The sequence below is a fragment of the Nomia melanderi genome, chromosome 7 (assembly GCF_051020985.1).
Source record: "Nomia melanderi isolate GNS246 chromosome 7, iyNomMela1, whole genome shotgun sequence".
Taxonomy (NCBI): Eukaryota; Metazoa; Arthropoda; class Insecta; order Hymenoptera; family Halictidae; genus Nomia; species Nomia melanderi.
The window spans coordinates 15217-150590 of NC_135005.1; the positions used below are offsets into that span (position 1 = coordinate 15217).

The window sequence follows — 135374 nt, forward strand, 5'->3', positions numbered from 1 at the left end:
AGTTTTACAATCACCAAGGAGAAATAGTTTAATTCCGAACCTACTTCTCTTGGATGGTATATAGTATTTAAAATAACACCTGCCCTTGTGCAGCAAAAGACTTTCGTCGATGCATAGATTTTTGTAAGGTGCAAATGACTGCGAAGAGAAAACCTTTAATTTATCTATTACTGGCCGTATTTTTGTTAAAGGATCGTCACTTGCTGTATTATTATCGTTGAAGTGCAATAATACCATTTGTTAAATGTGTAATGTAGGTCAATGGACCAAAGAAGTTGTTAATTTTATGTATCTGGTTTGTAAGACCAGATATTTATTGTAACTTAGTTGCACTGGCGTACTGAATAAGTTTTTAAATAATTAACAAGGCTTGGCTTGATTTATCGGACTGTGTGTCCCTTTATTTTGTTGTTGAAAATACTTGTCTTAATACTATGATGTTACTGTGATATCGCTGTCTTGATGAACTCTGGCTGATTTGTACAATCGAGCGTGTCTTATACTAATTGTGGAGATGAGGGTGTGTACTGTTTCATGTGTATGTTAAAAGTGGGAAATATTTTCGTCCAATGAAGTTGTTGGCGGTTGAATCTGCTGTCTTGTGGTCACGCCTTGTAGGGTAAGTCGGACAGGTCAAGTCAGGTATCGTCAGTAGGAGTGTGGAGTACCGCTAGGGTGTCGTGAAGCTAAGCCGTCCTTTGTGTATTGAAAATAAGGTGTCTCGAATGGTTAGGGCTTTATTTAATGTGTCTCTATTGTTGTAAAAACTAAATGTTCCTTGACTATGCAAACGGGACGATGAGGGTTATTTCTTAATTGTACGTAGTCTTAACACCATTTGTAATAATACCATGTATCGATCTCGAGCCATTATTTTCCGGAAAATATTGCTTTTCAACAGTTCGTCCGTAGACCAATATTCTCTCAAAGACAGTTTCTTCGAATGTGGCATTAGCATTGAAATGCATAAAAATACGTACATTTCAGGGACTGAAGCATCCTTCCAATTCGTCAAACGGGAATTCTTTTTATATGCTGTACACTGTTGTACGCATTTGAAATAATTGTTTGTCTGCTCGGTAATTTGAGCGACTAATTCTTCCGAAAATATCATTTGAAAGGCGTCTAAAGGTGTTGATTCTGGGTTCAGATTTCATTTTGTTCGTCAAAGATATGTAGTTTAGGCCCTAAATTTGTTTTTGACCACAATAATATTCCCGTTTGGTGAGAGGTCTCGATATTTGCAGATACTTCTGAAGTTTCCTCTTCTGAAGATGTACTTAGTGTTCTGGGCCGTTTCCTATTTATTCTTCTTTGATCGATCAATTCTTCACTGTCTGATGATGGTGGATCGAACTGGTACACATCATTCATCAAATCGCCTGAATCGTAATCTTCTATTTCACTGTCGTCTCTTATAAAATATTCTTCAATATTACTTGCCATTTTTAAGGGTGTCACGAGTAAAAGATAATCAAATAGATTATATAGGGCACTATCGTAATATATTGTACTGCTACTACGATCACAATTCTTACAAGTAACAAGAATTGCCTCGGTTCGCGAAACAGATGCGACTGTCCGCGAAACAGGTAGACAACTGTTATAACGAGACATTGTTGGCATTTGTTTACTGCCGTTGCTAAGGAATGCATTTATATTTATCTCACACACGCATAATGGTATTACTTCTGCGTAGGTGCTCGAAAAAATTGACAAACGCATATATGCGTCCTTAGTCCATGCCGCACACTTACAGAAAACGCATATATGTGTCCTTAGTTCACACCGATAGCTTTCGCCAGACGCATATATGCGTTCATAGCACTCTAAGGGTTAATAGAACCTTATTAACTTTCTACTCCATATCTTTCAAGTCCATATTTAAACGTTTCCAAACCATAGAAAGGAAATTTTTCCCATAAGTCGTTATCAAGATACCAGCGTCCGAAGTTGTTGGTTCGTCGGTAGAGATGGTAGTCGACGGTGAGCGATTCACCACTTGCGGATAGAAGGGCAAGCGGATACTCGGTTAAGTAACCGTGACGCGTCAGTTTCGACAGATTGCCCGTAGTAACTCAACCTTCAAATGCGGTAGAGCGAGTGAAACGCTTACAAACTCTCATAAGAACACATGGGAAAATCCTTACTCTTTGAAGGTGGCGAGTGCGATAATTGCGTTCTCGATTGTGAATCCCCGACTCGATCGATAAACGATGTTATTCACTTTTTCAGACCGAAAACTCATCGTGTAAAAAACAAACACCATGGACCTTGCGTTCCTTTACTCTCCTATGACAGTCGCATTGTCCGTCGCGCCGTCTACCAGCATTACCAGTGAACCCCGGCACCTTTGGATATTGATATCTTAATAACGGCTTAAGCGAAAAATTTCATTTCTATGATTTGGAAATCATTGAATATCAGAGCTTCAAAGATATGGAATAGAAACCATAGGGTTTTATTTAAGAATTATGACGTGATCATACCAATTCTTCCGGACTTATAGCAATGATCAAAGTGTCCACCATTCTCAGCCTTATAGCTGAAACCATAGAATAAAAATTGTAACGAATTGGAAGAGTTGTAACGTGATCCCATACATTTTTTTAAGCAAAATCTACTTTTATCTGGAAAACTATTGTGACTTCTGAGCCCATATTTACTGGGCTTTTTTACTCGTTTTAGTGAGTTGTATACGCCCTATTGTGCGCAATAAGTTAGAAACACCCTGTGTATCCGAGAATATCTGAGAATCTACGGAAAAGTTTGGCAGAGAGGGGGAGTGAGGGCTTTTCGTCTGAGGTCTACCAGTGGACTCGTCACAGTAAGGCAACCTAGTAGACCCGTGCTGTAGACGCTGGGACGAGTGAAAGAGGTTCAACGGATATGTACTTATATACAAATTGACGCGGAACTTACTAAAACCGGGAAAGGCCTAGGTGCGCTGGCCCTCTATTGACGGAGTGCTGGAATGGCCGCTACATATTTATTAGAATAGTAAAAGTAATGAATACATTTAACAGAATACCTGACCATGTCGCCATAATTAAAACAGCACACTTACAATTAAATTCATACAGTACATCAACCCTCGCATTAAATAAAACATTCGTATATCGAATTTCTAACATCAAAAAATGACAATGCTGCTATTGCTGAGGATAAATACCATACCTGATTACAAAATGTTTTTATAGTTATATGACTTATACTTTTATGTATATACCGATACTCGTACAGTTGTTTTAAAAATTCGAAATTTTGGCGTTAAGCTTCTACTACCAATGGTGCTAGAATCCACGTTTTTATGAAAATTCTGGAAAGAAAAATACAAATATCCCGAATACTATTTTCTTCTTCAAAGATGTGAGCGAGGATAGTGGATCGCGAGCGAGGAGAAGAAATCATTCGTGAACATTAGTTCTTTGACAATGACTTTAATTAGAACCTCAAAGACATAAATGTTACTGGCGGTCGTCTAGAGGAGACCCTCGTAAGCCAACAGCAGTAACCAATTGACGATCGCAACCCTCCAACATACGCATACCATTACAGTTCTAACAAAAGATAATGGAAACTGATTTTTGAATAAATATGTTGTAGGAGGGAGAGAATTTTATTAGTGTAAAACAATATTTGAATCATACAATTTCTTTTACGACGTATAATAAAACAATAGATCCAAAATCAATTCACACGCGCAATATATTGTATGTTCGGATACATTCATCTCACTCGGACCTTTTCTAAAACATTCTTTCGTCACCATTCAAGTACATTTGCAATATTAAAAAAATCAACACTTCAGAAAATCGATACAATAGAACTCCACATATTTGAACTTATTAAAGGATATTCAGTTCATTCAACCGGATCGTTCAAATAATAGGAATGCACCTATTCTTCCCACTTTCCACGACTTTTTATTCAAGTAATGAATTTATGTTCAAATAAGTGGATTCAATCCTGTTCAGACAAATACAGATTTTCTTTGCTTTTATCAGTTTTGAAAACCATAATTTAAAAATACTTAACCTATTAATTATTTAGTAAATATAAAAATTAGTACAAAATGAGAAATCAAAATAAAATTGTCGAGAGTGAGTGCATTGAATATATTTTTAATGATGAGAATGCATCCGTTGGTGCAGTCCCCTCCCTCGCAGAAGTCAGTTGTTTTCCTGAGAAGCACAGCCATTTTTATTGCACGCGCTGAGCATCTTTTTTTTCCGCGTCTTTCGGCATTTCACAGTGAATGCTCAAGCAACAGCATTCCGTTTTAGTTTTTGTAAATCACCTTCTTAAAATACATACTAATAAATATACACTTAGTTTCAAACTCTGTCGTATTTATTTTAGCAAATATATTGTAGGGCTACTAAAATAAAAACTAAGTCTGTAGTCAGGTTAAATATATTTATTGCGCGATGTGGCTCTAACGAGGAACGGCGACTAACTGCTTTTCCTCAGTTGCTTTTCTAAAAAGGAAAACTCTTCAGACGAGGGCGTACGTGACCCAGGTCCTGGGGGTCCCCTTGGTCATAAATTAGTCAATGGGCCTGGACTCTCAGGCCCCCAAGTATTAACACGCAAAAGGGCGAACCGTCTACAATATATTCAACAAAAATATTAAAATTTACATAATAAAAAATCAAAGTAGATAGTAAGCTAAATGTAAAAACTAGAATTAATCCTTATTATTACAAAATTAAAGTACATAAATAATAAACTATAAAATATAAAAATCAAATTTAATTTTTATGTAAAGATTTCGCAATCCTTCAAATTTTTTAAACGCTAACTATTAGTTCATTTTCGTACGATTCTGGTTGAGTTTCCAACCATTTAATAGTTATTTTTATTGAATTAAATGTATCGATGTGTTTCGGAATTCTTCATTCCGATTTTTTATTGTTTTAATCATTTTATTCCCGCTCTATTTTTTATATGCTCAACCTTTTCTATTTCTACATCTGGTATTTATTTTTCTTCGAGTGTATTATTCACCCGTATTATTTATCTGCATCCATTTACACAGTTTTTTGAGCTCAGTATATGATAGGTAAACTTGATACATTTTTAAAACAATGAAGATTCTTGGATTTTCTGATCATTGTTAATGGGAGTTTATGTGATCCTGTAACATTCGAACAGAACATAATAGTTACTCTATCTTTGTTAATTTTAAATTCCGGAGTATCTTTTTTGGCACTGGAAATTAATCACTTTCGCGGTAATGTTTTCCGGTAGAGACCACCCTATTATAGAGGAAACATTCAGAATAATTTTTTTCATTCATAATATTTCGAAATTTCTCCTTAAATGTTTTAACTGCTTCTATATCTGCCGAAAGTTTTTCCTCTTGAATATTTAAAATTCGAATTCCATGGGGTTAAATGCATTTGCTTATGTAACTGTAATGTTTTCTCACAAAGAATTGACCCAGTTATGTTTATTATGAGCGCGCAGGTCGATTCCTGGGTCTTAGTCGTGGACTCTAGTTCTGGTTAGAGTTCGATGTATGGCAGGAGGTCGAAGAAATAGACTTTATGATTTTTGTAATTAACTGTATTCAGGGAAATCTGCTGTGTTTTCGGGGAAATCATTGAGAAGAAAATGTGGAGGGGGTGAAGAAGAGTGATGTTGGGAGAACGTAGTTGGAGTGGAGTCGTCCACCAACCAACGTCCTGTTGGAGTGGAGACAAGAGCGGTTGGGCATGAAACAGCGCAGCACCACTCGTAGTGTATCCATATAATCAGTAGTTTAGATTCGCAATAACAATAGTGATACAATAGTAATAATAAAAGCAATAATGATAATAATAATTATAATCATAATAATATTACTGATAATACTAATAATGATGACGAGGATGGTGATGGTGATGATTATAATATTAGTAATGATATTGTCCACTATAACATAACAAACCACTAATTGGAAAATCAACAGTTCGTTGTTGAGTAAACCATATATAAATGGCAGTTTCCAAGTTACTGTTTTCAGCACGCGGCAACACTTTTCTGTTCTATTCTTAATTACGCCATTTGTTTCTGCTTCTACTTGATATTTCAATATTTCAAATTTATTTTTTTCTCTGTAACATACTGTAAATTTTGCAATATTATATTCTTAGGACAAAGCAGGTGCCGATTCACCACCATTTATATAGATAGATATCTCTTTTACGAATTAAACAACTTCTGCCAATATGACTGCGATTTCTGGCTTTCCCGGTGCCGTAACCGCATTTTCTACATTGCCGACTTATAGTACGCATCAGTCTACGTAGAAGAGCATAGTGATGGTTTGTCTATGATGATATTTGACGAAATGACAAACACATGTAGATGCCGTTCCCATTCGCTCTGGAGTGCGACAAGGATGCTCGATGAGCCCTATGGCGTTTAGCCTCGCCTTAGAATTGGTGCTGCGTGCAGTAGCCGGGACCTTGGCGGGTTACACGCTGTACGGTTATCGGCACAGTGTACTTGTATACGCCGACGATCTGGTGTCAGTTACAGACTAACTTTAGGCAGTGGAGACTGCGGTGACTGGGATCGGACTGCGGTTCGACCCTACCAAATGCGCCATCCTCCACCATCGCCATCGAGGGGCGCGCGGGGTCCAGTCCACACGCTTCAGTCTTCAGGGCTGTGTTTAGGGAAATGCGCGCCCTGGCAACCGGTGAGTCCATATCCTACGTGCCATCGATCTCTCTCTCTTTGCTCCGTCACTTTCATCTTGCCACAACTAGACTTTTCCTTGCAGAGAGCCCACGTGGAGAAGCGTCCCCTTATCGAAGTCGACAAAATGGTTTGATGCATGACCAAATCCTGGCTCAACCTCCAGTAGCGAACAAGTGCGGTGGTAGTTTACCTTCCCCCTCAGTCAAGGGGCTGACGCCCTGACCATCGCACATGTGTTGCATCTTTTGACAGCGGATGACGCGGTGGTCCAGCAGTTAGCCTAGAACTCGCTGCATGAGGCGGTAGCCAGGAAAATCGGCCATACACCGTCCGCAGTTGAATTGGCGGGATCCCTCTCCGATTCGCTGGAACGGTGGCTCACCCGGAACGGTGAAGGAGGGGACATATACTCGTTGTGGCTGAGGGCGCGGAACGCGGCACAGAAGAGCAAGGACCGCATCGCATTATCCGACAATTGCGGATGGCACTGATAGAGTTTTACCGTCAGTGGTTTCTCCTCTAGTCTGACTATATATTTTTCGTTCGAGAAGGCCATGACGCACAAAGTACAGTGTATTATTGACACGACCCAAGCCGGCCTGTGGCTTAAAAGTGAAGAGGGGCAAGGGAAAATGTCCACTCGCGGCGGTCGCCCAATAGTAATGACGGAGTTAGTTTCGGTACGTCTTGGTTACTGGCCGGGCCGCGAACTGAGGTGGAGCGTGCGGTCGAGTCCCCTTCCCTGTCTTCACTTTTGAGCCACAGATCGGCTTGGCTCACGTGAGTGACACACTGTTGTCGACCCACTCCGCCTTCGTCATCCCCTATCGGTCCACAATCAACCCGTAGTCCCAAACCTTTTTTCCAAACCAATTTTCGCTATTAGCTGGTACCTTATGTACCCGGGCCTACGCCTATTTTTTCTTCTACCCCCGATTTTTCCACCACAATCCTCTTATAAAAAGAACACTCAAGCAACGCCAACACACTATTCTATCGTCACTCTGCCAGTATTATACACGCCTGTAAGCATTATTGTAAGACCCAATCAATATAAAATAAAAGTTTGTTTGAATCGACTTCGTCTTGTGTGATTTGGCGACACTGTAAAAAAGTACAAACTCGTAGTTGACGTTCTCGGAGGGCTCGGTTACCGGATGGCGGTTTCCACGATCATCGTCGGTGCCTTCGGCTCGCGAAATTCAGCCAATGAATGGGAGGTTGAACTGTTGCGTATCAGCGAAGGACCCCATAGACGTTGCAGCATGCAGCGGCGCAAGCGGCGACTCCTGATTTTAGCATCAGAGTCAAACCCTCCACACACGTTGATGCAAGCTACGACTCCTAAGTTTTACGACTCCTGCTTCAGCATCAATCCTCCTATCGGCCAATTCCCCTCTACAGCACTATTTTGCTCCCACAGCGCCACTTTGGTTATTCAGCCTGAGAGTTTAGTGTCGATTAACTCGTTGGATTCTTTTCAGTTTGTCGTGTGACACAAAAGTTTAAACAAGGAATTCAAAATGTCCGATAAACTTCTATTACCCGTATTATTAACCTTACTAAGAGCAGCATTTAATTTACGAAAGTTCCAGAACCACAAAGTTCTGTACGATACATTATTCTCGTTAACGGAGAAGACGATGAACAAGTTATAAAGAATAACCGTAACACATTGGAATGGAAGATTAATTTATTATCTTCTTAAAATTAAAATTATTTATTCCATTTAATAATTTTAATTTTAAGAAGATAATAAATTAATCTTCCATTCCAATGTTTACGCCTATTTTTTATAAATTTCACATCATCTTCAAGGTAAATAATTATGCATGTTGGATTCCATTAAAACATACAGAATATTGTCGTGTAACCAATTTTTATTGGTACCGAGGTTCAAAATCGACCAATTTTTATCATTAACCTTTGCAGGTAAAAAGGGGCACATGTTCCAGATACCGTGTCATTGTCCTGCGACGGAAAATATTCTTGTATATAGGTCTCTTCTACTCATGTCTCACTGGAGTCTCTGCTTACCAACCATACTGGGACTCCTGATTCCTACCTTGACTCCATTTAAGCTCTAGGCAAATGACATGTGAACCAAATGGTTTTACGGCAGCATCAGTGATGACAGATTTTCGAGAACGGTTCGCCTTCTTCTATTCTAAACCGTATTTCCTTTGCCAACTAATACAGGTGTCTGACTCCGGCATCGATGCCAGTTACCGCTGCCGTCGATTCATTGACTCCGTCCTAAACATATCTAAACTTGCATTGTGAAACTATTGGAGTCGTTGTTTGCATCGCTGCATGTTGCAGCGTGTGGGGCTTTTTCTAGTTACGCTTTCTTGATGCGCCGGTTCATTGTGTCGGAAACAGTCCGATGGTGTCGGGATATCTACTATACAGAAATGGAAAGAAGTACTCCGAAATGGTGCAGGAGCAAGAGAGGTCTTTCGGCAGGACCACCTATCTCCACTTCTGGCATTTGAAGAAGTCAGTCATTTAGGCTGTCGACGTCACACGTTACAAAAAAGTAGGATCCTCAAACTTGTGAGGGATCTACGGCGTCTCGTGATTTCTCTCAGATTTAAAATCATACGTACGAGAATTCTACTGCATATATGAAACGTAATTAATGTCACTTATACCGAGTATTGCATAGGTTTAGAAGTGTTTGCGAAAAGTTTAATAGCGCCGACTATTGACTTTCATGCGCCATTTATATATCCATCTGAAAGGACTAATTACATTAAATTACTTTTCCTCGAAATTGTTTTTCTCACAAGTGGAGTGTACAATAGTGTGAATCCGCGATGTGATCACGGCAATAGTAGGGCGGATCAACGGAGGTTGTAAATCTCTAACTGGACTATTATTGTCACCGTAAATTTCTATATGTATTATATAGAGTAAAATGCTTGTTAGCGTCAATGTGCCTTAAGGGTCGGTAAAGACAGATGACCCGAAGTTTAGTTTTTCGGACGATTTATGATAGGGATTGGACCTGCGTGCGGCCCAGAGAAGTACTTACGGGGGTGGCCATCTGGGTGACCGAGGATGGTTGGCGTCCCGAGGTCGCATGGTCATCCGGCGTAATAGGATTCATTGTTTAAGAAAAGGCATAGGAATGTTTGGAAAAGGCAAGCAACCCGACGTTGTCTTACTTTAAAGTATAGGAACACTGTTCCTCTAGAATCTGGCCACAGAGTGGGGAAGGCAAGGGTGCCTTCTGGTAAGAGGACTGTGACGGACCACACGGTACTTACCACAGAACCTTCGTGCGATCGGGTGAAAAATATAACTAGATCTAACATGTAAAAATGTAAAAAACAAAAATCGGTTAAATCCGCCGTATATTGAAGGTGCTATAAATATTTTAATGAAACGGTAGCAAATTTCTTTTAAGCGCGAAGGTCCGCCTGTGTTGTGTGAAAGCGTACACGCGGTCGACCCGCAGACTGAGTGTTAATAGGAAAAAAACTAAGAATACCCGAATGCTTCGAGGTTCGTCGTTCATTTTGTATTATCTTGCTCGCTCTCGGTACGTCTCATTTACTCTCTTCGTCGTGCGATCTGCTATGCGTAGGTGACAGTTCCGACAAATGGTATACCTAAGTCGACAAAAAGTATGCCTAAGTCAACAATCTGTGTGAGGTAAGCAGCACTCTCTCTATTTTAACCATTCGGATCCGCATTCCTGCCAAGGAAATTCTTTCCATCTCTATATAGTGTGCGGAGCACCTCTCGGGGGTTCGCCAACTTTCTCCCCGACGTTGCTCTGGTCCGTGGATCAAGCCATAATAAAGAGGACCTGCGAAATTCTCCTCCCCCGACCTGTGAGAGCAGGCAATAAGGGAGAAACAACGGCAAGGTAAATCGGATGGCAACGTGATGACAATCTTTCCATCTATCTTAGCTATTTATATACTTATTTTAAATATTTATCGATACATCTATTTTATCTGTTTTACTTATTGTAACTATGTATTTAATTGTTGACATATTTACGTGTTTATTTATTTATACATATACATATATATGACAACTATCTAGTCATTCTGGCTGTTTCATGTTTGCTTTTTACATTTATCCCACACCGTTGATTTTTACATATTTGTCTGTTAACCTGTTTTTATTTACTATTTTCGTTTTTATTTATCTATTTATTTATTTTCTTTCTGCCATCCTCTTGCTTGCTACTTAGTCTTTCCTGCCTATATGCTTTTATCTACTTCTGCTGCTTCCTCAACTACTTGTATGCTCGGACCCAAATGCACATTATATAACTGTAGCCTGTTATCTTTTGTTCCTTTCTTTTTTGTAATTTTATTGCGTTTATTAACACTATTATCTATCTTTTCATTTATGATATTTATTATGTTTATATACTATGTTTATTTGATGTATTATTACTTACTTAATTATTTACTTTTATTTCAATTCTTGTCGGCGGGGGCCCAAAGTACTTAAATTTTGTATGCAATCAGGTTGAGGCTGAGATGGATGACTTATTCCTATTGTCAGTCGCGCACTATGCTAAATGAGAGTAATATGCTACATCACTTTATTTCTATGGTCTGTTTTATAAAATAAAAGCTCTCGGAGGTAGTCCGCTTCTGACCGTGTATTTTGGTGGGAAGTCACATACGACAATAGAAAGTCGGGCTACGTTGTCACATTTTGAGACAGAGTATGGTGCCCTTTTCCGAGGAATCAAAAGGTAATACAATTTGTACTGGCTATCTGAACTGATTTAGTTTTAGTGTTAATCATCGTAATAATATTACTCGTAATAATTATAATTATCGTATTAATTGTAATTATAACGAAAATTTATAAAACAATCAAACATTATATATACATATAAGAAGTGACCGGGGTCCAGGTTTCTACAGCGCGTAGTCACAGCTCTGCACAGCTGTGGCCGGCGAGCGATAGCCGTGTGGCGCCAAAGTTTCGTGCACGCGCTCTTCGCGGACATTTTCTTACCCTGTACCAAAGAAAAACCGATCTCACGCTTCCCGCGGGGGGGGGGTCCTCTTCAGAAATGTCTGCAGAATCCAATGGCGCATAGCAAATTCGTGCTAGCCAACCCACTTTTCGTAGAAATGTAACAGAAGTACTTAATAAAGTACGCGCATCTACCCTTTTTTAAACTTTGATCACCATTTACAAACATTTAATGATAGGCAAAATTCAAAATTTTTACAGCTACATATTCAGGCAAGTCTCCTCTATTTTCTGCGGCAAATTTTAACTGCCTATCGTTTTTAGTTTTCACGTAACACTTGGTTTTCTTCAAAAATTCGACCGTTTTTACAAAAACCCAGTTCTTTCGAAAACTGGACGTGACCCAGCAATTTGGTTTTCGGATTCGTATTTAGGGTAAGGAACTCTATAAGAATCACCTAGTGATTATTGTAAAAAGCAAAATAGGTTAAAATTTGTTCCACAGTGTTACTTAGTACTCACGTAAACGAACTGTTGTAGCACAGCATTCAACCGAGACTAAGTACACAATCGCTGCTCAGTGCTGTCAAGAAATGAAATATGTCAAGTCTGTTCTCAAAGAACTGTTACCAGTTATAATCTGTGTAAATTTGCATGTGGATAACACAAGCTACATAAATAAAATAAAAGCAAATTAGCTCACAAGAAAATGTATCTATATTAATGTCAAATGTTATTTGGTTAAGGATGAATTCGAGAAAGGATGGTTCAAGATTAAATACCATATACTCTCATCCAAGTATACAAATCTGTGATCGAATCTCGGATCGAATATGGAGGATTTTGATAGTAGCCTCACAACAATAAAAAAAAACTCACCAAAAATCTGAAACAAATTCAAATCTCTTTAGTTAAACTCACACTTAGACTAAGGAAATCAACATACTATTGATTTGTGACTCTAGTCTAGTATCTGTGTATCTAATGTCCAGACTAATATCTGGTCCAATGACAGAATACATTACAGAATTCACAGCACATATTTTATAAGACATAACTTTCACTAAAGTACCCACCAACACTGCTCATGGGAAAGTAATTCAAAACTCTCTCTGTCAAACCTCAGAATTCAATCATATTATCTATTTGCTCTACCCTTTTCATTGGCACATATTCACAAATAACTCCAAGAGGGAGAAAGCTTTATTCACTGGAGCTTCTTACACTGTACTTACTAAGGAAACTGCTGCAATTTTAATGGTAATTGAAGTGGCCCCAGAAGACACATCCAACTCATATATCATCTGGCCAGACTCTCTTAGCAACATCCAAAGAATTAGCAGCAATTCTTACAATGTGCACCTCAACAAATACATCCAGGAAATCAAAAAAATACCAACAAATTTCCACTCTCTCCAACACAACTGCATCTAAATCTTTAAAACCCCTATTTGTATAGGCATACCTAGTAACGAAATGAGTAATCAGGTTACCAAAGAAGTCACCTTGACTTACCCTGACAACAACGTAAGAATACCTCTCAGCAACTTAGACCAAACTCAAAGATAAAATGTGAAAAAATTCGGAGACTCTCTAAAGGAAATATTCTAACATAAAAGACACCAATTACTTAACAAATTTGTACCAATCTGGAGAAAACCCTTGGTTCTCCAAACAGAAACTTCCAAAGCACTTTACTATTTGGATATGCAGATACAGAACTGACCATTATAACTTACATACCAGTATTACTAGCCAGAGTTGAAATCACCAAAGACAGCAGATGTGGGTATAGCCACGACAATCAGAAACTTTATTGCATACTTTGGCATTGTCACTTTTATAATTACTCAAGACCCAAAATGTTGAATGACATCAGTAGAAATTGCTTCTCAGATGTCAATAAAACCGAATCATTTATTCAAGATATTAACATACCAATTTTAAGAATAATCATAGCTTTCCTTAAATCGAACAATTTAAAAATCCAAGATATATCAACCTATAATAAAGTAGGAAGTAACATACAGTAACTAGTTTTAAGAAAATATGACTGGAACTCTCTCCAAATTTAGTGCAATATCATTATATCTACCATAAGAGCTCATATACATACATACATTAACATTGAAATAATTATTTAGATATTCAAATCTAGATATTTCATGGAAATCTAATTATCTCCTTGTACTTAGAAATATGAATCTTATATTTTTATATTTTATTATAAGCTTTAAGAACATTATATTTTTGTACCTAGTTATAAGACCTTCAAATGCTCTACACATAATAAAATAATTACTAACATAAAACAAATAGATGTAATGTACAAATGAACCAAAGAAGATCTAGTGTATTTGTTTCAATAAACAAATAAAAGTTATATTAATGTTGTAACGTAAATTGTTGAATCTTAGCAAAATAAATTCACAGAGTACGACAATAGAGCTCAATTTAATACTGTTATATAATTTCTTTGTTTTCTAGAACTACAATTTAAAAAAGCTTCCCTTATAACATAATGATCTACATAGCTAAGTATTTACTTAAATACCTATTAAAATCGCGAGGTAGTTAAAGTGTTAATAATATTTATTTATATTTAGAGATGAAAAATGAGAAAATATACATTTTATATTACTTTTCAATCATATGTATATATAAATAAATGGATATTATTTCTTAAAGTATATTTTTACATCAATAAATTGTACTTTACATTAAAGTTGCAGTATTAACAATATTTATTTTGATATTTGAAAAAATATACAGTGCATTTTATATTTACAAAATAATTGTGATGTAATACATGTATGCAATAATACTGATAGCTTTTAATAGTAAAATAGTATCTCTTCTCTTTTTTATGAAAATATTAGTTATTCTTTGGCACAATAGTTGTTACAATAGTATTAAATAATGATAGAATTATTAATGTAAATAAAGTTAAAATTCTATATTGATTTAATAATAATTTTATCTATTTTGATATCGATATATCAAAATTTAACCATTATCTATAAGGTACTTCAGACTAGAATTTCTTAATAAATTTAAGTACTATAAGTTATAATACTGAAATTAATTTAAATGTTACATAGCGATTATCATCATTTCAGAGGCCTGCATAGTTTTTAGAATTGTAGTATGTTATAAATTATTTTATAGATAGAATTTAAAACTTCCCTAACTACAAGACTTTGAAGGAATTGGAATGTTCATATTTAAACAAATATTCATATTACTTGATGATTCTTGAGGTTCAGAAACTTCATCTTGTCGATCCATCGAATTTTCTTCACTTCTCATTGCACATATCGCATCTGTGAGAGCAACTATATAATTCTTTGCTAAAGTTAAAGTTTCAATTTTTGATAGTCGTCTTTCTTTGCTCACATGTGGTATTACTTCACGTAAAGACTACAAGGTATAATGATTTAAACTTCCCTTTCAAAAATAAATATCAGTATACATATTCTTACCTGAAAAGCATCATTTAAACTGTGCATTCTCATTCTTTCTCTTTCATTACTTTCTAATCTTCTTAAAGTTCTTTCTCTAGGTGTAGCTCCTTTAGATGATTTTGATAATTTTAAGCCTGATTTCTCAGTCTTTTTGCTATTTCGCTGCACTGTTTTTCTAGCTTGTGATTGCTGTTTAGACCAGTTTTCTTCCCAGTTATCTCCGTTCATTACTTTAGACTTCATTAAAAAATATACCTTTTGCAATTAATAATATTATTAGTATTATATGTAATTTTCCTACTGAAATTCACTTGTTTATTCCTTTAATATTATTAGGAATTTAATTAAGAACTCACAGAATTAGAGAACATATACAGTAACTGAGTTAAATATAATTTTCAAGATCAATACTTAAAGATCAAAAAATTAAATATTTTTAATTATATAAAAGAGCAAATATCTTGTTATGAAACATGTAAGTTAAAGTCGAAAAGTTCTTAATATAATCTTATTTATACTTACAATTTCTTACTAAAGTGTTTATTAGCAATTAATCAATGAAAAAGTAAGATATAAAAATAACAGTATATTTTTATTACTTTTTTTAAAATAAATGTATGCATAAAATTTCGTGGCACTCTTTTTAAATATATTTACGAATAAAACAACTTAATAATAACTTTTATATTTTAGTGCATTTTTTAAATACTTGTACTATCTGCACAATACCGCGTGTACTTGTTGAGCCACGTTGGAACGGCAACTGACGTTGCGATGCCGGGGTGCGGCCGAAACAGCCTTCCACCCCCGGGAGCTATGTGATCTACCCTGTGACCTTTTCTTAATATCTTTCTCATAGTACTTTACTAATTCTAAGTATTTGTCAAAATTAAATTTATCTAAGGTTTCATATTTTTAGTGAAGAGATCTATATATTTAATTTTTTAGTAAAATATAACATTAAAAACTTATGCAACTGAATTATTCTTGTAATAATAGAATGTTTTTTACAGCATTTTTTCGAAACTTTAAGCTCAAATTTTTAATTTTTTGCAAATCAAAATTTGTTTAGCAAAATTCGATAACATGCTATAAAAATTACGAGTTTTATTTTTAATACACACCTATTACGTAGTATGTAATATGACAAGTTTTATGTGTGCACGGCTACAGGTGGGCGTATGACGTAATTCGCCCACGCGGTCTTTTCTATCTTTCTATAATCACACTACCTTCGATCCAGTAGCATAAAATATACTTCAATATATTTTGTATATTTGTGTTAAATGCAAATATATTTATTTTTATTATATGTAGATTCAAAAACATGTATGTATGAACTAGTCACATAAATCAAACAAATTTTTACTTTAAAAAATGTTCAAATTTAATACTGATTAATATCCAGACAGTATTAATTAAATATATTAGGTTTCTTTATTAAATAGGAATTACAATAATATGCAAAATAAAATTAAGGGTATGTACAAATGTTTAAATAAAAAATTTTGCAACAATTAAACTTAGATATAAATTGATCTTTATTATTTATGTCTTATCTTTACATTTACCACAACAAGTATCAATCTGTTTTTCTAACTCTGATTCTTTATGATTAGGTGTCCATGGTCCAAGACTAGCAGAAGAATAATAATCCATTGGATATGGTTTATCATTGTTAAAATTTATCATTTTTAAAGCAACAGCTCCTTCATAAGGTGTAAGAAATGGTTTTTCAAAAGCTGTACCCCAATCTATACTTAATCTTGGACATGCAATCTATTAAATAATTGCTAATATTTAATGATATACTTTTTAGTTACAGAATGAATATATATGAATATAAAGTAATATTACCTGTATAAAGGCATCAATACCCCTGAATAATTTAATTTTATCTGGAAATATTTCTGATAGTAATATAATAACATTTTTCTTTCCTAGCAGTCTAAGTTGATTTTCCAAATTCTTCAAAACATTAATATTCCCTTGTCTGCCTAAAGTGCCAAGTACTAATCCAAATGTATCAGTCTCTTTTATATTACCTATAGCTAGTAATCTAGTTCTCAGCATTTCTTCATGATTATAAAATTCTTCAGTTAATTTTTTTTCATATGGATCATATCGAAATGCTCTAAGTTTTGGATTAGCAATCATTATTGCTTCTAAGTGAAATCGACCATCACCAACATAAATCACAACATTGGCACATCGAATACGGGGTGCTGTACAACCTAAAATCTGAAGAAAGACATAAATATTACATAAAATATTGTATATAATAATTTTACAAAACATAATATATAATTACAATTTATTTCATTTTATTTGAAAAAAAAAGTATAAGTACCTCTCCAGGACTTAATGGTTTACTTTGTGGCATAAATACTTCATAGCCATTTTTTCTCATTTCTAATGCTATTGCTTGTAAAATTCCAGCAAACTGAATGGTGCTTACAAGAGCTATTTTTGTAGTGATTGGTAATGTTACTTGTAAACATTCAATGCAATGTAATGCATCAATTTTTATATTTACAAATACATAAAGTACTTTGATTCCCACAGTTTGGTCAATAGGTATTAAACAAGAATGACCATAATGAATTAAAAAATCTGCATCTAATGCTTTTGCAGTGTAATCATCTATACAGCATGCTCCTATATAAAACACTTTAATGTATATAAATCTTAACAATATTTAAAGAATTTAAGTTTAAAAGATCAATTTTCTTTTAATATAAAAGCTCTAATATATTGTAATAAAAGAGATTTTCAAAAATTTCAAACATTCATAATTGTTAATATGTTCTTCAATTAAAAATTAAGTATTATATGAGAGTATTATATTATATACTTTAATGATAAGTTAAGTCGTTTGTATTATATTTTGTAGCACTTTTTCCAAAACTATATCTTTTAAAGTAATTAATATAGTTTCTTGTACAATAATGAATCAATTAACTTTATAGTTTATTTACATCTGTTATATATCTATGTTGTCCATACCAGAATTATAAAAATATAAACAATATTTCTATTTTATTACATATTAAATTAAAAATATTTTCTTTAAAATAAAATGTTTTCTTTCAATTGACCACTGCTTTCTCTGTTTAATGTCAACGAATAACTAAAATAATAATGATCAAAAGAAATACTGTTATTTTTATTTCTAATGATTATAACAAATGTAGGTATTTTTATAGGTAACAATACACTAATACATCCCAATAAAGATTTCTTATGCTTTCATGTAATGGTATAAAAATATATGCAAAGTATTCATAAATTAACATTGTACAAAACAAAAAGTAGATGAATGTTTTAATGTAAAACAAAAGAATTCATAAAAACTACTTATTTTTTATATTCTTTTCTTAAAAATGTCTTAGATTTTGAAGTCATGCACAATTATTATATTTTTACATATTTAAAGGTCAATAATTTTTTACCGTAAGTTACATCACCCATTATAACAGTTTCAGCATTTGTAAATTCTTCTATAATATCTGCTATAGTTGTAGCATACATTAAAAGCCCTTCTGGCATTTGTAATGCTACTCTTTTAGCTTTTATTTCTTTAATTCTCCATACCGATTTGTGGATTTCAAAATTATAATTATTAGGTAGTGCAGCAATTGCTGTATTCAATAACGGATCATTCAAAATTTCCTCTGGAAGTTTGTTTACTTTAACTGGTGCTTTAAATACTCTGCGAAGTGTTTTAGCTTTAGCTATAACAACTGAATTAGAATCCTCAGCCATAGTTGTAATTTCTTCTTATAATTCTGCTGCTTTTATAATTACAATAGTTAAGCAAGCATATGTATTCACGTTTAAATATATTAAAAACTGATTCAACTATTCAACTGCATTTTTTTTAAAAACACAGTATTCATACGTGATAAACAATATTCATGATATAAAATCGTTTTAATTACTTTTATTAATTTGATTTCATCATGTATATACCACTATAATCTTCATGTAAATACTTAAGATATCAAAATAAGAGGTTATATCCATTGCCACATTTGAAGGTAAATAAATTTAGACGTAACAGTCGACAGTAATGCCCTCTAATATGATTGTAATACCATCTCGTCTGCAGTAATATTTATTTATATCAATATTTATTGTTGTTACATATGAAAATATTCAAACGAAAAAAAAATTAAATAAAAAACATAAACATTGCGATATAATTGCGATTATTAAATTTTAAGAAATTTAAAACACACATTTAAAAAAAATATATTTTAATTTACGCAATATGTGTACATAATTGCTACAAAACTTAATGTTCAAATAAATTGTATTCTTACTTAGAATTATTCATATAATTAATATATTTTCTAATTAAATTGAAAAAAAACTTCTAGGTCCCACCGAGATTTGAACTCGGGTCGCTGGATTCAAAGTCCAGAGTGCTAACCATTACACCATGGGACCATTCGTATAAACGGTTTCTTTTTCTATAAATTTTAATAATAAATAATAATTCTTTATAATATAATCTTTTAGTATATTCAAAAATAGATTTTGATAAATTTTAATCACTTTTAAAATAACTTACATCACTTTTTTACTACTATTTATTATTATGACTCATACAATTTATTATAATTAAAAAATACGATTGTTAACAAATTTTATTATAAAGGTAAAAAATGTGTAATTATTAAGCAACAATTGTTATTTAAATCAGTTTTGTTATCACACTTTAAATCTTAACTTATGAATTGAAATCGGTATATTTTTACAAAGTGTAAAAAGTTGAAAATAATGTACAATTAATTTCCAGATTTTAAGTATGTATTTTGATATTCTAAATCGTTGAAATTTAGTTATATTTGTTTAAGTAAATAATGCTGAATGACATTTATTTTTTAAATCTCCATTTATTTTAAATTTGCTTTATTAATTCGAATTGTTACGTTACTAACGCATTGAATAATTATGTATTTATTATTCAGCGAAGATTATTATAAATAAGTAGAGTAACTTATAATCATTACATTACACAGTAAGAATTACAACTACAATTTTCCAAATTATACATTACTTAGCAGTCATAAGTATTAATTGTATAAGTATTAATTTTTCGTTGATTTTATTTTGTGAAACTATATTTATTAAACAAAAAAAAAAGATAAACTTAAATTTATTTTCCAATGTACTTTGCTATATATATAGACAAGTGCATAAAATATGGCGCTAATCAAAATGCCACAGATTAGAGCGGTCACTATATGGTAAAGTAAATATATATACAGGGTGTCACGTAATTGTTGATTAACGGGGAAGGACGTAAATATAAGGGTATATATAAAAAAATAAGTCAAAAACATAAAACCGAATGTTTTTATTTCTGACTTCGTTTTTGAGAAAATGAGATTTAAATATTTATCAAGTAAACGTTCACATACTAACTCGTGATTATATGCAAGTGATATAACTAATACAGAATTATTCTGTATGTAAAAATAAGTAACAATACGTTCGTTTTCTAAAAGATCGAATTAGAACATAATCTGTTGGCATTAAGTGTAAGCTTAACAAAAAATTATTCAATCTAATCTTCTAAAAAAGACGGCCTTAGATGAAAAAATGTTAGTCTACGTTTGAATTAATCTTTTGTATAAAGAATCACCCTTTTCCTCATTGCACTATCAGTTATGTGACACCTTATATGTACTGATAAGTGTATTGGAAGTAGAAAGAGAACGAGTGAACGAGCAAGAGAGGGGGCGGGGAGAGAGAGACAGAAAGACAGATAGAGAGAGAGACAGAGAGAGAGAGAGAGGCAAGAATAGAACTGGGTTTGGCAAGCGTGGTGATTTTACACCTACCTTTTAACCGGACCGTGGCTGATTGTATTGTATCCATTTCACGATACGTATCATGCTTGGCCCAGGTGGTTTCCCTAAGAAACGTGAATTTCTGTTTTACATACTACTACAACATTTTATCATAGCTGTGACAGACTCATTCAACATTCTGTACGATCGAAGCTAGTTTCCAATAAAGTGTAGATACATCAGAAATATGAGATTACGGAAAGTTGTGATATGTATGTCGTAAAATTATAACGTGTTACGACTTAATAAATCTATCAGTTTTTACGATTATGCTCTTGTTTTGAGCAATCTTAAAACTTTAAGAATGACTTAAATGGATCACGATCATTATTAAAGAGCTTCAATGCGCGATGTTGGATATTATATTATGTTGGATATGTTGGCTGTTTTGGGTGGGACTACCGACACTTACAGCCTATCCTGTATCATCTTCGATACAAATAGGTATGTTAATTGTCTATTTCAACGTGCGTTTTAATGACACCTAACGAATTAGAGGTTATTTCATTTTTAACAGATTTGCCAAATATCCATACTTCATCAAAATGGGAACGATATTGGGTACAATATATGATTGCTCTTTTAAGTATAACTGCTACAGCATTTACTTTAGTTGGATGTCTTTGTTGTCGCAGACCTAGGCGACCTAAAGGATTTCAGGTAATATTGCCACCAATCGTAACGAATAGTATAGTAAATGAAAGTTGTTACGATTAATTAGTGTCTTAAGAATGATTTATACATTTCTAATTGTAGGACAAAGCAGGAAAGTACAAGCAGGTAACATAGATAATACAATGTGAATTTTGGATCAATATTATTAATAAAATAAATTTTGAATAGCTTATCTTTGACTCCTTTTATTTGAATATTTAAAATACATTAAAAGTAGATTATCAAAGTCTAAGAGAAATACATAAGTACTTTAAGTCTTTAGTATAAGATACATTAATAATTTATTTAATTCAATATTCTTATGGAAGGAGTCATACAACATCAATGAATCACTATTTCAAAATTTATTACTTATAAATATGTAAAGAATTAGTTTTCTTAAAACTAAAACAATGCACTACATATATAGTAGATTTTATTGTATATTTTTTGTTTCAAATAGTTGCACGAATAGTAAAAAAATAAATATATTGCTATAGAATGCTGCTATCGGAATTGTGTCTAAATATATGTACATTTAATATTATTTAATATTTAACTCACTTTAATTTTTTACTTTGTTGAATGCTTATTATTGTTTGCTTTCAATAAAGTAATGTAGTGAATATGTTTAATGTTTTATATTTTAGGAGTTTAAAGATGGAAACAACATTGAACAAGAATCAGCATTTGAGCATAGCATTGAAGGATTAGAATTAGATGTTCCACGTATGTTAATTATTGCTGATAGAGTTCAGTTCGAACCTCTGCCTGTAGACCATATTATATCTGGGTCCAAAAGTTCTTCGAAACCTAAACCATTGCCACTGTCAACATCATTTTTTGAAGAACGTGACTCGGATTCTAATACTCTCCCAGAACACTGTCGTGAATGGTTTGATGCACAAGAGTTATCTGTACCCAGAGAAAAATTAAAATATTTGAGAGAGATAGGTCATGGTTGGTTTGGAAAAGTTGTAGAGGGTCGTGCAGACTTAGAAGGATGTAAAAGGATATCAAAAAATGGAGGTGTTGTTGTAAGAATTCTTACAGAAGAAGCCACTACAAAAGAAAAAGCTTGGTTTCTTGGTGAAGCTACACCATATCTAAAATTACAACATCAAAATATTTTGACTTTGTTGGGTTTTTGTTTAGAAACTGACCCATACCTATTGATATTTGAATCTTGTTCAGTAGGTGACCTCAAATGCTTTTTATTATCAAACTATGATAAAAAATCTCAAGATGCGCTTAGTAAAGAAAATATTCCAGTTCGAATGGCACTAGATATTGCAGCTGGTTTGAAACATATGCATAGTTATGGATTTGTGCATACAGATTTATCTGCAAGAAATTGCTTAGTAGCATCAGATTTATCAGCAAAATTAGGAGATTATGGTACTGGCGTAGAAAAATATCCTGAAGATTATTATGTAGTAGGAGATCGTGCATTACCGATCAGATGGTCAGCACCGGAAAGCATAGAATGTACTGATACTACAATTGAGACAAGAGAAATTACACCTCAAGCAAATATGTGGAGTTATGCTATTTTTCTTTGGGAAATTGCTACTTGGGGAAGTAAACCATATAATGATAAGAGTGATGAACAAGTTATTCAAATGCTATTATCTTTAAGAGCTGATTCGTTGCCAAATGGTATACAAGTGTTACAAACCTATTTAGAAGGTTGTCTGCCAAATATACTTCAGGCAATTCATTTATGTCTGAATTTAAATCCTCAGAAAAGGTCAACTTTGGAAGAAGTGAAGCAAGCGCTTTTAAATGAATATACAGATTACTTAGATTTTGAACAAAGATGGGAAAGTTTACGTGTAAATAGAACTAAACATGTCCGCAGTGCTAGTTTACAAGATCTTAGAGGTAGTATTGATTCGGATTATTGGACTACAATTGTTGATGATACACCACGGCAATCTTCATTTCGCCTTGGACCAGGTGAACTGGTAAAGAATGTACCAAATGTTAGAAATGTTGTTGTTCATCACGAATCTAGTTCTGAAACTGAAGAAGAAAGTTGGAAAGAACAAATTGAACAAGAAGTTTATACTGAAAAAGTGAAACAAAAGTCTAAATCTGTTACTGATTTAATGGTGCTTGTGCATATCGACCTTGATTCTGATGCAGAATTATCAATGGGGGCTCAAACATCAGATAAACATGTAAAGAAAAAATTACCAGCTACTGGTAGTGATAGTGACATTAGACATAGTATTCATATGGATGAGTTTGATGAAGCATTAAGAAAATTACGAGATCCTTTGCCAAATAATGCTTCTCATAAGATTAAAATGTTAGATAGTTCAGAAAGACCCAAATTATTGACATTAACAATGGATCAAGGCCAAACGCCAATTTTAAGGTTATCCTTAGATGATAATAAATCTGTTGTAGAAACAGATGTTAAACCTATTATAGATGCAAATATAGAAACTCGTAGTGACAAACATGTGTTGAGACTTGTGTCTAAAGGAGATCCCAATTTCCCCCTTCTTCGTTTTGTACCTGATCATACATCTTATGAAACATTACAAGAAAATATTGCATGCCAATATAATAATGTAACTAAACACGAAGGCAATGATAATACTTTCTTTTCTAATAATTTTTCAATTAATTTTGATGAAGTTGAAAGTCATTTAGTTGATGTTGAATTATGGAATCATGCACTAGATTCTGCTTTAGAAAAGAAAGTCCCGGGTTTTCTTTATGAAGGTGAATTTAATGATTATGCAGAATCTTCTAAACAGCAAAATAATAATACCCCAGAATTAATAGTAACTACTGCAGTAAATACACCACAATATCATACCAAGTATTCTGAATATAATGCAGGTGATGAATTTTTTAATGGAGAAGACATGGACATGGAAAAAAGATGTATACCTAATGACGAAGAAGAGGAGAGAAAGCAATTATCTACTCCAGATGATGAGCAAAGTTCTGATTCTGGGTTCAGAGATAAGGAATCTTGTGAGGAGGAAGAGAATGTTTGTCCATCTTCAGTTCCTTCATCTTCTGTTAATGATTCTGCTATAATTGCAATACCTACCGAAGAGCAGCAGTTACAGATTTTATTTGAATTAGACACAATTCTCGATGCTGAGTATTATGCAACATTGCAAAGTTCTGAGAAAGTAACAGAAGATTTATCCTATGTTAAACATACAGAAAGTAAACAGGTACATGTAAATGATGAGGAATCTGATTCTTTACAGACTGTAGAAACTATAGTTGAAATAGGAACTGATAAAAGCTGTACCATGGATGTCAATTTAACAAATATTAATACTGTGAAATCAGTATCAGAGGATGAAAAACGACTAAAGCCAAAAACTGTATTTAAACTTGGAGAACAGGTAGATTTAAAAAACTCGAGTAATGTTAATATTATTTTTCCACAAAATAATCCAAGTAATGTTAATATTATTTCTCCACAAAACAATCCAAGTAACGTTAATGTTATGTTTCCACAAAACAATTCAAGTAACATTAATGTTACTTCCCCACATAAAAATGTAATGCAGCATAATATACCTATGAATATGAAATGTACAAGTACATATCAATTATCAGAAAAATATCTATTAAGTGGAAATGAAAATGAGAACAAAACTGAAACCAATAACGAAGCAGAAAAAGAAAACAAAATTGAAAACGATAGTGAAAAAGGGAAGGAAAACAAAACTGAAAATGAAATCGAAAGTGAAAATAAAAACGAAACCGAAAATAGGTATCAAAATCAAAATACAAATACAAATGAAACAGAAGACGAAGATAGCTCTACAATGAGTTTACGTAGCGATAATTCTTATGTATCATTTGGTATGGAAGAAGAGTTTGTAACAGCAATTCGAAATGAACTAAGAGAGAAATTGCCTTGTGCTCAAATGACTGTTGTAGAACCTTTGGAAACACATGATGATGATGATGAAGATAATCCTTCTGTATCTAGCGATATAGAAAATAGACAGTGGGATGATGATGATGATAATGAAGAATCGTCAAATCAGGGCAGTGGAGGTGTGGGTATTTCAATAAGGTATCTGTTATACTTCTTATAATTACCTAAATAAAGTAGTCTTAATTCTTAATTAATTTCATCATTTATTTATACAACTACATTAAAAAGTTATTTATTATATATAGGTATAATATATATGGAACCCCACTTAGTCCAATCCAAGAAGAACGAGAAAGTACTCTTACTTCAGAGTCTTTAATGTCAAATTCTAGAGATGCATCGATTGCTTCAAAAGAATCAGCTGCGTCGGATGATGTATTATTAGTTGATACTCTAACAAACAAAATGGTTTTATTAGAAGGTTTAGGAGAGAAATTACATGATGATGAACGAGATACAACTAATGGAGATCTTTCTGAAGAAGAAAACCTGGATTATAATTGTTCAGTAATTCGTTCTCGTGAAGAAAAGTCACATATTATGATTGGAAGTGGGGTAGCACCTTTACCAAGCCCTGAAGAAGAATCTAAATGGCAACAGTTACCTTCACCTTTTCCGTTACCCTTACCTTTACCAGCAGAGGAAGGCTTAATGTCAACAAGTTTTGGAACAGAACATGGATGGGGTAGTCAAGATGAAGATGAAGAGGAGGAAGATGAGGAGGAAGAAGAAGAAGAAGAAGAAGAAGAAGAAGAAGAAGAAGAAGAAGAAGAAGAAGAAGAAGAAGATGAAGATAACAGTTCCAGTTCCGGAGAATTTGTTTGGAAGGTACTTTACTGTTCATATATTAAATGTGAAACAATTCTCATGGCTATGATAATTTTATATCTTGTAGCGATACAATGAACCACACGTTGAACAGGTTCAAACTCGGAGCATATTAACCAATAATGAAGAAACAACAGTTGCTGATATTGAAGATGAAATGGGTGCAGAAGAAGAAGAGGGGGATGAAGAAGAAGAAGATGAAGAAGAAGAAGAATTTACACCATCAGCTTGGAATGCAACATTAGCACCACACCGTTCTGCATTAAGATCTCCAGACAAAACATTAAAATCCGGCGTAAGCTTTATGACAGATTTATTATCACTCTTTTTTTTAGTGCAGTATAAATATTTATTAATTTTTATTTTTAATCTTGCTGCTAGGACGAATCGGTAGGTGTATTATTTATTTGTACATAGAATAATTTATATAATTTTAACCTTCTTCTGATGAATGTTTCTATTCCAGATTTAATTTGAGGTATTTAGCAAATGTACTTTTTACATATTAGATATATGTTAAATATAGATATAGCTTAACCATTTTTATCGGATCGACAATGTGCGATTTGTCCAGGATCAAAAGAAGAGTGTTTGGTTCAAGAAGCAACGTTATCACTGCGTATACGAATATCCGAAGGAAACATTAGCTACCGATATTCAAGGAGAAACGTCTACCACCTGGGAACCTACTTCATATGCTGGTAGTGTCATTAATATATTTAATAACTTAAAAGAGTTTAATAATTTATTGACATTTTTCAATTACTTTACGTAAATATAATTTCTATAAAAAAGAAACTGATGTCAATAGTTATTTTTGTATGAGATGTACATGTACATGGTTTGTTTTTTAGATTGGGAGGAAATGATAGATGAACCACGATTAGATCTATATCCTCTAGATTATGACGATGGTAATCATACTGGTATGTTTTATTATTATTATAATTTTTTTTTATAATACTGCAGCAGATGGACGGCTTTATCGATTTTTATAAAATTAACAAATATCATAAAAATCAATGATTTAAATAACCTATTTCTCTGATAAAAATGTCGTTCTCATTTAGTTTTCGAAATAATCGTGAAAAATTTTCGCTACCACTTCATTTAATTCTATATGCATACGTGAGCGCGTCCTTTGTATCTCCCAATCTTTTGCAAGGAAAAAAAAAAGTCTGCAGATCACCGGTTTTACTGAAAGTTTGCATGCTAATAAATACCGCCGCCCTGTTCATGAAAATATAGCGTTATAGGGGCAGACACTTAATGCTTTTTTTAGATAATTGTTATGAAAGTTTTATTAGAATCATATTTTTGAGTTCGAAATTTATGTGATGTAACTTATTTTCTCATGCTTTTATTAATCTTTTTATAACCTATAATTTATATTTCACTCATAAAAACCCGTACTTAATTATTATAAATTTTAAATAACTAGAATGATTGTGGCAAATGGAGATGTATTCATATACTGCCAGAAAAGCAGACTATATAAAAGATAGAGCAATGACAGAAAGAGATTTTTTCATCAGGTACAATATAATTCTCTGTAGAATAATCTTGAACATTATACATTGATAATTTTTTAGAGGTGTTAATTGTAAGATTTATTAGTTTTTACAAGAACGAATTTTTTTCCTGAAAAGGAAATTTTCATTGGTATTTGGTATTTCCGACAATTATAACATTACAAATAAAATTCAAACCTTTCTTAATAAACCAAGACATGTCATTTGAACGTATTTAAAATTACGTATGTATTTTTATGTGTGAAATATAAATTATAAATTATAAAATATAAAAAGATCAATAAAAACAATGAGGAAAAAATGACATCACATGGGACAAGAATTTAGGCTAACAGTTTATAAATGTAGTACAATACCTCAACACCATCACGGCTGCTAATAATAATATGCTTTAGATAATAAAATATAATTCTAATAAAACTTTCATAACAGTTATCTAAAAAACTATTGAGTATTTGCTGCTATAATGCTATATTTTTATGGTCAGGATCTTGCCTTTACTTAAACTTTCGTTAGTGAAACTATTATTCAAAATTTATTTATTTATTTATTTCTCCTTTAATATTCACATAATTTTAGTAGATTTGTGTCTTTCTAATGAAACTAATATACAGAGTGTACCAGAATAAGTGGGACTCACTTCAAAAGTGGACAGAAGATTATAAAAGCAATAAAAAAATTTCATATAAACTTGTGTTTTAGTGATTCGCAGCTGCTTAGCATCTGTATAGAAGCCTATGGTTGTTATATCAAAGAATTCTGGAATTTTAAAGAAATTCCAGTTTTATCTGAGATCTGTTAGGAACCTTAATTTGTACACGCACAAAGTACTTCAGTACTATGAAAGTAAGAATTTGCAAATTAGTGAAACACAAAAATGATTATAAACTTTGAAACAAGATCAAATAAAATACACGTTAAAATATACTCTTTTAATTGTTTTTCTGTCTCCTGTCCACTCCTGAAGTGGATCTTGCATATTTTATTATACTCTGTATATTACTTATTAAAATTTGTTTTCTTTATAGGCAACGAAGAATTTTTTGTGAGCAGTTCAAATCGTCCATTTCAATTTCAAACTAGTGAGAGTAAATATGTAAGTCAATTTTTTCCTGGTGCTTCCACATCAGCTAATGAAGAATCAGATGAGGTAGATGGTGGTCAACAAGGAGTACAGCAAAACAGAATAGAATTACTGAATGAATATGGCCATGGTCAACAACATCAATTAGGAGAACTCAGACACACTAGAGATCGTTTGAAATTAAACTTATCTACAAATGGCACACATTCTTTCTTCGTTAAACAGATAAAAAAGGATGATATCGAGCAATTAGAAGACAAAGACAAGCTCTTGGAATCAGCAGAAAATATAAACTTTACACAAAATCAATGCATCCTACCAAACTCTTCGAACCATGATCTTTCGCCAACGGTGCCTCTCTGTGATATTCAAGAAGAGAGAAGTTTTAATCCAGCGTCTTCAAAAAGTGTGCACTGTGTTAGCCATGAGAAAGTTGAACCCACCGATAAGTGCAGTGTTTTAATCGACGACTAACGTATTACAAAGCCAACTGTAAATTTTTAAAAGAAATACTTTAGCTGAAGTCCGTCCGAAATAATTTCATTGCAAAATTACAGTGATTACTCCAATTAGTGAGATCATTGTATATAAACTGAATCTCGAATATTATACATAAGTTCTAAGTGTACATAAAATGTAACAAATTTTTATTTTATTGCTGAAATTTAATCGATTGTCTATAGCATTTCATATTAAAATATGGAATTTTCTTTCTTGTATAAAGATGTATTGATATGAATAGAGCTTAATATTAACATAATTTTGTATACAATTAGCTTCACAATGATAATAAAAAATATAAATCGCTATTCGAATAGCTGACAATCGATTTGTAAAGGCTACATCAAAACAATTGAATGGTTTTGTTTCGCGTGTAAATATTAATTAAAGATTGTTCAGTAGGTAATTGTTATACGATGGGTAGTGCCTGTGTAAGTTAATGTTATTATTTTCGTTGATGATATATGACACTTATTCAAATTGATTTTTTGTTATTGTTATCTTCAAATATGACATTTTTCATTGTATTATATTAAGATTATGCAAGTAGGAAATGGCTCTCTACTCTAAAAGTATTATAATGTCCAATAAGGAATAGTACATCGATCCAGTGTCAGTTTTTAGATAAAATTATTATTGGAGCACGAATAATTTTTTTATACATGCGTATTGTATTAATCTTTATTGTTATTAGGTCTGTGATTAGGCACGATGCGTGCATTTTTACTTCAATTGATTCGATGAAATAAGTTAGCTAATTATCAGGCAAAAATTTATTAAAAATCTGCTATCGTACATTTAAGTATTTTTAAATAACATTTTTAAGCACCTAAAGTAGCCTTTCTAATAATTTTTAATATTTAGATAATCTTTTATAGAAAATGAGCACGCATAAAATTTGAATGAAATTAAAATGCACGAGAAAAAACTGTTTAATGTGAATATAGTATTAAATATTGAATTGATGAAGTAATGATTATTTATTTGAGAACGTACTATAAAGCAAACAACAAATACCAATGATACATTATTAATTCATAAGCAATTCACGCAAAGAAATATCTTTCAAAAATCATTAAATATTACTATAGCAAAAATAAATCATAGCGTAAATGCAGAATATATTATAACAATAACAACTCCCTTATTTTAAAAAAAGATATATTGATATATTTGGTACTCATGCCGTCACATAATTTCAGTTATGTAAAATTAAGAATACATCTTACAATTATTGTTAATAGCACAGCGATCATTACACAATTTCTAATTTTAAAATTATTATTAATGATACTGCTAACTCTATGCTCATTATAACATATAGAGTATTAATAGAGAACAATTAATATATTGTTATACAGAACAGAAATTTAGTTGCTCAGAATATGTGTTTCATTATTATTACTTCCCACACCATAATCAATTATGTGAGTTTGCGTTGACTGCATTTAATTTTTCTCAATTAATGTTACCTTATTGCAGTAAAAGCCCAATTAAATGTTGTTTATTATTAAATAGAGGGAAACAATTTTTACATAATCAAGGAAGAAACACTTTTTTCCTAGTTTACGCAAAAAAATTGTTTTCTTAATATATTTATTTACATAATATTATTACACGTTATTATTTATATATGACGTTGTCGATTGCGCCATACAATAATAAGCCCTTGATGATCTGCAGATGCAAAAAGAGATTCATCGTAATTAAAGCATAATGCAAGTGTTGGTGTTGCATGGCCCTCGAGTCGATTAATTTTTACTGCCTTTCCCTGTCTAGCTGAATCTAATAAGTGAATTGTGCCATCTTCAGAACCAGTCGCTATTAGGCATGATTCCATTTGAGGACCAAAAGTAGATCTGACAAAATGTTGCCTATGAAAGAACAAAATTATATTTTACTTTGTGTAATATAATCATGTTTGTTTATATAGTGTAAATGATTTTTATATAACAAGTATATTATATCCAAAATATAAATTACTTATGTTTTATTGGATATTTAGTCCAAAGTGTTAAAGATCCTTGATTATCAATAATGTGATATAATAATATTGCATTGCAAGCACTGCTCACTAAAAGTGCTGGCCATGGTGCATTTCTTGAAAACCATGAACGCCAAGAGAGGCTCGTTATCATTCCACCAATTTTTTGTACTCTACGTAATTTTGTTAATCGTCCAGTTCCTGGTTCTAATTGAAACGACATAATAATTCCTCTATCATTTCCAGCCCATATCACCAAACCACCACTGCCTTCGCAAGTCAATGATAAAACCTGAATTGAAATAGAAATTACAGTACCTTGAAAAATGTTTCTTCTGAATTTTTATTATCAAATGTAAAAAGAAACTAACTTTTCCTCCAATTTTACAAGATCCACCACGTGTGTATATACCAGTAGATATATTTAAAATTTGTACAAGTCCCTGTGAATTGCCAGCTATAACTAAATTATTATTTATAGGTATAAATCCACAACATAACACTTCTGCTCTCTGTTGATCCTTAACTTCTCGTAAAAAAGCTGGACTAATTTCTGCAGCAACATTCCAAAGTCTTATAGTACCATCCAAAGAAGATGAAACTATGAGATCATTACTTATACTCCAATCTAATGCAGTAACACCCTTTTTATGACCTTTCAACAATGCTGTTACTTTTGGAGGGACACTAATAGTCTCGCATATTGATAATAACCCATCCAATGATGCGCAGCATAATTTTGATTTATCATTATTAGCAAATTTCAACATTGTTACAGGAGCATTGTGTTGATCAAAAACATGATGCACTCCATCAAATGCAAAATTTTCAGCTATTGATTTTCGTTGTTTACTACATAATTTTGTTTTGATCTCTGATTTTTCTTCTTCCGTTGTATGACTTCCAAGACTATTTTGTTCTAAGCTCTCACCATATCGTAAAAATAATAATTTTGATCTCAATTTCAAATACTTTTCACAGATTTTTGGATCTTTACAAAACTTTTCCTTTAATAACTGATTTCTACGACGAATATAAAGCATACCTGTAATTATATTATTTCTAAATTGAAATGTAGTGTATTGTATATATTTGAATATAAAATTTATAAATATACAAACCTAAAGAAGGTAACTTGTTTACACGTTGAGCATTATATTTTGCATCAAGAGCAAACACTTGCTGATGCCATGTAGTAACCATTTTGTACTATTTTAAAATGAATAACATTATATTACAAATTTAATACTGTTTCACTAATGATAACAATATTGCATTGACACATAACCTCTAAAACATATTTTATTTGCAAAAGCAATAACCTCAATTGTAAAAAACTAACGAGTGAAAAATATTTTGATCTCTTATTTCTGAGTTCTTTTTTTCTTGCCTCATTCACAAATTGTAGAAATTACATTATGTCCACCTTTTTTCATGTTCATAAATGTATTATTATTTCTTACAGGAATTGTCGATAAGTATATAACACAAGGGTGTCTAAAACTTACCCTCTCCATATCTAGGTACATATCTACTTTTACCTGTTTGTATTAAATACTAAGTACATAGAATTATTTAGAGTGGGGAACACTGTTTTCGAGTTACTAGTGTGAGGGAAGTACTTAAGTGAGACATCTTTGACGTAGAATAGACATTTTCGTATAGTTATTTTCAACATTTCTTCAAAAACAAACAGAAAAAAGAACAATAATTATTTTTTCATACAAAGAAAGATTACTTGCACATGCCGTGCTCTTTATTTTCTATATTCTGCTCCAAAAAATCTTTTTCTCCCGTCTAATGTTAAAAAGTAAATGTTATTAATATGACACATCTTTCGTCGCCGGCGCTTTTTATTTTCCGCAAACGTCGCGTCAGAAAGGAGCCCCCCGCACACGCTTCACTACAAAGTCGTACATTGTCTCACTATCCACACTATTGACAATTATACGGCTTTGTATAATTCAAATTCGATATTAGCTAGATAAAATGAATATTTCATATTTGTCTTTTGCCGCCCGAGTGTACTGTACCAGTAATAACAAATACGAGCATAACTGCAGAACTTCAAAATATCGTTTGCGGAAGCACTATTTGAAAGTTGGTTTTTCGCATACGATATCTTCTTCTTATTCAGTTCAGTGGTTTTGAGGGAAAATATGACTCATGAAGAAATAATAACACAGTTATTCATATTTTTTTCAGGTCACGCAAAATACTCTGTAAAAGAGTATCTCCTCTCTTGAAATAGGACGACTACAAAATTTCCTTACGCGTGAAGGGAATTGATTCTTTGAAAAACCGCAATTTCGTTTCAGAAATGAATTTGTATTCAATCTAATCAATCTTGAGAAAATAAATGATACTTTTAAAATAATTAAATCCTTGTACAGTTGAAAGCTTTTTCTATCATTGAATGGTAAAATTGAATTTTCAAATATATTGTTTCTTCCTGGTAAGGGATGCAAGAGGTACGACGATGTCATCATTATAACACTGATATATACACTCATATACACTTGAAACTGATAGATACGATTAAGCTTTAACAATATGACTGAATTTATTATTAAAAACTATTATTAGAAACTATGTAATATCGGAAAATTATAAAATGATAGAGAATAGTACGAGATTGTATCAATCACTATGTAATTATTATTAGCATTATTTGATTCATGTTTTTCTGTGCTATATGTTTGTATTAATATATTAATATAAATCTTACAATATTACGAAACCACTTACAATTAAAAGGGGAAACTTTTATAATATGCTTTCATATTTTGTTCCATCGACATCAATGAAATAAATTTGTGAATATAGATTTTAATAGAAATAGAACTAGGGAACTACTTAGTCTTTACTTAATGATTACATTGAAGAGGAAAGAAAAGTATTTCCTAGTTTCCATACTAGCTGGACAACATTTTTAAAAGTTAGAAATTCAATGAACGAAAAAATGAATGGACTAAACGACAGTAATAGAAACAGAAACAGAAACATTGATAGACAAATTAAGATTGAATATATGAAGCGAGAGTATTATAAGCTGCAAAATTCCGCTGATTTTTAAAAAATTCGGTTTTCATTAAATTGTTATTAATTAACATTGTCACAAAAAGTGTCGGTATTTAAAGTACTATGCAATATTTCGATGATATTCAATATTTCTCATCAACTATGTAAATTTTGAATTTGATATTGCATCAGTTGCATCACTATTATCAGGTATTACATGAAAAGTATTACAAGATATTTACATGTCACAGGGTTCCTTTAATACATTTATTCTCAGATATTGATATTTATACACAGTAGTAGTTATTATCTTTCTTTTAAATAATAATATAACAGCAGTAATGGCATAATGCATTTTGCATTTTCGTTTTATAGATTAATACTTAATAAAAATACAAAAATTATTAATATATAATAATTATTATGAGAACAAACTGCTTGATCTGAATTTTAGATTTCGTTTACATTTTCTCTTCCCTTAGAATATTTTGCGTTCTCTTTTATTATTTTTACCTATTACACGTTACACTTAACATGTTTGCCCCTAAGCTCGACAAAAGTATACACGAAGAGTGAGAAATATATCTAAAATATATACTGATATAAAACGAGCAATTACTTTTATTGTTAGTTATTATTGTTCCAATCACTCCGCTATTTTTTTCTTCGCCAGTATATTCCCATAGTATTTTAATAAACAGAAGTGTTTCAAGTTGTTTAAAATGGTTTTCGTAAAAACTCGATGTTATTAAAAATTGCAATGAAATTGTGATATAAATCGTTTAAATATACTTTCGAGTTTAGATGATTGATTAAATTGATTATAACGTAATACTTTGGTTTCTTAACTAAAAAAAAGTTTCCAAATAATACCTTTAAAGCTTATTAATGAAATATTATCAGCATTTACGTTTAAAATAAGAATGAATAAATTTCGATGCAAACGCATATTTATTTCAATAAATGAGTAAGAAGAAATTAACCTGTTATTAGAATTTACATTTCAAGCTGTTGCAAAATATTTGACAACCATTAAAAATCGTACGTATATTTGTAAGATTTATTCATCAAGGAACAATATTTCGAAGATATTGAATTTTTGGAATATTCTTTAGTTAATAAAAATACCCAAGTAGTCTACGCATTGCAGCGTTTTTGCGGCGAGAATAGAATTAATGATGTTTCTTGAAAGTTTTTGATTACAGATTTACATTTTTTATTCCTTTAAAGAGAGCTATTCTATATTTGGTCTCTCACGATCTTGAAATATGTTCTATCCATACAGCTGTTATTCAAATTTGTATAATATATATAAACTGCTGCGTGTGTAGTGGTGTGTGTGTGCGCGCGCGCTCGCGTACGCGCGCGGTGTGCAGGTGCAGTTGTTAAATATTTATTACTTACAGTTATTTACTTCTTCCACATATCAGCAGTTCTCGATGTAGTTTTAACGATTTACGATAAAACAATTTATTCCCCATGTATGGCACATACACCAAGTTGTAAGGATTTGAAAGCGCCTCATGGGAACGCATTGTTGGTCACGCTTTTTGTTCCTATGTTTCTTCGAGGAGAAATCATTTGAAACGATTATCTCTATTCACAATGCAAAAATGTAAAGTATACATTTAAAAATGACTCATGCTATGAAACACGTGCGTGTTTGCGCGCGCATGTCGCGCGCGCGCGTGCGCGCGGGTATGTGTATGTTATTCTTCGTATTAACTTTATAAAGTTATAACTGTACATTTTATAATCAACGTAAATAATACCACAGTATGAATTACTGTTTCACCAGACGGAATCGACAATTGCATTCTTTTTGCTTGTTACAATGTAATTGAAAAGTTAATGCGAATGCTCGTTAATAGTACACTAACATCGACGTTACGTTTGAAGTCACTTTACCATTAAATACATAAAAAAAAAGAATGTAAATGTTGGTTGTGGTCTGGTACTCGACATCTATTTTGCAACTGAAACCTTCCGTCCATGTTTGCTCGCGAAACTATACACTTGAAATGATTAATCTCACTCAATACTCATATTTTGATCAACTAAAACTCATTTTTATTTACGTATTAACAAATATTACAGTTTCATGTTTTTTAAGCAAATCCTAGAAATGAGTACGAATTAAAAGCAAAAAGTAAAAAAAAGAAGAAATCGTAGAACTTATGGCGTAGACATATAAGATTATTATTTGGACTATACATCATGTAAACATCGAATAGAATGTCATAGTACGTGTCTTAATTCTCCTCCATATCCGTAGAACTTCCTTACATAGTAAACTTCAAAAAGTTACTATTAAAGCTGTAATAACTACTCCATAATAATTACAAATTATCTGTTAATAAAAAGCATCGTTTATCCATATCCAAACGTACCGTACTCAACCGTACATCGTTTATCGGTGATAAGAAATCATTTGAATCTCGTTTGGGACAATAAATTTCAAAGAAGTAGTCGTTTCGTTGCAAACGAAAGAAAACTGTTAACGTCATTAATAAACTAAAGTGACAACTATTACTTCTAAGTGATAAATTATGTCGATGATATAGAGCAATAAGTAAGAGTTAAAGTATGAATAAGGGATAAGGTAAATGTACGTTTTCCGATAATGTAACTTACAGTATGAAAGGATTGTAAAAAGTTATACGAGAAATTCTACAAAAAGCAGATGTTTGAATTCTATTATTTGAATTTTATTCAAGGCACCACAAGAAAATTATTGAAATCTGCTCGTATCATTAATAATTGTGGCACTGTTTAACCTGCAACGTCGCCTTTCATAAACATAAAATACAATTAAATAAGTACCGTTCTCGTTTTTCGAATTCAACTCTTTGAAAACATGATATGACGGTATCTTCTCTTTTTGGTTTAATAGCTATTCTTTTCGTTAATAAAATATAACGTCGATAAATTCTGGTAACTAACAAAAGAAAAAAAAAGAAAATGTATAAAAGCGACCAAACAATACATTTATAATATGGGTGCGCGCAAGAATGCGAAACTAGTGCAATTATACACTCGTTTTTTTTTTAAATACCAAAAGTGACAACATTATGATGATTATAACTTTATATACCTGAAGTTCCATGGTTAAATACATACAATTATCGTAATTTACAATAGTATAGTTTTACGTTTCATCACGAACGGGGTGCTTTGTTTTCATGTAAAGAAGCACTTTAGATGTTAGTGAGCCGAGATGCCTACATTATACAAAAAAACTATCACCCTTTGCAGTCGATGCAGTATATTCGCAATTGCACAGTAGTATACAGATAGGAGATCGGGAGTAGATTTAACAGTCAATTACTCTTCTAGATCATCTTTCCAGTATTTCACACGAGAATTATGCTACTCACAAATCTTGTTTTTTCCCCTTATAATGTTTCAACATACCACATAAAGTCTGCATGTCTTCTTCGTCTTGACAAATATGTACGATCATTCCACGGTCTGTCGCGTTACAAACGCTGTACAGTTTATTTGGCACCAGTGCGCCTCACTTTTGGAAGAACTATGCAATTTTTGATGGTATATAACTGTTTCTAGTTGCGTGTATGTGCGTGTTTTGTGTGTGTGTGTGTGTGTGTGTGTGTGTGTGTGTGTGTGTGTGTGTGAGCGCTGCGAGTGTGTACGGATGGGTGGGTGTGTGTGTGGGTGGGTATGTGCGTGACACATGTTTATGTATATTGTATTATGCACAATAAAAACTTTTTAATATTCTTATGAATTATAGATAAAATAACATAATTGAAAATTTGTTTACAATCCAACATAATATTTTTAAGTATTGTAAGAATAGAGAAATGAATAAGATTAATCAAACAAGGAGAGAAACTTTTTTTCTTTTTAATTTAATCACTGTATAAATTTATGTAAAAGGAAATATAATTCATCTTATTAAACATAAAATAGATAAAAATTGCTTAATCCTTCCACATTTTTAAAGTTCATTTTACATTTTACCGTAACTCGTGTCATACCAGAATCATTTAGTTTCACCCAAAAAACGTCGTATTTGTGTTTCTTCATGTCATTTATGTCAATGTCCATATCTCACACCACCGTGTATCACAATGGCGAAGTTGTATTTTGTCTAAAATTGTGTTTCTTCCTCTTCTTTCCTTTGTGCAATCCAAAATTATTTAATTGCTTCCAGCCCAGTAACTAGGACTATATCCAGGCTTTGCCTGAGCTTTATTTTGGGAACTTGTATTTGACCTTTGGCCTGTGCTGCTACCACCATCTTGATGAAGTGGCTGATGCAACTGATGGGGCATAGTTGGGATAAACAAATGTGTTCCAAATGCACCAGGCAAACCAGCATTTTGACTGCCAGTCAGGCCAAACGGCGGAGGAGTTGCCGAATGAAAAGTTTGTTTGTCATAGGACTAAAATAACATGTCAATATATTATCTTTTTTGAAGAAGTTATTAGACGAGATTTATTTATTTCACCCAATGTATTTCGTACCTAATGAATTTGTTACTTCTTTTTTTTGTAAATTTAACAGGATTAACTTAAGTAGTACTATAAATTGAATTTATTGCTTTTTTGCAATAAATATATTGTCTAAATTATATTGTTAACATATTATCTATGAAAATTGAATTGAAAGCGAAATACTTACAGTAAAATAAATACATCTTTCTCTATTACAGTCGATTTTGTATAACTACTTACATTCACTTTGCCAAGAGCCACATGACTCTTTGGGTACATCGTTGCACTTATATCGGTAGCTGATGATCCACCAGTATTAGTATTTCCAGTAGATGTTCCTGTTTTACCAGTCTGTGTACTGGTATAACTGTTCCCTGCGCCCTTATATTCCGCAGAAGGACCTGCAGATGCTAGAGCATCGTAGCCTGCACCAGCTCCATATCCAGATCCATAACTACCCGGTTTAGCAGTATATGCACCGCTATTCGTACCCGCATTACCGGCAGTAGCAATCTGCTGCAATAAATTGTTTTGATAAATGTAATGCAGATTTTTATTTCAGTTTAATCGCTGTAAACGAAAATAATTTGTTACTTCAAATTTAGTTAACTTACAGGATAAATTGCAGCAGGAGTTCCATACTGAAAAGCACCTGGCATTATTCCACTACCATATGCGAAGTATGCATATGTTGGAGGAAGTGCAGGATTCATCATCGGTTGCTGATGCTGTGTAGCAGTCTGCAAATAATAGAGATAAAAGAAAAAGAATCACTTGAATCTGGTATGAATATAGTCATTGATCACTATTAAAATAGTTATCCAAGTATTGCGTATCGCAGCAACGTTGTTAAGCTAATTGTCAAATCTACTAAGTGCTTGAACCTCACCTGTTGTGACATAGTGGATGGAACTGGAGATGCATTGCTGTCGCTTCTGGCAAATCGGGCGTCGCTAATACTGGTATAGGCTCCTTGTACACCCTGCACCCCTTGGACACCTTGCACACCGGAAAGTGCATCTCCTCGTCCTCCACCGAGACTGGTAGCAGGGCCGGTTGTCTGATAGCCCAAAGCCGCGTCATAGTAACCAGTAGTTGGCTGCAGGTTAGTCAGGAAGGCCAAACACAAAACTACATGCATACACTGTGTACTCCAAATACAAGAAGGCTAACTAATAGCTAATTCTACGCGTACTGGGTTTAAGGTGGATAACATGCGGTTTCAGTTGTATCTGTCTCCTTACTTTTAATTTTATCAATTAAAAAAGACAAATAGATGAATAACAATATATATGTCCAAACGTATAGATTTTTAATCTCTTGTGTCTGCTTATTCTTTTTGGTATATCTATTGTTATTAACAATCATAATGATGATGATGATGATGATGATGATAGTAATAGTAACGTACAAACAAAATACGCATTCTTTAAGAAAGTCTATGAAACAAAATACAACTTGACCACTTGGAAATTACAGTATTATATATTGTCATACAATTTCAAATACGTGATATGAGGTATGGAACAACTGAAATCATAAGAAGGAAAGGAAGAAAAATGTATAAACTACAATATATCTATGATCAAAACGGTATATAATATATCAATAAAAGTCTAACTTCGAAATTATTAGACTTTCCAAGTATACCTTCTCCGAATTGATCATAAACGGTTTTATTTTTCTACGAAATAGTGTATCAGAAATTAAAACCTCTCCAATCATTGATTGATGCGACACATCTCACTATGGATCAATACAGTAAACTTCTTGTGCCATCATGAGGACGTGAATAGATATTCATAATTCCTTTAAAAAAATATTGAAGTAACGAGCAGCTACCAAGCAGTAAAGAAACGATTACTTCAGCATTCTTTTTACTAGGTGATCATAACATAAAATAGAATAGCACGCTTCAGAGTAGTACACTCGAGATATATCATCCATACTTTTAAGATGCAAATAACTATATATAACTAAAATATTTTGTCTTTATTTTAATATTTTATAAAACCTGAATTAAAATTTATAAATATAACTTTTCTTAAGTGTACATTACTCTAAAGAAGCAATTTAATCAAATCATGTACAAATTATATACAGAAATAATTTATCAGATCTAATTTGTACTTGACTCGGTTGCAGAAATAAATTGATCAATAAAATAACTGACCATGTGTGGTATTCTTTGTTGCATAAGTTGCAATTCCTCGTAACTGTACATTGGTTGCTGAAACGCATAAGGTACACCTTGGCTCATAATATATTGGTGACTTAACATCGGTGTCATGCTGCCAGCTGCACCACCACCTGTCATATTTCCAGTTCCACTACTACCCGTCACTACACCACTCGATGTACTTTTCGGCACCGCTGATTAAAAATTACATTATATACTTTTCGTTTTCGTTTGATTTATTTATACATTAATCTAATATACTTAATATGCGTGGCATATACGTTCTACTCACCATTAGAATTAGTTACTTTAGTCTGGGAACTATTTACGGAGGCAGAACTAAGACCCAAAGTGGGTGCCGTTGTAGTCGCAAGAGAACTATTGGTTGTCGTTGTGTTACTATCATATTGAGAATCTTTTGTCGCATTACTGTTTAATTTGTGATTATGAGACACCGTTTGTGGTTGGCTTGCATATGTACCATACGCACTCGCGTACACCTATAATTGTTATTTAATAATTTCATACGTGTGGTAATCTGAATTCATTTTAATCATGCTAAATTCTTTAAAAGGTGCATTTATTTTAAAATTAGACACTTACAGATTGTGCTGCACTTTGATAAGCTCCAGAAGTCTGTGTAATAGGTGAAGTAAATGTCGTAGCTGATGGTTGGTATGCTTGTGGTGTTGACTGAAATGAAGATGATCCTTGATAACCACTTGTTTGATACCCTGTACTACTGTTTGATACAGTATTTGTCGCTACAGACTGTGCTTGGTATTGTGACGTTGTAGTAGGTACATATCCACTTGCAGATTGATAAACCTATAATCATAATTAAACAAAATATTACAACTGTAGGTATATTAATTGTAATTAAACTTGTTTTCAAAACTTTAGATTAGAAATAAGTAGATAGAACAATTACATGAATACAGTACACACCATTTACAGATTTAACATTAAAATTTTAATAATGTGAATGCACAGTATGATAGGCTAATGTAATATAAAGTTATATGTTCTAATTTATTTTAAATATCCTTTTGACGTAACATCTCCAATTTACAACAATATAAACTTCTAATAAAATTCTATACAGGGTGTTTCTAAATTATATCGCACAAATAATAGGATGTATATAACTCATTAAACTGAGTAAAAAAAGTTCAATAAACATGGGTTGAAAGCTCAATAATTTCCAAAATAAAAATAGATTTTGTTTAAAAAATATCATATCACAATGGGAGGTATTTGACCATGAAATGTCCTTGAAACATCGTACTAAGTACACATAACAATTCTTAAATAGAACCCTATACTTTCTATTCCATATTTTTGAAACCCACATTCAGACGCTTCCAAACTATAGAAATGAAATTTTTCGCATAAGTTATTATTAAGGTATCAGCATCCAAAGTGCCGGAAAGTAATTTATAGTGAGAAATAATTTTATAACGACTAACAGAAAAAGATATGAGAGTGAATAATAATAATTATTAAAGACATTAATTTCAATACTGTTGTAAATTGCATAGAAAAATGTGTATGCTCATTTTTACTTTAGACAAACCCGAAAAAATTAGTTTAAAATCAACTACCTCGTAGGTATAATGTTTGTCAGTACTATACTTTAATTTCAATTACCTGATTAGTAGTCGTTCGTTGATTATAACCAGAAGTTGCAGATGCTGGCGCAGAAGGCGAAGCTTGACTGAAAGTTGATGTGTTGGATTGAGGGAAAGATGAGGAAGAATTATAGCTTGCTTGTGTAACAGTCGACGTCGCGGAGTAACTATTGGCACTAGTGCCAGACACAGTTTGAAAAGATGACTGAGCAGATTGAGCATTTGTGGAATATGTATTGTAGGTGCTTGGTGCCGCAGTAGGTGCTTGGAACGACGACTTTTGAGACTGGTAAGTTGTCGCTGTACCATATGTTGGTGCACTTCCTGGTGAAACTTGCGAAGTAAAATCTTGTTTCGTTATATCTAATGTTTGTCCAGTACTATTACCACGAGTAGTGAAGCTTTGAGCGTTTATTGAATGTTCGCTTGAAACTGGTAAATTGTCACTATTTGATAACTGAAAAAATTGTATTATTCAAACATTATATAAGAGTAACAAAAATCTTTAGTAATTACGTATTATAACGTGTTAGGAAAATACAAATTATTTACCATCTGAGATGTAGTATTAAAAGGTGTTGTTGAAGTTTGTGTTGTTTCGATGTCCAAAGAATTATTTGTATTGGCAGTGTTTACGGCATTCGAAGTAGAAGTGACATCCGCACTAGCAATCGCATTACTGGCTGCATTGAATTTTTCATTCGCAGACCCATCAAGAGAACTTGAATCGCTACCGAATTCTAAAGCACCAAATTGAACATCAAGAAATCCAATTCCGCTATTTACGGCATCGCCTGGCATTTCTACAGCACTAGATGGAATCTTCGATGGTGGTGGAACTCGCGGACGTTGTTTCATCTGTCTTTGCGGCTAATAAATGTGCAAAATATTTCAAAATAAGTATAATCACCTTTTAATTATTTTATAAAATAAATAAATTATTTAATTTATATATAAGAGATAATAAAAAGGAATAATAAATTAGACAATTTAATTACAACTTAATTACCTGATTAGATATCGATGATGAGAAAGTTGTTTGTCCAGCCGTTTTCAAATTTTCACTCGTCTGTTGGGTAAGTTGTGTCAAATACTGTGTCTGTGCAGCTGTTAATACTCCGCCACTCATAGCATTTGGTTGTTGTGATAATTGCATTGTTGGTAAATTCAAAACAGGTTGTTGCTGTTGAGACTGTTGAATCAATGTTTGTTGTTGTATTGGTGATATTTCCGGTAATTTTGGTAGTTCCTATAATGTAAATTTAAAAAAAAATCGTCGATATTTTAAATTATATTATAAACGAAATATAGCACAGTAAGTATATACATACTTCTTGTTGTATTAATGTCAAATTTACATTCTGATTGGGTTGCACTGACTGAAGATCTTGAACTTTTGGTTCTTCTACAGTGGGTGCAGGCTCTGCTATGGATGTGCTCGGTGTAAAAACTTTTGTATCTGCCAATGAACCTGTGTATTCTTCATTGTCCCAGTCTTCTGTAGAATCCAAATTATTCCATGCATCTATTCGTATACATTACCCATTGATAAAACAAGTATTTAAAATAATTTAAAACATTTATAACTAAAATTTATAAAAAAGCTTACCCATCTTTGGTTCCTGAACAGTCTGTTGTTGTTCATCATTACCTGTCCATGTATCGATTGATCGATTATAATTGTGGGGTGATGAAGTTGATGATGGGTCATTACGATTGGCAAATGTTCTTGGACCAAGTCCTCTTCCTCCACCTCGTCCACCTCGTCCCGGTCTTCCTGAACCACCCCTTCCTCTTCTGTTACCACTATAGCTGCCATCGCGAACACCGTCTTCAATATTTCTTTCGTTTTCTTTATTTTCTCTGCCACGCCCTGAATGAAGATTACTTATAAAATTTTCACTTATATGACAAAATATTAACAATAAACCTGCCGAGACCAGTCAAATTGACCGTTCAAAACTTTTGCGTACAATTTCTCACATAAAACGTTATCATATCGCAATTTCTTTTTGCAACTTACCCTAAAATATGTATACATGCTATTTTTCAGTATTTACTTCTCTTTTCTTTTTTTTTCCGAGAAATTTACGTAAGGTACCCTACCTACCACGACCGGTCATTTTGACCGGTCGAAGCGTTTGATATTTACTCTTCTAAACTTGAAAAATTGTTACAACGGAAAAGCTATCCGAATGTAGCATATTTTGAGAGAGGATTAATTTCTTTATTATATTATTTGAAGGAGAATAGTTGATATTAATGTGTAGTGAAACATGATGTGCACTGGTAACCAGAGACAATCTTTTTACGAGCGTTTCACTAACCAAAAAATTAATTGTAAAAAATCTGCTATTGTTGGAATTATTCCAGGAAAGAAGTGCGAATTCTCCGAATGTGCAAAACAGGTCAAATTATATAACTCTCACTATATATAAAAGCAAGTCAAACAAATAACTCAACTCAACAGAAATCGATAGAAGTGATAACCATATATCGAAAATTTTATAATAACACAAAATTTGGTGTAGTCATGACAGACTAAATGACAAGAAAATGCTGCATAAAATCAAAATCTAATAGATGGTCCCTCCAACTCTTTATAAATATTCTGGTTCTAACTGGAATAAACGCTTGAATTTTATATAAAGATACAATAGGAGAAAAAAATGTTAAGGCAGGAATTTTTATTCCAGTTAACCACACACACTTGATGTTGAATATTGAGAATCGCGGGAGGAAAAACACAGCGAAAATTCAACAAGTTCAGACACAAATGTGCGAAAAACTTGCCAAATAAGATATTGTAAAGATAATAAAACTACGAAAATCTGTTAGAAATGTAAAAAATATTTATGCAGCAAATGTATACTTGGAACATTAATATTTTGCAAAAATGCTATAAAGACAAATAAGATAATTATTATTTTATTATTTATAATGTTTATAAATATATAATGTATATGTATGTATATGTGTATGTATGCATATGTGATAACTATGTTTAAAATAGTTCTGTAAAATAATATGTCTAAGTTCTTTATTTTTATTTTTGTTGTCTCTGTTAATTCTCTTATCAAACATATAATTGAAATGACAAAAAAATTAATTTATTTGCCATTTTATGATAGTTATTGTATTTGGTACTTAATCCAGTACCCAAATGATTATTACTTATACTGGATTGTAAAAAAATATAGTTTTTTTAGAGAACCAGTCATTTTGACGATTTATGGTACAAATAGGTAGACACAAAATGTTGGTAGATCTAGCACTAAACAATGTAATATTGCTGTTAAAAAGATATTATTTGTATAAAATGTATGTAAATTAATACAAATATTAAAAATTTGAAGTATGAATTCCTTTCTATAATATACAAATTATATATTTATAACCTTGTTTTCAAGTGTTATGGATAGATGTAATTTAAATAAAAAAGTATCTACTTAATTCAATGTTTAATAATCTTTTAGAAACGAATTAAACCAGCTTAATCAACCTAGTGTTACTGAATATATAGTACTTTTGTAAACTTACATCCACGATTGTCATGATTAGCACGTCCTCGCATACGAGGTGGTCCACCCCCTCGTTGATTACGTCGTTCATCCCAATCACCACCTTCATCTTGACCACCAGAGGCATCTATATTTTGCTTGGAACCACTAGGTTGACGAGGCTTTTTCTTTTTTACTTCCCACTCTGGTTTCACTCCTTCCAGCAAATCATTAACAGCACGTTCAAAATCTCCGTCGCTATCATGCAAAGCTATAACAACTTCATCTTCTGAACGTCTGGTCATGTCCATGACCTGCTTTATACGCTCTTTCAAAATAGGATCTTCGCCACTACCCATTCTAGTGTCAATGATTTGTGTATGCCGTGTCTGAACAGTGTTTGGCTAAAAAGCCATAGTTTTTAATAAAGAATTCTCAATAACATAAAGCTACAAAATATATACGTAAAAAAGAATTCTGGTAAAAGTAATTAGTTTCACTGACCTGTGCTTTTTCATGTTTTGTTGAATCTGATGATTTAGTTTGATGATGATCTGATTTTCCATGTTGTTGTGAAGATTTGTTTTTGTTGGTGCTTCTCCCGCCGGAGGACACCGATTTGTTGCTTGAACTCATTGCCAACTAAAATCCCACACACCTCTATCACTCACCTATCACACTATATACACTCTCTATTTACAGTCTGTAACAAAACAAACATTTGATTTCATATTTCCGATACAAATAAATCGTCAAAAATTGAATTTGAAAACACACGTTATAAATATATTAATAAACGTACTGTTATATTTGCTTTAAATTACAAGAATGTCTTACAAGTTTTTAAACTTAAATTAGTTTCATTTTACTCAGTTTATAAATTCTATTGTACATTATAAGTAAATATAATTCTTTAACTACTGAAATATAAATGTCAATAATAATATGTGTTCAAACTATTACTAATTAAAATTTAGAATTTCTAATTTAGGACAGTTATAATTTCAATAAAATTGAAACCATTTCATTATTCAGATTTTATTATAATGGATTAAAACATAAAACAATTAAATAAGTAATAAAGCTTAATGTTTTATAAAAAATTATAAATAAAAACAATTGTTCTTCTACAATAATAATGAAACACAAAACTACATTATGACAATGAATAAAAAATTATTTCATTTTTACATATGTTTTATTTTTAAAAACTTGATTTGACTAATATTTAAAGCAACTTATTTCAAGTAAATTTAAATCAGTTTAAAAAATCATTTAATTATACATTTTTATAAAACGTTGAATTAAAGTCACATTAAATGAATCATTTTATTATAATAAACAAATGAAACTAAAAGAAAATTAGAAGAGTACATATGATTATATATTTTCTATTAAAAGAAATATGATTAGAATATTATTTCCATACATAAATAAACAAACATGTAAAAAATTGCAAAATTTTATTAAAAGCTGTGCCTAAAAATTGTGTGTATATTTTGATCATTTATACTGATTACACAACCATAAATATCATCAAATATAATAATTTATATCAAAATTATACAGCTTAACACACTGCTTAAAAAACAGAATACACGAGCAAAAAATGTTCATAATTTACACTATTTAGAAATTTGTAATAATAATGATACAGATTTATATTGAAAATAACCTAAATGCAAGAACGAATTCGTATATAAAAATATATGCAACATCACAAAATGTATACCAATTGAAAATATCAAGTTGCAATGACGAAAAGGCATACAAGAAGATATATAATAACAAAACCAACGTAAAATGTAAAAGGAACTTCGCGAAATATTATTTAATCCTTATGTTTTGGGAAGAGACGAACAGGTTAGGGTCGACTAGTGACGATAAATCGAAAATTAAATGATTTAGCAAGTATTTCTTAAAATAGTCCCGTTTTTCCTAAAACGGTTGCCTAAGAGAAGAACGAATAACTAAGCGTCAGAGCGATATGCGGAATGATCCTACTTGTATCTGCGAGTTTTGCGAAATTTCAGAGGATCATGCCGTCCGACACAAAGGACTAGGCTTACCTAGAACCCCGAAAGTTTTCGGAATTTTTTGTAATACAGAAGGTTTCGAAAGATAATGAAGTAACAAAAAGAAAAAGGATAAATTTTGACGTGCGCGGTGAGAATATGACGAAGGAGGATTATTGGGCGCATCACAAAAAACACCTTCTTCGTTGTGTTGTTGCCCGTAAGCAAGTGGTAATAATTCTTCAAATGGATGATAAAGAAATCAGTCGTGTAGGTTTTTTTTTACTCCTAAATCAGTACAACGACGTTGATGTGGAATATTTTCTGCAGACCATGTGCACGGTAGACGCCATTTCTGGATTTGCGAGGAAGGCTTGTCAACCATCGCCGCGATGGAGCATTGATAGATCTCCGTAAGACGATCGAGTTAAAATATTCGTAAGTAACTCACAGTTGTTATAAGTGATGTTTGTGTATTCAGAGGACACGTCCAGAGTCAGAAACAAGCGAAATTCACGACACCTCGGCTTTTTCGGCCGTGGCGCGCGAAAAACCACGAAAAAAACAACAAATTTGTTCGTACCTGGTTAGAGCGCTCAAAACGCAGCTCGGTCACGTGACCGCAGACCCCCCTCCCTAATACAGCAGCACCGCCTCTGTGCTTTATCAGGTCCATAAGACTAACCAATTTATGTTAGAAAGTTCAGGGTCGCTAACTGTACAATCACAAACTTTCTAGATTTTTATAAGAAACGCTATGTTAAGGATTCTTTTCAACAAAGTATTTTCATGTCTAATAACAGAGGTGCTGACTCAAGTGTGCTAAATCAGTGTCCGCGGGCACTCTAGTGACACTCCTCTCATGAAAAGTTACCTTCTCTACGCCTACTTTTACATATTTGTATTCAACGCTACATAGAACTGCTCACGTACACAGTCTTGAGCACTTACTAAAGTAGAAATAATAGAGTACGTTACTTTCGAGTTACTAGCGTAAGGGAAGTGTAAATTAGATTTAACCGCCTCTGTACTATATAACATAAATTCATAAAATACTAATATGTAAAGAGCTTCGCACATTTGGGAGTTTGAAGACTCAGCAACATTGTAATGGATACATTTGTATGCTGATTTACCATATTTTCTATTTGGTCAACTTTGATCATTTTGTTTGATCTAGTTTTCCGATTGACCATTCTGTAGGCGTAGATGGCAGAGCAGTCTCTGATCTTTTACACAGTCGGTAATTCAGAACATGTGACACCGAGTTCCATAAGCTTGCAATGTTTATCCTATACCTCGCTGTGATTGAACACTAAAGCATATCCCGTTGTTTGAAAGAAGACCCTGGGAAGGGATTCGAATCTGAGTGGCCGGAATCTAGTGTGTTTTTGGCTCTAGTGTGCGATTGGTCGAAACGGTCGCATACATTAATTCCGTCGCGTCACCGTCGCAGCACCGCACGTCACGCAACGCACACAACGGGAAACCCCTCTTGCCCCCGTATCGTTCTTTTAAACGTACTGTTAAAGCTGGTTAAAATACAATTTTCGAAGTATGTAGTAGTTTTTCTTTTTCTTTTTCTTTTGGTGAACGACATTTCAAACCTCTTAACGTCTCGAAAATTAAGAATACCTTTAATGTGCCAGGAAAATTTTCTCTTGACAAACTTCATATGTAAAACATTTTACTATTAAAATAGATAATATAAGCATATATTAACCAACCAAATAAAGGTGAAATATTTTTAAATTTACTCTTGTATTTCCCTTCTCAATGTACCATAAATCTTAGTCATGTTTGAATAAACTAGGAGGAAAACAAAGGTTTTCTGACATCAGGTATTATATCTAGTATGATATCGCGTTGAGAACATTTGTACTGTAACGCTATCGCGTGAATTGGATAGGCACGGTACGACGGTAACGCCGGGCAAGGATAGCTACGGCTGCGTTCCGTGGTGGAAGCTCATAAATTGAGAGGGAACTACGAACGGTTTAGCGAGAACATTATAGACACAGTATCTTATTGTAAAACACTCAACGCGGACGGCCGAGCTGAGAAGAAGTCGGAAACCAGAGAATTGTTATTTTCAGCTAGAATCATCTTTGGTCCTCACTTCAGCAAACCAGATACATTGTAAGGGGTCATAAATTCTTTTCCAAAGATTGAGACGGGCTACATTTGGTCCTCACTTCGGCAAACCAGATACATTGTAAGGGGTCATAAATTCTTTTCCAAAGATTGAGACGGGCTACATTTGGTCCTCACTTCGGCAAACCAGATACATTGTAAGGGGCAATAAATTCTCTTCAGAAGGTTGTCACGTGTTACATCCGGTCCTCACTTCGGCGAATTCGATACATTGTTAGCTGTCGACGCATTCGCTTTTACGAGAACATTGCGTGTTTCTCTGGGTCCCGCGCTTTCTCTCAGCATATGCGCATGGAATCGTTCCCCGCGGATTAACCAGATCTCCTCCACCATTGGCCCAAGGAGACTCGGAAGGAGAAAACAGGACCAGGGAAGAGGGGATGCGAGCCGACAACGAGCGAGATTTACAACGAAAAAGCAGAACGATTTCAAACCTCGAACGTTTAACTACTTGTAAACTTAGAAATAAAGCATAAGTCAAAATTTCCACAACCAAAAGTATAAGTTTTATTTCACGCGCCACGAGCAGAGTATCTTAGTACTCCACGGGCACCTTACCCACATAAAGTTCCCTAAATTTTCCCTAACCGCGAACGGCGTAACGCAACAGTACAAATTTTCGTCATTTTAAATAATCAGATACCTCTGGTATATCAGTGGGGTTAATATATTTGTAAAACTTTAATATAAAATAAGGAAATTTATTTAAAGCATCGATACAGCCTTACTTAACAATATTTCCGAACTTGTAACATGACAACACTTTGTGTCAACACTAAAAACGTTTTGAAATTGACGCCATCCTATTAAATTCGATGATTTAATGACATAATTTTCGTCAAAAGTTGAAAAACATCATTTTTACAAAAATTGATTTAATAATTACGTTCATATTAGTATTGTTAGATAGATCCGCCATTTTGAATTTTGCATTTTTGATAAAATATTCGGATTTAAGAACCCCAAAAACGTAAATTAGGGGTGTCTAAATTGGTACGCAGGCACTTTAGTGACACTCCCCTCACGATAAGTTACCTTCTGCATACCATGTACTTACTTTTACCTGTGTGTTATGGACACTTCATAGAACTGCTCACATACACACAGTTCAGGCAGCTTCTCGGGTAGAGGTAGGGGGAGAACGCTGTTTTTGAATTATTAGCATGCTGAGAGTAATTAAATACGTTTAGCTTAAAAGATTTACGATTTATATCTGTATATATATCTTATATAATGTTTATACTGTAGTGTTTATATTATAACCACATTTATGCTATAAATTTATCCAAGTAGGAAAAAATAACATAACATTTATTACAAAGAATTTAAAGTAATCGACTTTATGAATATGAAGACATTAAAAATGAATACAGCAGAATAACATTGCTTTTATAAAAAAATAGGAATAAATTTAAAAAATTATATGTTCAATAACATATATATACAATATATCGAATATTGTATTGTAATATAATTCCAAAAATTACGATATACTTGTGTGGGTGATGGCAAAGTGGTCATACTTATGTATATTAATAACTATGTTACGTCAAAAACGTCTTACTTCCCTCATGCTAGTAACTAAAAAACAGCGTTCCCCCATTATCTGTACCCGAAGTGCTGTCCAAGACTGGTATGTGAGTAGTTCTATGAAGTATTTAAACAATTGGTAAAAGTTGGTATGGAGAGGATAACTTTTCGTGAGGGGAGTGTCACTAGAACGTCTGCGGGCACCGATTTAACATCCTGGTGTTACGAGTTAAAATAACGGTTGACAATGTTAATTGATTACAGTTATCAAAATATTTTATAAAAATAAACATTCTTGTTAAATTATTAACAATTCTATCAATTGGTACCATTATGGATTCTTATGTAATACAGGTAATCTTGTTTATAAAATTTAAAGATGTAATGAAGATGCCAAATTTAAGGTTATGTTTACTATAGGTCAGACGTATGTGGTTAAATCAAGATGGATATTCTTTAGCGGTAAATATATATTCAGATTAAAGAGACGTATAGTGATGAGATAAATATGATGAAATTTAAATAAGTTTTTCTTTTAAAGGATTTATTATCTTTGAGACATAATCATGTTTCAATTTCTCAAATTGGTTCTGAAATTGCAATGACAAAGGCAATAGAACATTTATCTGCCCCTTTAGATGGCCTGGCGCTTTGCCATTTAAAGTAACTAATTAATTTAAGTTTTATTATATTATATTATATTATATAATCAAATATTATTCAATTATATTTGAATGTTTTATATTTTTAGAACTATAGCAGCAATGAACAAAAATGATCCATTAGCTATGTATAATTATCAAAGCTTAGCAGTACAATCTTTAACAAAGATACTTCAAATGCAAAAAGAAGAAAATTGGATGCTACCTGTTATGAATATGATGTGCTTAGAATTAAGATTATTAGCAGTGTGTGCTGAAAGTAGAAAAAGTAATAAAAGTTCGAAACCTGGAGAAATATTAGAGAAATGTGCGGAATGTCTGATGGGTTGCTTTAGAGTATGTGCTTGTGATAATCGCAGTTCAGAAGATGACACAAAAAGATGGGGAATGCTGGCATTAGTTAATCAATTATTAAAGATTTACTTTAGAATCAATAAACTACATCTGTGCAAGCCTTTGATAAGAGCAATAGAATCATCACCATACAAAGCACATTTTGCATTAGCACAACAAATTACTTACAAGTTTTTTGTGGGACGCAAGGCAATGTTTGATAGTGATTACAAAGCAGGTAAATATTAATGATTAAGATTTAGTCAAATGAACTTAATATATTATAATCAAAGTATTAAGTATTTACAAATTATTTCAATCTTTTGTAGCTGATGAATATCTCACATATGCATTTGAGCATTGTCATAAAAAATCTTTAAAAAACAAACGACTAATTTTAACATATCTTGCACCAGTGAAGATGTTATTAGGATATATGCCAAAACAAAGCTTATTGGAAAAGTACAACTTAATGGAATTTTGGGAATTAATGGAATCTGTTAAAAAAGGAGATTTACGTAATCTTGAGAAAGTAATGGAAAAACATGAGACTTTTTTCATAGGAGCTGGTATATATTTAATTGTGGAGAAGTTAAAAATAATAGCTTACAGGAATTTATTCAAGAAAGTATATTTAGTATTAAATATACATCAGATTCCCATCCAAAATCTACTTTCATCTCTACAGATGCATGGATTTGATGATGTGGATATGGATGAAACTGAGTGTATAGTAGCAAATTTAATATATGAAGGAAAAATTAAAGGTTACATATCTCATCAGCATAAAAAGTTAGTCATATCCAAACAAAATCCTTTCCCAAAGTTATCAACAATACCATAAATATTATTATGTTATTTGTATTATATATTTTTTAATAAACAATTTAAAGCTGAATAAAAATTTGATTTCTTAATAAGAAAAAGGATAATTAGCTATATATATGTATATATAATGTTGTTAATATATATATAATATATATATATATATACATATGCATGTATTATGTATTTGTGTATGTATGCACGTATACAACACATGTCAGAAAATTGTTTTAATTAAATTTATTAAGATACATTAAAATATTTCAATATAAGCTAGTAATTTACAAAATTGGGTTTCTTCGAATATGAGTTCGATTATATGTATTGCGCGCACGAAATCTAGTTTGCATATCAGTTGATAAAAGGAGGTGGAACGTATGTAACAGTACAAGACGGCAATCGAGCGCGACAAGTGGCAGAAGTGTACAGAAATTTCGTACTGTTGATTAATGATATCCTTCCGTTGTAATCGTATACTCAAATTATTCGACTAAGAAAATATAATCATAGTGTTCTGCTGGTGTATACAACGATAAAAATTCATCTATAAAATGCTAAGTAAAATTGTTAACATGATGTACTATCGATTCACAGCGTGATTGGTTAAGCTAGTGTTCAATGCAAGTATGGCCGCCCTGCCATCACCCACGCAGGTATATCGTAATTTTTAGAATTATATTACAATATAATATTCGATATGTCGTGTATGTTATTGAACATATAATTTTTAAAATTTATTTCCGTTTTTTATAAGAGTAACGTTATTCCGCTATACTTATTCTTATTGTCTCCATATTCATAAAGTCTATTACTTCAATTTCTTTGACAACAAATAATTTTTCAATTTCTTTGTAATAAATGTTATGTTATTTCTTCCTGCTTGAATAGATTTATAACATAAACGTGATTATAATATAAACACTACATTATTAAACATACTACCTATTATGATAAATGTCTATCTACAGATTTACGAATGTCAGTTATGATAAGCTTCATATTTCCGGCAGTTAAAATTTACATCTACTAATATCCTTTAACGTGTTGTAGTTCATAATGTAATGGGAAGGTATGTAATAAATTCATTTTTACAGGTGGCTGGAAGCCATACTGCTATATACGAAGCCTATTACAATCAGGTATGTTTTAGATATTTTGACACTGAATTATAATGCATTTAAATTATATTAAAATTATATTAAAATAAAATATTAATTTCTTACATTAAAATTATCTGAAGGTTGATCCGAAAGGATATGGACGAATTGGTGCAATGGAAGCTGCGAGATTTCTTAAGAAATCTCAGCTGAGCGATGATGTATTAAGTCAAATATGGGATATGGCAGATCCACAATCACGTGGTTCATTAGATAAATCTGGTCTTTTTGTTGCTCTGAAATTATGTGCCCTGGCACAAACAGGAAGAGATGTTAATATGTCAAATTTAAATATGGAATTACCTCCTCCAAAAATGGTAAGATATTACACAAATTAACATAGTAAATAAATCTTGTTTCATTTCTTATTGTTAATTATTTTTAGGGTGATATTCCTGTAATTTCTCAAAAAAAAGTAGTTAATAGTTTGCCAGTAATAACACCTATTAGTAACGAAGATTGGTCTATTAAACCAGCGGAGAGAGCAAAATACGATCTACTCTTTGATAGTTTAAGACCTACAAATGGATATATACCTGGAAATAATGTTAAAGGTGTTCTTCTTGATAGTAAACTTCCCTTAGATACTCTTGGAAAGATTTGGGACCTTGCAGATATGGATAAAGATGGTATGCTGGATAGACATGAGTTTGTTGTTGTAAGTATTTAATTGAATAGATATATAACACCCTGACTATTATGAATTTCTTAATTTTTCTAATCATTACATATTGTTTACACAGGCTATGCATTTGGTATATAAAGCTTTAGAAAAATATGCAATACCAAGTGTACTTCCACCAGAATTAATGCCACCTAGTAAAAGAAAAGATATTACTATGCCTGTATCGAAATCTCCTGTACCAGGTATGACAACAGGCCCACCACCTATTCCACCTTTACCAACTGTATCTGCTATGGCTGGTTTAGATATGGGAAAGGTATCTTATGTACTGTAAATCATAAAACTTATTATAATTTAAAAAATTGTTTATTTAATATAAAAATGTATAATGCAGACAAACGTACAATGGGTAGTTTCTGTCGAAGAACAAATAGCAGCAGAAAAATTGTTTTTACAAGCTGATTTAGATATGGATGGATATGTCTCGGGTTTAGAAATTAAAGATGTCTTCCTTCAAAGTGGACTTCCACAGGCTGATTTGGCTAATATATGGTATTTATGTTTGTACTATTTTATTGGTCAATTATAAGTACAAGGAATAAAGAAAAAATTTCATATTTTAGGAGTCTTTGTGACATATGTCAAAATGGAAAGCTGAATAAAGAACAATTTGCTTTAGCCATATGGCTCATCAAACAACAACTGAAAGGTATTGATCCACCGACAACTTTAACTCCTGACATGATACCACCTTCAATGCGTAAATCCTCAGATACCATTATGGTAAGTAATCTCTTATTCATTATTTAATTAATAAACAGGATATTACTGTTTGTATTTTATATATATGATTAATGTATAGTAGAGCGTTTACGACCTTTAAATACCCTCCAAAACATTATTACAAATACAATAATGATCAAAATTCCACCAATTATCATTGCACTATAATTTATATGCAATTTTGTTTCTCCTACTACATTTAATTTTATTAAACCAGCAATTTCATTTTTCTGCCAACAACTGTAAACAAAGATATTTATTATATCAAAAATTGTTATTTAATTTAATTCCACATGGATATGTACCTATAAATATTTGTATCTTCGAATTTTAGTGATTTAAAGATCATATGCATTTGTGGATTGATATGAATTCTTCCTTCCGATTGATTTTCAATAACAGACGGATTTAATACATTACTACCTACTTTCCAAGTAATTGGTACATTTACATTTAAATTTCTGAAAAATTTGTTGTATCAAAAATGTAACTTCGAACTAATAATTATCTATTTATTATTTTACCCTGGACATATAAGTGCTGTTTTTTTCTTATATTTTTGAAAAATGATTGTGCATGTAACTGGTGGTGGCAATAGAGGTATTCCTTGTAACATAGAATATATTTCAGCACTGTTGTTCGCACTTTCGAGTAAATTTCCATCTTTATCTCGTACTTCAAATATTTCATTTTTTGAACATTTTATCTAAGAACACGCGTCTTATTATATAACTTATTTCATATGTAGGATTGTAATATATTCTTAAACATTGCATTTAATGTTTGTATTTAAAAGATATGAAAATACCTTACAGTATCGGATCATTAATTCTGTATTTCTATTTTTAATATCTGCAATATCCAGAATTTCTTTTGGTAAATATTCACTTTTACATGGCAATTGATTTTTAAATACATACAAAACTATTTTAGTTTTATTAATAACATTTTCACTTAAATCTGTTTTTTTACTTGTAGTTTCCAAATTTGATTGTCCTATTTTTTTTTCAGTTTGTTTATCTAACACTTGAAAATTATTATGTGTTATTGAAAATTGTTTTAAAAAAACTCTTATTAACATAACACAAAATTTAAAAAACAATTTACTTTGTCTTTCAAGTTTTTTGTCTAAAGAAATTGTGCAATATCCGAAACGATTTTTTTTTCCAACCACATTACATGTGGAACATGGAGACCATTTAGTCCATGTTGTGTAAATAATTAAATTATATTTTGTTAATACTTTTTCTGGTACTGCATGAGGCTTATACAATGCTGTTTCCGGATATACTATATTTATTTTTTGAGAGTCATGATCGATTGAAAGATAATAAATTGTTGATAATGTATCTCCTAACTTACACCAATATTGGCCAGCATGATCAGACTAAAAAATTGTATAATATTTTCATTATTTTTTCCTATTTTATATATTTGATTATTTAATCGATGAATTAGATAGATACTCTAATATTATATATCATTAGCATTTTGTCATTGGGTGAAATTAAAATGTTGTTTGATTCTTCTATAAGTTTGTTATTTTCATTATTTGATGCCATTGAACTATTATTATTAAAATACCATTCTAAATTGTCATTTGTATATATTTCGATTGGAGAAATACATATTTGGCATTTTAACCTACAATTATGTGAATTAATGAGTACAGTATTTTATAGTTAAAATAAGATTAATGTTTCATTTATCATACGTGACCAGTGTTCCTTCAAGGGCTATAAGTGCAATTGGATGCAATGTTTTTTCTGCTTTAATTTTGGTGTATGTTTTTTCCAGACATTCATAATATTCTTGCCATAACTGTTTATGTATTACTCTAAGTGTTTCATTAGCTCTCGGATATTCAAACTCATTGATATTAAGCAATAACTTTGTCCCTTTATAAAAATTAAATTTTATGAATTACATTTAAAAAATTTAATTTTATGAATTAAATTTAAAAAATTTAATTTTTCATATTAATAAATGTTACATTGTTACGTATATTTACCTTTTCGTTTATTAAATATTTCAATTACCTTTTTACGCAGTTTATCATATTTTCTTCTAAAATTTGTTCCTACTACAATATTAAATGATATGTAACTTAAAATATATAAAAATAAAATAAATCTTAATTGCATATTACATATAAACTAGTATAGTTTAAGTACTTCTTTTTTGAAATTGTAATAATATGAAGTTTGCAATTTAATGCTATTTAGATATTTTTTTTTTAACACACTCATTATTGTGAAAATTGAAGAACTATGTTAGTAAATATTGAATGTAATTTAAATAAGATATTAAGATTTTATAAAGGGAATACCTAATAACCTTCGAACCGCGGTCAGCGTAGAATTCACGTTCTAAATATTTCGTAAAATATTATCGTTTAATTGAGTTTTATCTCTCTTCAGTATTTTATTAGGGTATTGTTGGTTATTATTTTAATTAGCTACTTATCATCTGTCCCGTCAGTTAGTTTTTATCCAATTCTCATAACGCATCTGCGATACAAATAAAACTAGCCCGCGATTTCATACAGAAAAATCAAAAGAAATCATAAAGGGCATAGCAGAATAAGCGGTTTAAAAGTTTTCTCAAACCGATTTGTCGGTCTTTATCTTATTTTCAGCCCTTTATCTCAATCGGAACGGTAGTTAGACGGGAAATTCAATTTATCAATTTTTGTTCCATTTCCCCTGTTAAATGGTACGTAAGAATTATTAAAAATTCGGAGACATTAATGGCATAGTAGTGCATGACTGAGAATTTTTTGAGATTTTTCCGTTCCAAATTCTTAGCATCAACAATAAAAAAAACCCCCAAAAGTAGAAAAATGTTTAACTATAGCGCAGCACGCCATAACATCTGAAAAATTTGAGAATGTCTGTCACGTTTATATGTCTACTACTGTAAAAATTAAAAAGTTGTCGCCAGAATGTTTCATTGCGAAATCTACATTTTTCTATTTTTGAGGTGGTTTTTCATTATTCGCGTTAAGAATTTTGAACGGAAAAATCTCAACAAATTCTCAGCCATGCACTGCTATGCCATAAGTATTTCCGAATTTTCTTACCGTTCTTACGTACCGTTAAAGAGGGAAAATTGGGCAGAGATTGATAATTCGAATTTTCTCTCTAACTACTGTTCCGGTTGAGATAAAGGGCTGAAAATCGGCATATAATGTTTTCTATGGGTAAGTTATAGAAGGAAACTTTCTCGAGAAAAATCGATCTGAGGGCACTTTTGACCCCCTTATCCTGTTATACCTTTTCTTGCAGTTACTTTAAAAAAATAAAAAATATTATATTCGTTAAAGAATTATAATATGAATCAAAGAGGGCAAAATTAAAATATTTACATGGTATAGATGGTAGAGGAAAAATTTAGTCTAAAACTGAATCTCAGTAATTTATAATAAGTATTGTACATTGATAATGTCTTTATTGCTATAGATTAACATGGTATCTTAAAGATGAAGAGAACCTTAATAACTATTAAATATTATTATTTATTAAGATCATTCAATCATTTTTTATTAGGTTACCATTTTGTATTACTGTTACAAATGAAAATGCAAATGTAAATTTAATGTAATAAATATTTTTTATATATATTATATATTTGCATTTTTATTATTTGTACGTTTAAACTAGCTTTTCAAATTTAAATATTCAACTGTCTTACATATAACATCTTTTTATGTTTAGGAAAACAACAATATATCTGGTTACTCAAATCCAGAATTAGACATGATAAGTAAAGACATAGCAGAACTTGTGAGGGAAAGACAATGTATGGAACAAGATATTGCCCAAAAAGAAGCTGACATCAAGATTAAAAACGGTGAAATTAAGAATCTTCAGAGTGAATTAGATACACTTGCTGCAACATTAAAGCAATTAGAAAATCAGAAGGGTGAAGCACAAAAGAGATTGAATGACTTGAAGGCTCAGGTAAATAATGTAGTCACTGAATTTTGTAGATAAGTAATCTGCTTGCTAAATAAGTAGCTTTGCTTTTATGTGAGATTAAAAACACATATGCATATTTGTAATATGTGCAGGGTGTTTCTAAATTATTGCGCACAAATGATACGGCGTGTACAACTTACTAAACTGAATAAAAGTACCAATGATACGAACAAATGTGTCAAATAAAGGTTAGAAGGTATGAAGTACTACATGTCATGGCGGGAGGTACTTGACCGTGATGTGACATTGATACTTTCTATTCCATATTTTTGAAGCCCACATTCGGACGTTTTTAAATCATGGAAATTAAATTTTTCGCGTAAGTCGTTATCAAGGCATCAGCATCCAAAGTTGTCGGTTCGTCGGTAGAGATGGTAGCCAACGGAGAGTCTGATTTACCATTTGTGGACAGAAAGGCAAAGGGATGCTCGGTTGAGCAACCGTAACGCGTCAGTTTCTACAGATTCTCCGTAATGATTCAAACTTGAAATACGGCGAAGCGAGTGAAACGCCTATTATAGGCTCCCATAAGAGTGCATGGGAGAGTAAAAGATGGTAGCGAGTGTGATGACTGCATTCTCAACTATGAGTCCACGGCTCGATCGATAAACGATGTCATTCACATTTTCAGACTAGAAACCCATCGTGTAACAAACAAGGAACCTGGATATTGCGTTCTTATACTATCCGCACTATCCGTTGACTACCATTACTACCAACGAACCAACAACTTTGGATGTTGTTATCTTGATAACAGCTTACACAAAAAATGTTATGTTCATGGTTTGGAAACGTCTGAATGTCAGCTTCAAAAATATGGAATAGAAAATGTGGGGTTCTATTTAGGAATTGTGGTGTAACTTGTGCGGGACGTTTCAAGGTCACATCGCGGTCAAATATCTCCCGCCATTACATGTAGTATTTCATACCCTGTAACTTTTGTTTGACACGTTTGTTGGTATCGCTGATACTTTTCCAGATACTTCGGTGTTCTTGATTCGGTACCCATACATTTTTTCTTTAAATTAAACCTTTCTTTATATCGGAAACTATTTGAGTTTTGGACCCATGTTCACTTGGGTTCTTTTACTCGGTTTAGTGAGTTGTACGTGCCCTATCATTTGTGCGCAATAATTTAGTTACACTCTCTGTATGCAATGCTTTCACCAAGCACATCTGAACAATTAAGTTCATAATTAAGATATATAATGTTAAAACAATTTAGACATTATTATTATTTATGAATTACCGAAAGTATTAGTATATTATACTATTTTACTATTATATTATGCTACGTTTATTACCTTTTAATAATTATCATATGCAATAGTTACTGAATGAAAATAGATGCAAAGAAATGTGGAAATTTTGTTTCTATTTGAGGAATAATGTTAGAAAAGAAAAATTATGTTGTATTTGTTTATTTATGGTTTATATTCCTTATTTATAGTTTATGCACATACATTTTTATGACTAAATATAATTATAAACAAACCTAAACATCTTTAGTTTAGGTTTTAAATTAGAAAAAATATATACCATGTTATTAATTAATTAATTCATTCATTCATTTATTTATTCATTTATTTATTTACTTATTTATTTACATACTAATTTGAAATTTTAACACGTTAAACGCCACGCTGCTCCGTAGGGACCGGCGTTAGACCTTTCGTTCAGGCCCGGTCGGTCCACATGGATCGGCCGCGGACTTTAGGTTCATATTACACGACTGCGCGTGTCGGTCTTTACGCACTGATGTGAGACTAGATATTTTGCTTAGGCGACATCGGTTTTTGTTCAGTCAAGACTTGAAAAAAAAGAATATAATGTTTAAAAAAGGTTAATGTAGTTTATTCAAACAGGGTAAACAGAGGTGTGGTTTGCTGTTACATTCATTGCAGAAGGTGCTAACTTTTTGTGTTAAATTTTTTGCCATCTTTGAACCTAATATTCGGGAATTATTATTATAACATTGAGAAAACTCGGGTCCCGAAGCCGATATTTCGGCTCGTCCGTCAGCGATGACGGCCGCGTCTGGGCCTGAACGGAACGGCAAGCAAATCGGGCTGGGCACTTAACGTGTTAAGTATGGAGATACATCAAAATAGTGTCATTTCCTTATAGGGGATGATTCATAAATACATGTCAATACTTCTGAGGGTAAATTTACACGCCGAAACAAGTAAAAAATGCCATATAAACATATGTCTGATATATCTCAGGTTTCAAGTTACGAATGATGATTTTTTTTTCCGATTACTGAAGAGGTACGAATATCTCTTTGAGAAATTATTAAAGAAGCAGATTAAGTAATACCTAAGCTGAAATTTAAACCAATTCAAATCTTAATAAATCCACGTTTGTAGTTTTTATAATGAAATTTTTAAAAATCAGTTTAAGTACTTGGTTGTTTTAGTGTTAAATGAAATGTTCGAAGTGCCCGTCTCCTACTGTAATACACAGTTTTGAACGCCTTAACTTCTTAACCGTATTTAATGTTTACAAACAACATCCATCGATACGATGTAGACGAAACTTGGAATAATCAGTGTCTTATTCTCGGGAATTCAGTATCGTTCTGAAATGACCGATATGTAGTTCATACATGTGCTGCGACAACGGAAATGAACTGGAATCATGTCGATTATATCAAGAAACCTTTCCGCATCGTAGAATGTTTTCTTCGATTCATACAAAGTGGATCCATACCTTATCCCGAAAAGGAGATTCTTGACGAAGTCGATGGAACTTCAACAAGTACAAGAAGAGTAGTCGCCACAAATAATGTTTTTCAATCTACTTTGTGGCAAATACTGTACACACAGCAATTGTGCATCCATATTATTTGTGACGTGTACAAGGCCTCCAACAGGCGGATTATATTTTAAGCAGAACATTTTGCAAATACTGGGACAATATGTTGAAAACCCTGCCTTTCTATGTTTCATTTTATTTACTGACGATACAGGTTTCGCTAGAAATGGGATAATGAATTATTCTAATGAATACGTCTGATCACAAGAGAATCCGCACGCACGCTTGGAGTCAAGGCATCAATAACAGTTTTCTGTTAATGTGTGGATTTCCACCTCTCCTAAATGGAACTGTTTATCTTAAATTTTTACGGAACGACCTCCAGGAAGTACTGCATGATATGCCTCTGAATAGGTTAAAATTGTGGTTTATGCATAATAGTGCTTCGCTTCGTTCGCTTCGTCCAGTGCGAACATTCCTGGACAACAATTTCACAAATCAATGGATAAGGCGAGGTGGACTCATCGTATGACCATCACGATCTCCTGATATCAATCCATTAGACCTTTGATACCATTTAAAAACCATTATGTATGGAAGATAACTGAATAATGTGTATAATCTGCAAGAAAGGATACAAAATGAATTTGAAACTATTTAAAGGATATCTGACATTTTTGAGCAAGTGCGGAATTCAATGTTATGACATACCATAGTTTGTATTAAGACACGAAGAGGAAACTTCGAACATTTCCTTTAATCCTCCATAACTCGAACACAAAGATATATTGGACATATGTCCATATGACATCTTTTACTTGTTTTAGCATGTAGATTTACCTCCTGAAGTATTGACATATATTTATGATTTGCCCTGCATATTCACTCTTACTTTAATTACTTGTTTCATTTCAGGTTTATCTTTGTATTCTTCTTAAGACTGAATATTTCATCTTTCTATAAAAATTCTGTACTAAACTTTTTCTATACAATTTTGATAGATAAGGATTGAATATGTAATGATTACATGTATAAAAACATTTTTGTTATTGCTTTTTAGATTGTTCTACCTTGAAGTGTAGATAAGTGTTCGTGAAATCATTAAAAAATAGTTTATTATTAATCTATAATTTTATTTACAAAATAATATAAATCTTATATATTTAAAATTCAACATAAAACAATATTTTATTTTTATATTTATGAAAATGGAATATTTTTCATAGTAATTAGAATAGTTTTTTATTTCATATATATCATATATATTTTCTATTTCAATTTCTATATCAATAATAGTGTACACATTAGAGAGAGAAATTGTACATATATATTGATGTAATACAGGGTAACTTACCTAATATGAAAGTTTAAAATTACTTGTAAACCATTTAGAAGAGAAAAAGTATATAAATCAAAAGTTCTATGATTTTAAAGGTAACGTACATTAAAATAAATATCATTTTCTATATTATTTACAATATTTGAAGATCATTCAAATTTTGTTAATATGTTAAGTACTGGATGATTTTTCCATGTTTTATTTATGGTATCAGAGTTTTCATGAAATAAAATACATAATAGTGTTATATTCTATGAATTTAAGGGGACCTTACACATTCTTGGTCGAAAATTTTGACAATTTTTGTGGGATTGATAAAGTAATGAAAAAACATTTTTTGAGTCCGTAATTTTTTTGACATACATCTTAAATCTTCAAATACAAAAAAATTTTTATATAATTTTATAAATATAAGAAGGCAGGTGTGAACGTGGCGTAATGTCAAGAATGCAAGTGTGAAAACGTGGTGTGAAGATGGACAAGTATGAACGTAGTGTGAACGTAGTGAGAAGATGGCAAGGATGAATAGAGTGAAAATGACTGACGATGACCACGACGTGCCACACTGGCACTCGAGAGCGACAAGTTCGAAGAGAAAACTGTTAAAAAGGGAAATTTTGAGAAAGGCCTGGAATGTAGGAGGATGTTCAAGAAGGTTCGGTTGAGATCAGCTTTCGGTTCGGAAGTAATAAAAGAACGAGCGGCACATCCGTGGTATCAGTCAGTTATGAAATGTCGAATGCCGATGTAACCGCGTCCATTTGAAATTACAGGTCCTTACATAAATGATATTTTATAGGGGCTTTTTGCAGCCTCATGGTGGTCATTTTAAAAATTTTGATTTGCTATCGTGCACTGGAACGTTAAAAAAAAAAAAGAATTATCCTTAGAAAAAGTATGATTATGTTCCCAGTATTAGACTACGATTATTTTGTTTGAGCAAAAATTCACAAAATGGCGGACTTGCAAAGTTGGTGGTCTCAAAAATAGGATTTTTTTCGTAAAGGAAACGTTAAAAATTGAGGAAAAAATTAACCAATCCTATTTATTCTAGACTATACTGGAGCTATTGTTGCGTAGAAGAACACATTAAAATTTCAGATCGATTGGTTAAATGGTTTTTAAGTTATCATGCACGCCGATTACAAAAACGTTGTTTTCAGAAAAACTTGTTTAAAGTTTTGACAAACGAATTTTCACAAATAAAATCTTCTTACGTTCAATCAGCTATTCTTGTTCTTGTTTCTCTCGTTAAATTCATTTGATTAATAGTTAAGAAATTAATTTAACACGGCCGAAATGCCGCGTGGTCGATTTGGCTTGCCTTACACTTGATGCTATAATTGTCTATACCTTGGAAAGTATTTCGAATTTTCCTCCGAAATTTGTCAGAGAATATTATTAAAACATGATACTTTTCAATAGGATACTTACTAAAAAGTCGGTTTTTCCGACCCGAGAAAGTGTAAGGTCCCCTTAATTGAATGGAGTTTCATTCTCATACTTGGCACATTTAAAATACTCAGCCATGCAGTGCTGAAAATGGGACAGAAACAGATAATTCGAATTTACCCTATATAACTATCCCTTTGGTTGAGATAGAGGGCTGAAAATTGGTGTGCAATGTTTTTTATAGGTAAGCTACCGAAGGAAACTTTCTGGAGAAAAATCAGCCTAAGGGCACTATTGACCTCGTTATCCTGCTATAGTCTTTATGAATATTGTTTAATTGAATAAAGTACTGTAACTGAGTTGGGTATAGTTCTTAACAAGTTGGGCATTGATTATACTGGTGAACACGATTTTTGTTATAATAGGTTTACTGAGTGTTCTTAATGCTATCTATTTTTTATGGTGAATCGGATATGCAATGACATCGCATCTAGCCGGTTTATCCATGTAAATGTGTTAGCTTGCTTTACTTAGATAGATATTTGTATTAACTTACACATTCACATTCCTTTATTATTTAGTATTTTTTTTGCAAAAAAGGAAGCTGCAGTTGCATTGCACTGGGAAGAGGCAATCGAGAATCATTGCCGGCACCTTATGTTTCGCGTAGCTATTTTCATTCCTCAGTTAAAAACGAAATGTGAAGATCACTGATTAAATGTTCGGTGACAAAATAAAAGTTAAAGTTTGTAGACCAGTGTTATCTATGACTCTTATAATACTTAATGTATTAAATACTCATTAAATACTAACTTAAAATGGGATGAGTAAACGTTAAACGATTCTAGGTAGATGTTTAATAAGATATTTACAGTACAAATTTTAGTGTAAGAAGTGTGTGAATGTTACTACTGACATAGGTATTCAGTTACTGAACAAGTGACATGTAAACAGTTTTCAGTGTACTTTTGTTGCATATATTTTCATAAATAACTCTCTTAAATATCTACTACTCTTTAATATTTATTCTCTCAACTTTTAACACTTTGTCAATATTCATAAAGAAATATAGAATTATCTTTCTAAACAAATGTAAGGTATTTAGCTTCCCTCGAAAACATGAAACTTTTGTTTTATATATTTTCTCATATGAAAAATAGTTTATGAATAATTTTAAGTTGCTGAATTAAGGTGAATCATCGCGAGTATATCTGTTTACAGCTTTATTTTTCATAAACTATTATTTTTATATTTTTAGAATTTTTAAACTGAATATTTGAATATGTTGAAAACTCTTAACGTATTTTCTAATTTATTTTCTTTGCATTTAGTTTCTTCGTTATTGTTTAGTTTTATTATGTTTAACTTGTAGAAGACAGAAGTAGATAAAGATTTGAGTGAAGTCGAGCAGAAGATTCGTGAGGAACAAAAAAAGGTACATCCAAAATTTCTATTTTAATTGAGAGACAGGTATGATAGAGACATTCAATTTTATTTTTCATTTTCATATAATAGATACTACATTGGCTCTTGATTTAATGTATACGAAAAAAGTATTATTTTTTATAAATATTGCATAATGCACCAAAAAATAAAAACAAAAAAAAACAAAATAAAATTATTTGTTTTATAACATTGATGTGTACACATTGTACAAATTGTTTTAAGAATTTTTAATGAAATGATTTAACCCATAAAACGTTATTTTACAAGAATCTTCATTTATTTCAATCACATTTGCATAGATAATGCTAGTGCTTCATTGCATTGCATGATAAAATACTTGTAGTATAGATTATTATCTGAAAAATGAAATCCGCTTGCAAATTTTTACTTAAGACCCCACTCTATTATTTTAAATATTAAAACAGTCCATAAATAAATTTTATAAAATATTTCAAATGAAATGTGTAGTTTAAGTAATAATGTCATTAGATTTGGGTCTTAAAGTATATATAAATGCATTACATTTTTTATATTTCGAATAAGCAGTCATATATACTGATGATGAAAATGTAACATGGTTTGTTGTTAACAATATGTGGTTTATATACTTATGTGTTTAAATAAAAATTATTTGTTAAGTTACATATTTAAGTTTACACACACATATACACACACGCACGCATACACATCAAAGTGCAACATGTGATCACTTAAAATTATTTTGTTCTTAGATAATTAATTGAATTTTTTATTGTGTTATATAATGTAATTTAAAGAAGTTTTTATAATTGTAATTTATTTTTTACTAGCTCTTTTTTTATAAGTTCTTAAGGTCACCTTCAGTTTTGTATAGGGTAAATAACATAAACATGTTCAGGAAGCATTACAAAATAAAAAGGCGATGAAGATAGTGTTCTAGTTAAAATAATTTAAATTCATTCATAAGGGATATTTCGTATATTACGCTATTGTACATTTTCTAATGCTGTTGATATATTAGTATTATTCACTTTTTTTATATTTTCCTTTTCATAATATTTTTAAATATTTGTTTTATAAGTTGTAAAAATAGTTAATAATATTGGAAAACGTGAGATCCTTTTGATTTATGAAAAGTAATGTCAAAATTCATTAATAATATAATAATTGGGTACAGAATAATATATAAATGAAAATCATCTGTTGCAATGCATATTCAAAGGAATACTTAACTTTGAAAGATTCGTAATCTAAAACGGCGCACAGAAGTCTAATTGATAAATCGAATCAACAATACAGACATAAACATAAGGAATTCTATTAATATCATTTTAAGTGATGGAAAAATAACATATTTTCTAATGCTTGTTAAACACCACTCAATATTTCCTAGAAGAAAAGGGGCTTAAAATATGATAGATAGATTTATAAAATCCTGAAGGTGACGTTTGAGAAAAGAAAAGAGGAAACTGATAAAACATGTGAAATAATCATCTTATAAACACCTGTTTGAAGCATATTATGCGATGTAATAGACATTTTAATCTGTTTACAAATAGCAGGCTAATAAAAAGTGATTGTACTACATTGTCCACCGTACACATACAGGGTGTTTCTAAATTATTGCGCACAAATGATAGGGCGTGTACAACTGACTAAACTGAGTAAAAGAACCCAAGTGAACGTGGGTCTAAAACTCAAAAATCGTTTCCAAGATAAAAATAGGTTTTGTTTAAAAAAAAATGTTTGCGGACCGAATCAAGAACACAGAAATATCTCGAAAAGAGATACGAAGAAATGTATCAAACAAAAGTTACAGGGCATGAAATACTGCACGTCACGGCGGGAGGTATTTGACCGCGATGTGACCTTGAAACGTTCTGCTCAGGTCACGTCACAGTTCTTAAATAGAACCCCACATTTTCTATTCCATATTTTTGAAGCTGACATTCAGACGTTTCCAAACCATGAACATAACATTTTTTGTGTAAGCTGTTATCAAGATAACAACATCCAAAGTTGTTGGTTCGTTGGTAGTAATGGTAGTCAACGGATAGTGCGGATAGTATAAGAACGCAATATCCAGGTTCCTTGTTTGTTACACGATGGGTTTCTAGTCTGAAAATGTGAATGACATCGTTTATCGATCGAGCCGTGGACTCATAGTTGAGAATGCAGTCATCACACTCGCTACCATCTTTTACTCTCCCATGCACTCTTATGGGAGCCTATAATAGGCGTTTCACTCGCTTCGCCGTATTTCAAGGTTGAATCATTACGGAGAATCTGTAGAAACTGACGCGTTACGGTTGCTCAACCGAGCATCTCCTCGCCCTTCTGACCGCAAGTGGTGAATCAGACTCTCCGTTGGCTACCATCTCTACCGACGAACCGACAACTTTGGATGCTGATGCCTTGATAACGACTTACGCGAAAAATGTCATGTCTTGATTCGGTCCGCAAACATTTTTTTTTAAACAAAACCTATTTTTATCTCGGAAACGATTTTTGAGTTTTAGACCCACGTTCACTTGGGTTCTTTTACTCAGTTTAGTCAGTTGTACACACCCTATCATTTGTGCGCAATAATTTAGAAACGCCGTTACATTAATTTTTAAAAATAGGTTGACAAACTACGACAACAAGCAGAAGAGCAGGAATCAGTTTTGCGTGCTCAAGAGGATGAACTTAACTCTAAACGGCAAGAATTGGAAGGGTTGCGCCAAGAGGAACAACAGTTGGAACAACAACAAAATAAAAGCAGGGACCAATTAAATGAATTGACAAAAAATTTGCAAGAAACTCAATTACAAATTTGTCAAGCAAAGGCAAAAATCACTCATTTGCAAGAACAGCAACGTCAAATGAGCGATGCGATTGCACTTTACGATTCTGCACTTGCGGCAGGAGATGCCACTCTTGTACCTGATACTAGTCTGCAATTTAATCCTGAAATTGAAGATCTAGAGTGAGTATATTCATAAATTCTTTTTCCTGCGAGCGTTCAGAGAGAATGTACATTTATGATTTCCTAATTAACATGCAATGTAGGTATGAAACAACCACAAGTAATGCAGATGAAACGAAAGAAAAAAGAGTAGATTCTTTCTCTAACGTGAACGGAACAGCAACATTAGGTGGATTTGACCAGGATCCTTTCACATCAAGTAAAGCTCAAGAAGCATTTAATGCATCAACACCAGATCCCTTTGGAAATGCATTTCCATCGCAACCTACATCTGTATGTTTTTAATTTAAATAATTCCAAGTCGCTTTAATTCAATGATATAATTTTATTTGTAACTTCAGGGTGGTTTCACATCTGACCCATTTAGTGCATTTGATAATAATAATGCAAAACAAGATCCTTTTGATCCATTTGGAAATGGAAAAAGAACTGATGCCAAACCTACAGCTGCAATGGCAGTAAGTTTATGCATTTTTGGAATGTTAATAGTTAAATGTTATTAAAGGTAATGTATATTTATTTATCCATTGACTTTTTTTTATAGGCAACGAAAGATCCTTTTGGAGATGATCCATTTGCAAATCTTCATGCTCCACCTCGCCCCGAAAGTCCTAGTCCTGCTCTTCCACCTAAAAAAGCAAAACAGCCACCACCACGCCCAGCACCGCCACGACCTGCTCAAGGACCTACTGGTCCCTTAAGAGCAGCACCAGCACCACCAACTCCTTCTCCTACCCCAGATCCGTTTGCAAATGCTAATTCCGATCCCTTCTCTTCTCAACAAGGTATTATGGATAATAATAACAGTGGGTTCACTACATCTACCGGATTTGCTGACTTTGCTAATTTTGATTCTAAGGTATGTGCTTTTCAATTTTTGAATAACACATAAAACTTAAATAATATATGCTTCCATTTTCTATTAGTAAGTAGAATTATTATTTATATGGCATGTGATCGTTTATTAGTCTATAAATGATTTCTTTCCTTATTTTTAAGTGTTCCTACACATCATCCTAGCCCTATTCCATTTTTCCTCACTTTCATCAGTTTCTAGTATGTTATATATAATTAGTATAGTACATATGTTCTAAATACAGCTAGTTCTAACATACAAAAAAAAAGAAATGTATATATTGGTATGATTTAAATCATATTCAATTGATATGTGAAATTATGTCAATGTATGAAAAATTTTAATTAGTATCATATGTCATTCCAATATATTAGAATGTTATTTTGTAAAATATGTTTATATGATAAAGATTAATTGTATTTTTTGTTTTAAATTTAGGTAGAAGCTGCACAATTTTCAGTTTATTCATTGACCTGGCTTCTGGAGCATGCTGTCTACAAATTAATTTTTTCTCTTTATTCCAGTATTGTAATTTTATTTTCGATAACGCATGGCAATTTTGTATGGTTTAATTTTTCACGCATACACAAAAATGTTCGAGTTATAACAATTAAATTACTACATTGGTAGTAATGTTTAAAAATCATTTTAAATTTGATCATACACAAGTAATAGTGAAGAGTATTCATTAAATTCTATAACACAAAACTCATCTTACTATTCATTTAATGAAGAATAAGTACTTACTAATGAAACTATTAATTTTGTCAGGTTAATTGTTTTATAGTTTATATAATTATTTAAATTGTTGTGTAGATAGTGAAAAAAATTACAAGCATATTTTGACTTCACAGTTTTAATGTTCATGAAGCAAGTTAAAAGAACGGAAAGAAGGTGGAGTATTTGATGTGACTTTTATGAAATACTTTACGATAAAAGTTGATCAGCAAACAATAACAGAGTACTGTGCTGTTATTCACTGCTGTTTTGTTTGCGGCCATCCTACATAGACATCTGAACTCGACCGCGTGATCGGCCATTTTTATCACATAAGATCAGTATTGATCAAATATTGAAATTATTTCAGTTCTTTAATAGGCTTTGGCATTAATTATGATGAGCTTTGTGTAAATTAACTCAAACATTCTGAAGTATTTATAAATATGAATACCTTATAGCATTTCGTCAGCAGTTACATATGGTCCAGCAGCCTGACGATAACCAGCGATTTTCGCGCCATTCTTTGTACCTTTTCAGTAAACGAAAATTGACCAGTGAAAAAACCCTGCTTCAGCCGGAACCAACACTGAATCGAATGGCACCACCCAGACCAACGAGCAGAGCACACCCGATGGTAACTCCAAAGCTGCCGGACTTCACAGAGGACCCCTTCAGAGATTACCGATACGAAGATCCATTTAACATAGTAGATCCCTTCGCCGACGATGCCGAGGACTTCAATGCGAACAAGAGTAACGAAACAGGCAAGATGGATCCATTCAGTTGTGGAACGTCTTCTGTACTTCCTCATAAAAATTCTTTCACAAAAGGTTTTGACACTGATTTCTCGAACACTTTCCCGCTTAGTAAGAGTAAAATCGAAAAGGACAATGCTAAATTCGATGCCGATTTCGTGAAAGCTTTCTCCGATGATAATAGAAATATTAAGACTATTGAAACAGATGCTTTTTTTAACACCAAGACAAAGACGATCGACATAGATGAAGCATTTTCGACAAAAAACGATAAATCCAGGAAACAAGGACAAGATTCAGCACATAACAGGTCAAAAACTAGTTTAAATGATAAAAAAATAAAAGCGTACCTTGAGAAAGTTTGGAACGGCAATAATAGACCGCTAGCGTTGACTGAGGAAGAACAGGTTATTTTTGCAGCCCAGCAAAGCCTGAAGACCGAGGAAGAAAGACGAAAGCGCAAGCAACAGGAAGAGGAAGAATTAGCATTAGCACTTGAACTGAGCAAACAAGAAAAGTCTGGAAAACTGTAAAAGCTTGGTTAGTAGAGTATTTTTATTTCAATTCGTTCAATTAAGTAGCATATTTTCGGGCACAACGACTTCATAAATCTTGATATGAGAAACAGGACTGAGGGATATACAATACATTCACTTCATACAATCGTAATGACTATCGAGATTTCAAGGTCCGCACTAATTAAGGCTATGAAGAATATCTGCATAAACTGCAAACTACATATAATGCTTACTTTTAATACTATTTAGCATATCATAATTGCTGTGAAAACAGAACGGAAAATATTTAGATGGAATTTAGCCAAACATACAAATACCCAAGAAATTCATAAAAGCATATGTATTATATATATATATATATATTATATGTATATTATATATTATATATTATATATTGTATATTATATATTATATATTATATATTATATATGTATAATATCATACAAAATCAACAAAGTACCATAACATCATTAGTTTTGGATGTGGCTTTTGATTTTTTTAAATCACTTCACGTATGATGCATTCATGACATTATGCATTGATAACCAGAACATTCAGGAGCATTGATATTATTTGATTTTGAAAAATTTTTTATTGAACTATATTATGCCTATTTCGGCATTCTGATTTACTGTAAAAACTCGTTCGGTTTTTGTAAAAAGGGGAGGAAAGAAAAGATATATACATTCATTATTGCCTTGTAATGTTGAATTCTAAAGTAACATCACTTATATACTCACAGCTGGTTGTACACAATCGCTAAACGTAAATTAGCAGTGTATAAAGGCAAAATATAATGGCAGATTTATTGGATTGACAATAAAACGTTATGTAACGTATTCACCGTGGGTTTGAAGGGAGGAAAGTAGTAAGTATACGGTAAAGCCGTAGTACGGGCAAACTTTACAGCGCCGTTATTACAAAATCTACATCAACTATATACATCTGTACATTCGCAACTAGCAGCGGAGCATCGTTTCTATTTGTTGTATAATCTGCATCAAAACAATGCCCTGCGTAAGACATTGTCCGAGAGCTCGATATGTCTTCACCAGTATTCGTCATGATTGCGAACATTGAAAAAAGAAATACGTGAGTGTTAAGAAGTAGAATTATTGATTAAGACATATAAGTCATTATTACGCAGCAATATGCTCTTGAACACATTATTATCGTGTATGTAAGAAAAAATGTCAACTGTGTACAAGATGAGTCACAAGAAGCAGAATACCCAAATAGTTAGATTCGAGGATAAAAGAGAGTACAATCATATATTTATGTATTAATTTTATTCAAGTGTCTTGGTACTGCATGTCATTTCGCCTGCTTAGAAAGTATATACATAACCGTAGTGATAAATAAAATAAAAAGTCAGGGCAATTGTATGTTATTCGTGGAAACACTAAAAAAAGGGACTGACGATCTTCAAATGCTCTTGAAGGTGACTTGTGGCAGAAAATCTTGTTCACATTTGTTTTTCTGATAAGCAATATAATTCTTCTGTTCAATACTTTCTTCTATCTTCTAATTTCACAAAGATATTTAGGTGTGCTTGTCTCTTATGACTCATACTGTTCGAGTTTCTATTGCAAGATACAAATGTGTGTTTCCTTAAGGACGCGATAGGAAAGCTAGACGAAAGGGGAAAAAGGGGAAGTTGTGAAAGAAGGTGCGAATGATATTATCGATGCGTTACCATTGAATGAACCGTTCCAAGCGATGTATGCGAGAATGCCGTCTAATTCAGCCTTTGGTCTTAGTACGTCCCAAAGAATAACGTGTTCAATTAAATCGTAGCTCCGTGTTTGTGTCCTCAGATCTTGCGTCACGTGGAATCCCTGAAATCAAACACAAAGGATCGCGTCTATCTCTACTTTCAACAATTATATCTGGTAATTTCCTAACAACGTATTACACATGGTGTATATATTACTATCTGTATTATTTTATCTTGATTATTATAATTCTGTTACTGTTATATCGCTATTAAGTTATCAATATTATATTATATTATATTATATTATGTTATATTATATTATATTATATTATATTATATTATATTATATTATATTATATTAATATTAATATTATATTAATATTATTAGTATTGTAGTTTCTATGTAAGCACGCGCGCTGTCAATATCATTTACCAGTGAATAAGAAATGAGTGTGTACTATATATAATATCATACTATATTTTCTTTTTTCAAATGTCGTATTAGTAATGCGCTTTATACTGCCGCTATTGTGTTCGAAAAGTACTATGTGTATATGCATATAATGGCGGGTACACGTGAACACATGCGCGAGCATCGATAATACGTGACAGAAACAATGATCATCCGAAGAAGTAAAGTGGCTTGTTGTTGTGTTTAATTTGAATAACGCAAACAGATGTTTTTGTCCAACGGGTTGAAATTAGATTAACTTGTTTACTCGTCAAAGTGTATAATATATTATTTTCTTGAACTCCATGGTACATTACCTACTTAATTTCTGAAGATAAGACCAAAATTTGGTATTATTAGGTGATTCCATAAATCATTTTATGATAGTTAATTTTAACCCTGGATACATACACGTGTGTGTTTTGTAATTTATTTGACGCCCTGGAGTCTAGTAAGTCCTAATTTCTTGTTAACAAGAATGTATATCTAAAGAATAAAGTCTTAGAAATATTGTCCCCGATTGTTATTGATATTTGTGAGTATATTGAAATATAACACAAAAATATGATAACAAAATATATGTCAGGTACATGGAATTTCTATCGTCTTTATTTTTTTTTCTAGTGTTTGAGTAAAGTTTTTGTACGGAACGTATATTTCATGAAATCATAGTGTGCATAGGGTAAACTTCCAGGGTGAAATTGAAAAAAAAATTAATATCTGCAATTTTATTCGATCACGAATCTATCGATACCTTTCTTGTGTATAACTATATAGCATATTACATTTGAAATGATATTGCTTATGAAATTACCCGATATTTATACGTATTTTAACAATATATGATGTTACTACACGCTTCACAATTGTAATTGAAGATGGAATTTGTTGAATTTCTCTTAGAGCGATCATTAGCATTATGTTTGACATGATAATTTCTAGAAACAAATAAATGCTTTATTTGTGAGACAGTATGCGAATTCCTGCAGCAAATCGAAGTATACAGATACACAGAGATACTGGTTAATGTGTTTCGGTAGCGTTAGAAGTTGCAATTGCGGGACATTTATTCTATGCATACGTAACACTTCAAAGACGAAGGGAGTATAAAGGACGAGGCACTAATTTCGGTTCACCGTAATTATATCTACCTGTTATTTTCAGAGATGTGAGAAAACTATTCGAAAAAGTTGTGCGATATCGAGGGGCTTATTATAATACATTAGTAGCAACTTACCTGTCACTGGAGCATTTCTGGAAATTTCAAAATCACCCGGCTGTTTGTTTAAATAACGTGCTACAATTTCTTACCCTTATTAGAATAATGGATGCTCGCGCAATTTCAACGATCGCTGACGCAAGATCGTTAAAAGTGAAACATATATAGAAATATATAAAACAACGGTTACTGTGTTATAAGAGTCAACTGTTGAGTACCTTGTGTAACGTAAGAATTATTCCTTTATATCTTTATTTAACGTCAATTGACCTTGTATTAAAATCGTTCGAATCATTTAAATTTCCGCCGTTCTCCCCCGAAGACAAGGAGACTTTAGTAAAGACTTTAGATAGAAATCTTCCAAAAACCTTTATAATCCCCTTGATGACGTGCGACTTTTACGAAAAGTTTTTATGTAACCCTAGAAAACATGAAAATAGTTAAGGCGATTAAAACTATTCACCTTCACCTTGTATAAATATCTATAATCTATAATAAGAAAGTAATGTTTCTCAAAATAATTATAGTTTAATTTAAATGTTGTATTCGTACATGAAGAAAATTTAGGATTTCTGTTGTTTTTAAAAAAGCTTTATAATTTTAATCTTGCCAGTTTAAAAGATTAACTATTGCTTGTTCATGAAAAATAAAAGCAACAAACTTGTCCGTTAAGCTGTAGGCGACCCGCAGTAAGAAATGTATGACAGTAATAAAGAATTGCGATGTTATTTACATTATCGTTGCGATACAAAATTTAATAGAACTGTAGTTATTAATGTACAGGTGTATAACATGGACGAAAATATCATTCAGAAAGTTTCTTTCGTATATTATTCGTTTTTTTAAACGAATTATGGGAAACTTTCATTCATTTATATTATTTCAATATTTTCGCTGAAACATTTGTTCACATTCGGTATCACCCATGCGATAGAAACGTTACATAGAATATTATTATTTTATGTTATATAATATTTATTTGTATCTTTTCTTATATGTAATTGTATCGAAATGTAATTTGTCCCTGTCACGATATCGTTAACCATTGAAAACAATTTCTTTTTGTTTATTCGTGCCCTGTATTGTGAAATATAAGTTCAATTTAATTCCATGTTCATTTTTTTTGTCATTTTTTTATTCTCGTTATTGATTTCGGATTTCAAAACTTGTAAATATCACATAATATCGAAAATTTCGAAACATTTGTAAAACGTTGATAATAATAATGGCACTGTTAAGAAATGATGTAGTCGTGTTCGAGAGAAGTCCGAAGTGACGGTTTATCCGTAATCGAAATTGCTACATATTATTGTTAGTACACAGATCACGTGTTTTCGAATAACACATGATAATAGAGTCGGACATAGGAACTACATGTTTAATTCGTTATTATATTTATTTTAATTCTACGACGTTCACATTTACTTTTGCACTTTATACAAAACCTGAATGATTTTTACCGTTTCAACTTTATGCCGTTCAACTGTAAGCGGCATGAATCAGTCGAATATTCTGTACAACGTACATACCTAAGTAGGGGTACTGTATAAGTACCTACGTTTTGTATATTGTATTGTTGAGGAATTGATTATTTATTATTATACAACATTGACAATGGTAGTTAGAAATAATCGGTTCGTAACTCTTCATAACTAAGTTAAAGTTGTTACTGAAAAGGTTTATGGAAATATATGGTATTTATGGAAATCATGTTAATCATCATTTGAAATAATACGTTAGTTCGGATTGATCTGTTTCACCGTGGTGTGTATAAGTCGACAAAGTCTGTACTTTACAGAGGTTCAAAGTTGAAACAGCTCCAAATGTAACTGTTAATAAATGTTATGTAAAGGTTTCGACTAAAGTGGTTATGTAAAACGGAAATAATGTTACAACTGTTACAAGTAGAAACGGTTCTGACCTATATCGATTATGGTTTCGATTATGGTTTCAGAATTTTTTAAAATATATCAGTTCGCCTTTTAATCTGTCTTGTGCAGATTCTATAGAAACCTAAGAAGCTCGATATTATTATTACAAAATATTATATTTGTAAACATACTTTTTATGAAGAATTAGTCTGAAGATATGTATACACTGAAAAGAATTATGTATGTATTACAATCTGTTTTTCGAATGAAGATGACGTATTCGTCGCGTATAATAACTGTTCACCCCACCATAATCATTTCTGACTGATAACATTTGATTATTCGAAACGGGGTAAATAGTTATTGTGATTGTCGACGTATTTTCGATTTCTTCTTTTCAGAAATATACCATAGTATTTAAAACTTGAAAAATATGCATTAATACAAATATAATTTTTCAAGCAATAAAATATTTTGCTTTTTTTTGTATGTAAAAATCTTGATATGTGTATACCTGGCAATGGTTTTAAGTAACGATGATTCACTAATTCTCCTAGGCAACAACAAACATGGAAAATCGAATGTAACGATATTTTCTTTAACCAGATGATACTTAGAAAATCACACCCGTACTGATCCACTCTATTATTTAAAAACTGTTAATGTTCGTCAATCTAAATAATTATTAAATGGTTACCGTGGAAGTTGAACTAGACACGTAGTAAATTGTCAATAGTAAATTCTTAGAGTGAAATTGCCCAATTAATTCAACTGGCTATTAATGAAGTTAATAAAAAAAAGAAAAGTATTTATCAATATAATATTTTTAATCAAAGTATGTTGAAAATAAAAACGATATTTAAAATAAATATTGGAACCGTAATCGATGTCTTCGCCAATTTCTATTCTTTACAGCTATAACAGAAAATGACAGTTGAAAACCAGACACAACGTCATAGTAATATAACTCGAATCCCTCATGTTCAACCTATCGTATCGTCCGATTTTACAAATCGAATAAGTATGAGTATTTTTATGTAAATACATATATACATGCGTACGGAAGTAATTGTAATGTACTTGCAATGAATATAGTTTATAAAGTTTCATGGCGGTGATCCGAATCTAAATGATCAATGACGTCGCGATGATGATGTAAAGGAAATTACTACTAAAAATGTATGGCAATACTATATGTAACTAAAATATCACGGACGCACTTTAGGTATATATATATATATATATGTCGCAATTTTTCAATCGTTTACATAAATTTAGTACAGCTTCGAAGCTTGATGTACAGGTATCGCATTATCGAAAAATTGATATTATTATTATTATTATTGTTATTACTTTCCTACTAACCCAATGAAAAATTCACGGGTTCTGGTTTTGTATAAACACGTGTACGTGTAATTAGAAAATTGAGAAACTCGATGGTGTTGTAGCGATGTTCCGATAAGCGTTAAACCGCTGCCTTATCGCAGTGGTAATTATAAAAGGTAAATTGCAAATTAGCTGTACTCTCTCTGCATGTAATTATCGAGCTGCGAAAAGAACGAAATGAGTTCTGCGATACTAGCGAAGCAGCAGTGTTGGGCACAATTTTATTCGGGTAATAAACAATAATTATTTTATTCTTTGAGAGTGATACATATCTGATTGAACATTGGATAGAGTTACTTTATCCGAAAAAAGTTTTGTTCGATTCTGTCTTATAAAGCTTCTTCGTTATTATAAGCCATACAAGTTCTACATAATAACCTTTCCCAGAATTTGTTTACGCGTGAGTCGCATTTTCTCTAAAGGTATCATGTTCCTTCTATGTTGCCTTATAATCATTTCACTCTATATACTTTTGCTCAACATACTACACACACGTGTGCACTATCGGTCAAACATATCAGATCAGAGTATAGGGTATTCAGTTTATTAATAAAGGAAGAAAATGTTATTTTCGAAACATTCAACGGATCATTTTACAAAACTCCATGGTATCGTGTAAAATAATATTATTCTCATTCATTAATCGTGAACTCTGATCTGGTAGTTTTAATCGGTAACGAACACGTGTAAGTACATAAATTTCTTTATTATAGAAAGCGTAAGAATGATAAATAAGTTAATTCTTGTGCTACAACGATTTCTAGGTCAATTGCGATTTAATTGTTTGAGATTAGAGTTGCCAGCTTTTCATACATATATATACATATATTATTAGGAAAATGAGAAACTTGTAAAAGGCAGCAAATTGTAACAGTATTTCTGAAATATTTTTTCGAAAATTCGGCCAAGCAGGTAACATTTCATAAATGATATTCTTATGAAATATCACTGTATTATAAGAGTGTCGATAAAAAGGTAAAGAAATGGCCGACTGAACTGAAAATGGGAAGTTATCCAGAGTCTCCCGCCAAACACTGAAAAGGTGGCAACCCTATTTGTTACACACTGTTGTGTACACTCTAAATATTCCTATACGTTCGCTGCGTATAACAGAGGTGTCTAACTGACTCCCTTCACGCTAGTAACTCAGGACAGCGTTCCTCCACCACCACTACTCAAAGAGCTGCCCGAAATTGCGTATGCGAGCAGTTCTATGCAATGTTCAATACAATAAGTAAAAGTTGGTAGGGAGAGGGTAACTTTTTGTGAGGGGAGTGTCACTAGAGTGCCCGCGCGGGCACCGATTTCTACACCCTTGAAATAGCTGGTAACGACGATCACTTTACAAAGTGTCTTGTTGAAGCTTGTTGAAGCTCATATTGCAAACGGCTATACGCCTATACTAACTATACGATTTTCGAGACGATGTAATTAATCATTTTTCAACGGCGCATTCGAGACTTGAATATTTCATGAATATACAAATAACTGGCATTTTTATAACGGCACAAAAATGTTTATGCATTCTTATGTGTTCTTATATGTAAAATATCTTAGGTGCTATGTACATATCATTGCCGATTTTTCAACTAATTTCATGCCATGTCAATTTATGATAACCGATTGTCAGTTTTGTCTCTTTGCCAGCATAAAATATTTTCCTTCGTAATTTGTGTTTGTATTTGAAAAATTTAATGAGGAATATTCAAATATCGAATCGACAGTTTCAAATTGAATGCATGCTTAAGCCTGCCCCCGCCTTTCTCATCTCGATGAAATAGGGAGTTTATAATGTGTTTTGTTAAACTTGGCTAGACAGCCACGAAACACAGACATTTATATTGTTCCGATGTTACAAGTTCTTATAGAGAAATACATATATAGCAAATTGTTGTTTTACCATAGTACAACCCCGTGTATATAAATTTAAATATACGAAAATCTGATTCATGTTGTGTAAGTACCTACATTAACCTATGAACCATCGTATTCGTTATCCCTTCCCAATGTTTAATCCTCTGATCGGAAAAAGATCTAAAGTAAGATTTGATTTTCCTTCATTCGCACTTTCGGTTACAACTTCATCGTTCAAAACAGACTTGCACTTTGAAACTATCGAAAGATAGTATAGAGTAATACATCTATATCAGAATTATAAACAAGATGAAGAAACGAATGACAATCGTTTTTTCTTTACGTTGTTATACAATACAAACCTGGAGAATATTATATTCATGTACACTTGTAATCTTGTTACATTTCAGAAATGTTTTTTCGTCATATATATTTTTTCAAGGAATCTCCAAATATTTAATAATCGCTCCATACCACGACGTATACCTTCTGTGATCGCTCTATTCTATGCAAAAATTTTCAAAGTTATGCTTTTATACTTGCGACCTGTTCACCGCGAGATGTCATCGTTGTGAAAACACAATTGCACCTGCTGGTCATACTGGTTTTGATGTTAAATAAGGATGACATTATTGGCAATACAAAAAATGTCGACGGCATACTAAATTTGATCAATCTACCTACGATTGAACAAAGAACAAGATTTTATTTTAAACTGTACAAACATATTGTTTAAGTACTTCACATATACCACCTGGGCATTACTATTTACATGGTGTACATATAAGAATTAGAATATTATTAATCAATGTAAAAAATATAAAAGTTATTACCAAGTTAAACAACGAATATAATATTTAAATAATTTAAAATTCTAACATATTCGTAACTATTTTTTTTGGTTATATACTGACATACGTATTATTGCGACGAATCGTATTTTTTTGCCAAACGCCTTAAATAGCCGCCTCTTTTAAATGTAGTATACATTTTCTATTGTGATCGTTGTATCGTTGCGCATTTCGAGATGAGAACGTATAGAAATGTGTACTGATCGCATTTAAAAAATCTGTCATGTCTTTAAGTATACGATAGAATGTCGTATAAATGAGACACTTTTTGGTACGTAATCAAAGAACATAATTTTATAAAACAGATAGTTTTGTGAAAGAAACACTTGGAATTTGTACAGCAGCTGATGCATGTAAAGATGGCCAAGCTCAATACAAACAAATAGTGACCAGCGACGTGCTGGTTTTACAACTAGCTCTGCATATAAAAGGTGAGTGAATTTAATTCGTATATAATATTAAATAATCATTTCTTTTCTAGATTATTTTTATCTATTTTTTTTCGAATACTTTGAATTTCAATCTGTATTAATCGGTGTGCGGACACCTGTCCTGACCTGCTCAATAAGGTCTCCCATTTACGTCGAATTTATAACATAATTTATATTCGTTTTCCGTGCATATTTTTCTTTATTAACATTTCTATTCGATTTGATGTATCATTATCCTTTTTTGTTAAAATTTATCTGATAAATGATAAATTTTAAAACATATTAGTTCCAAATGTAACATAAAAAAGTGGAAAGCTAATATATTGTAAAAAATGTTTTTGAAAAATCTTCTTTATTCTTCTTAAAACAGTTTTTCTTATACGTGCTTGCATAGATTTTAGTCACAATTTATGACTATCATGATTTATTATTGTTTCAATTACTTTGTATTCCTATTATGAATATTTTTTTATAGACAGATGCTAAAGAGATTTTAATTAATGGTCTCTTAAAAATGGCTTATGATCCACGTGATATAAAATATTCATCTGAGATTCATAGTCATCAACACAATCAACCCAATATGACTGGGTATACATATTCTGGGCATCCTTCGCATCATGTCCAACAAACAGATGAAAACAGAAATGAGAATACTTGTGGAAATAAAGAAGCATGTCCACAGATAACACGCCAGTCTTCTGGAACACAGACCACTCAAAAAGTGGACGCAGCAACAATGACAGATCCTTTACAAATAGATTTTAAACTTACGTCTGAATATTTAGCACGTTGTTCTAATACATTAGGACTACCATATGTAAGTAAATATGAAGAACACGCAAATAACTCGACTCACAATTGTCAAGAAGTACGGCCAAAAATCGAATATGAAGTTGAACCACAACATATCAATGGTAAATGCATATATAAAATGTAATATAGATTATTACTATACTAGATTCTAGAGTAGTTTGTCTAAAATTTTATATATTGTAAATGTTTCAGGTACTTTAGTCTATCATTGCCCAGAGTGTGCATACCGATTTGAAGATCAAGATGCGTTACACGAACATCTTGAGGACCATAGACAGCGACCTTATATCTGTGATATTTGTGGTGCAAGTTTAAAGCGCAAGGAACATTTAGATCGCCATAAACAAGGTCACAATAAAGATAGGCCTTATCAGTGTAGTATGTGTTGTAAAGCATTTAAACGAAATGAGCATCTCGCTCGTCACATGATTATACACTCAGGTAGCAAAAATCAAGTTTGTACAGAATGTGGCAAAGCTTTTTATAGAAAGGATCATTTGAAAAAACACTTACAAAGCCATAATAGTAGCAGAAGCAAAAATCCAAACAGTTCTCAAAATAATCAGAATAGTCAAAATAATGGTGACGAAGGATTGAGTAATTTTGCAATGACAATGAGGCAGGCTGGGCCACCTCCATTTTCTATTTTGCGAACTTAATACATTTTTACCCTGATCTTATGCTAAGATCATTTTAGAATTTAGGCAATTTAAATGTAAGAGATTGATACAATGAGCTTTGTTGGATACATTTTCAGGAAATATTGAATAATTGTTGACAGTTTCGAATTTTGCAGTTAATTAGTCATCAAATATTACCTGCAAATAGTGTATAATATAAAACAGGCTCTAAGGTATCCATGCAGATTTTATATTTCTCTTTTGAATACGCTTCTAACATGCACAATGTTCTTGAAGTACCTGTTGAGAACAATTCTTCAGATCTAGATTTATTAAATTATTTTTCCCAGGTTTTGTATTTTCGATAATATTTAACAAGAATTAAGGCAATAAGGAAAGGAAAAATTAAATATGAATTGATCTACTTTCTTTTGAGAAAGATGTACAACAGTTTTTAAGTATCTTCTTTTGTAGCAAAAAAAGAAAATGATGCAGATATTTTATGATGAAGAGACCAAAATTCTTACTATACCTATAATATATGAAGAAACTGTCTGTTTATTATTATGAATGTAAAAAAGGAGGAGGAAATACATAATTTTTCGTTTCCTGCTAAAATAACGGCATCAACTTCTTGAATAATGTGCCTAAAGAAAAGAACATAATATTTGCACAAAATAGAGAAAATAATTGAAGTTAATAATTCAGCCTCATAGTGACGTACTCTTATTTCTAACAGGAAAGGAACATTGCAAATCGTAATTTTCGAAAGATAATTTGTTTCAAAGAAATGTAGGTTTGTTAGCAATACATCCTTTTTTCAAATAAAATATTATGAGTATACAATGTTGAAAAAATATTGCATGGTTTAGACTGTTTTAAACGGTTAAAAGAACTACTAGGAATCTGTCTGATAAACAGTCTTTGCAGTGTTCCTTCAAACATGGAACTGAGATAGTAATTATTTCTTTAGCAGTAATATGCAGATTATTACCAAGAGATGAATACCGAGAACAAAAATACGTTAACCAATTATTTAATATTTATAGTTTATATGATGCATATGGTTGCGTGTGTTATTGTATATGTGTATATGTACAAAAGTGCGTATAATATATACTACATGTTATCATATTATATATTATATATTATGCGCACATTTACATATAATATTGTTACTTCGATTTTTTCCTTGTATATTATTTATATTTATTAAGAAAACCGACCATATATCGGCTTTATTACGTAATGCTTCCAGAGTGTACATAATTGTACACGTACACACACACACACACACACACACACACACACACACACACACACACACACACACACACACACACACACACACACACACACACACACACACACACACACACGAAATATGATAAAAAAAATCGTTTTGTTATTGGTGTAGTAATCACAATGAAAATAATAAATGATTATTACATAAAATAATAAATTCTTTAAACACGAATTTATATGATTATTCTTTGAAGGGTATTAATGAGAGGACGAAGGAATGTTTTTCAATTGTGTCTTAAACTACAGCATTTTAAAAATGCGTTGTTAAATTTTTTTACCGAAATTTTACGACATTAAATACAAAACTAATAAACCAGCAAAATTTTAAATAGTATTTTCATTTGGTTTAAAAGGTGTCTCTTTGAAATGAATTGCTTTCAAACTTACGACCCCAAAAAGTTGTTACCTATTTAATCAATTTTTATAGGCACATTAGTATAATATGTTGTAAATTAAATACTGTGAATGCTCATGTAAATGAAATTGTCATAAATTAATTTATAGAAATAGACATTAAATACACTTGTTTATTCTGTTAATGGATTCTATCGAGTTGTAATTAAAAATAGAACCTTCTCAAACTGTATTAAACTTTTTATTATACTGAACTTAGACAATTGCTATAAATGCATCAAAGCAGTAAGGTGCATAAAGTCTGTGATCTAGTAATAAGATAATTTCAAATATTTTATTTTCATTGTGTTGAAGTATTATGTGAATAAGTAAATGTATAACACTGAAGAAGGTTTCTTTTCTACGAACCACGATAACAGTTAATGTATATGTAAATATACACAAAATATAAATGAAAAGTTTCGACAGTAAAACGCAATAAATAAAGATTAAGAAATTTGTATAATATTCAACCTTAAAAAAAAACAGTGACTTTGAAACTTTGCAAAAAAAAAATAGGTAACAGACAAAAGTATTACACTTTATTTTTCCTAAAACTATGTCTACTTTGTTTGATCCATCTCCTCTACAGGTACTAATACTAACACAACTCTAATTGCTATTAAACTATTAAATTTGATATAGAAAGGTATAAGAAATACAATTTTATTTACAAATAACATACATACCTTACTTTACATATTTTTCTATTTTAAATCAATAAATGAATGTAATTCCTTACATTGTTTATCGTAGCTAAAAAATAAAATGTACATGTGAAGTTCGAATTGGTACATTCAAATAAAAATTCTTTATAAATTTCTGATTAAATCACTGTGAAATACAAAGAGAGATTACTATAAAAAGAAAGTTATATAAAAATAAATGTTCGAATGGCGAATACAACGGTTGGTTATTGAAAGACATAGTTGCTTTTTTAAGAAGACAAAAAGGAGGAATGTCTCAGTCATGAGTGTGTAATGTGATAATTAGCTTTTGCTATAAAGTGCCGACATTTCTGTAAGCAATTATTAAATTGTAAAACGTTATAGTAAGTCTATAATTCGTACATCTTTGTTTAACGAGAAATAAAAAAAAGGGACAGGGGTCGTAAATAAAAGCAAACAATGTGTCATTTTTTCATTTGATTTTTCATACAATTTATATATACATATACATATATGTATATACATACATATATATATACATATATATTATATATTATATATATATTACATAGGGTATTACATAAAGCAGCACTGGGAAATGTCCGGAAAAAACGTTCACAAACTTTAAATCTCTATCCTCGCAGCCTAAATTCATCTGTCTGTATTTATACCTACATCTTATACATTTCTCATATTTTTGTTGTTGCCTACATTAAATCTTACAATGTTTTTTCAAATCGTGCCTCTTTCCTCGTCTTACGTTTCCGAAGATTACATGTTTTTTTTACGTACTCTATACAAAAATAAAACACTGAGGTCATCAGAGGTCTTGCATCATAGTTATACAGAATTTTTTCTTATTAATTCTTTATGTTTCTCTCACCCCCCCCCCTCAATCTTTCTGTTTCTACCCTTTTATTTCGTCTTATTTTGCTCTGGTTTCTGCTATATCTTCTCTCTGTTTCTCATTCCCTTTTCTCACGGTTGTTCTCTCTTTATTTTTTTTTCTTTTCTTTCCTTTTTCCCCCTTTTTGATTTGCAGACCATGACGAACGAACGCGGTATGTTACTCTTTCCTTTGTACCCTGGAAGACTGCGGTACAAATGTATTTAGATGAAGAAGAAAATAGAAATAAAAAATTGAATGGTGAAATCGAACAAAAGATTCTTCACCTGTGTGGCTGAGTGAAATGCGCTTGCAAATGCAATTTCTTTGTTTTCTTTCTTTTATTATCATTATTATCTATCGGATATCCGGAAAATCCACAACTGGGAACGGTATCTTTGGAATATACAATATTACGCTATTGGTAGTTAATTTGAAATCACTAATCGTAGTTACGGCAGTACGTAGCTACCACCATTTCATTAATATTCATCTTATTACTATACTTTATACAGTAAACTAATCGTGTGAAAGTTGTCAAATGAAATGGTTATTTGTAGTGCCAAACAATTTTGCATACTATTTCGTGTGTATTAAAATATTTCAAAATATAGGATGGACAAAAATGGACCAAACGTTTCTCTTCATATGTAAGTTTTAGAAACCGTGTTTTTATTAGAAAGGAGATTCTTTAAACCTGTGTATATTGTACTGAAAACTGAGGGTGCGATTTAGAAGAAATCGTTGATTACATCGAAGAAGAAATGTCCACGATAAACATTATTAAGGAAATTAGTTCTTTGATTGATCATCCGGATCCGCCGAAACGAATTTTGGAATATTGGTTGATTATGCGATCGTTTGAAAGCTTGTGACAATACTGTGTAGATGCGAATAGTAGGAGAAAACTTATTTAAAGAATTATACAATGAAATGTAATGTACCGCTTCTACTCTTTTAGGCGTAAGTAAGGTGTTTGGTCCTTTCTTGTTCATTCTGTATTTACATATTAAGAATCTGTACTATCTCGAGCGTATCTATAAAACATCAGCCTTTTCAATCTCCGTACAAAACTGCAAGAATATTTCTCTTATGAATTGTCAGGTAGTATTGCATTTAGGTGTTTAATAAATATATCATTTACCCTACAACTTATATTTGCAGACACGTAGAACGAAATGAAAAATATGACCGACACTTCAAGCACCATCATTGATAATGTTTAAATCTTTCGGCTAATCGTTTCACGAAAGAAAGAACGGGCTTGAATCGTTGCGATTCAGTCCCGTTTGGCCTCTGTCTATTAAGCGGGAGTTAAAATCGTAGACTTGAAGAGTGATCTCGATCGCGGTTTCATTTTTCTCGAAAACAAAGACCTTCCCATTGCGTCACAGACTCTCCGGCTACACAGTAGACATAGTCTATTTTATACGCGTAATGACTTATCTTTTATGCGTACTTATTATAGTTCTCCTAGGCTATTGAAAAAATGAGGAGTTTATATGCTTTGTACTATGTCGAGGAATTTGTATATCTTTCCATATTTTCCTTTCCGTCGTTCACTTGCCTGTAGTGCTGATGCCTCTGTTTGAAAAACCGGTAATCACACTTACGCACACGCGCACGCGCACGCGCACAGTCTGGCATACGCAAAGAAAAGATTCAACACACATACAGTACATCACACACCGTCTGAACAAACCGAGAAACTAAACCGCGCGGCAGCTGGATCCTCTGATCAAATACACATGTAAGAACACGTAAGAACATGTAAGAACACCGCCTGTTGGTTCATGCAAAACTGTTCTTATTCCTCGTTTGAACCCTTCGCGGCCTCGGGCTACTCTCTTTACAATTCACCTATCAGCGAATGAGAGTCATCGTTCCTCGATATTTATTACATGAGACAATTTGTAAATATCCCGTTGAATATGGGATATTGGATATAGGATCATATCCATTACAATATAATTAAATAACGATGATACGGAAAATACTTCTATCGAAGAGCCAGTATCGAAACGTGCAGTGTTTAGATCGATTGATCTGATAAACGAATGTTTAAAACTTTTATTTAGTTCTTTGTTTGTCTACTAAACGCAAACGCATATACGTAACTGTGATTGGAACTATGTATGTATAATCGTTTTCAGTCTTGTCACATTTGAAATCTTCTTCGCTCGCGCGCTTCTTTTATTCATCCATTCATTTCTTTCTTCTTACCGTATAATAGACAATTTACAAGACATAACAAAAACGCGCTATCAAAATTATAGAAACCTCGAAGAAAAACTCGCCGACAGTATTCTCACTTTTCTAGATTATTAGTCTTGAAAAATCTAAATTTGCAATTTATTTTAATAATTCATTACACACGCAATAAGGGTTTACACGTACAGATAAACGCTTTCCACGTGTGCAATGGTTAATTCAAGTTTTTCGGTTTTCTAACTTTTGAATCATTCGCGTAAGAAAGCGCAAAGCCGTGAAGGGTTGCATGTGCAATACTCGCGACTTACGTCTAAAGCATGGATGGACGATTCGTTTGTAGCGGAGCAGAAATGTTCTTCGTTGTTCCGAAAACAAGCCGGGAGCAATGGTAAGAACTAGTGTTACATGGAAATGGAGAAATAATCTGTGCGTAACGACGACAACAGCTGTGTCAAGTATACATCGAGAATTATGGATATTCTGAGAATGACGGTCTTTCAAAAAAGTATCGTTTATTCTTGTATAAAATAGATGATGATAATAAAAAAAAGCAGACTCCATATACGTGAGATTGGTAATTGCAGCATGCTCGAATATTCTTACAATAATCGTTCTGTATATCAATTGATTTATTCATAATATTACCTACAAATGGAAACACTCGTACCGCGTTTCGTGTCAGATAAGAATGACGAATTTCGAAATAATTCATTGAAACAATTTCATAAACGATTAATGTTTCGCATCAGATTTGGATGATATTATGGTGAAGTTTGATTCTAATATTCTTGAAATTTGTTGCGTTATGTTGCAGACATTGAGGATAGCAGTGGATCTTAGGAATCCTGCATTCGTTTTTCCATCTATTAGCCACAAATTTTCCATAAGATTTAGTTTCGTAATTATTTTTGTTTCCCTCGATCAAATGAATCTTCTCTGCTAAAAGTTTGAATCGAAACCGAAAATTTCACATCCTTTTTCAAAAGCTATACGAGCCTCGATATTGTTGTTGAGAACATCCACTTTTCCGAAACCTTTTTCCATTCTTCTGTTCATTTTAAAAAAATTTAAGTTAACTCTGTATTTTTATGCGTTACTATCGATATATACTTATCGAACCATCTTTTCTTTATTTTATAATATGTTGCATCGAAGTGTATTTCCACGTGACCTAATTATGTACAACAATATTAACTGTTTCTGTACAATTACACGATGATATGGTTGCTACGATTGCACAGTAACTGATCTTCAGAGCTACATATACAGGGATATAGATAAACCCTCTATACAGGAATGGAATGCTCTTGCTGGCTTAAAATTCGCCTAGGAGTAGAGGGTGGTGGGTGAGAGCAACAGAACTGAAAGCAGAATACGTACGATACAGCAACACACTCCAATTATTTCATAGTTAATAAAGTCCTTCGTGACAACGGGAGCAAGACGAAAGTCAAGGGGCAGCGCACTGGTTACCCCGGAATTTATAAGCTTGCCGGTGCTACTCTTAAGATCAGTCCGAAAACTAGGCAAATAATTGAACGAATGTATACCGAATGGGAATGGATCGTCATAGAAACGAAGATACTTCAAGATATTGCTACGTTAAAAATGACAAACGGTTCATCGATGGTCAAATTGCAACCACAAATGCCAATTTCATGCCTAATCGTGCATCTGATGTGCCAACTTATTGATACTTAGTGGGTCGATTAGTTAATTTAGTTAATTACAATGATACACCGATGCAATTGTGAATAAATAGTTAACATTGTTGTACCTGAATATGTCGCGTGTGAACACCACCAGTACCATGTCAATACGAGAAAGCCACTACATTCTACAGTACCTGATGGAATATTAGAACCACCATCGATACCACCTTTGAGCAGATCGTATGTTGAGTTTTCTTATGTCAACTTTTTACAACTCAGATTTCATTTCTTTGCTTGACCCTCGGTCTTAAGATTACGACGAAAAAATGATTATTAAATTGCCTTTTGAAATTTCAACAGTACGATTACCGCAGAACGCATTGAAACCTATGGGTGCCTCTAATTTGTCCATCGGTGACTGTAGATGTTAGAACACTGTTACTCTCAGTGAACACTTCATATCGTTAACAAATAAATGACACGAGTGTGGGGCCGCTGTCTACGAGTGGGCTCCCTCAACACGCTCCACACTTTATCCCATTCACCACTACCAGCAGATGCTCGATATTGTAGTAAAAGATAATAAACTTGACTAAGAAACAGAACGAAACGGAGGCAGAGTGGGGAAAGCCTAATTTATTCGCGTGTAGATCTCGAATAGTGTGAATATTGAATGGTAACTGCGCGACATAGCGGTTGCGGCAGCGCTATCCAAAGTGCAAACTACCGTTTTGAACCTTTGTCACTTGGTTATAGAAAACAATGGTTGAATACGGGAACCAATGTGATCTCTCTTCTCGTAAATGATCAAGTTCGTGTTTCGTTTTGCCGTTACGAACGGTTCTTGAACGTCCAACGGATTCGTTAATGACGCAGCCACGTCTCGCGAAAGAACGAAAGTTGAAACTGAAAAACGGGCATGCGAGTGCAGCAGAGACTGCTCGTGGCCTGTTATACACACCGGAAGAAGATTTATACACATTCTACAGGTGTAAGTACTTATGTATGTAGATACACCTCTCCACGCCGCGAGACCATTGCCCCGGGAAGGAGCGTGATAGCGTGCGTGTTATTTGATCGGACCGGACTAAAACCTGCTCTCGAGCGCGACGAGCTGCCCGTGCCCGGACTATGGGTAGCTAAAAATCAAAGGAGTTAGCCCGTAAACCCTCTAAAAAAGGACGCGCCTTCTAGGAGGAAACTAATTCGACTCGTAAGCTTTCCGAAGAGAAGCTCACTCGAGTTGACCTGAAGTATCTCTATACTTGGTGTTCGTCTTAAGCCCATCCTTTCTCTTCTCAATTCGTTATTTACGTACAAAGAGAGAAGCGTGCCGAAAAGACTCGGCCGTTCTACGCGAAAGTAGATTAGCACGTTATCTGAAGTTTGTTATTGTACTCTGTCCGCCCACCAGCTTTCTCACCTTCTTAATCGTTAATACATTTTTCTCTATTTTCTTTTTGCATGAACCAACTGATCGCGCACGTTCGCTACCAGCGTCACATACGCGTGCACGCATTAGAGTTACTAAGTAACGCGGCGACGCTCCTATTTTTCACGAGAGACCGTCGTCGTCACGTATGCGCAACGATTATGGTATTACGGTTAAAGTTTAAACGAAGTTTGCATACATTATTGGTTAAAAGCAGAACATGTGTCGCAAGACTCGCGCAAGTGCTTTTCATATCGTTCGTACTTGTTAAAGAAAGCAAAGTGATTCGTTACACTGATCGCGAGTGGAATGTTACGAATCCGCGCGCAGTCAGTGACGAACCGTTTTCCAAAGGAAAATGGCGGCAGCGAACGTGCTACTATACGTAATTTACCATTCGCGCGCCCAATCGAATCAGTCGCTGATGCCGTCGGTCGTATTTCTGCATTTGGCATTTCCTTTATCGATTAGTACGATTAACAGTTTCAGACACTGCGTAGAAAAATATGGTTCTCAATTGTTCACCCTCATATCTCGCAGAGAATCGCGCGTTTGATTTACAACAAGGTGTATTCTTAACTCTTTTTTTAACGTTTTCTTCTCTTTCCCTATTCGAGCAATTATTCTTTTCTTCCGTCCGGTCGTTTACTGAAACGACAGTCAGATGTCGCAAAATTCTTTTTACGACAACTACTGCGTTAAATAGCGGAATCAATGCTTGAAATTTGTCGCACGATGTTCTTGTGTGCAATTCAAGGTCATCTCGACGATCCATCTAGTAGCAGCAAGTATCGGCAAGTTTGCTATTGCATTTCGAGCAATGATTGCTTTACAACTTACTAGAGAAATACAGCTTTTTAAATATCTAATCGTATCGCTGTAAACGATAGCAGTACAAATGACACGAAAAAGCAATAATGATAATCGTAACGATTAACTCTGTTCAATTAATCTTCTAAGGACTGATGTTCTCGCGTGGAAGCAATACTCTTGTACAAACAATTCAATTTTCCTCTCGAATATGAAATTTCGAAACAATTTTCATCAGAAGTATCTTTCAATTTTTCAATCGAGAATGGTCCGTGGAAGATTAAATAAACGCGATTATTAAACGCGTCCAACGAAACGTACAATATCACGTCAAATTCCTTCACGATTCTTTTCGATTCACAATTTTCCGTTTCACGGTTTCAATTGCAAAATGAGACGTACGCAAATTCAATTTTGTTATTTCTCTCTCTCTCTCTCTCTCTCTCTCTCTCTCTCTCTCTCTCTGGCATTCACACGCAATCTCTCTGTTTCATACTTCCTTAGCGCATGCAACCTGGTCAATGAAGGCCTATCTCTTACTACTACTTATGCTATGGAGCATAAAAAACGCAATACTTATCCTTTAACTAGACCTTACTATCAATTACGAAAGCAGAAAGTGTTTTGACTAACATTACAAAACAGGATGGAAATTGAATGTTTCGACTGTTTTTCGATTGCAGGTTTTCTTGGAATCATGATTTCTCGACAATGTCATTTTCGTAGTTTAACTTTGTATCTGCCAACTCGGAACATTCGAAAAAAAAAAGAAGAAAGTATCCGTTGGATCCATTAAAGGAACAACTCTCGTGTAAGATAAGTACGAAATTGGGTGTGTGTGTGTGTGTGTGTGTGTGTGCGTGCGCGCGCGCGCGCGCGCGCGCGTGCGTGTGTGTGTATTAGAGTACAATAGATTAATAAAAATATTTCATTTCATTGAGAAATGTTAATTTCAAAAATTTGATTAATTAAATTTTTAAGTACCTATTCTATCAACGAAAACGATGCGAAACCCGATTGACAAAAACTGTTCGACGTTAGACAAAGAGCAGTACAAAAAGGCTTGTTTGTTCCTTCTTTTTCTATGTTGACACCCCTCGTCACCGTAAAAAACATTTCTCTCACTCTTTCACTCTCTCATTCTTTCTTTCTTTCTTTCTTTCTTTCTTTCTTTCTTCCTTTCTTCCTTTCTTCCTTTCTTACTCCCCAGTCATAAAAACATACGTTTTTCCTCTCAAAAAAACATTTCTCTCACTCTTTCACTCTCTCATTCTTTCTTTCTTTCTTTCTTTCTTTCTTTCTTTCTTCCTTTCTTCCTTTCTTCCTTTCTTACTCCCCAGTCATAAAAACATACGTTTTTCCTCTCAAACATTTTTTTGCATTATTAAAAAATATCTCATTTTGTTTCTCTCTCCATCGCCCGTTAATCTTCTTTTTGTTCGGTTCTGTAGCTCGTTTCGCGGCGCAAAAAGAGTCGGGATGGCGAAAAACGAAGAAAAAGTTTCGAAACGGGAGACGGAAGAAGAACAGAGGATACAGGGTGTCCCAGAAAGAGCTACGCAAAGGGCCATTCCTTAGACTCGGTTTGGGTTGGAAAAAATGTGTGCGTGTACGGAAACAGTCCAGCGCTATGCCAAGGCACCGGAGAATTGTTTTTCTTTTCTCTTTAAAGACGCATTCGACTGTTTATTTTTTCCACTTGTTTCTCTCTTTCTCTCTTTCTTCTTGCCTTCCTTCCTTTCTTTTTTCTTTTATTCTCTAGGAACACCAACTACGCCTGCACACCTCGACGAAGCCGTCGGCTCCGATTAATACTAAAGAAGCCGTTTGAACCATCCGCCTCGTCGAAAATGGAAATACCATCAGGTTCTCTTGGTTAACCTTCAAAATAGACCGCTTCTTGAGCCTTTCATTTGTTTAATCGTTCAAAAAATCGTAACCCGGACTTTCGAAATCTTTCTCTCTCTCTCTCTCTCTCTCTCTCTCTCTCTCTCTCTCTCTCTCTCTCTCTCTCTCTCTCTCTCTCTCTCTCTCTCTCTCTCTCTCTCTCTCCCGCCTCCTGCCAACCCTCCCTCTATCTCACTCATTTCTTATAAATCGTAAAGCTATCTGTCAATAATCTTAATCGCATAGTACATGCCCGTGTTCCAGAAAATCGTATATATCTTTCTGTCACGGTATATGCAACTATTCGTGTGCCGACGCTTCTTTTTTGTAATTCCTCACAGGCTCTTTTTCTCTCTTGCACATCCTTTTCATCCGTTTTACTCTTTCCCTGCTGCTCGTGTTATACGTGCACGGATGAGCACATATGTTTATACGCCACGCGCGCGCGCTCTTTCTCTCTCTCTCTTTCTCGCAAACCACACACACCAACACACACGTACACACACAAGAACGCATTCTTCTCCATCTAGCGCACACTTTTTTTATGCTTCCCCTTCGTAGTAATTTCTTATTTTTTTCTTCTTGTATACAAACTTACTCGCTAAACGTATAGTCTAAGGTGTACTCTCTGTTTTTTTTCTCTTTACGGTTACAAGTACATGGCGGTGGAGTATTCTTTTATATAATAATACAGCTCATTTTTTATATATATATATTTTTTATGTATATATATATATATATATAATAATAATATATTTTTAGTACATCCTTATACTTGAGGTCTGGCGGATCCTGAATTTTTCATATTACTTGCTAGAACGTATGACGCTAGAAACATGATGCGGAAGAGTTACATAATGAACTTTCTATGGAAGAAGACTAGTATCATAACTCGAAACTGATGTAACAGGTTGGGGCAAACAACTGAGGTTTCAGTTAAAAAATAAAACAACCATGTGTATACAGAGTGATCGTCGTAATAACATTCTAGGCATACATTCATGATAATTCGATAAAAATTCTACTAACATATAACATATAACAATTGTTTAATTGTTTACAAATATGTGCATCTCGTTAAAAGTCAATGAGTTGTTTTCATAATTTTAGAATTCCTTTCCGAAATCACAGATATTACAATAAAAAAGGGGTGTCACGTTTTAATTGTCAATTAGAAGTAATAACAAAGAAATATAACAACAAAAATTTATCTCGTCGTACTTGTTCTGACATTTTCCACAAATAATCATCGGATTCAAGTATTGGAATATTTGTTACAAGATTGTTTGTTTTATACAGTATATTTCTGTTCAGCCGAATGTCTTATATCTTTAATTATACTTTCTCGATATATTTCATTTAAACAGATACCAATATGAAGCCATAATATCTCCACGTCTCCATTCTTAAAGAATCAATTTATCGCGAGACGAAAATAAGTCAACTCCTGGGTAATAACTAAGTACTCACGAAACGTGCGAATACGCTGAAAGCTTAGCTTTCAGCGAATCTACACCAAATCACAATATTTTGTCCATTAGTGAGTATTATGTCCATGCATAAATATCATAGATATCATTTTACAGAAAAGTTATAAGATTACCACTTATTCGCAGAATTTGTACCAAAAATGAATATGTAATTGTAATATACAAACATACGTATAATTATCAAGTGTGATTACATATTGATTTATTGTAAGTGTGAATATTGATATTTCAATATAACGGTTTATAAGTAATTATAAGAATTCGTTCTTTTATCAATTATAAACTCAAGGCAACTATGAGCTTCTAATGAATAAAAAAAGAATATTTTCGACATTTTACCCGGCGATTCGATTGCACTTTCGAATATGTACCATACGATTGCCACTTGTGTATGAGACTGTTTTTATAAAATTATCACAAGTTCCTAAAACGATTGTGACGAACACGCTATACAAACATTCACGCTTCAACTAGTAATTAAAAATATATCGGCAATAGATTTTTATATATTTTCTATGTTATTATTTTTCTTCATTACAAAATACTTTATCTATTTTTGTAATAAATAGCGATGGATCTCTGGAACGCGTCGTTCTCCCAACGAATATGAAGGATTCCATTTTGCTTTTTCTCTTATTCTTTCTCTCCCTTTAGTATTTGCGCATCACATTCCTAACTACGTTTACATGTTTTGCTTTCTTTAATCCTTTTGTTTTATATCACGTGAATTATACGTTACGCGTACATTCAACGTTGTATTGTTGCTGTTGCATATAACAATTAAAAAAAAAAAGCTTCGATTATCTGAGATCGAATGCTCGCGTACTTATGGCAAGAAGTAGTATCGGCGAAAGGAGCTCGGAAAAAATGGCACGATAAATAATACTACATACAGTAGGGAGTTACAAAATAAGAAAAAAAATGGGGTCAGACAAGTTAGACAACCGGTAGGCAAGTGTCATTTTGTCCGAAACGATCACAGTCCGCGAGGATAACTTTCCAAGTGTGGATAAATACAAGGAAAAGAAACTAGTACTTTTTAATGGCGACTGCTTGAACAAGGCCGTTCATGTACGTATAATATGGACAAAAAATAAACAAGGAAGTATCAAAAGTGTTTTACGCCCAAGCGAAAAACCTTATTAACGTAATCAGTGCTCAACGAAGGTTAAAAAGATTTAACGAAAAAATATGTATAAAAACAATGTAAAAAACGATATATAAAAAAACTACGTAAACTCGCAATGATCTTACGCTGTAAAAATTTTTATAGTACGATTCTCGTAAAATCGTAAAAATATATGTGTATATAAATATACATATATGTATATTGTAAATATATACATATATTTATATACATACATACATATACACATACACATCGCATACACATACGCATACACACACGCACGCACGCACACGTATGCATGTATGCATATAGATATATGTATATATAAATGTATCCGTACGAGCAAAAATTTGGAACTGTATCATAAAATATAAAATACTGTCAACTTTGTATAGTATCAGCGAAATTATGTCGAAGAACGCGAAATAAAATTTTTTTATCAATTAAAATATTGCCACATTTTCGGCCATGTTTTTCAATGGTTCGTAAAAGTATTAATCAATTTGAAATGGAAATTTCGTTTAGTTTGAAATTTAACGAGTAGATTAATTCAGTATTTTCTCTCTACGTAACTGCACGATTAATAGTTTAGAAAATATTTAACTTAGTAAAAAGCGAAAGACATTACATATTAATCGGTGGGATATCGTTCGCATCTTTATGTACAGATCTCCCCTTTGCAAAATTTATAAAAATCGTTAATGTTATTTGTATACAACGGTTTTAAAAATAAACAATAAAAAAATAAACTTACAGAAACCTGAACGACGTGATAATGTTTCATTGCAATGCAATAAAAAAAAGTGTAAAGTATCCTTCATAAAATTTTGTTGTCGACAAGCTTCAATAGCTCATTCAGCTTCTGCGTGTTTAACACCAAGCCTTCATAAAAATATGTTTTGTTTTTCATACGTACGGTATGACAAGATTCTTACATTGGGTTCTATTCTAGTGCTTCTAAAGATTATGGTTTCTCTTTCATGTGTGCACGGAAACACTCTCTATGTCATTTTCTGCTGTTTTTGATCATGTACATATGTATACACGTGTATATATATATATATATATATATATATATATATATATACACACACACACACACACACACACACACACACACACGCACGCACGCACGCACGCACGCACGCACGCACGCACACACACGCACACATGCCGAAATAAGATTTGCATAAAATAAATGTCAAAACCATATCCGAAAGTCAGGTAGTAATGAAACTGTGCATACAGTTGAGAAACTTATATAAAATGTCACAGTTTTTATAATATTATACTAGGACATAGAGAGTCAGCGGCATTATGAATAAAATTATCATGCTTGTAGAAAACTTATTAAAGCCGAAAATCGTGAAAAGTAGTCAAGGACTCACTGCTAGCAGCGCTTGTATTTTTAAGTAAGTTTTCAGTGTTACCTCTTGACTGAGGTCTTCCCCTGATCTCAGAAATCTTTAACATGTCCTAAGAAACTGAGCTCGTGCGTTTGATAATGGCTGGACGTAGCAAGTGGTGTGACGCTTGACTGATGCGCCACGTTGACTGTTGTCAAATGATGATGATGCAGTGAATGATGAGAAGTATGGGTGTGAAGAATGTTATTTGGATGGGGAACTTGGAAGTTCCCTGGTGGCGGGGCTCAGGACAGGAGAGGACCTGGATGTCCACCAGAAAGGACAGACGATGCTGTAACAGCTGTAGTCTGCATATTCGAAACACTGTTTTGTTGTTGACTTTGCTGGGTACCTAATTAATTAAAAAGTTACATTACGTACACGAAATATTTCCCTTGTACTATTAAGAATTTATATAGAGATCAACGATAAGAAAAGTAAAAAGTCTTACCAGCATTCTGGCTAAGCTCAGCTTTCACTCTTCTTGCAATATGACTTCTAGTATGTTTTCTTAAATGATCTTTACGATAGAATCCTTTTCCACATTCGGTGCACACATGACGCTTCTCTCCAGAATGTATAACAAAATGCAGGGTTAATTGTTCTTTTCTTTTAAACGCTTTAAAGCAGACTGTACAGACGTACGGTCGTTCTGGATTATGACTCTGTTTATGACGTGTAAGATGATCTTTTCTTTTTAGTCCGGCACCACAAATATCGCAAACAAATCTCCGTTCCAAAGTGTGGCCTAGCAAATGCTGTTCCAATAATTCACGTTCAGGGTATGCCATGTGACATTCTGGACAGCAATATAACGTAGAACCATCTAATGCTGTAGTTAAACGAATTTCACCAGGTTTCGGACGCGGCTTCTTTTCCTTAGGAGCCTTCTTCTTTTTTTTCTTTTTATTGTTCGGAGACATCATAATGTTAGGTGTTGTTGTGGTTGCTACGGCTACTGAAGTTGTTTGTGCCATTTCTGATTCTTTCTTAATACTCTCTGCAGAGTACTTTAAAAAATGATGTAAACTTAGCGGTAAAGTACTAGCCGGCAGATGACTGAGATAATCTGCCACTGTAGAACCAGGAGTGGCGAGAGATTGCCATGTAGCAGGCATAGTTGCAGGAGTTTGAGTATGAGCATGCTGTTGGTGATGCTGATGGACCGTATAATCTTGCTGGCTTCCACTAGTCGTGCTTTCTCCATTGCGTTGTTGTTCGTCTGACTTTTTGTCCTTATTCTTATCTTTATCCTGTAGGAGATTGCAAACGTCTTGTTGATTTATGGTTTCGGTCGCTTGCTGAAAACGTTAGATTACCGTAAAGTCTACATATGAAAATATTGAAAGGTACTCTCGCAGAGCGACCATTTACCTGATGATAAGAACGCTTTTCTTGCATTCCAGGCGAATTTGAGGGCCGCTGTTGAACCGGTTGGGCTTGGGAGTATGGCACGTTTGGATAATGATGAACATTGCTATTCGGATAGCTCGCTTTATTGTTCATCATTACTTGCGACTGAGTAGATTGAACGCCGTTGCTCTCAGGACGGTACTTTCCCATAACCGGCACTCCGATAGGAGGCTGGTTGGGAAAATGACTGGCGTAGCGCCCACCCGCACCGCCGGAGCCGTCGGTTGCGAACTGGTGGATGCTCGGAATAGTACCGGGAAAGTGGCCTCCGAACGGCGGAAAATTCATTGCAAACCGTCAATCAAATATCTAAAAAATCAAAGAATATTAGAGTTGATAATAGTATAGGGCAATATCACTTGGTCCTCTGGAAGTTTACAGGATAATTGCGGAAACGGTAGTTTGTCCGTCAACCGACGTCCTTCATCGTTTTGCCGATCATGGCAGTGCGGTGGAAACTGAGTGTATTATTATTACTAATAGAAGCTAACGGTGGTTAAACAAATCGTAAATGTCAGCCGGTAACATGTGCTCGAAAGGTACATTGCTGCCGCTCCGACAAACGCTGTGGTGTGTCGTCCGAACGAAGAGATTCAGTACGTATGGATAATTCGCAAGCGACATCGACGGTAATAATAAGGATATTCTCAGATATTCATGATACACCGCGACAAAGTAGGTACATATCTGTGGCGCGTCTTGCTTGAACGACGCCCGAGTATTTACTCACAGCGACGTCCCTCTCCCCATGTTTCTTTGCCGTGGAATCGAATCCTTTCCTCGGAGGGGGGGTCTCCAGGAGGTAAAACAGCAAGTGCAGGGGCAGATTTTTCCAGCACAAGGAAAGCACGACAAAAGCACGAATACCACGCCGTTCACTGCCGCCACTGCGTCAACCGTTTGTCACAATATGAAGGTACACACGAGAAAGAGTTGGTTTCCTTTCTTAAAACCGTTTAGCAGTTTCGAAACGCAAACCTCCGTAGGAATCGCCGAGCAACTATTCGCATTCGTCTAACGAGGATCCCGAACAGTTTAGATGGCTATAGAAAGGGGTACAACACGGAAAAAAGACGTTAAAAAACGAACATTGTACGCGGCCAGGATTGTCGCGATGCGGGGGAAGGGTGGCCGTAGAGGGACGGCAGCGCGAAGAACGGGAATCGGAGGATGGGAAGAATGAAGAAGAACGGGGCGGAGGGGGCAAGGAGAAAGACGCAGGGGGGATGATCCGGTCAGAGGGATGGGTAGCGAGCGTGCAGTGGGATGAAGTGCGAGGGGAGAGATCCCGAGACTTTCCCCTCTCAGCACCTAGTCGATATGCGGGGGCCGAATTCGCACGAAATTCAGCAGAAAATGGCCGTACTACGCGCCGAACAAGACGAGCCTCCGTTCACCGAGTCGAGAAATTCAGCAGAAAATCGACTTACCATTTAGTATGTAGCAGCCCACGCTCGCCTGGTCAGAATTTACACGAAACCAAGAATCTCCGAAAAAGATCCCCCGCTCTATGTATGTGCCGTTGACACCTGTCCCTCAAGTCGGCGCCCCCACCCCATCCGTCCGCCCTCTACTGTGCCAGCCTCTTAACTATTTTTTCTCTCTCCCGGTCCTCCACGCCAACCGCGCCGGCGAAAATGCCCGAATCCACCGGGGTTTTAACTTTGAATCGCTCCCGGCGACTTACCATTATTTTCTCTCTCTCGACACATTAGAACCAAAGAAAGCCGGAGGAATGTGTATCCTCTGAGAATCGCGAGGAGCACCATCAGTCGAAGGAAAAAGAAGTACATAACAGAGATGTTAACGAACAATAATCTTGCTATTCCCTTGTAATTGTCTATTCATTTAATTAACAATTAATCTTGATCGTTGGTTACAATAATTGTATTGTACTAAAATATAAGCATACCAACAGTTTCTAACGAACACGCGATAATCAATGCAATGGAAAATATGAATTTTCTTCCTTGTAAATGATTTTATTGATAAAATGAAAAATATAGCATGTTAAGAGTGTATATAATGCTTTATACCATAAATCAAATTTCGTGAATGTACAAAATATGAAGTTAAAAATGCTGATTAAATTCTTCCTGTACAAATGATTAGTCAGTGTAACTCATCTATTTAAAATATATTAAGTATACTTTAGTCCTTAATGATATTCCGTGATTAATAATTATACAAATTAAAAATATACGGATATATAATATAATACAAAAAGTAATTCTTATAATTGGTTAATTAATAGAAATTTGTTTATATTAAATGTATGTTTTATTTTAGCTTTTTTTCTCCAATATTTATGTAAGTAACAATGAAAATGACTTATAGACTATCCATACTGATTATGATAATAATAGCTATAATAATATGATAATAAAATAATAATTATATTTCTTGTACAGCTATACCCACTGCCTTTAGTAATGATACTTACAATAAAAAGTATTCTTTTCTTTGTATACATACATCTCTTGCTCAAACGATTTCGAGTGTACTGGAGATCGATCTGTAAAAATCAGATGGTTCGATCCCAAAAAATTATTTTTACTGTACTTTTGTCGTGCAATTTATGATAATATAAAAAATATCTGTCAATTACGATCAACACAAAGAAGAAGATTGCAAAGTCTTCTTGCAAAAGGATAATAGGATTAGCAATTAAAATCGGTTAAATATTGTACAAAGTAAAATATGCTAACTTATCAGAATTACAGAAGTATTAATTGGTTCTAGAAATGCTTCCCTTTCGCGAAATATCGAAATTTAAATGCACATCATTTTTATTATTTATCGTATATCATACTGACTTTAACTTTACGATATGCAAACTGATATATTTATGTATGTATATGATAATAATATAAAAATTTCTCTGTAACCAATCATTGTCTTCCCTTTTAACCTTTGAAAACGCAAGTCCATTGATTCAAATTAGCCTTATAGTCAATGAAGAAACTGAACATTCTCGTTTTCGAGGTATCAATTAATCTAAATTAAATACCAACCGATCAAATATGTTATTACAAATGCATAATTTTAGATTTGTCTTGTACAACGTAGCATTTCTGTTCAAACATTATTTGAATGTTATCGGTTAACATATACACTCTCTTTCTGTGTCTCGATCGTCTAGAATAAATGGAATAAATAGATTCACTTCATATTTGCACGACAGTCTTGTTCCTTCTTGTGCACGGTAAACTGGTTGTATTTACAGCCCTGCTTTGTGAATTACTCGTTACCTTTTACATTACGTATTTTTTTTCTCTTTCACCCCCTCCCGTTAATATTTATTATCGAAGAAAAATTAATTTCAGCCGAAAACTCGATTGCCTTCTGTCTGGCGAATCCAGTTCGCGCTTTCAAAAATATATTTTTATATATATATACATATATATATATATATGTATATATCTATATGTACATATCTATGTATATATGTATATATATGTATATATATATGTATATATATATGTATATATAAACTCCTTTATTTAATTCTAACTTGCGTCATGGAACTGGATTAGCGACAAAAACATATAGAATTAAAACGAGTTAAGACTCGTCTCAACTTTTCTTTCCTCACACGTACGCTATAACGTGTACGCAAAAAAGAAACATCGCATGTGTACGAACTTCGTTCGTCAGTCAGCTCAGTGCGTTTTGCAGAATAATTGTTATCGTACATTAATCTGACCTACGACTTCCTTTAAAGAAGCTGATGGTGTACAAACTTTGAAATGCGACGGCTCGTCCAGTAAAAGTATCTTTATTTGAAGATACAGAGAAAGATCTCAATCGTTTTGCAACACCACTACTAGGCAACGATACCCACCATCAACGAATTTTTTCTTTACACAATACCAATTTGACTATGGGATTACAGAATTCAATCAGCAAGTACACCTTGCCTTGCACGACCTCTAGCCTGTTGATGATTAAATCGGAAGTACCGCCCAGGTTGATTTAGGGCGGTATGCTGCTGCTAATGCTGCTGCTGTTGTTGTTGCTGTTGTTGTTGTTGCTGCTGTTGTTGTTGTTGCTGCTGTTGTTGGTGATGAAGTATAACCATTGCACCAGTTTCAGCCGCAGTCGGAAGAACGACGGTAGACTGTTCGCTAACAGCTATTTGATGGATCTGAGCCTGAGAACCTTGCCCTACTTGTATCTGTATTTGTTGTAGCTCAGATACCGATGACTGCTGTTGCAACTGGTCTGCCTGTTGTTGCAATTGCTCGGCCTGTTGCTGCTGTTCTGTTTGCTGTTGGGAATTTTGGGAAGCATCAGCCGTGTTCAGGGGATCCTCCTTAATACGTTTAGCCAAATGAGACCTAGCATGCTTTCTCAAATGGTCCTTGCGGTAGAATGCTTTACCGCATTCGGTACAAACTTCGGTCTTCTGCCCAGAGTGTATAACAAAATGAAGATTCAAATGTTCTTTTCGTTTAAAACCTTTCATGCAAACAGAACAAATGAAGGGCCTATCTGGGTTGTGGCCCAATTTATGCCGTTCTAAGTGTTCTTTACGTTTCAAACCTGCACCACAAATGTCACATATGAATCTCCTCTCTATCTTATGTCCAATAAGATGCTGCTCTAGAAGTTCTTTTTCGGGATATGCCATGTTACATTGCGGACAACAAAATAGGGTTGCACCATCCAGGCCAGTCACTATGCTTACTTGACCTGGTTTTGGTTTCTTCGGTTTCGGGGGCTTTTTCTTGTACTTCTTTTTCCTCTTAGGCTTCGCGCCAGGCTCCTGTTCTTCAACAACATCAGGAATGATTGACGTTTCTCCGCCAGCAACTGTGATCTGCACAGCTTGCTCTCCCGATGCAGCGCTACCAGTCGCGTCCAAGCCATCAGCCCCTAAAGGACTGGATTCAATAGTGGCTTCCCTTTTTATTGTTTCTGCTGAGAATTTCAGGAAATGTTGTAAGCTAATGGGCAAGGTACTGGCAGGCAACCTGGATAGGTAATCAGCAACAGTTGATCCTGGCGTTGCAAGGCTTTGCCAGCTAGCAGGCATAGAAGTGATAAATTCTTCTCCACTCTGATTCCCCTGATTTTTAATGCTTCCTCTCTTTATAAGAGCTACCGGTGTTGTTCCTTCTTTTACATCTTCTTTTGATTCTTCCATACCCTCGCGTAAAATTAAGTCCTGCGGAATCTGCGCGACCACGGTTAATCCTTCTGGTGCACCGGGAAGCTGCACAGTTTGTTGAATAGTTTGTTGGGATGTAGTAGTGACTGCGGTGGATGTACTTTGGGTGGTCTGATCAGACCTAAAATTAAAAGACAAAATACTTTACTGATTTTGAAATGAAACAAAATATACAATTATTAAAAATTATAATAATTTCTTCCTACTAATCTGTAATATTACTAGACGTCTTCTCTGATAAAAAATATAAATATATTTTACTTATTGTACTTTATTTATACTATTAAATTATGTCATAGTCACTGACAAATGACAACTATTTTGCCAGTTAACATGTTTATAAACCAAACATTTTCTTTATAGTTTGAAATTCTTCATAGTACAATATATGTTTGCGGCAAAATACGCATGTCGTTGCAGTGACACCAATAGAATTATAGACTATGTTATAAATGTCATCCTAGCAGCGTTAACAAAGTGCAGAAGGTTAATAAGATATGTTCGAAACATAAACTTATTGCAACGTATGGTAATAACAAAAAAAAAGTTAGATTCAGTCAGAGATTAAAGAGCTTCCGAAAATAACTGTTTGAAACTGTTATACATCGGCTCCGACTAAAACAGTTATGGAAAACCGAAATAAAGTCATAACTGTTATTAGATATATGTGTCGGTGTTGGTTCCGGTTCTGGTTCCGATTCCGGTTCGATATTATATCGGTTCTATAACTATTGTTTTTCTGTATTTCGGTTCTGTGTTCTTTTCAGAACTGAAAAATAACAGTTATATAATCGATACCAAATCGATATTATATTCGAAAGAACCGGAATCGAAACCCATATAGCTCAGAACTGATGTACAATATCCGATAACAATAGTGACTCTGTTTCGGTTCTATATGACTGTTTCAACCTACATTTAATTTTTTAATTGTATACTTTGCTCAATTTGAGTCCTATTTGGATCCATTTTCATAGAAAAAAACCTAATGAATTTATTGATAACATTCTTAAAATTATTTAATATAAAAGATACTGAAAAATGTACTATTTAAACCACTATTAATTTATTAAATTTACTTTTCTTCTTCGGTAAGAGTTGCTATCACGAAATAAAATGACATATTGAGGTAGCCTGTACCAATAAATCATTCAAATATAAGCTAGCCACTAGTTCCAAATTCTGAAAGAAGTATCAATGTATATAAGGTGTCCAACAGACTATAGTATAACAAATGACATTTTATTTTAAATTAAACATGTAACACTCATCAGAATTATACAATAAATTATTTTATGTGATCGCATTCAAATTGCAAAAATTTGTTTAATCGTACAACCACTTGGTAGGTGATATTCATTTATGTAAATCAATTTTCTTACGTAGCATCATATAGTACAATAGTGTTATCATTGTATAAAGTAAATATACATTAATGTCGTCTGTTAAAAAATAATTAAAAATGTATCAAATTAATTTTTGTTGGGTATAACTTGATTAGAAAAATCTAGAATAACAATTCTACATTTTGTTTATTAATGCTCTTAATATATCAAGGACGCACGTCACACATAAATCTATATACACATATACAGGATGTGCCGTTTAAGGGCACTCCTGTATGGTGATATATCTCGTAAAGTATTAAAGTTAGAAAAAAAATGTTCTCAAAAAAGTTGTTTGGTATGCAGCCCAAGTTACTTTTTTTGAATAGAATCATATATCATTTTTTCTACAGTGTAACAGTAGTATTTCTAAATCATAAATTAGAGCGATCGAAGACGACGCACCGCGTACCGTACATCGATGAGTGTATCGATTGTCGGTATGCATTTAACTAAGTAATATTTAAACATAGTTTAAGTAACATTTAAACATAAACAAAGATCAATGCTGAGATCACTTCGGTAAGTCAGAGTCGAAAATGAATAAGAACTCTCCACGCAATCAGGCCACAACATACTTAGAAACAATAACTAAAATGCAGTAATCCACATTGGATTCAAGAAAGTAGATTGCAATGAGATGCGCTTACGCACGGCACGCGGTGACATTGTCTCTGATCGCTCTAATTTATGATTTAGTACACGGAATAATATCATATTGCACATCGTTGAATTCATCTCAGAACCCACTGTTACATTGTAGAAAAAAAGATATATAATTCCATTTAAAAAAATTAACTTGACCTTGATATCTCCCCCATCTACCTAGCTATGAAAATAACATTTATACTACATAATGTGCTCCTTCATACCAACCAACTTTTGTAAAAACATTTTTTTTCTAACTTCAATATTTTACGAGATATTCCACCGTACATATTTAAACGGCACACCCTATATCTAGATATATACACGACTCACAACGGACATTACTCAAGCATTACACGCTAATTTTCACGAAATGTATATGTCAGTTAGTTCATACAAAGATATTTGACACACTTTTTTTATCTGCAATGATTCGTATTTAGGGGGCAAAAATGGCCCATAAAGTTATAAATGAAAATAACATTTTCCTCAATATCACGAAAATTATTCATTTTAGACAAAAATTTGTTACATAAAAGTTGGGTATCTTCTAACAGCAAATTTAACTGTTCAAACGATTTTTCAAAGTATCAATTTCGAAGAAGTATATATTAAAAATTATGAATTTGTTCATGTTTCTCTTTCAAACTGCTATACAGTATTTGTAAAAATTTATTAATCTGAATTTCAGAACAATACCGAATATGAGGATGTTTCGAAATTTTTAATTTCATCCCTCGAATTTAAAATTCTTACACAAGTTTGTCTGTACTTATAAAAAACTTATAAAGTTATATGGTATTTCGCATAGTAATATTATATCCTTTTCTGTTAATCAGCCGTTCGGTGCCAACCTTAGCTAAAAATGGTTTGAATAGTTAATTGTCATTGTACTCACTTACTCAGCGTAGATAATATTACATAAGGATTTTGAATAATTCATAGTAACACGTTGGCTGCCACGTAGTCACCGGTGACCGGGGCTTCCAAATGATTCAAAAACAATTATATCCTAAGACAACTGACGTCGAATAAAAATGTTCAAAAGTGTAAATAACTAGATAACAGTGTAACGTAAGAATTGTGATAGCAAAGAATTAATAGTTGTCCCATTTTATCTTGGCTACAAAGGAATAAGTGATATGTAAAACATTGATATTTTTCGTGGTAGTCAACGTGATAATAGATTTTTACAGATATTGTATAATAATTTCAAAGAAAAACATGAAGGAACTGATAATTTTTAACATATTTCTTTTAGAAATTGATATTTTGAAAGACTAGTTAAATTTTGAAATTTCTAAGCAGTTTTCACCTTCTAAATATAGACCACCGCAGTAAAAAACTAAAGAGTACGTGTCAAACATTTTCCTATAAACTATTTGATACGTACATTTCATTCAAATTGGCGTGGAACACTTGAACGATGTCCCTTGTCAGCCTCATCAGATATTATTAAAGCAAACGTAATTTTGCTTGCACTACATAATACGCTTAGAATTAGCGTTATTTGATTTCTCTGTATACATTCCTTTTCTACTAAAATATTTAAAAGTGTTTCATGTGTCTTACGTCAGTCAGTGTATAAATATGTTAACTCGTGTCAGGATTCTATGTCTTAGAATGTTTAAAAAACGTCTGTATATTTGAAATTGAATATATTAGTCTTCGACAAGACTTTGTTAAAGCGGTGATAAATTCTTTTGGCTGAACGATAGAGATTCACCCATCTGCAAGTGAAAAATATAACCGCCAAACCGTTAATGTAAAATTCATATCATGATTCGTTGGACACCCTATACAGCAACAAGGCCGTTTAAGAGAAAACGGCAAGCCTTACGTTTGCGTGGTAGCCACGGTGTTCTGTGGTTGTACTTGAATTTGAACTCCATCTGCGCCTTGTTGACTGTACGCAACAGTGAGCACTGTCGCTGCACCCTGGGGAAACTGTCCCAAGGAAATTGGAGCCAGGTGATATTTCGGCTGATCACCACTGTTCCCGCTCTGCGACACACTGGGATTAACCACCTGGATTTGGACGGTTTGCTGTTGCTGCGTGCCATCTTTTCCAGGTACGGTAATAGGCAGAGTAATTATCTGCTGCTGTTGATTATTGCCTCCTTGAACAGCGAAACCGTTCGGATCGACCGGCCTCAGATAATGAACGCCGCCCTCGCCACCGGAAAGGACGCCGACCACCTGACCCCCAGTCGGCAGGTTCTGAGCAAACTTAGCGGTCGCAAACTGATGAACCGTGCCCGTCGGTAGCGAGCCTGCCGGAAAGCCGGGAAAGGGTGTGAAATTCATCTTCCACGAGAATTAAATCTGAAAACCAAAAGGAAAATCATGTTGTAAAATTTTCAGAAAACGAATGTGAAATAATAATAATTATTATGTATCGAAGTTGATTCTACAATTATGAAAAATTGATGAAGTCTCGTACGAAACGTGACTGCGAATAACGCGAAAGGAACAACAATAAAAGAGGAGTAGAATATCAAATAGCTTATATCAGGTAGGTAATTAGACACAATTATACGTAATACGCAGTTGCACTCACTTTGACGCACGAGTGCTGCTATTGGGGTGCATCGACCTTCGTAACTTCGAACAGTTTCAACATAGATTCTCGTCTTTCATATAACTTACAGTCATTCTCTAATCCATTAATCTATCTTCGCTGTGTACTGTTCCCGAAGTAAAGCAAGTTCACGACGTTTATACACGGTCATATTGCTAAATGCGGAAAACAAATCATAAATCAATATCTCGATACGATTTTAATGTATATATAGACTATAAATATATACATGTATATATATTTACAGTCGTGCGTGTGAAGAATACGAATGTGAAATCTGTTTTTACTATCATTCTTGGTCTTTCACATTTTAATTTTCAACTGTGAAAATTTGTGCGGCGTTAGTTGCAAGGAATCTACAAAAATTTCTCGAAGAAAATGATCCTACAGACCCAGCCCAATAAAATGATGTATACTTCTAAACGATTACAAATATTTAAGTATGATTAAACCTTCAAAACGAACGATACTTCGGATCTTACGAAATTATTCTATTTCCTTAATTAAAAAGAAAATGAATTGGCATTGTAATCCTTTTTTCCTTTATGATTAGATTTTATCTCGGAGGCTGAGTTCTCAAAGTGGATGGGAAGATATTAGCACTTTATGGGTACATGACTAAAATATGATGATTCGTATTATTCGAGAAAGCTGAAGTATCATTTTTAAGAAATATTGTCTGCATAATTTTCATAATTAAAGTCCAAAAACTGTTTAATTCGACAGTTTTAATTCGAAAAAACGGATTTTGGATTTGTATTTGGAGTACGAAAATCTACAAGAACCAAATCTATCTATTGTATGTTGGAGTAGATAGAAAACATTGAAATATAATGGATAGTGTAATTTTGGAATTATTTTACAATGTCAATATAAAAATTTGTTGAAAGTTTTTTCAAAAGACAATTATGCGAAAAAACGGAAGAGGAAAGGTATTAAGTAGAAATAAAATTTGTTTGATGTGTGTAAAAAAGCAAGAATACATCCCACTCTTTTATTGCTTGCACGTATTCGTCACGTACAATGGAGAGACCAGTCAACAGGAACAACGCAAATGTCTTCCACACGTACCCGTACCTACATCCCCCTAATAGTATTCAACATGGATTACCCACACGCGTGGCGAGAAAGTTCGTATACAATTTCCGTGAGAAAGTGGGTACATACTCCACGTGCTCGGATAGCCTGGCGTGTATCTCCAAACAAGAGATACCCCGGCACGTAAAGTAGTACATAGTTCTCCATGTGCCGACTACTACAATATATCACAATAAATACATCAAGATCAAGGTTGACCTCGTGAGTGCATCAGCCTTTTATTTACTCAAAAGATACAGACAGAGAGTGTCTTGTCGGGTACTCGACCGGCGCGTTTCCCACTCCCATTACTACCATCACCATCCGCACCACCGGCAGGAGCAGCAGCAGCAGCAGCAGCAACACCGCCACCACCACCGCCGCCACCGCCGCCGCCACCGCCACCACCGCCGCCGCCGCCGCCACTGCCGCCACCACCACCATCACCACCACTACCACCACCGCCACCGCCATCATCACCACCACCAACACCCTTATTCTCCTTGTCCCTCTGAAACGGTCCATTCCGAGGAGCAGCGAACAGCAGCACCGGCAAAGACGCTTATTCGCAAAGTTCAAGCTCCCGGAGGCATCGTTTTACCGTCTCCGCGTTGAAGTCTTAACTTCGGATCTCTTGACCATGTGTTGGTATGTGGGGGTGGGGACGGGGGGTTAGGGATCCCCCACTTCACCCCTCCCCCACCTCAAAGGGATCCGGGAGCAGGGAGGATAGTCGTCGAAGTGGCCCAGGATTGCACCCCACTCCACTATGATGGTGTCCCCACGGGGGTAGGGGGTAGGAACACGATGAGGGTAGGGGGGAACCCATAGGTGGGAAAACGGGAACCCACCGCGAAATAGACCCCGAGACTCTCTCTCGTTCTCTTTCTCTCGCACACACTCCAACAACACGCGGCGGAACACCGCGAGAATAGGACGGGAAGGAACGATAGTTCGGTGTGTAGGTGCGTAAGCGTGTGCCGTAAGCTCGAAGGGGTAGGGGCATGTTAAGAAAGAAGGGAGACGAACCTCGACATACTGGGAACTCCCCGGAGAGGGGAACGCGAAATATCGGGAGAGAACATACGAAGCAGGCAGACATCGTGGCAGACGAAGTGGGACACACCGATGACTCTCGCCCTTGATCTACCCGTGGTAGGGAAGGAACAGAAAAGCGAGGGAGAGAGAATGAAAGAGAGAGGTTAGGTTACCCGTGCACTTCTCCTCCTTTCGACGCATCGAGGAGGGTGCCGTGTCGAACGGACGATTACTCCGTGGCTGCAAGTCGTTGCGGGTGGTTGCGCGATTTGGTAGAAAAAAACTGGTCGAAGAGCTGAATACCCGTAAGCGAACGCAGCACGAATGCGTTTTTCGACTTTCGCGGAATGGCGTGTACGACTGACCGGTCAGCCTCGCCGACGTACCGTTGCAAGACGCGCATGTCGTAATGGCGCCTATTCTCTTAAGGTTCCACGCATCTCTCTCTCGCGTGTACACACTATGACTGTCTCGTTCGCGGGATACACATCGGAGAGAGATAGAGAGAGATAGAGGGAGAGAGGGAGGGGGAGAGGGAGAGAGAGAGAGAGAGAGAGAGAGAGAGAGAGAGAGAGAGAGAGAGAGAGAGAGAGAGAGAGAGAGAGAGAGAGAGAGAGAGAGAGAGAGAGAGAGAGAGAGAGAGAGAGAGTGTCCGTACATTCGTGGTTTCCGCAGAAATTCTATCCAGATGTCTCGCATAACTGCACAAGCCTGATTCCGATATCGAAGAGGGGGACACCGTACGCGGAACGGAATAGCTCCGAGCGAGCGAGTCATTGTGCAATCGCACGTATTTTTTCCGCGCAGCCGAGATAAAAATCAGGCGATCGAACGAGGAAGAAAAGCGTTCCGAGGGATCCGCGGAACTGGTTATTTGTATACCGAACGGAGAGAATCCGTATCGCGGCACGGATAGGTGGGTCAGGGGGTTAAACAACCGACATCGTAAATGCCGATGCGCGGACGTATCGGACGGTTGCCAGACGCGCGTAGCGGAGACGTCGCGCGTCGGGTAGCCAAGGATACACGTCAGCAGATTCGATGATGCATCGCGGCCATGATGGGAATCGAGTACGGAGAGCGCGAGAAATAGCACGGGTCCGCGAGGCTGATGCTTTGTTCTCTCGACGGTTATTCCCTCTCTTTCCCTTTTTCCCTGCGTCCCTCCCTTCCTTTGGTGCTCTTTCGATCGCGCATCGGGAGATGTTACATGGAGAGGAAGTAGGAAAAAGATCGTGGCAAGTTGGCAGAGGCGAGAGCAGGGCAGAGGCGAAACGGAGGACAGAGTAGAGCCAACAGAGGCACAGGCAGGGCTGTTGTTTACACCCCCACCTCGTCGGGTTAGAGGCAGCGAGATGCCACGGAGGGGCCTCCGAGACCTCGGCGGGCACCCACCACCACGCAATTTCCAACCCCACCAGCCTCTCAACCACTGTCCGCACCTCCAACCACCCCACCAAAGCCAGCCCGAGCCAAGCCGTGAGCCACGACGAGGGCCCCGCGACGATTTTAGTGTCTTGGGGTGGGTGCTCTGTGGCCACTGTTTCGCGGTTTCTCGTGTGCACGTTTCGCATTAGGAGTAAAGCGCGTAAGAGATCGTGGAGCGGCACCGTCCGCGGAATCCTCCAGGTAGCACGTCGGGATTGCACGTCCGAACGCGATAGGTGCACGCGAGTTCCCTACGCGTGAGACGGATCATCCACGAGGATATGCGTGTCCTACTTACCCACGAGCAGCTGTGACTCCCTTGTGTACTCCTTTCAACGTACTGCTACGACTGCTACGTCGGAACACCTTCGCGTAGTACAGCGACCGTCCGCCTGGCTGGCTCGCCTGCGTCGTTTTCAATCTTCACCGTAGCGGCAGCAACTTTCTCATTTCTACGTACACGTTCCGCCGTGCCACGGCTCTTTTGGCTAGCCGAGACTGCTGCTCACGGCGCACACGTCATATGAGACGTACGTCCAAATGAACGTACCTTTGGCAATGAACGAGCCGTGACTCGTGGTAAATTCGCGCACTACTGCCAGCTTTCCTGCGGTAACGGCAAGCCGCGACGCGCACTCATTTCCGGGTTTACGACAGTCGAGTTCGATCGAGTATGGCCCCGGTCGGTAGGTAAGCGTGGGTCTCGGGCCGGCCAACGGGGAATGAATTCGAGCTAACGGTACATAGCCACCCGACGATGGTCACACGTTAACTCGAAGCGCTGCGATGCCAGGCCACTCTCCTGAAAACCACGAGCTGTGAAAGTAGACACCCTCCTTCTTGCTTCCTATCCCAGGTTTATCTTGAATGACCTCGTCTCACCGTCTTCGTCGAACGCATTCTTGTTTTTTAGTCAATAAATAAAAATACTTTTAACCGCGAAAACTTACGCCGCTATTAATATTCTATCGGAGAAATATCAACTATGGCGGCGGTTACGCGCGGAGTATATCGTGAGAGCAAGGGGAAAGCGGCGCGTGCGCGCTTGTTGATTAAACAGTCAGTTCTTATGGTATTATTCTATTTGCAGGTACAACAGAAACCTTCCCAATTTTACAAGAATCACTGACTTTCGGGAAAATTTTCTAATAGCGCGAGAAACACCTGTCCGTCGCTCTATCCTACTCTCAGTCACTTCGTCACTTCGACACTAACTCTGTGCGCACCTAGCGGAGACTGAAGTGAGGTTAGGTCGAGAATCGAAATGTCGAAAGTGGTTCGATAGTCGCCACCTTTCGATCTAATGACCGCTCGATATGAATTAATTGATAACGTAATGTTCTTTTTATTTCTTTCAGTGGTTTCTTCCAATTTCATATATACGTCATTCGAGCATTTTTATAATATAACAACGAAATAAGCTAAACATATTTCCTTTATTTTGCAGTCTCTGTTTGTTGCGAATATTATATCGTTCCACACTTTTACAGTTTCAAAACACTTGAAATATGTTACATACATTTCTCTACTAAAAATAGAAATAACCACGATTCGGTAAGAAACGGTAATATATCGAGACATTAATTAGTATAAATTATCGGTAAATTCATTAATTATAATTATACAAATTTTATTTCTATATTTATCTGACTAACAAACGAGAAGTCGTAACAATTAGATCGCTGATTTATTCGAGCCTTTACGTAAATGCACATTCTTTATAATCAGATTCAACGGTAAAATACTAACGCAATCACGACGAATGTTTATAGCATAGACTCTATGGTGTGTTTATCGAGGACGTAAAAATCACATTTCTACATTGACTCAGAATGTGGTGAATACCGTAATTTTTAAGTCTACAAGTTCGTGCATGTACACTTTTCGATTTAGTCATAAGACGATCTTTCTACTTTTTATTTCGTTTTATTTCTTTTTCATTACTTATAGCAAGTTTTGTACAAATTTTATTTATTTTCCACTTATAAAGGGATAGTTCTATAAATCCTGCATAAATAATATGCAATCACGTAAATGCTCAAATATGTGCCTGTTTGGTTTTATTCTAAATTCACTACAAAAAGAATGGTCGAAATCAGTGATCTAATTATTGGAAATTTCGACTGTAAGCACTTAATTAACAAAGGATTTTATGTATATACTCCTTATGTTCACACGTATAAATCAGTTGCTTAATAAGATTATAATAATAAATAATTTCATTCCTGTCGATATTAAAGATTTTTAAAGTGATATACGTTCTTCATGATTCTAAATAATTTAAATCGTAAGAAAAATATGTTGAAAAGGAATGAAGAAATGACATGGAAAAAATGCTTTATAATTAATAGTTGTACAATAGACTCCATCTTATTTGATCGTTTGTTGACCAGCTTCCATTTCAACTACGTACATTTTTATAAAAATTTTCTTCTACAAATTAGATTTCTGGTATCTATCTCGAAAATGAATACAAAGCATTGTAATAATTCTGATTTTGACTTTATTTCCTCTAGCTTCTTCCAGGTAAATATTTAATAAACATTTGCAAACGATCGAATATATATATGTATCTTTTAATTTAATTTACAACTTATAAATGATACTTGATTTGAATTATCCAGTCGTATTTTATTCAACCTGAGAACTGGTCCCATAGGAACCTGTTAATTAGGAGTCTACTGTAATCTTAGAATAGGGACATCAAAATGAGTCTGATGTTCTTTGTAAACGTTCCATGTATAAGAAGAATAATAACTTATTACTTTCGTAATAGAAAGGATTTTCAGAAGCATCAAGATCTGGCTTGTATTCAGCTGTATAGCTACTTTGGCTAGAGCTGCATCCATCGTATAATGGTGATCCTTGGGAGAGATCCGAATAATTTGGTGATGGTAAAAAATTTTTATTGCTCCAATCCGCATCCATATTTTCCGACATACTTTCTTGCATACCTGATAAGTTATTAATATGCAGGTTGTTGATTCTTTTACTTAATGGCATAAATTCGCTAGATTCCTCTTCCGCATTACGCCCTCGTTTTCTAAATATTATAAATACATATGAACGAATCAGAACACAACACGAATGTTTCGATACTACAGAAAATAGTTATGTCATTCTACAAATATATAAACAAAAACTAACCTGTTATCTCGCGTCATTCTTAAATTACCTTGATCTTCCAATAGGAAGTTTTATTGAAAATTCCTTTTTAAACACTGCATGTTATGATGTTCGTAATGATTTTTAAATAATCAATGTAGCATACTATATAAAGTATGATATACACGTCTGTCAGGAAAACAAAGCTCGATTAAGCGAATTGGCAGTATATTCTATGTTCACGCAATAATAGTTCTATCTTTAACTGATAGAGTGCGTCAGTGGCATGTTTTAGAGCAAATATAGCACAGCCTTAAAACAGGTTAGGACTTGCACAGAGATGTCCCATGTTGTAGGAAATTTTGTCCATTAAGCTTTGGATATTCTTAACAGTCCCGTGACATTTTGACGTCATGAACAATATTATCGATAATCCAAAAATTTAGGTTTGTTAGTAAAAATCGAACAATGTACATAGTTTATTCCTGCTACTACGATTTAAACCAGGCTGTTCGTGGGATCTCTAGGGTCTTTCCCCTCACGAAGAATTACCCTCTCCTTAGTTACTTTCGCCTGTATGATACGGAAACAACCACTCAAAACTGCTCGTGTACTTATACGCACGGTCTGGGGGCAGCTGATAGAGAAGAGGTAGTAGGGGAATCGTCGATCCGTGTGACTAGCTTAAGAAGTAATTTGACACCCCTGATTTAAACCATCGAGGTAGCATTCATAGAATATAACTACAGAAATTACTTCGGTACGAAAACATTTTATTATAAAATATTGAAATACAAATATTTCAGTGGAAATGGGGGAATCGTTATTTTATGTCATTTTACCAAACAACAAACTTGAGTCTAACACTATTAAGCAGTTTCTCTTTTATGATTCGTAGAATACCCAACTTCAAATTTTATATTAAAAGTCATCATTTTAAATGTATTGAAGCAATATGCATTAGAGAATTTAATACATGGGTAATTACGTGTTTCATTCAACACATATATAAAATATAGATTATATTTGTGTTTAGATTAGACAGCAAATAACTGTAATAAATATATATATATATAGTATATATTTGAAACGTATCTAACGCTTTAGACGTGACAGGTTTGTATTTTCTGATGCCGATAACATTGTAAAAACTTTCGAAGCAAACGCTTTTGTGTTACATTCTTATGTAGTTCAGTAGTTGACCGTTTCATTTTAGTAGAGTCCGCTAGTGTACTAGGACATTTTTGATGTTAAGTCGGTATTTCAGAATTGTGAACAGAGACGTATTATGCTACGTGTAATATCTATACGCTTCTGCTAGTTTAGTTGTATACAGTTATATGTAGTTCACTAACCAATCGATAAGTTCCGGTACAAATCGTTAGACTACTCAGGACATTTCTGTTAATGTCGGTAATACAGAACTATAAACAGAAGATTTCATTGCACGAGATCTCTATATAGATTTTAAATCTGTGGTTATAGGTATCTACCTACTTACATAGTATCTACACAAATCATGTAATGTTGTAAATTTTTTTTACAATAATAACGGCAAAATTAAATTAACGAAAATAAGGAAAATTACTATTAGAGAGATTATAAAGTATGAAAAATAAGTTTCAGTATTATGTATATTTACTTGTTGAAAATAACACATATTTATAAATTTATTAGTTTATTCGTAGAGGAAAAGAATTGTGCAATTATGCAGGAATTATTGCCTAACATATTGAAATACTTCCGGAAAGACATTAATATTAAAAAAATGGATCAAAGTAGAATTTCACTTTTCAAATACGTGGTCATGATTCATTTCTGTATGAACACAATTATATAATAATTTCTCAGAATCTTACGCGCTTTACTTACAATGTTTGATGTCCATTACTAGTTTTTCGTGACTAATCGCTTAGATATTTACATACCACCATCATCTACCAACCGGAAGTAGCGTATAAATATACTCATTGTATACATACTTATGAGAAGGGGTTATAATATATGGTGGAGAAAGGCAATTTCTATTTATATTTTATTTCTACCCCAATTTATTTGTAATTTTTTAATTGAGATACATACGGACGCTATAGAGATACAATACAAGTTGTAATTCTTTACATAATTTATTTGTTTTATAAATTTATGAACAGTTGATGCTTTACGTAGTAATTTAAGAGTATTATTAACTGGCCCAGATTGCAGATGCGCATAACACGTATTTATAATATTATCAATATCAAAATAAATTGCACCTGATGCAGACATGTTAGTGTTCAAAGTAATCTGTAATATCAAATGATTTTTATTTCAAGTAGTAACATTTATTTTGAGTTATAGGTACCAATTGAATGTTTCTGATTAAAAATTACAATTTATTTCTAAACAATATAATAGAACTGTTATACCAATAAGTATTATTTAGTTAGCAAGAAATACGTTATACGTTAAAGACAAATTAAACACGTATAGACTATAGTTAACAGATTAAGGCCATTTATAGCACAAGATTCAAAGCGATGTGCGAACCATCCATATTTGGCTCTTTTATATATGCTCCGCTTGGTACGTGGGTGTGAACGCACTCTCGTTATATAGTTGTTACTCTGATCGCGTCGCTCCAATTACAACGTGATATGCACGTTGACGGGCTTAATTAATTTCACAAGATTTCCCGATGCGTCGAGTGAAAGAGCAGTGAAAGAGCCAAGTGTATTAGGAAGTCGGAAACATTTGTCGTTTGGGAAATGCTTATCGCGGAGGATACCGACATCCGTAGGATAACGAGTGTCTTACCACAGGAAGAGGAAACGTATCCTTGTCAGCAGTCGGCTACTTCATCCATATCTCGCATTTTAAAAAACTTTGTCGGTGGAACTTATCTTTATTATCAATGAGAAAAATTAAAGTATTAAAAAATAATAATAAGGAAAATACTTTCTACGGACAACTAACGTTTCTTTTCGAACGTTTAAGTATTACTCGAGTCTTTTTTAATTTACTGCTGTTACATTATTTTCATAGAAGGTCCTAATTAAATGTTTCTAAGCGTATGAAATTATTTTAATCTCTTGTTGTTTTCGTAAAAATGTTGAATAAATCAACATTGTAAATGCCTAAATGAATACCTGATATTTTTCTACCTTTTTAAAATTTTCGAAAGATATTTCATAGTAAATTTACAATCTTATTATATCACTAATGGAATAAATTGTCATGACTGTGACTAATGGTGACGTATAGATACATAAGAGAACATAATCTCAGATTTATTTCAGTAGATACGTTGTTACCGGATTCCATTTGTATTTCAACATATCATTTCTCATCTCGATAAACATACAAATATGAAACACCACGGCATCTTGAAAATAGATAGCTTGACATGTCAATCATCATGTAAAATACTTCAATAGTGACAGAAATCGATCGTATTAATAGGTGGGCACCAATTAGAAATGTTTCATTGAATGTGAAGCATTATTGCGTTTTGTAATGTGTACAATTTTTTGAAAAACGAATCAAGCAGTTCAATTTCTTAATATAGTTACTATGTTTCTATCGAAATACGTAACAACAAATTCTTTGTTAATGTTATACAATATTATACTATATTTTTATTTTATGGTGGCAATTACAAAAATTATAATAATGTAGAAAAATATGTCCAATGCATTGTATCCAATGCGTTATTCAAACATATACATACATACATTGTATCTAACGTATACAAGCAAAACAAGAAAAAGATTAACATAATATATACTCATAAAATGGAAAATTTGTTTTCTTTATTCTTTCTAATTCCATAAATATTCATTTCTCGTGATAAAAATGAGTTTTATTTATAAATTTAATTCATTGTTTCTGACTTTATTTGCATTTTTTACTGTGCTTTGAAGGCATTTAAATATTTGCACTCCTATCGATTAGTGCATGAATGATTATTAATTTCTTCGTGTTTTGATGTAAGTTTCATTGAAAAAATGCATATCTTTTGTTTTGGCAAGCTTTTAAAGTCAGATGTTCCATATTAGGCGCCGTTACCCTCTATCTATCTTATTTATGTGCCCGTCATTATCATCATACAGAATAGAAAGCCATGTTTACATATTTTTCTGCTGAATCGGAGTGATCTTTCAAATAATCTGTCACAGCTATTTATTCTTCTTAATTAGAATATCTAGTACCTGGATTATCCCGCAATCTTATGAAAGTTTTTATAGCGAACCGATCGAATCTGCGGAAAGACGTCCAGCACGTATGCATGCATCTATGCATTTGAGCACGACACGTACACCGATCCGGCAGTGGCCTTGATTCCTAAAGCCGTAAAAAGATGCCGCCGTTGGGTCAATTAAACCAAGCCACGAAGTCATTGACTTTAGGTGCACGGCCAATTTCTCTTCGACAGGTTGTTATGTAGCACGCCCCAAAAAGCTTAGCGTCGAAAATAATTCCAGGAGTAATACTTTATTTCGTGTTCATTTAGCACAGTACAGAATTATTATGGGCCAGTTTCTTGAGCATTTGTTTACGTTTTTTATTTAACGAATATATAAACATTGATTTGCAGTATTTAATAATAAGTTAGGCGGTTGAAATATTTTCTTTATTCAGTTATATTTAAAGCAAATCTGGATATACAAATGTTTCACGTATACTAGGTGTATTTCAAAGAGTATTCGCCCTATTTTTTAAACATTTAATTTAACATTAAAGTAGTATTGTAAAGTAATCATAGATTTGTAATATCATTAGAAAGTAATAGTAAAGCTTGAAAGAAATTATAAATTACTGTCTTAAAGAGGATATTACTTTTAGATATTTAAAAATTTCATAAAATCGTTGCAAATCTCTAGTATACTCTGCTAAGAGCGAACATATTTGATGCCTACCTACATAGAATGTGCAATCGAATCATTAAATCAAGTAGAAAAAGAAGCACGTTTTGTGATGAATAGTTTCAATATTTTTCAAAATTTTTGTACTTATGTACTGAAATACAGATGTTAAATTTATAAAACACATTTTTGAAGTAGTTTATGTTAAGAAAATAAAAATAAAGTATATTATAAAAGTTTTTTGAAGTTTCAGTTCTATAAAGTAAAACATTATTTAAAAATAATGATTTAGTCGAGAAAGAAATTCGCAAATCATATTATATGCCTTCATAACTCATTTGTCCGATAAGGTAAATATCTTATTATGTACATAGGATGTATACGTATATATAATATCAATTTTGTTGTATTTTCAATGAAGTAATACCGCCACATAATAAGTTAGAAAATAGCATAGTCGAAGTTCAAATGTTTATCATTTTTATACATATCGTTCTAATGTACTTTTACTTTTCTTTGTGCAAGAAGCGTATGTGTTAGTTATTAGGGATTCATTTGTGTGATCCTATACCGTTATATGTGTAACGTAAGATGGCTCACGTTGCTGCGGTTTGATAAAGTCGGTAACTAAACGTTTCCATTTATGGGCATATACGGAGAAATGAAAACGATTGCTCAGCGCGTGAGTAACATTTCAGATTATTCGGCGTGTTTGTTTGTCAAATATCCGAAGCTGCGTCAATCAGACGCGACGGGGAATTGAACCACTCCCTAAACGAGGAAAATTGTATCGCGTGCAATCGTCGAACCCATTTAAATAAAAGTTGCATTAGGTACCTACTTGTACAATGAATAGTAAATAGCAAGACTTTCAATGAGGTTTTACATCCACGTCGGATATACATAGAATACAAATTATATAAGTGTGTTTATTCACTTTTATCCTTTTTATTGGAGGAACAGTTTTATTGAATAATTAAACAAACATACTTAATCAAAGAAATTACAAATTTTTTAGCACATAAGAAGAGGTTGATTTACTGAAATTTTTAACTTTATTTAATGTACTTTTTCTGTGCTATACTCATTTATAATCTTTACTCATAAAAATATAATTAAATATATTACGTAACTTCTAACATGCACCACTTTTGTTTGTATTAATTTGCTTATTCCACAATAATACATATTTATTATTGAACATCTTTTTAAAAACTTAAATTGTATTCGAACAAACGAAATACTATAAAAGGTTCTATACAAGGATATACGAAATAATAAGGTTTCGATAAAATGCTGTTAATATATTCTCTTGAATGAAGACCTATTTGTGATCCATTCACATCCATTTTGAATACTTCAGCAACGTAACTGTGATGAAACCGTACTTTAAGTCCAGAATTTACACATTGGTAGTGTAATAACATGGAAGTATGGAATTTGACAAAAAGGAATCGTTCGAGGCACAGAATACTTTTTCCAGTGAAACTCGCTGTATACCGGGCTTAGGTGTAAGTAACTACATAAGTTTAAAACCGCCACTGATGAGAAACGAGAAGGGAGAACGAATTGAACGTCGTTAAGTCGATAACGTTTATGTATTGATCGCGGAACGATTCTGATTTCGCTCGGACGATAGAGGGCCGATAAATGTGGTCGAGCCGATGAGCAATCGGGTGGATCCGTCCCCTTTTCCCGCAGCGGATGAAAATCAAGAACTGTCCATGGGCCTAAATTGGGCTGCGCCACGCTGCTGGATTAGGTCGACGCACGCGATACATACACGCGTTGTTCTGATCAGTGTCCCTAAGCAAGACCTGTATAACGCGTTTGTCGACTATGACAAGAAGCGAGGGTGAATTTGCACGGTGGCTCGTCACTTTCAATGCCACGTAGCAGCGCCACGGGGGTGTCCCCACCCGGTTCATGGTTCTCTGTATGGGGTGAGTCATGGCACTCCCTCCCGGTTTGGGCGTGGTGGCCGCTGCAGACGTTCCTCATCGATCTCTCCACGGCCATGAAACACCATAGGGCCGAAACGACTCACCAAGGTGGTCCCTTTAATACTGTGTGGGTCCTCCTGCAAAATTTGGATCGACGAAACTATGTAGCCTGTATACACCCTATCCCCCTTCTTTTCCCCATCAATGCTATTACCGACTAGTTCGTAGAGTTCTACAAAAAAGAAACTATACAGAACGGGAACATTCGTTTATAAATATCATTGCATTTAAGAGATTTGTCTGTTTGATTTTGTTCTAACATATACGAGGATACGTATGTTTGACATATGCTCTTTTTGTTTGCAATTCATGGAATAGTACAATTTGATATGTTTTTTGCATTAAAATTTTACTCTAGATGCACACTTGTATCGCTTTATAAGTTATCGAAGTTCTGAAGATTTTTAAAGTGCATTGTTTGATCAGCGAGTAGTATATAAATGCAGGAATGAATAACTTGAATGTTTAGAAAAAATTCTAATATGCTAATGACAGAAATATAGCGTGATAATAATTTTCGGTCGAATAAAATATTCTTTTAAGTAGTAAACTGTCCATTTATTAAAAATTGTATGAACAAAATTTAAAATAAAAATTTTTTGAAATTAAGACATCCTATTCGTTGTAATCAGTTTTGAAATTAAGACATCTTATTCTTTGTAATGAATTTTGAAATACGGCATACATAGCTATATTAAGGCTACAGGAATATACTTGTAAAATTAACCTGTGGCATATCTAATAATTATTTAAATACTTGGTGCTAAGCCATACAGTTGTATCACTCTTATTTGACAAACATTTAATATTTAAATTGAACTTTATTCACAAGTAAAAAGCAATTTGTGAAAATATTTTAATTTCATGATATAAACAAGATATCATTTTTACGATACGATATGTACCAGTTATTATCTGTTTGTTCGTGATAATCTTGAATGAGTACGTATTTCTTAGATAGATTAACTTGAATTCAAAGTACTATGTGGAGAAATGTCAGTGAAAATAAAATACGTTCAAAATCTGTTTAGCAGATTACAAAAATACAAAATTATTTTATCATGAGTACTATTGTGTTCTATATAATGTAGATGTATGTTATAATAGTCACACTTTTTTTAGACATATTAGAACAATGTGAGAAATATTTTAATTAATATTCATTAATTATTGAAAATAATTTCGAAAATAATTAATTTTCTATGTATATACTATTTAGAAATAGTATTTGAATTATAGTATCCTCATATTATTGATTGTGAGATATTACGGTTTTCTCAGGATTAAATGTAAGCAACTTTTAAATGAATACTATTAGATTAAAAAATAATTTAATTAGAAATTCAGAATTTTGCATGTATTTATTTTGTTACTTATTTATATTTATTTTAAAAGTATATAGTAAAATTTGTATACGATTTTCATGCATTTCAACGATATTATTAAATGTTACGTGTAATGTTTCATTAATTGAATTTTTATAAACAATTAGATAAAGTTATAAATCCAAATGTATCTTATTCTTTAATTAATCCAGTTTCGTAACAAAAGAGAGATAACTAGATCATCAGGTAAATTATCGTATGAAGCTAATTCTGTTGTATGTATGTATGTACGTAGGTACATAAGTTCCGAGGTATTGAATGATATAAAACTAAAACTTGTTTCGGTTGTACCTGTATATGGACGTGTATGATGATCACTAAGCGTTCCAGGGTTCATACCAATCTTATCTCCCTTTTTAACAATTAGTTCGATAGTAATTCATTATCTTCGACTTTTCATGATAACATTAAACCGTGAGACGTTGCTACGTTGTCATATTTACTCGATGCGAAAAATAATATTGAATTACTGCAGCGAAAAATATTTTGTATTATACAAAATAATAGTAGGTGTGATTCTAATTTATTAAAATGTCATACGAATAAACTTGGAATAATGTCGAAAATCAATAATAAATACGAAATTCAAGTACTATTTCTTTAAATATTTCTTTATAAATTGTAAATAAAATACATGGATTTTCTTTCTATTATATACGATCATACTTATAATACTGGTCTACAAAATTTAACATTTTTTTGTCACGGAAGATTCAATGGATGATCTTAATTGTATCTCTTATACTTAATACGAATATACAATCCGTTTTTTCCCATCACCTACAGTTTTCGAGAAAATCAATTTTTCGACTTTCAACATTTGTTATGTCTTAAATATGAAAATTTTTCAAATGTTTCTTATACAGTATTCTATAGAGCTTTCTGAACACAATGATGTAAATTTTTATGATATTATAATGCTTAAACAATGCTGAAAAACAAAATGACACCCAAAACGCACCGACTTTTGCGGATATTCTTCAACATTTCAGCATGCAATAGAGCAGATATTTACGCTAGCGAAATCCATTGAAAAAGTTCCGTGGCACATTTCCTGTTCAATTGAAAATGAAAAATACTTGTATGAACCATAAGGTATTTACTGGCAGTAATGCTCAATCTCAACGCCTGTCTCTCCAGATGCACAGTGCTGCCGCAGCTAACCGGTTTATATGCGTTCACATTGAGCATCACTATCGATACTTTTATGTTCCACGGAACTTTTTGTCTGTCCTGCATGTAATTTTCAAATCGTTTTTAAAGGAGTAAATCAGTGTTGAGATAAAATTGGGATTATTTTTCTTTTCTTTTCTGCTTCTTCCTTTTTCTGTCCATAATTCTCTAATTAACTCACTGAGGTGTTAACATTTACTGATTCTAGGTTTTCACTTCTTTATGCTTCCAATGTTTAACTTATGTGATTTTATTTCTTTGCATGTATCAAATAACACTCATACATTTACTTGTATAAGTCAAGTTAGAAAATTATTTATACCGTCAGGTTCATTTGTGTCCCATTAACATAAATTTTATGGAATGGACGGCCTTACTACGTTGGCGTGAATGAAGGATAACATAGGAGTTCAAATTTTTGATTTCAGAAATGTGTGTGTGTGTGTGTGTGTGTGTGTGTGTGTGTGTGTGTGTGTGTGTGTGTGTGTGTGTGTGTGTGTGTGTGTGTGTATGTGTGTGTGTGTTGATGAAGCAAACGTTGTCATAAGTCTTGTTCTAAAATATACTAAAATTCGTTTTTCTTCTTTTACAATTATTTACGTTGCGTAATTTTCATTCCACATTGACATGCTACTGTCGCCAATTTATATATAATTTCCTGTTAAAATTAAATTATTATTATTTCCCTCAGTGCTGTTCTTTCTACAGTTTCAATATATTTGTATAATATAATCCGTTTTATAAACTTTTATGTTAAGGTGAGACAAGTGCAAACTGGATTTTGTAAAGTTGGACTTTACACCCATGTAGTTTAATCTGTTATATAAGTACATAACATTGCCGGTATCAAACGCATTGCGCAGTTATTAATGTTTAATTCGTATGGACCATGGCGTCAATTCTCCTTGTAAACTTTTATTTTAGTAGGAAATTGTACGAAATGTTAACTACTCTATACCTTCCCGGAAAAACAATAAATAAAACGTAATAAATAAAATTAAGATATACCACATCGGAAAACACTGTCAAATATATCAAGTATGGGGTAAAAGAAGAAAAATAAATAAAATCCTGTGATGCATATAGGTAACAAAAATAAATAGATTAACCAAATATATAAAAACGAAAACAGAAAAATGAAAAAAGAAAAAAGAACATTTAATTAATAATATCGCATCTTGCAGTTTACAACGATTTCTGGGGCGCCTGTAAATTAGTAATAATAAATAGAAAATAAGAATATAAATAAAAATATAAACAGAATACGAATGACTATAACAACAACAAAAACGATAATAATAATTTGCGCTGGGTGCACGAATTCGCCAATATACCGAAGCTTCTAGAAGGCGGCGGCAAGAGTCAACCTGAGTCAGCTGCCGACACAAGGAAATTCTATAGACGGATGAAGGAAAGTAACGAAGTGGAAGAGCAGAGTGAAAAACTCCCAAAAGAAAGGGTCAGTGACACAGTTCTGGTTTAGCATCTGAGCGAACCAAAGCAGCATAATGAACAAGCTTACTGAATACGGGAGGAGGAAAAAACCTGCCGTGACATTGATGAGATGTCCCTAGTTCAGGTTACTGAGGTAGATATTAAACCAACCATAAGAAAAAACACAAAACTTGAAGATGGTTGCTCTAGGCGGTGTCCAGAAAGTCTGGTGGAAATATTTCACAATCACCCACTCATACCTAGTTCGACCTTTTCATGGGCTGCAAGGTCCAGCTATACTCCCAAATTACCTGTTGACGAGCATAACCTGCATGTTACCGAAGGGAGGGAATATTTCTCAAGCCAAGAACTATCGACCAATAACCAACATTGTACAAGATTCTGACCTTTGCTTTTTCCTACTAAGACTTATAGTCACCTGATAAATGAAGACCTTCTAGTTGTTAAACAGAACGAATGCCGCAAGGGGACTCGGGGATGCAAAGAACTACTAGTTACAGACAGCGTGGTTACGCAGCAGGTACGTAAGCGAATGCATAACATTTTCCTAGGGTGGGTCGACTACAAGAAAGCATTTGATTCAGTGCTTCATTCGTGGCTACTACGGGTCCTCGAGATATACAATATCAATCCAATGTTAGTTAATGTTTTATCAACTTGCATGTCAGAGTGGAAGACATCTTTGCGCGTTAGACAAGATACTCACTTCTATAGGATCGGAAATATAAGAATTCGCCGAGGAATCTTCCAAGGTGACAGTTTCATTCCACTCTGGTTCTGTATGGCGCTCACTTCGTTGAGCAGAATCATCAGAGCATCAGGGTATGAATATCTTGTCAAGAAAGGTCCCGATGTCTGCATCTCGCACTAGTTCTACATCGATGGTCTCAAACGTTATGCAACAAGTAAAGAACAACTACAAAGCGAACTCAGCCTCGCGAGGAGATTCAGTGATGATATTTGTATGTAGTTTAGGCTTGACTAATGTGCCACCTCACAGAATAAGCGCGGACATGTCCAGGATCAGGAACTGAACCTGCAACTCTCTAAGAAGCATTCAAAATCTTAACAACGAAGACACCTATAAGTATTTAGGACTACGGCATCAAATCCAGCATCAACTCAAGAAACAAAATCTCTGCTCTTAACACGTGGGTTAACCCAGTAGTAACTTACGGCTTTGGTTTTATAAAGTGAACAGACACATCCCTCCAGGCATTTGATAGAGAAATAAGGATGACGCTTACGAGACATCAACTCCACCATTACCACAGCTCGACACACAGGTTGTATTTGTCCCGAAATAACGTCGGAAAGGGTCTCCTCAGCCTAGAAGCGCTGTGTCGACGATAAGCAGGGAGGCTTCAAGAATATTTTCTGTCTGTTGACACTCCACCTCATAAAGCCATCTGCTCTCACGCTGAGATGATCAGCCCATTAAATCTAGCCCATGGAAGAAAAGAGTTCATATAAGCAACAACTGAAGATCGCATCAATGAGTGGAAGGGGAACGAGCTTTATGGTAGGTTCGCCGAAACATTCGTGCCCGACAACATCGATGAAAGAAGTTCCACAAGGTGGCTCCGAACAGGAGACTTGTACGACAAGACAAAGGGCTTCCTCTTTGCAGTGCAAAATCAAGTAATCAATACTAAAGTATACCGAAAACACATCCTGGACTAGCAAATTGACAGTAAGTGCTGACTCTTAATGAATCAATCCAGCCTGTGTGTTGTGGATGCCCAACACTGGCACAAACGGAGTACCTCCAAAGGCACAATAATATTATCAAAGTGATTCATCAGGTAGTTGCGAAGAGATACGGGCTTGCAGAGTTCGAACAGCCATACCCTGAGTGTAAGCCTGCACAAGCGATCAGTATTGAACAAGTACGGATCCTGTGGGATAGTATAATTACTTGATAAGTTGGCTGATGCAAACAGGTCTGACATTGTGCTGTTTGATAAGATAGCGAGGAAAACCAATGATCATCGATGTAACCGTTCCCACAAATGACAAATTTGTCCTAGCAATTACTGAAAAGAAAAGGAAATACCGACCGCTGGCTGTTAAATTGAAGAGTATGTATAAATTACGGAAAGTAGAGATAATGTTAGTAATAATAATAACTACGAATGGAGTGGTTACAAAGGACTGGCAAAGCGCTAGGAGGAGGTTGCAGCTGACCGACAGGCACATGCGGAGGATAGAGAAGGCTGCCCTTCTGGGTACTGTAAATATTGTCCGTAAACTCTGAAATCTCGGTTATAGAACGACGGTGACCGAGGGTGGAAAAACAAGAAGAAAAATGAGCCTAGCAACAGAAGCAGAGATAAAAATATTTTAGCAAGGAAAATAGTTATTTCAAATAATTTTGTTCGTATTGGCTGAATGTATTTCTCAATTTATATACGTATGACAAGATGATACTGAGACACAGTTGTTTAGTGTAACTCAAAGTTTGTTAATAGGATAAGGAACGAAATCTACTATGTATTTCAAGGTTGCCCATTTACAAATGATTTTGGTATCTTTTCTGCGATATGAAAAACAACTTATGGCTAAAAGTAAATTTTATTTCAACTAGATCATTACTTTTTTCCACCCAATAAACAAATGTTAATAATTTTTCTAACGCAAATTAGAAGGAATGTCCTAGACGTTATGAAACACCCGTATTTGTAGCTTTCAAAGTAATGTACCATAATAAAGTTGAACGTTTCATGTTCCCAGCGATACCGTATGTACGTAGCCATACCGGGTGATTCATTATAAGTGTTAACAATTGCAATTATACTTTTGTTGGTATATCTTACACTAACTGGCAATTAGTGTATTTGTAAATGCAATTATTTCACGAAAAGACATAAATATATTTATGATTTTTGCATTTAACAAATGATCATTAGTCTATAAGAAAAACATTTCAAACAGTAAAATAGTTTTATACGTCCATAATACGGAAATAAACAAAGAAAAACATGTTTTGTTTTATTCTGTTTATAATCGCACAACATTATTTAAAATTTATAATAATGCTTATTATATAATTATAAATATATTATTATATTTTATACTTACATGTTATTGCATATATTTTTCTGAAGAAAACATAACTTCCTGTACCATCGATTAAAGGACATAAAACATTTGAATGATGATGTATAATATTATCGCCAGAAAGGGAGCTTTCACATGATGCTACGGTCCTGAACACTGTCCCTCAAGACCCGTTTCTGTGCCCCTTCGATTTGCCTCGAGCGATACACTGGTTCCCATTTCGCGCGGAAGTGCAACGTACTCGATGATCCAGGTACTGAAGATACACGTGTATCTCACCAATACAGAAAGTTAACGCGAGAACACTATATAGCTAACATTATACAGCTTATACAATACTGTTACTTTAAACGAAAACAATTCGAATAGGCAAAAGGTTTTTGATCTTATCATTAACACTGCCAATTATATCAAAATAATTGTTACTAGTAATTATTGATAAATTAAAATACGTTCATATATTTTTCATAGATCAGAAAAATAAATTTTGAAAAATTTTTTAATAAATATTACAAACTAAGCATTGTTGCGTTATTTGTACTGTTTATGTTTTTATGCTTGTGCTAATGTTTGTAACATTGTTAGGTAAGTTTTGATTACACAGTTTTCAGTATTTCTCTAAGCACTTTTATCATGCTTTTACTTATGTTTTCAAAAAAATGATATTAATTTTCATTCATACAGTCATTAATACAAAAGACACATTATGTTATATTTTCTCTAAAGACAATGTCAGACATACCTATTTTCTATAAGTTTACAATCATTAACTGAAATATACAATTTTCCAAATTGTTGTGACATTCACTTGTATAAAATAAAGTATTCTGGAAACGTTGTAAACCTACTGCGTATGAACGTTTTGTAACAGCTAATTAGCATTTCTGCATTTGCAATAAATGACAACATTTTTCGATGAAACAAAACAAGAAACGATGACGACATGATAATGAGCAACATTACCTCCCACCATTTATAAATATCATGTATTGTACAATTTTAATATATCTTCCTACTATAAATTATGAAAACATTAACAATCCACCATAAATAATTTGGTAAGTATGAATATAATAGAAGTATGTGAACTTCAATGTTCATCAAACTATTCTTAATTTTATTGTATACTATTATTAAAAGTAACAATAATATATCAAACTAATTAATATTATTGTACATTATATAATACATTATCTATTAATAAACTATGAAACGTAATTAGCTGTAGAAATGTTTTCATTTTATTTTTGATATATTAGATATTTATATATTACGATTTATATATTAATATAGTAAAATTCAAAGAAGAAGAAATAATATTCTATTTATATTTTATTAAAATGTCATCACATTCTCTCATAAATAAATTTTTATGTTATAACAATAATGAAAATTTGTACACGATTATTATATTGACCTAATAATGATTTGAAATCCGGCATTAGAATTTGAGTTACATGCGAGAGTAATTTTATGTACAGTTAAGAGCAGGTGATTTCTGGCCGCGCACGAATTCCACTATGTGATCCACTAGATCGCTCATCTGTTACGTTCGTTATATCAACGTTCATGAAACACTTCTCTTCCGGTATGGATTGAATTATTTCGTTTAAAGTAATATTATCACAAATAAGTTGTGTTAATAACATGTGTTCCATTTATGATAAACATAAATACATATACATTAAAAAAAATTAAATTAAATTGCAATTTTATTGCTCTTAATGAGCTGTAATAATAAGTAATGCGAAATATTTACTAGGAATTTCTAAATATACCTATAGTACATAATATACTTAAATGGATTAATGGAAATTTATTTTTTCCTTTACGAATTCATATAATTTGTAATAACTTGAATACTGAATTTTTTTGCAAAATTGTAATCTTTACAGCGTACATATGTATGTTAAATTAAATGTTCTAAATATAGGTAAACTTTAAGAATTTTTTTATTAACAACTATTAAGAAAAATTTTTTATTTTTTTCTGGGCGCAAAATATCCAATCGTTGACGAAGTCGATTGTAAACAATTGAAACATCCGAAGACAAACATTTTTGTGGATTTATAAATAGAAATATAATATCTACAATGTAGCGTTCGAATTTTTCAAATTTTTAATTACTATCAAAATGACATGCATTTGAAGTGCAAATACCTGTTTTTACCCCAAAATATTAGTTTCAAATGTTTATAAGAAATTAAATACTTGAGATATCGAAAAAATCACAAGCTGTATTATAGAGTATTGTATGTAGAATATTCCCTTCAAATTTGAAGAAAATCAGACGTGTAGTTTCAGAGATATTGTGTCGGCCAGTATGAAAAACATGGTTTCGAAAAAATTGTGAATGAAGTTTTAAGGTATTCATTTATAGCAGCGAGAATTTGTTAAAATATTACCTTCCGTCAGTTATTCTAAGTCAGTGTTTCCGTTCAGTTTTTATTTGAAAAGAGTATTTGTAGTCAATTTTTCGTTTTCCGTAAATAGTTCCCAAATTTTTTTTCCATTTTCATCTGACTTTGCTGAACCGTTCTTTAACCATTCGATAAATTCTTTCGCTAATATATTCTATAAACTTGATGCTTCAAAAAAATTAAGAAAGGAAAAACTTGATTTTTCTTTATCCATCTAGATGGTGTCCCTACTGAAATCTACAAAGTTAAAACAAGATAAATATATAATTATTAATCGACTGCAATCAAAATTTATACTTTCTCGTGACAAAGGTTAGATTATATAAGACTTAAAATAATACTACTGTAATGTTCCGTTTATTTTCACAAAAATATTCCTACACGTTTTTCTTTTCCAGATACAGATTCGTTTTACAAAGAAAAATAAATAAACTTGAAAATAAGAAAAGTCGTGCAGATTCTATTTTTAAGAGTCAGCTGTTAAATATCAAATGTACAGATTGAAAATTTCATTGTTGTATTTATACTAAAATATAAATTTAATGAATCCATCTATACACGTACTATTATAGCTCCATGTTTATCATTCAAGTAGCATACCATTTTTCTTATATATTGAATTTCTTTAATTTGGGCATGCATTTATAGTCCCATAATCCTATCATACAACGTTACATCGCTATCTTTTGCAATACTATTATTTGTACTATTGCGTGACCTTATGAGGGCGTACTGTACTTCCATGCTTTAGATCCGTGCTATCCAAGCTTCGTTCACGATTAAATCGAGCTTATCCAATCTGGATATATTATATTTTTTCTATAAAGGAGCCCAAGACACTAACAAGGGACTTTCAGTAACCCAATAATTCTGATCTCTTTTTAAAATCTGTAGCTTTGAAAGAGACTTTGTTCTTTTTTTGTTGGTTCTATAGGATGAAAACACCCTTTAAAAGTAAATACGTATTTTCCTGTCGTCTTTCATATCTTGAAAACTTGAAAATTGTAATAGATACACAAAAAAATTATCATTATAAGAATTTAATAGCTTTTTCTGGCCAATAAAGCTGCCCAACAAAACTGTATCTGTACTTCCCCTATATCGCAGTCCTTTGTTAGCAATGCCGAGTAAAGAAAGTACCTACAAAGGACTGATTTCATTCACACGTAACGCACAGAAAAATTGTACCTTTGAATTCTTTAGTGAAATTTGCAAACAAAAACTATAGAGAATTTTGGCGTATTTGTTTGAAGAAACTGAGGGACAAATTATAAATAATCCAAAATATATAATTAGCGACAAAGACACTTTTATTTTATGCGGGTCAATAGACATAATAGTTATGAAGATAGGTATAAGTTGAATATTAATTTTACTTGTTAAGAATATTAATATTTTTGCTAATGTTCAAAACTCTTATGTATTCCGATTACTTTTATTAAATATACATAGATACAAATTTGACTTTAAACATTTCTTTGTAAAAAAAACATAATAATTCGAAAAATAATTTGAGATCGTCAAGGTATGTGTATCATCTGAAATAGATATTCCTAGGAAACACATAAATGACACAATGCCGTGCATTTTACAAGTTAGTAGAAAAATGGAAAAATGCCTAAGATTTAAAACT

At 33.3% G+C, this 135374-nt stretch overlaps 11 protein-coding genes and 1 non-coding gene across 35 annotated transcripts; 4 read left to right on the forward strand and 8 right to left on the reverse strand.

The window, feature by feature from the left end:
• Window positions 1-14452: 14452 nt before the first annotated feature.
• Window positions 14453-16292, reverse strand: LOC143174712 (uncharacterized). Its single transcript, XM_076369071.1, has 3 exons — window positions 15636-16292; window positions 15132-15368; window positions 14453-15069 (listed from the first exon to the last, which is right to left on the reverse strand). Exons 2-3 carry the CDS (start codon window positions 15354-15356, stop codon window positions 14836-14838), a joined length of 459 nt encoding a protein of 152 aa, XP_076225186.1. The 5' UTR covers window positions 15357-15368; window positions 15636-16292; the 3' UTR covers window positions 14453-14835.
• A 338-nt stretch (window positions 16293-16630) lies between these two features.
• On the reverse strand, window positions 16631-19207 carry Dph1 (diphthamide biosynthesis 1). Its single transcript, XM_076369070.1, has 4 exons — window positions 18566-19207; window positions 17464-17771; window positions 16971-17354; window positions 16631-16892 (listed from the first exon to the last, which is right to left on the reverse strand). The coding sequence occupies exons 1-4, from the start codon at window positions 18876-18878 to the stop codon at window positions 16662-16664; spliced, it is 1236 nt and encodes a 411-aa protein (XP_076225185.1). The 5' UTR covers window positions 18879-19207; the 3' UTR covers window positions 16631-16661.
• Window positions 19208-19493: 286 nt separating this feature from the next.
• TRNAQ-UUG (transfer RNA glutamine (anticodon UUG)) lies at window positions 19494-19565 on the reverse strand. The gene has a single exon. It is a non-coding gene; the product is annotated as a tRNA-Gln (tRNA).
• A 1297-nt stretch (window positions 19566-20862) lies between these two features.
• LOC116428914 (uncharacterized) lies at window positions 20863-29757 on the forward strand. Of its 4 annotated transcripts, none has more exons than XM_076369511.1 (9): window positions 20863-21418; window positions 21492-21634; window positions 21731-21754; window positions 22279-25691; window positions 25799-26381; window positions 26476-26676; window positions 26956-27082; window positions 27236-27307; window positions 28942-29757. In XM_076369511.1, the coding sequence occupies exons 1-9, from the start codon at window positions 21325-21327 to the stop codon at window positions 29469-29471; spliced, it is 5187 nt and encodes a 1728-aa protein (XP_076225626.1). In that variant the 5' UTR covers window positions 20863-21324; the 3' UTR covers window positions 29472-29757. The 4 variants fall into 4 exon arrangements, with proteins under 4 accessions (XP_076225626.1, XP_076225627.1, XP_031836988.2 ...); XM_031981128.2 differs by having other exon boundaries at window positions 20866-21418; window positions 26449-26676; XM_076369510.1 differs by lacking the exon at window positions 21731-21754 and having other exon boundaries at window positions 20866-21418; window positions 26449-26676.
• A 1320-nt stretch (window positions 29758-31077) lies between these two features.
• LOC116428915 (WD repeat-containing protein 13) lies at window positions 31078-36101 on the reverse strand. Of its 3 annotated transcripts, none has more exons than XM_031981135.2 (5): window positions 35908-36101; window positions 32604-32691; window positions 31854-32527; window positions 31482-31774; window positions 31078-31372 (listed from the first exon to the last, which is right to left on the reverse strand). In XM_031981135.2, exons 2-5 carry the CDS (start codon window positions 32683-32685, stop codon window positions 31126-31128), a joined length of 1296 nt encoding a protein of 431 aa, XP_031836995.1. In that variant the 5' UTR covers window positions 32686-32691; window positions 35908-36101; the 3' UTR covers window positions 31078-31125. The 3 variants fall into 3 exon arrangements, with proteins under 3 accessions (XP_031836995.1, XP_031836996.1, XP_031836994.1); XM_031981136.2 differs by lacking the exon at window positions 35908-36101 and adding an exon at window positions 32991-33806 and having other exon boundaries at window positions 31854-32544; XM_031981134.2 differs by lacking the exon at window positions 35908-36101 and adding an exon at window positions 32991-33790.
• A 1425-nt stretch (window positions 36102-37526) lies between these two features.
• Window positions 37527-49016, reverse strand: lig (ubiquitin-associated protein-like lingerer). 12 transcript variants are annotated; one of them, XM_031981108.2, is made up of 15 exons: window positions 48873-49016; window positions 46779-46977; window positions 46315-46678; window positions 44384-44647; window positions 44106-44299; window positions 43784-44023; window positions 43327-43644; window positions 42794-43231; window positions 41747-41971; window positions 41436-41643; window positions 41138-41337; window positions 39854-40063; window positions 39579-39704; window positions 39205-39480; window positions 37527-38912 (listed from the first exon to the last, which is right to left on the reverse strand). In XM_031981108.2, exons 2-15 carry the CDS (start codon window positions 46908-46910, stop codon window positions 38667-38669), a joined length of 3441 nt encoding a protein of 1146 aa, XP_031836968.1. In that variant the 5' UTR covers window positions 46911-46977; window positions 48873-49016; the 3' UTR covers window positions 37527-38666. The 12 variants fall into 12 exon arrangements, with proteins under 12 accessions (XP_031836968.1, XP_076225629.1, XP_031836972.1 ...); XM_076369514.1 differs by having other exon boundaries at window positions 46315-46663; window positions 46779-46916; window positions 48873-48956; XM_031981112.2 differs by having other exon boundaries at window positions 46779-46916; window positions 48873-48956.
• Window positions 49017-52007: 2991 nt separating this feature from the next.
• On the forward strand, window positions 52008-53872 carry PCID2 (PCI domain-containing protein 2). 2 transcript variants are annotated; one of them, XM_031981088.2, is made up of 5 exons: window positions 52008-52327; window positions 52378-52435; window positions 52515-52636; window positions 52725-53206; window positions 53298-53872. In XM_031981088.2, the coding sequence occupies exons 2-5, from the start codon at window positions 52403-52405 to the stop codon at window positions 53810-53812; spliced, it is 1152 nt and encodes a 383-aa protein (XP_031836948.1). In that variant the 5' UTR covers window positions 52008-52327; window positions 52378-52402; the 3' UTR covers window positions 53813-53872. The 2 variants fall into 2 exon arrangements, with proteins under 2 accessions (XP_031836948.1, XP_031836947.1); XM_031981087.2 differs by having other exon boundaries at window positions 52012-52327; window positions 52394-52435.
• A 123-nt stretch (window positions 53873-53995) lies between these two features.
• On the forward strand, window positions 53996-77429 carry Eps-15 (Epidermal growth factor receptor pathway substrate 15). Of its 4 annotated transcripts, XM_031981075.2 has the most exons (15): window positions 53996-54446; window positions 54888-54932; window positions 55034-55267; window positions 55336-55608; window positions 55694-55891; window positions 55970-56127; window positions 56199-56358; window positions 60075-60320; window positions 67199-67261; window positions 69876-70219; window positions 70303-70492; window positions 70561-70677; window positions 70764-71078; window positions 72370-73090; window positions 74886-77429. In XM_031981075.2, exons 1-14 carry the CDS (start codon window positions 54420-54422, stop codon window positions 73081-73083), a joined length of 3084 nt encoding a protein of 1027 aa, XP_031836935.1. In that variant the 5' UTR covers window positions 53996-54419; the 3' UTR covers window positions 73084-73090; window positions 74886-77429. The 4 variants fall into 4 exon arrangements, with proteins under 4 accessions (XP_031836935.1, XP_031836934.1, XP_031836937.1 ...); XM_031981074.2 differs by having other exon boundaries at window positions 72370-77429; XM_031981077.2 differs by lacking the exon at window positions 74886-77429 and having other exon boundaries at window positions 72333-72480.
• Window positions 56315-58607, reverse strand: LOC116428886 (uncharacterized). The gene is made up of 7 exons (XM_076369351.1): window positions 58604-58607; window positions 58073-58256; window positions 57825-58002; window positions 57167-57745; window positions 56883-57064; window positions 56664-56819; window positions 56315-56598 (listed from the first exon to the last, which is right to left on the reverse strand). Exons 1-7 carry the CDS (start codon window positions 58605-58607, stop codon window positions 56427-56429), a joined length of 1455 nt encoding a protein of 484 aa, XP_076225466.1. The 3' UTR covers window positions 56315-56426.
• A 4664-nt stretch (window positions 77430-82093) lies between the features above and the next one.
• On the forward strand, window positions 82094-87132 carry LOC116428889 (uncharacterized). Of its 4 annotated transcripts, none has more exons than XM_076369313.1 (4): window positions 82094-82688; window positions 82759-82848; window positions 83328-83765; window positions 83857-87132. In XM_076369313.1, the coding sequence occupies exons 3-4, from the start codon at window positions 83363-83365 to the stop codon at window positions 84321-84323; spliced, it is 870 nt and encodes a 289-aa protein (XP_076225428.1). In that variant the 5' UTR covers window positions 82094-82688; window positions 82759-82848; window positions 83328-83362; the 3' UTR covers window positions 84324-87132. The 4 variants fall into 4 exon arrangements, with proteins under 4 accessions (XP_076225428.1, XP_031836943.1, XP_031836945.1 ...); XM_031981083.2 differs by having other exon boundaries at window positions 83324-83765; window positions 83857-87129; XM_031981085.2 differs by having other exon boundaries at window positions 82762-82848; window positions 83324-83765; window positions 83857-87129.
• Window positions 87133-95669: 8537 nt separating this feature from the next.
• On the reverse strand, window positions 95670-115566 carry LOC116428906 (uncharacterized). The gene is given in 6 exon segments (XM_076368927.1): window positions 95670-99905; window positions 100005-100854; window positions 100928-101260; window positions 104880-106260; window positions 110013-110497; window positions 114595-115566. Coding segments are annotated over 5 exon segments (3138 nt in total). The 5' UTR covers window positions 110480-110497; window positions 114595-115566; the 3' UTR covers window positions 95670-99798.
• Window positions 115567-115713: 147 nt separating this feature from the next.
• Window positions 115714-117886, reverse strand: LOC116428888 (uncharacterized). The gene is made up of 2 exons (XM_031981081.2): window positions 117444-117886; window positions 115714-117339 (listed from the first exon to the last, which is right to left on the reverse strand). Exons 1-2 carry the CDS (start codon window positions 117458-117460, stop codon window positions 117000-117002), a joined length of 357 nt encoding a protein of 118 aa, XP_031836941.1. The 5' UTR covers window positions 117461-117886; the 3' UTR covers window positions 115714-116999.
• Between the last annotated feature and the right edge of the window lie 17488 nt (window positions 117887-135374).

Excerpts from the sequence above, each read along its gene's own strand:
- PCID2 (XM_031981087.2), top strand. The coding sequence starts at position 52,307 with ATGGATTCTTATGTAATACAG. Across the intron at positions 52,436-52,514 it reads AAGATGGATATTCTTTAGCG|GATTTATTATCTTTGAGACA; the intron begins GTAAATATATAT and ends TTTCTTTTAAAG. Across the intron at positions 52,637-52,724 it reads CTGGCGCTTTGCCATTTAAA|AACTATAGCAGCAATGAACA; the intron begins GTAACTAATTAA and ends TTATATTTTTAG.
- LOC116428889 (XM_076369313.1), top strand. The coding sequence starts at position 83,363 with ATGGCTTATGATCCACGTGATATAAAATATTCATCTGAGATTCATAGT. Across the intron at positions 83,766-83,856 it reads TGAACCACAACATATCAATG|GTACTTTAGTCTATCATTGC; the intron begins GTAAATGCATAT and ends TAAATGTTTCAG.
- LOC116428886 (XM_076369351.1), bottom strand. Across the intron at positions 57,746-57,824 it reads TAATGATATATAATATTAGA|TCTGATCATGCTGGCCAATA; the intron begins GTATCTATCTAA and ends ACAATTTTTTAG. Across the intron at positions 56,599-56,663 it reads GAAGATACAAATATTTATAG|TTGTTGGCAGAAAAATGAAA; the intron begins GTACATATCCAT and ends CTTTGTTTACAG.
- Dph1 (XM_076369070.1), bottom strand. The coding sequence starts at position 18,878 with ATGGCTGAGGATTCTAATTCAGTTGTTATAGCTAAAGCTAAAACACTT. Across the intron at positions 17,772-18,565 it reads AATGGGTGATGTAACTTACG|GAGCATGCTGTATAGATGAT; the intron begins GTAAAAAATTAT and ends TGTTTTATATAG. Across the intron at positions 17,355-17,463 it reads AACCATTAAGTCCTGGAGAG|ATTTTAGGTTGTACAGCACC; the intron begins GTACTTATACTT and ends GTCTTTCTTCAG.
- LOC116428914 (XM_031981128.2), top strand. The coding sequence starts at position 21,325 with ATGTTGGATATTATATTATGTTGGATATGTTGGCTGTTTTGGGTGGGA. Across the intron at positions 25,692-25,798 it reads GGTGTGGGTATTTCAATAAG|GTATAATATATATGGAACCC; the intron begins GTATCTGTTATA and ends TATTATATATAG. Across the intron at positions 26,677-26,955 it reads ACAAAACATTAAAATCCGGC|GATCAAAAGAAGAGTGTTTG; the intron begins GTAAGCTTTATG and ends CGATTTGTCCAG.
- lig (XM_031981108.2), bottom strand. The coding sequence starts at position 46,910 with ATGAGTTCAAGCAACAAATCGGTGTCCTCCGGCGGGAGAAGCACCAAC. Across the intron at positions 41,972-42,793 it reads AACGAACGACTACTAATCAG|GTTTATCAATCTGCAAGTGG; the intron begins GTAATTGAAATT and ends TTATGATTATAG. Across the intron at positions 41,644-41,746 it reads ATCAAAGTGCAGCACAATCT|GTGTACGCGAGTGCGTATGG; the intron begins GTAAGTGTCTAA and ends TAACAATTATAG.
- LOC143174712 (XM_076369071.1), bottom strand. The coding sequence starts at position 15,356 with ATGAAGTCTAAAGTAATGAACGGAGATAACTGGGAAGAAAACTGGTCT. Across the intron at positions 15,070-15,131 it reads GTTTAAATGATGCTTTTCAG|TCTTTACGTGAAGTAATACC; the intron begins GTAAGAATATGT and ends TATACCTTGTAG.
- LOC116428915 (XM_031981134.2), bottom strand. The coding sequence starts at position 33,011 with ATGTACCTAGATATGGAGAGG. Across the intron at positions 32,692-32,990 it reads TGTACCTAGATATGGAGAGG|TACAAAATGGTTACTACATG; the intron begins GTAAGTTTTAGA and ends ATTTTAAAATAG. Across the intron at positions 31,775-31,853 it reads CTTGTAAAATTGGAGGAAAA|GTTTTATCATTGACTTGCGA; the intron begins GTTAGTTTCTTT and ends ATTTCAATTCAG.
- Eps-15 (XM_031981074.2), top strand. The coding sequence starts at position 54,420 with ATGGCCGCCCTGCCATCACCCACGCAG. Across the intron at positions 70,678-70,763 it reads AACCTACAGCTGCAATGGCA|GCAACGAAAGATCCTTTTGG; the intron begins GTAAGTTTATGC and ends TTTTTTTTATAG. Across the intron at positions 71,079-72,369 it reads TTGCTAATTTTGATTCTAAG|CCGGAACCAACACTGAATCG; the intron begins GTATGTGCTTTT and ends ACCCTGCTTCAG.